Genomic DNA, 129,248 nt, shown 5'->3' with positions numbered 1-129,248 from the left:
AGTACGCCTGGCCATGGAACCCACTGGAGTCATATGTAGTTTTAAACCAGTGAGAGAGATGGTCACATATTTTGGAGATATTTGATATGTGGAAGCTGATCAAAGCGGATCAGGAAAAGGGCGCATTGGTCGGGTGTCTCTCGTGTCGGTCGGTCGGCTCAGTCAAATGAACACACTCAGATCACCTGTTGAGTTCATCTGGGATATATGGGACGTGGATCTTTGTCTGTGTGTCCCCCCTCCCCCAAGCTCCAGATATCCTGGAGCCTCACAGGCTGCTGGTCTGAAAGACGCGCCACCGCACCTCCGCTGTAGCAGGAAAGAAAACAGGAAGAGGAGAAGTGTTCCTCAAAACTGCCCAGTCTAGGTTTCCTGAAGTTCTAGATCTAATGTGAGATGAGGGGCAGGTAAAGAAGAAACAAAGGCCTGTGAATATTTGCTTTCGTGAACGTGTCCCATTTCCATGCTCCCTGGGTGATGCTGGTAACGACAATCTGATATTGTTCAGCATTCAACTTTAGTCCTATTTGTTGTGCAACTCCGTTCTGGTCCATTTGTCTTAAAGACGACGGGCCAGTCGGGCTGTGGGGAAACAGGATGTTTGCAGACGGAGTGACTGTGTCACTGCTGCTCTGCTGCACTTTGTCAACAGATGCTCAGTCAGCACTGTAACACATCATGCTGTGTTCACTCCACGTTCTGGGCAGCCAAAAGGAATCCCAGTGGGGAGTGTTTAAAAGCTGTGGGTCAGGGGCATGGATCTATCAATGACAGGAAAGTCGTTTCGAAAAGAGTCTGTCTGAGACCATTGAAATGCTCCCAGTTGCTCAATGGACCTGGCTTCGAATCAGCAACTCGATGTTGGCCTACCAGTGGTGAAAGGAATCAATAAGAAGATAATATTCTTGGACCCTGTGGTGTCCAATCACTGCTGTGTACCATTTATCATTGTCCTCAACTGTCCGCAACAGCTGCTAATCATATTGACACTTGGGATAGCAGCTCAGTATCCCCTTTGCAGGGTCACTAGTGAGACTTACAGTTGAGGGCCATTTTCAAAAAGCAAACAGTACCTGTCAAGCCAAGTCTGTGGTGTTTTGTAGATCTAGTGAACATTCCAGAACACTCTTTCTCTCCCGACCACGGGACACTATAGAAGGATCTGGGCACGGAGCCGCGGGCACCACGGAGCCCAGCCCAGCCGCATTCACAGAGCTGTGTTTTCCACCCGGCCCCGTCGAGGCCGCCGCAGGACGTGCACACTAACGGAGGGCCCAGTAAAAACGGCATATTAGCGTTAGCGGTCTGGTTGGCATGGTAAGGACGTCTGTGGAATGCTCGAGGCTTTCTGTCTAAAGACTGAAACTCTGTCGTGGATTCTAAAGGCAGGAACACTTCCCCAGAAGACGATTTCTGTCCCTCCTTCTTGTCCTCTCTCTCTCCTCTATTCCTCGCTCTATCTCTCTCTGCCCCGCTAACCCCCCCCCCCCCCCCCCCCCAGCCTACCCCTTTCTCTCCCACACAAACAAGCCTAACAACACCCATGTCAATGTTTTGCTCACACTTTTCTCGCTCCGTTTTCTTCCAAAATAGTATGGTTCCAGCTGACATGAGAATTACAGGGTGTGTGACATAACTATCTAAATGAGGGCCCTACCACACATATGAACTGCATGCAGAGACAGCTTCTCTGACCGCCACTAATTCAGACTTACAAAGCAGGGTTTGCTATAAAAAAAGACCTGTTGAACCACATGTTAAATGTTGTGTTGGATGTATTTAGACGTATTCAAAGCACACAAACAGAAATGGAGAGTGAAGACCAAGATAGCCACAGACCGTGAGCAAACGCTTTCATTCCATGATTGTGTGGACTTCCTGTTAAGGAATGCATGTAGTTAAATGCACTCAGAGTACTATTAAACTTGAGGGTTGCTAACCCCGAAAAATGCTTTATTAGTGTGTGTGTGTGTGTGCATGTGTGATCCGTGTCTATGTGTGGGAGTGTGTGGGAGTGTGTGCGTGTGTATTTAAGATTCCAGACATAGAGATGGCTCCCAAAGGTCGTGACCCTCTGTAACAGGTCAACAGTTAGAGGTCACACGGGGGCATTTTTCAGAGCTTCTGATGGCTCCACATGTCTCCCCATAAGTACTGTCTCTCGGGGGGAGGATAACTATGGAGAAGAGGACAGCACTGTCATGACAGGATGTGTTTTCATTGGGTGTAAATATAGCAGTAATTCAAATGACAGAACCATTTTTAAGAATGAACAAAGACGATTCGAGTGAAACAGAGTACTCTGTTTCCAACTTTACATGAATGTTTACGTATTAATAAACTTCCCGAGTATTTATTTGTTTATCCTCACCAACCGAGGATCTGTTTCCGAGAGTGCACAAAGTCTCTGGCGAGTGTGTGATGTGTGTGTCTATCAACTCAACAGTCTGTTTCTGTCAGCCAAGTCTGGCTGTCCAACACACAGACAAAAAGGGACAACAAGGGATTAAAGCTTGACTCACTCATGACTCAAACCGACTGAGAGTCTCTACTTCTGTATGATCACGACCACATGGTTCACTGTGGTTTGTCTGAGCCTGATCAACTCTCTGTTTCTCCTCTTATCAACTCATCTGTGACTCATGCTGGTTGGTACTGAACCATAGTATTTGTTCTGTGAATGGGTATCATCAAACTTCTCACACGAAACCCCCTCAGAACGCACCTTCAAATGAACTCCTTCTCCATTCCAATGAACGGTGTTCAGGGAAAATTCTGGGACCTTACATTACATTCAGTTCAGAAACTGGGTGTAGGTTCAGGTGGTCTAGAAATGATCACTATATCCATCATTTTATGATTTATGACAGGACTAAACCTAAATTTCCTTGCAAAACGAGTCCAGCAGAACCAGCAGAAAATGATGGGAGTGGAATGTTTCCCAGGATACCTTGAGGGCCCGATATGGCCGAGGCTCATCACTCATGTTCTCTGGAACCTGGGATCCCGGAGGAACACAGGCTATATTTAGACTTTGTCGTAAAAACATGGATGTGTGCTACAGACGGTGTAAGTGTTCCAGTGTGTGTGTGTTAAGTGTTTCAGTGTGTGGCTCTGCTTGAGGGTCTGTACATGTGCGTGTGTGTCTGTGTGTGTATGCGAGTGTCTGTGTGTGTGTCTGTTCAAAGACAGCTTCCTGTTGTAACCCAGAAGAAGTTGTGGGTCGCCACAACAATAGACCATTGTCTCCGGGGCCAATCCCAGCTTCCTGACGGGTCAGAATTCACGGAAACCAGGGGTACAGTCCAAACAAAAACAACGGCCTGTGTCTGAGCTCCTCACTGCACCTCTTAACAAGAGCCCACAGCACACATCCTCCTCACCACAGACAGATACACAGGCGGGCACACCCCCGCCGCCCCAGGAGTCGAACCAAACTACCTGAAAAGGGCCTCATTCCCTGGCACGAGGCACTTGGATGCCGACCCTTGGAGGACAAAGGAACATGTCTGTGGAAGACTTGTCTGTGGAAGACTTCCTGTCAGACGTTTTCGAACGTGTGCCAACGATGAACTGCCTCTGCTTCACCATGTCCCCACTCTACACCCTATCTGTCCACACGTTGTCACTTGTGTGTTGAAGGGTGTGTGTGAACGTTGCAGCAGTGGTAGGCCAGCTTACTGTGACCTGAGGACCCTGCTGACAAGGCAGGGAAACCCCCTCTCTGGGTCTGATCAGACTCTGCCGCCTCCGCCGTAATCACACACACACACACAATCATATGCACACACACGCACCAATCCTGGCTGTCCCTACCCTTGCGTTCCAGGGAGCACATCTGGATTTCATGAGACCCATGGACTCTAGCCGTGCTCTCCTAATGCACTTCAAATGGCAGCATGCTTGGCAAGCTAACGCCCGCCCTGCGATACACACCACACCGCCTCCCTGGACCAACAATTACATAAACAGTTACTTTCATGGGGGAAAAATGACATGCAGAGAATGGCAAGAGGGGAGGGACATAAATCAACTGTTTGCGTCCCACATAGGCTGTTTTTGCCCGCAGTTTTTGTCCACCTTGCACAGGGGTTCGCAATGACTGTAAATGGTTACTGAAGACTTACTTTTGTAGCTACTAAAAAGACCTTGAGAAGGGTAGTAGAGATGGAGAAGGGATACTGTGCGTGAAGTGTGAACAGTTACCCACAGTGCCCTGGCCCATCTGCTGGTGTTGGCTCCTGCAGCCTTCTGCTGCACATTCCTGCTGTTATTTTGTTTGGCCTGCTGAGGGCATGGTCAATGCAAATGCCACTAGAAGATATTTTCATGGCGGCAAACACACAACAGTAATTCATCTTGACTGAGGGATGTGGTTGTGGGGGGGTTTAGATTCATGACTAGTGGTCAGCCCTTAGGATTGATGGATTCTCACAAAGCCTCGATTCAGCACTATTATCCAGCGCTGTGACCTGATTGATGTCAGATGGAGTAATGACATTGTAGTAGCTTTGTGATACCGTTTTTTTTTTGTTGAGCGTTTCCAATCTTGACTGAGATCGAGGCTTCCTTTTGGAAGTCGCTTTGGATATAAGCGTCTGCTAAATGCATAAATGATTGAGTGTCCAATGCTCACAGCCTCACAACATGTTAGGGAGACCAGGGACTATGTGAGAAGTGACTGCTCAGCTACATTTAGGAGAACCTCTTTTGGAAAATCATAATTGTCTGTCAGAGCAGCAGATAAATGGACCTCAATTCCCACCCATATCAGAGAATGCACAAGTTTCAGTCTTTTTGAAACAACACTTAATACAGTGTTCAGTTGGCCTGCATTTGTACTGTGCATGGCTCCTGTTTAATAACCTGAGAAACCAAACTAACTGAAGGATCTTTCTGGCCCGTGGCAATGGTATGGGTTGGAAAGCATGAAAGAGTTAAAGGGTTCTTGGCATACTGTACAAACTGTGTGAAAGTCATTTCCTGAAGAGAAATTCTTTTTCTGTATGAGAGACTTCTCATCCTGTTTTACTGGCCCTCCTTCCTCTTCTCCTCCCACTCTTCTTCTCCTCTCATGCACACACCCCTCCTTCCCTTTTCATCTTCCGCTACCCACCATCCCTCAGTGGATTCCTTTAATCGATGTCGCTTCATCGTTCTTGAGTGACCGTTATCTTTAGCTTTTTTCCCTCTCATCTCTCAGCTGTGACTGTGTTTTTTGTTGTTGTTGACTTGTGTCCCCCCACCTCTGTGTCAAGGAGGTACCTAGTTGGCATACTTACTAGATTTCCTTTGATTTGAAATTCTCTTCTTGTCTCTCTGTCCAGTATGGTTCACTGTTTGGCTCCCTCTTTCTGTATCGTCTCCTTGGCACGCACACACACATCAACACGAACACACAAAATCCTGACCTGGCCCTGTTTTGTATCCTCCAGGCCCATCTGAGAGAGCCAATCTTCTCAGAAGAACATCCACGTCAGACTGGGGTCATTAAAGCCTCTTTGTGATGGACGGACATACTCAGCCCTGTGTACATTCCCATCTGTGGGTGTGTGGGTGTTTGGGTTTGCAGTAAAATCCTGGAATAATAAGCACTTGTGATTGTTCCCAGGCCAGAGTGTGTGTGTGTGTGTGTGTGTGTGTCTATGTGAAAAAGAGTAAAAAGAGTGACAGCATGCATGCTTTCATTCAGTGTTTGTTACTGTTTGTGTGTCCTGTCAGCCTGTGTGTGTGTGTGTGTGTGTGTGTGTGTGTGTGTGTGTGTGTGTGTGTGTGTGTGTGTGTGTGTGTGTGTGTGTGTGTGTGAAGAGCTTCCCAGCGTGTGGATGACAGATCCCATTCTGAACCCTGACGCTTCTGGTGTGAGGAGGGCCTGCGGTTCCCAGGCTGTCTCTGCTGTCTCAGGACCAGGGTGTCAAATGATAGCCCTCTTAGCTCATTTGTCACCCACCATCCCTTCCCATCCTTCTGGATCCACATTTAAACACGTGAAGGCTCACAGCTGAAATGTGACGGATATTTTTTCATCCGTTGCCAGGTTCTTAGTCCTGTTTGTTACAATGTCTTGTTTCAGATGGTCACGGTTTCAGGGGGTCAGATGGCTGAGCGGTTAGGGAGTCGGGCTATTAATCAGAGGTTTGTTGGTTCAATACCCGGCCATGCAAAATGACGTTGTGTCCTTGGGCAAGGCAATTCACCCTACTTGCCAAAGGGAGAATGTCCGTGTACTTACTGTAAGTCGTTCTGGATAAGAGCGACTTACTTAAATATTTCATGCATTCTAAAAACACATCACCACAGATTGTCCTGAAAGTAACAGACACATGCCCATGTGCACACAGAAACATATACAGACATACAGACACACATTAACAAACTCCCTCTCTCCTTCCCAGGCTCACCCCAAAGTCGTAAAGCAACACTTAAAAAAGAAGAGTCTAAAAGCACACGATCTTTTAAGTGCTCCCAAAGGACCTATCAGTATTCTCCCATTCCCTCTATCACCTCTTCATCTTACACAGGAAAAGACACATTGATCTCTATCACTTTATTGAGCATGGCATCCCAGTCCAAACAGCTTTTGTGTGTGGATGTACGTGCAAGTGTGCATGCGTGTGTGTGTGCCAACTGAGCATGGAGAACACCCTTCATTAGTACCCAGTCACCATGCTCTGAGGATAAACCAATAAGCCTCAACATCACAAAATGTCAACATCAGAGCGAACAGATGAGTGGAAAATGACTAAACAAGGAGAGGGGAAAGAGAGAGAAAAAAACATGGCTACCAGACTGTCACACAAAACGAGCAGAGACTCTCGCCCCAATGGCGGATCGTTAGTTGTGTCGCATTGTGTGCAGTGACCTGTAGTCGTTGGTGGCGGTCTTTAAGTGGTTGATTGGATTGGTCGGCTGCCTGCTTTATGACTGAAGTGGATCATGGGAGCCCTGAGCCCATTTTGCCTGAGGATCAGGGAGGATCTGCAGACCATGGAGACAATGTACAAGATCTCTCTCACCTCACTCGCAATCCAATCTGCTGCGAAACTGGGCTAGACAGAGCTTCCCAGAAGCTCTTGGTTGTGTTTGTTGAGATTGTTTTAAACCTAAGATCGATCTGTTCAACAGGGCTCAAAGAAAAGACCTTCCCTCTCTCTGTCGCTTCCTCTCTCTCACCCGCTCTTTCACTCTCTCTCACCCCCCCTCTCTCTTTCTTTTCTCTCTCCCTCTCTCTCGCCTTCTTTAGTTTGGAGAACTCCAGTCAGCCTGTGTAGGGTCTTCCACAGTCTTCCACTATAATCCTGCACAGAGATGCCTGGACCACGATGGTCAGTGAAAACAATGTTGGAGTGTAATATCACATTACCATGACAACACATTCATCTGGACTTTGGGAGGGGTTTGAGGTTAGAGGGTGCGCCTGCGGTTTCACTTACCCCCACCCCTGGAAGGCCTGGCAGCTGCAGGGGAGAAGGACAAAATGGAAGGAGAAGGGAAGGGAGGAGAAATGGATGGATGAATGGATAGAGGGAGGGTGGGTGGAATGGAAAGAGCACAGAAATTCAGAAAACACAATGTTGAAGCTGAGGTGAAGGGGGGAGACTTAAATACAGTTGGCTGGGATGTCAGTGCACAGTGGAACAGTCTCCCATGGAGGAGAACAGCAGATGTAGCAAGAGAGGTTAGGAGAGTGGAGGAGGAGGAAGAGGTTAGGAGAGGTGGGAAGAGAAGGGAGAGGTTAGGAGAGGTGGGAAGAGAAGGGAGAGGTTAGGAGAGGTGGGAAGAGGAGGGAGAGGTTAGGAAAGGTGGATAAGGAAGGAGAGAGGGGGGCGGGGGGTGCAGGGGAGGGATGTGACGGATGGCAGGGCCAGTGAGTCACCCACTATGAGAACTGCCAGCTCCTGTTGTCAGCAGCTGCATAGCATCAGTCTCTCTGCCTCTGAATAGTAAAAGAGAGAGAGAGAGAGAGAGAGAGAGAGAGAGAGAGAGAAGGGGGGGAGAGAGAGAGAGACTGGGTCACCTTGATCTTGGTCCCTGTTGCATTCCGTTTTAAAAGCGTTCAAATTCTTCTTCCTCTCTTCTGCATGCCTGTTTCCAGTTTAAGACTATTTCTCTACACACTTTATCTAGTTATCTATTCATTCCAGTGCAGAAGCTTAGTGTATAGTATATGTCTGCCTATCTTTGGAATGTATTCGAAGTCAGTCTATAGATCTGTAAATGCTTCACAGTGGCCCTCTGGCTTTCCCACAGCTGATTGGCTGGTTGTTCTCTGGACTTAAAGACAAGCCGCAGGCAGGGGTCAGCAGGGGTCAAGGAGTTTCACCAGATTAGACCAATCACTAACCACTTTGGAATTTGGAAACTATTTGCTGGCACATCAAGGCTTTGTAGGAAGGACTGTTAGTGTGGAGCATTCCTGCTGGGGTTGTATCCTGTCAGTGTTCAGTCAGTCCACAACACTGCAGCCCTCTCATACCACTGCTTGACCCCCCTCTTACTCTCCAGTCTAGCATATTTTCACATTAGGTCTATTTCACATATTTAAAAAAGATTTTTTTTAAATATATATATATAAAACAAACTGTAACATCCAAATACATGATTTCTGCACCTGCCACATACAAATGGTCCGAAAACAACGCTTCCCTGCGTGCACGCAAGTTCTTTTACGTCTGTTGTGGGTTAATCAGTGTCTTAGGTAGCTGAGCTGGATAAATAAGATGAAGGTAAGCACCGCGAAACGTGTGGAGTATTTGGTTCATAACTCTGCTGACAAATACAATTTTCAGAGTTTTCACATTGCCTCATGCCAAGTCTCTACCCCGCCCCGTCGTACATATCCTGCAAATTTGTTGAAGGCGTCGTTTCCCTTTGCTGAGTTTTCGCTTAGTTCGTCTTACTGCGGCGCCGTCCCATCAGCACCTCCCTAATCTCCATCTTCCCGCGAAACAATTCGCAGGCGCAGCAAAGTACCGCTGCACTTTGGATTTCATTTGAAACTATCTTAACATCTCTCATGAGGTGGAGATGGAAATAGCTTTTTCACTCTTCTCGCAAGCATAACGTTCGAGGTGAGTTTGAACAAATTGAAAATATCCACGTGGATTTAGTGATTAGTAGTGTTTAAATACTCATGGAAACGTGTGCTTAACAGTTATTTTCTGTTGGGAATGTTGAATGTATTTGAATGAAGCCATGTTTGCACAGTATGTGTACCGTCGGTCTAATCGTTGACTGTGCGTCTATAGCGCATTGGATAGATCTGTGCGTAAAAGGAGAACCTTTCGGAGAGATGACGGCCCCAAATGCAAAGTAAAATGTGTAATTAGTATAAATGTATCTAGGATCGTTTAAGAACATGGGTGGTTAATATGTTATTGTTAATTAGAAGAGTTTGAAAATAACAATTGAGGTATTCGAATATAGAGTGCTTGTGTAGTGTGTGCGTTTGTTTGAAAGAGTGAAGTGGGAGACAGAATGTGTTTCTATTCTGTGTCCTCCAGTGTCTAAACATGCACACAGTGATGCCAGAAATATGAAATTCAATCTCCGCGGGAGAATATCTATACTACAGCTTGGCTTGTGACTTGATGTTTTCTTTCTCTTTACCCCCTATTTTGCTTTCTGCTTTCATACATTCTCAGGTGCACTCTTCAGAGAACCTAAAACCGCTCCACATACCCTGGCTGCATGTTCATGTTAAATACATTTAAAATCAATGTTAAATTACACAATAAGACGATATAAATATATATATATATATATATATATATATATATATATATATGTATATATATATACATATATATATATATATATTCAACCCTGATGAGAGTCCTTTGGGCTTGTGTCTTCCTTGGGGATATATATGCAAGGGGAGGCCTGACCAGATAGTCCCGCATATTTAGAAATCACTGTCCTTTCTGAAAACAGAATGCAGCTCTGGATTTATAAACTGAGTCATTAAGAATGTCTATTTACTTGTGATATGTAGCCAATGGGAACTGAATCCCATTTCAGCAGACTACCAGACAGGGTTTTTTCATTGCGAGGCATTGCAAGATTCTAAATCGCTTTACATACATTTCTAAAACGTGGATCCAACCTACTCAGCATGCCGCTTTAAATGACAAAACGGACTCACAAAATGAGCAGATCTCAATCCCAAAGGAGAAGCCATGAAACCCAGAACTTTGGAATGGATTGGTTCCTGTGGTTTTCCGATAGAACTGCAGCACAACTGTTCTGGAGGCCAGCCAGTGTCTCAGGTCAGTAGATGTTTGAGCTCATTCATGTCTGCTGCAGGCCAGTTTATACCGATGGTAATCTTATTGTAGTATGGAGGGAAAACGCTGTCACATACAGCAACAACCTGATTCGACCTTTACAGTATGCTTACTGTTACAAGGAGTTCAGGGAATGCTGTGGTTAGATGATTTGTAAACTTGCCTTTGAAGAAACTGGCAACGGTCTTTTGTGGTCTTGAAGTGCAGGGGGAAGTTTAGTCATTTGACAGGGTTGGAAATGGTGCATTCCGTTGTAGCTGTCCATTGATGTATGCTTGATGGCAGTTTGGAGAACTGACTCTTCCCTCTTTCTGTCTTTGTCTGGGTCAGCTGGTGTTCTGTTTAAAACCTTCTGTTTGCTCTCCTGCTGTTCAGCTTTATGGATCCTTGGGTGTGTTGACAGAAGTACACTAAACACAAACAGTTTCAAACCTAATACTAGGGGAGACACAGAGAGTGAGAGGGAGATGAGGGTGGGGGAAAGGGGAAAGAGGGAGGGAGAAGGTGTGTGTGTGGGAGGGGGGGGGGTGCTTGAGAAATAAATAGACTGCTGAAGATTGATAGTATTGTCGGTACTTGCTGTGCTGCAAGATGTTTTCCTTAAAAATACAATCCCTTTGCCTAAAGTCATTGAACTGGTACAGCAGGCGAAGCAGAAATGAACTCTTGTCTTGAATGTTTACACGTCTTATCTTGAATGTTAGTCCACTTTGGTTCATTAGCCATCTTGAGAGAGTGAGAGAGGCCCTGGGAGAGAGGGGGGACAAGGGTAGTACATTAAGAATGAAATTCTGAAGAGCAGAGCAATCATATGGACCGAATCACACAGTGGTCATTGAAGACACACACACACACACACAAACAGACACACACATCACACCAAGAGACCTGACAGGACCTTCTCCAGCCGGCCACGTTGCAGCAGTAGTTTCTTGCCTCTGAGTTTAGCTAGATGTAGTATTTGGCCCGATGTTTTGGGTGTACTGTACCAGGCCACAGCTTGATGGTGCAGTACTGTTCAAAGACCACGGTGCTCCGGTCCAGCGGAGGCCCGCCTCAGGGCTGACCCACTGTGGCAACACATGTCCATGACAGGCCCAGCACCGAGCCCACTTCTGCAATTAGTGGTTCTGTGGTACCAGATGTTCAACGAGAACAGTGAACTCACTCACTTGCAGGCCACTCACTTCCCAAACACAGGGAAGAGAAAGGCGACGAGATATGCTGTCGAACATGTGGGTGTGAACGAGAGGCTTGAGAAAGAGGGGGACAGACAGAAAGAGATGAGTGGGGAGAGAGAGCTGAGTAGAGTGCGAAAGAAGAAAACCAAACACAATGTCTTTCCAGTCAGACTTGCAATCTTTATGTGACTGTGATAATGGAGGACGACTGGCTGACACACTGTTCCCCTTCCTCTTACCCTGACCCTTCCTGTCACTCCCCGTCTCCACCTTCATCCCCCTTTCCTCCTCCTCGTCTCCCCCAAAGTCTCCATAATCTCCCACCCAATCTCCCTCACCCCCCCCCCCCCCCCCCCCGTCTCCCCTTTCTCAGCTGACCCCCCCTTTCCTACTCTCAGTCTTCCTTACTCTTACAGTCCCCTCACGGTGCCTCCCCCACGCCCCCCCCCCCCCCCCTGCTGTTTAGATGTAATCAGACGTGCTGCTCTCTCTCCTGCCTCACAGCACCAGCTGCCTGTTTACGGATGTTAGCAGGTACAATTAAGAGATAAAGACCATGTTTAGCAGAGCTGCGTGCCTCTGCGGGAGTCCATAAGCAGGCCTGTTAAAGTGTATAAAGAGCCCGGAGAGAGTGGCACATGTTGCTCTGTGGTACATGGCACGCCGTTATGTACCCTGTTGAGATGAAGGAATAAAAGGTTGCACACTGGGAGAAAAGGTGGAATTGAAATTTAAACAGAGAGAGAGGTTTTTGGACAGGCAGGTGAAATGGGTTTCCATTCCGTGTATGATGGCTGTGATTGAAGTGAAGACAGTTGGCTCAGTGAGTTCAGATGAACTGTAGTTCCAGTAACCTTTTGTTAGTCGTGTTCCAGCCAACATGAGCTCATCTCCGACACGGACACTGTCACGCTACTTGGCCCCCTGGCCTAATCGCCTTCTGAATTGAATTGCAGCTAATCGTTAATGAGCTGAGGGATCAGCACACAGGCGCCGGACAGCAAACAAAAACCCGTCCACCCGTCCTCCCCGTCCTCCCTCCTCCCTTCCTCCCTCCTCCCTTCCTCCTTCCTCCCTTCCTCCCTTCCTCCCTCCTCCTGTTCCACCTTTTTTTCCCTATTCCATCACCCATATTACATTCTGCCATCCTCTGTCTTCGTTTCACTAACCATCCTAACTTCCTGTCCCATCCCTGCGTCCCATCCTTCCACCCCTCCTTTTATTCCTCCGTCTCAAACCTGTTGCTGTAATGTGGGTTGCGGTAACAATGTGCCCTTGCGCCATTTGCCTAAATTGGGATTCATTATAATTATCCTGTGGAGCGCACAGGGTACAAGAAGCAGCTACCCAGAACCAGGGCGGGGAGAGAAGCAGGGTGGGAGTGTGGGTGGTGGGGGGAAGACGCAAAATGTGTGTGACCGGGAAGCCACCCCATGCAACAGGAAAGGGGGGGGGGGGGGTAACTCGGCCGGTCAGTCTCTCTGACAGCCAGTGACACTAATCTTCCCAGACGCTGAGCAGCAGTCAGGCCAGGCCATGTTGGGCTTAGCTGCAGGTGCTCACTGCCTAAACAGACAGGAAAATACGGGGAGGGAGGCATGCAGCCGAGGACATTGATAAACCTGCCCCAGCAGTAACTGGAGAAACGAGTGATGTGAAAAGCTGTTGATGGTGAACTGAGAGAAGTAAGGACTAAAGAGAGATGGGAGGTTTTGTCCACATCGTCAGTAAAGAAGATGTGTGACAGATTAGGCAGTTAAAACCTGTTGGAATGGATCAAATCCATACAGACTAGCGCTGACAATGAAAGGCCCCCAGTAACTTGTGGTGATTTTTCATTGTGTTACCAGACTTCAGCTCACAAACAAAAGCAGCTGGCTGTCGCAACAGACCTCTCAGCCAAGGCAAGCCAAGTGTAAAGGCGAACATTCCCAAAATATATCAATCTTAACGTCTAGCAGCCTGACACATTTACATGTTGTCATTTAGCAGACAATCTTATCCAGAGCCACTTACAGTAAGTACAGGGACACTCTCCTCGAGGCAAGTAGGGCAAAGTGCCTTGCCCACAACGTCATTTGGCACTGCTGGGAATCGAACCAGCAACCTTCTGATTAGTAGCCTGATTCCCTAACCGCTCAGCCATCTGACCCCTATACATTTATGTGACACTGATCGTTACTCGTGCTTTGTGTGCAGATGAGCGTGTAACTGTCTGTGTCTCCCTCTGTCCACCCCTCTCCCAGCTCCCTGACGTGATCTGACTGGAAAGCGGGGGACCCATCTTCCAGGAGGTTCGGGCGCTAAGTGGATTGAAGACGGCAGAGAGCAAGGGATGAAGGGAAGGAGGAGGAGGGAAGACAGAAGGAAGGATTAACAGCTAATCCAGCATACGGCCAATCCCAGAGGAGCCTCTTTGCGCCCTGGCGAGGCGCAGACAAAACAGCCGCTCGGATTACGCCACTCTGCTTTATTGTCTTTTTTAAGAAAAGCCTTCTCTTTGAGGGGGGGCGGGTGTTTGTTTTCTCTGTCTCTGGGTGCCGGGTGTCCCTTGGAGGGGCTGTGCAGCCCAGGATCAGGAGCAGCAGGCCTGAGGAGAGGGGAACGGCAGGACATCCCACTGACTGTGTGGTCCCACACACGGATAAATGTCTTTAGCGGGAGATGACAAAACCTAGAGTGGACCCCCTGCCCTGACGGCCTGCGACAAAGACAGAGAAGTGCAGACCGCTCTTTAGGATATCACTACTCTGTGTATGGGTGATACTTGATATGAAGGACTAACTCGGATCAAGCAACAGGTTGGAGATACCTTCTTTGCTGTTTGTCTGATGAACAGTAGATTACAGTGGCGCATGAGGTGAGATTGATCCTAAAGCAGCTAGATTAAAAGGCAGTTTCCTAAGGGATTTATTTAAAAGGTCAATACCTTTGGTAACCAGTAAACTTTGGTTGATTACCAGAAGGTTCATAGGGGTGACTTTGGCGATGCATGTGCTTCAGAAGGAGTGCAGAATGAGTATGTCTTCCCGTTTTACGATGCTGCACTGAAGGTTGGATGCTGACTTCCAGACAGATAGTTCTGAAAGGCAGACCCCGGGCACATCAGGAGGAATACAGCTGCTGACTGCAGGGCTGTGTGCTGCTTGACCCTGGTAGTGAAAGCACTAGGAGAGAATCAGGTGGGAATAAAAGGTGTTTTGAGAGCAAGTCAATCCAATTACTCTCGCTTTAACAAGTTATTTATAAACACCTCCCAGCAAGTGTGTTAGACAGGCAGGTCACAGGGAGGCACATAGCTTAAACACAGCCTGCTCAATATCGATCACTCACCTCAACTGATATCGACAGTACACTCTGCCAAGGCCTGCAGGAATTTTTACTAGGTTAGGAAAAAGCGGAAATATTTATTCTGGTTTTACGAGGATCTCGTAAACGCTCTGGAGAAGTGATTAGCGTCTAGACTGGTAGGACCTCTGTTAACTGTTTGTAAACATGAGCTTGGATGGCTGGTATAGATCCTGGGGTTACCTGGTGAGACAGCTGGTCTTCCAGTCTGCATAGAAACATCCCCTTGTGTCCTGCATTCTTCCCGGCCTTTGAGTTGGTTCTGAGAAGGAAGAAATACGCCTAAGAACTAAGCCCGAAAGCTTTCTGTAAGATGGTATTCCGGAAGGTTAAGTTATCTTTAGGTTGCTAAAGAGGCAGGACGCATTTAAGTGGCGCAGTTTGGTATGTTTTTTAGGACTGAGATTGTTTTAGTTGGAATTATTCACAGGTAGGAGGCTGCCAGCAGGGAAATGCATGATCGTGTTGTTGTTGCTCACAAGCAGAACGCCAATACAGCCTAACGACCAGGCTCCAATCCAAACCTTGAAGATAAAATCAAGCTGAATGTCTTTTTCTTGCGGAATGTTTATATTTCTCCTGTCTTTCCCGTCTCTGACACAGACTGGGTGGATTCTCTAGGTCACCGAGTAGGGCTAAAAAGTATATAGTTTGAGGCTGAAAAGTGGACGTGTATTTCTGAACATTCACAAACCCAGATCTGAAAACAGCTCAGTGGATCCCCAGCTCTTGAACCACAGAGGCCCGCGGTCAGCAGAGCCCACCTTGGAATGTGTCATATCTCCTCTTTTTTCTCCTCACTCCGTTGTGAATGAGGACACAATCTTTGTAAAGTTGAGTGGTCATTCTGGAGAAAAACAAACAACTTGGAAAGAGAGAGAGAGGAATCCATTTTGAATATTGACTGACTTTACATCCTGCCATCCTTCAGCACCAAATCGTGTGGAACATCCAAAAGAGGAACTGCAGCCCAACTCTGTATGAATGGTTGGCACTTGTCGTGTGGAGAATGGATTCTACACACATTCTCAGCACATAAAACAATCCGAGATCTGTATTCTCTGTCCTAGGAATCCCAGCCCTTTTAAAGTGACTTTTTTTTTATCCCCCAACGCTTTGTCAGTGGACCTTTCACTGGAAATCAAACCTCCTGATTTGAATTGAAGGGAAATAGTGCTTATTATTGTTGAGGAAAACATGAGTTTGGGCAAAATGCCAGGGATCAAGGGCCTGGTCTCTGGCTCTCAGGGGAAGCGTCGCTTTAAGAGCGACCTCTCAGTCGACATGATCAGCCCTCCTCTCGGCGACTTCCGTCACACCATGCATGTGGGCCGCGGCGGAGACGTGTTTGGAGACACCTCCTTTCTTAGTAACCATGGTGGCAACGGGGAGACGGGAGATCCAGATTCGCCCACCAGCGGCTCCAAGACCACCCGTTTCTTGTCGCGCACCTTGCGCCACGTTCGCAAGACCCCAGCGCCACGTCCAAGAGGCGGTTCCCGCGACCTTTCACCCCCGCCACCGCCCGTCTCACCCATCATCAAAAACGCCATCTCGCTGCCCCAGCTGAATGTGGACTTTCCCAACGGTCGCCTGCAGAGGGTGCTGTTCCCCAGCTCTGCCAGCTCCCCAGGGGACTCCTGCTGCTATGGTAAGATATGCTGACTAACAGGGCCACACAAGGGGTCAATGTACTGAAACAAATAATAGAATATAACATAATCAAATTGTCTACTAGTGATGCTGCTTTCAAGAAGACTCAATCGAAACAGAATCAAAGTCTGGCCGAGATCAAAAGGTTTCAAAAAGTGACAGAAAGTGGTGTTCGAAACTTATCTGTCACTTGCTACTGCCTTTGATTAGCATGCATGTGTAAAAGAACCACGCTCCAAAACCAACTGAGAAACTGTGTATGTACCTACCCATGTTAACCCAACAGGTAGATATGCAGACCTCCTGGTTCACTTGTTGTTCAATGTTGTTCTAAACTGATAACATGATGATAGATAATGCTCTGTTTCAGCTACAGTATGGAAACCATTGGATCATGTACATTCAGAGATTAAGCTTCCTTGATCACCATTATTAATCTTTACGATTTAAATCAGAATTGTGACGGCGTGAACCCCGCTCCCCAGCCCACCATTAATCCACGCAGTCCACAAACCTTTTCCTCATCCCTTCAAGACTTCTGACAAACAGACTATCTTTTCGTGAGTCATCTGGAATCACCTAGGTGACACCTGTGGAAAGTTAAAGCTAAACACAAACACACACAGCTGGTGGGTGGAGAGAAACCGAGAGGGCATTTCCTGTCATCCCTGGTGTATGTGCTGCTTGCCTGCACCACATAAACACCCCATTCATTATACCCTCTCCAATCACTGCTTATACAAAAACTGTGCGTGTGTGTTAGAAGAGGAGGTCCATAGCACAGTACAGCATGTGGGACGTCTGGAATTTCCCCAGTCTCCGGCAACGTTACCCAACATACAAGGAATTTACCCAAGCACAAAGCACCAAGAACAGTTACATAGAGTCAGTATTCCTATGGATGACCAGGGGTGGTAGATAGTCCATTCATTAATACATCCATGACGGATTCATCCGTGTACGGTTCAACATGATCTTCATCTACCTGACATAGCAGATTCATTGTTCAACTTTATAATCATGTTACATTTTCCTGTTTCTCCAGACATTATCCTCTCTTTATTTTACATTGATATCTCCATGACTCTCTCCCATCTCCACTTCCAGTCATTCTCTCTTCTATGGCTCTCTAGCTAGCAGTGGCCCTTAACTGCTCACTCTGCAAAAAACTGAGCCCCCCCCTCCAGGGAGCATTCAGAGACAGTGAAGTCATGGCACTGTGGAATGTGTGTGGGTTGGGCTGGGGCCCCAACTACCGAACACCTTCAGTGAGGCTGCTTGGTTGTGTACTGCCACCTTCTGGCCAAGACATCAAACTGCATCAAGGAAGGCATGATTGGTCTGCTCTTAGATTGTTTTTATCGTTGGGAATTCAGTGGCTTTTAAATGTATTGTACACACATTAGCAACCTTGTTTCACGTGGTAGACTTTTATCAGTGTAATAACAATGATAAACATGCCCCCCTCCCCGGTCTATGCTCCCTCCCTCTCTTCTTGTCTGCAGGTCTGCAGTCCGGTTTCGTCACGCTTCCCCGTCTCTCCCGCCTGGACAGACAGCCGGACGATGGAGACAACCGCCGTGGCTCCCTCACGGAAAACGGGGACTTCTTGATGACGCGCTCCGACTCCTTCACCTCCTTCACCTCCTTCACCGTCGACCTGGGCCCCTCCCTCATGAGCGAGGTGCTGGGCTTGATTGACAGTCCCAGCGGCCTCCAGATGACCAGTAACAGTTGGCTGCAGGAGGACAAGGAGGAGGAAGAAGAGGAGGAGGAGGAGGAGGAGCAGAGCTCGGTGTTTGAGATGGCGGTTGAGAGCCCCACGCTGAGCTCCCCCAACCCCTCCATGGGGAGCACGCCGGTGAGGGCGCACCCCGACCACAGGGGGCGCTCTTGCAGCTCGGAGTGGACGGAGCACGAGGAGGACGACAGGTCTCTCAAGACGCCAGACGCTTCCATGGGGTCGCCGGTACGGGCGGAGCCCACCATGGAGGCAGAGAGGTTCCAGAGGGCGGCGGACGTGCTGGCGCGTCACTATGGGGGCGGGTCCTTCTCCAGGGGGAGGAGTCCCACCGAGGAGGGCTGCGGGTCTGACTCAGCGTCCTCTGCGTCTTCCCTGCACGGCCATAAGGCTCCGTACGCCTTCCCCGATGAGGAGGAGGAGATTAAAGTATGAATGTCAATGTTACATGTTTAACAGCAGTAAGGAAACCTTTCACTTTTGTAAACACACTACAAGAAGACTGTTGAACCTTGACACATTTTATAACAATTGTGAAGAAATCTACTTTTTTAATTACTTTTTGTGATCTGCATAACTGTGTTTTATTACCCCCAATACCATCAAAAAAAGGCTGACCTTGAATCCTCAAATCCTAATGGATGCGTAAAACCTTGTTGCACAAGAAGAACATTTTAAGAAGTGTTTCTAGAAGAACCACGCAAAGTAGGTTAGCCCAGACCAACATGATGCCACAAAATTGACAAAAATCTATATGTATTGTAAGATTACAATAAACTAACCCCATTCATAATCTGAATTTTAATTATATGTTTTAATCAACATTGCAGACTCTTATATGAAGAATAAAGTTAAAGGAAGAATTTTGTGCAAGAAGTATAGGAAGGAAGAATATATCTAAATGTAAAGAAAATCACTATATCTTTGACATGGAATTAAAAGGGAAGTCAAATGTATCTGAATCAAGATTGTAAAAATGTCAAAAGACAACGGAGTGATGTAGTAGCTGTTCTTTAGATGTTCGTTTAAGTAGACCTGACCCTGACCCTAACCTGACCCTGACCCTAACCTAACCCTGACCCTGACCCTGACCCTGACCCTGACCCTGACCCTGACCCTGACCCTGACCCTGACCCTAACCCTAACCCTAACCCTGACCCTGACCCTAACCCTAACCCTAACCCTAACCCTAACCTGACAGCACATTTGTGATTTTTCATTTTGAGTTTCTGGACCACAACATGCATTGCACGTAATTATTCATTAGATCCAAGATCAACAGTTCATAAAGATTTTATCTTCTAAAAACACATACAGTAGATAGGGTAAGAAGGTTAAGGTTTACCCTGAACCATAATAAACTTGTACAGTACATTCTGTATACCCACCCACAGTTGCATTGGTATAATGCTGATAGGGATGGCCTCAAGCATGGGCTATATATATTTTTCAGTGTTACTATGTCCATTTAGGTGTGGATTAAGTAGGTCTATGTATATATTCTGTGTGGAAGCAGACATTGTTTTGTAAAGTTTGAATGTATCATATGACTGTTGAAGGAAATCAAATAATTGGATATTCATGTTTTTAAACATATAGGACCACAAGCATGTACTGACATGATGTCTATGTAACGTACACATGTGACTACTGTATGTGGAGCATTTACACATAATAGCAGTTATAATCCCAACAAAGCATACCCATTTAATTAAATAATGTTTTCATAAGAATGTATTTGTTATGTATGACAATACAGTTGAAATCATAGATTTCCCATTATTTAGCAGACTTGGTTCAGGCCTAGAAAGAAGATAATCCAATTGAGGGGCTCTTTGTGTATGATTATTTGCTTAAATTACAGAAACTAACCTGATGAGGTAGCCTGGGGGGGGGGGGGTGCTGTGTTCAACATTTAACCAATTCCCCGAATACGTCCATCATTGCAAACATTAATCATATTCCAAATTTCTCAGAGCGTTGCAAAGCCACCGCTCCCAGGTAGGTCTACCTCGCTAATGGAAGGGCAGGCAAGAGAGAACACCAAAAGACATCAAAGATGCTGTGTACACACATTCAGTGCATAACAGCGCGCAACTGTACTGTACAAGTAAAATAATAGCCAACATAATTCAGACAAAATTAAATAGGAGGCTATCCTGCACGAGTCTGAGATGCACAATCACACCTGTCAGACCGTTGCACAGCCACAATTCTCAGGTAGGCTACCTGCATGAGCACAGGGGAACATGTTTAGCATAGGCTACAATACAGTATATTTGCAACATCCATATTTTACAGATCTAATGCAGACTTAACATTTTACATGACCACAGTTTGTCCAGTTTGTATTATTGTAAAATCACAGAAGGACAACATACCTTGCTAACACCGGAAGGGCAGGCAAGAGAGAACAATAGGAGGGTAGACATACACAGATGGAACAAACCAAAATAAACTAAACTTTTACAATCAATTGCACACAAAAAACAACATCAGCTATGCAGCTGTAATTAAATACAAAGCACACACTGAATTATTGCTTTTATTATCTAAATATGAACATCACCTTTTGACCTGTCCTATTTGAACTGATGTGAAGTTTGGTGAATAATCTAAGGCAGTGGTTCTCAACCCTGGTCCTCAGGGAGTCCCTTAGGACCAGGGTTGAGAACCACTGATAGGGTAACCCTAACCCTAGAGCAACAACGTCCCACTGTTAGACAGTTCCATGGAAGTTTTTATCTGCCTATTGCATTCAAACAAAGGTGGAACCAGGAGACAAAATATTGTTACAATCACATCATGTCTTTTACAGTCGCGAGGACACATTTCTCAATACTTAAGTCACGTTTTCAAAACTCTTCACACAGTTAGCACAACAGAAGTATATGTGGGCTAAACTGTTGATCCTTTATCATTGTTTTGGCACAAAATGCATTCAATGACTACATCTTTCAAATTACATTCATTATTTTCAACACAACAACTGCCAAAACTTAATGTACCTACAGGCCAATTTGCACATGCTAACATACTGTTTTAAAAACTGTTAAACTTCAGTTCAAAACAATAACATAATACAAAACTGAATAAGACAGACATTTGCTAAATTTCTACAGTAATATTGTAATGAAATATATTTTGAATGAAAAAATAAAATGCTAAAAAATGATCTCTACAGAAGGGTTGTGCTAGGTAAGGAAATGGATGCAGAGAGAAGAAATCATTTGTATGGGACAATGTGGCATTTCACCACTCCCGTGCAGTCACTGAGTTTTTACACTGGTTTGTAGCCCATCCCAGAATGGTGTCACTTTTATTCCCACCTTACTCTCCATTCCTCAACCCCATAGAATCATCATTTTCCTCATGACCACCATCCACATGATCAAATGTACCTCCTGGACTCAATGAATGCTGGATGCCTGTACATTGCCAGGGATGGATCATGCATATTCTTTCCTAGGTGTATTGCCTTGGATGACAAAAGATGTGATGTGGATGAGAACCTATGGCCAAATGCAGAAGATTACAGTAGCATTCCTATTGTATCTGTATCAGTGGATGGTGTGTATACAAATTCTTGTATTCTAGAATTACTTGTGAGAAAAAAAAGAAAGATATACAACATGTTGATGCATACTGAATCATGTCTGGTTCATTCCAGTAACATATATTACAGTGAATTCTAAAAAGTAGAGAGGTGTCTTTGTTTTACATAAGAAAACATTGTATAATGCTACATAAGCGCAGCTAGTTCTGGCAGGGCAATCGGGCAGCGCGTGTCAGCCAGTTATAGGGGACGTAAGGCGTCTTACTCCACCTTCCTTACTCCACCCACTACCACACCCATGTAGCAGCGCATATCCATTGGGCCACATCCGATAAGGCGTCTTTAAAAGACGCGCGGATATGCACACACTCACCCCGGTCGTTGTATGATCAGTGCTGCTGCCAATGTGTTTGTATTCCTGCGTCGTCGGTTGTTGCTTTCGCCTGTGTTGCTGTGTCCGGCTCTTGCAATCCGGGGGTGGCCTGTTGTTGTTGGGGGTGTTTGCGGGAGGTTTCGGGCATTCGCCTGGATTCGCAGCCTCTGAGAACCGCCCCGACGGCGGTTGCGACGATACAGGTAGCCAGGCCCGGCGTAACTCGCGTCGGCTCAAAGATCGCCTACTACCAGGATTGGCGGGTCAACGCATCCTGGACTCTACTATGTCTTGGTCGTGTCTCTTTCCTTGAGTGTATCATGATGAACTGCACGTTCGTGGAGTGCTGCAAGGCCGCTCTTTCTCCTTCCTTCTCTTCCCGACCGGTGCCCGCTGAGAATGCTCTGGTCCAGGGAGGAAGACCCGGTCCTGTTCGCCCCTCTGGACGTCGAGGTCTCTGGCGGAAACGAGTGCTCGGGTCGTCGCGCTGGAGGAGGGGTCGACGACAGCGGTGGATCCGCCGATCCCCGGTACTGCTTCGGAGGCGCTCCCGTGGCCTTCGATTTCGCATTGACTGTAGGGGAGGAATGACGTGGTACCGTGTCTTAGGACACCACCGGCTGGTAATCAGGAATGGCGTACCCGAATGAAAGGGTTTGTGTATCTGCGGTTCTTTAACTCGATTGTATTGTTTGATTGCCATGGCATTCAGTAGGCTTAGTATACCCTGTGCAAACGGAATACTCGGATTTCGGGAATGTATTAGCCGGTGCTTACGTAACAGCTTGTCAATATTGTTCATTGTAATATTCTTTATTTCAGGGGTGCGCACTGATCAATAGAAAGTGTAAATGAGCAGTCAGCCAGAGACGCTAATTTCGTCTGCTGTCTCCGGGCAGATGTTAGGGCAGCCAAATTAATTCAGACGTCAAATACATCCTTAAGTGAAATATGGTATCCCTATATTATCGGTTAACCAGTTGAGTAGCGTCACAGTATCTGTCTGTCGTCGTGTGTGGGCCCACAGCGTAGACTACCATCTCGGATGTGTGACTTCGGACATTTCAGATGAACGTCCAATAGACATACGGTTATCTAGCTCTATGCACTACGCTGGTGTGGCAAAACATGTACTGGCAAGAGGGTGCCGTAACGGTAAACACCAGCGTCTAGCGTTGCTAGCTACGAGTGTCATGCTAGGTACTTGACGGAAGGAACAAGCTAGCAAGCTGTGGGCCCCAACCGTACTCATGCTGTGGGAGCGTGGGGATAATTGGACTCACGCATCTAAGTGTGCGGAGTGTGGCTATGCAAATCGTTGCGGGTGTAATTGACGTGTGATGGGCCGTCAGAGTGCCCCTACCCTGTGGCTAGTATAGGCTAGTGGGTCGATGGGTACTCGCATGAAGGTACGTCTATCTGCATACATGCTTCGAAACTTTCAATACAGACATTCCACGTCTCCCGGGAGTTCCGGGTGGGAGAAGCCAATATTTAAATCCACCGCGTGTACAAATGCACTACAATATTGAATTGTATTTGATTTAAAAAACTGAATGAGATTAACCCCACCTTCCTGAGGTAGTTTGGGAAGAACCCTTGGACCAAGTGTTGATTTAGTGTTACTAGTGGTAGTGCTGAAAATAATACGCAAATACCTTGTATAATTCTGGGATTTTTGGGAGGTAAAACATATATATACTGTACATTTAAATTTACAAACTAAGTCGAACCATCTTTTTAGGTGTCTGAATCCAATAGTACTCAATATATGTAGGCAATTCCGATACATAGGGCCTACATTCCACGTCTCCCGGGAGTTCCGGGTGGGAGAAGCACCACCCGGAAATGGGTCTCTGCAGGTTGGGATGACTGACACCATCAGTGTTAATGTGACTGCGTTACATTGGTCATTTAGCAGACGCTTTATTCTGAGTGCCAATATTTAGAATCACCGCAAGTACATAGGTTATCAGTTACGAGAAGCCAAACGATTGCAACGGTCCCTCTTGTCGTCTGTTCTGAGGGACTGGATTTAACTCTGGCATTCACATCTCAAGTAGACAGCTTTCTCAGGCTGCCTGCATGTCAACGACCGGTGGTCCGCGCATTTTGCTGCATGCCTCTCAGTGGCACCTAATTGGCGTCGGTGGGCAGCAGCTGTAGCCTACTCTCGGCGGTATCGGCCGCCGCAGCGGCCCGCACACATCGACACACTGTCGTTGGCTCCATGTTGGATCCTGGTAATGAGCACCAGTCGGCATCGTGCACCTGCTGGACGATTTGTCGGGATGTTCCGTGATCTCCACCCGCGCTGCCTCTAGGTGTTCGGACGCGTCTGATTGCATGCACATTTCTCTGTCCTTGAGTTGACCGTAGGCCCGTCACCTTGGTTCTCTGCATTTCCTGATAGTGTTTAATGCGGGCGTCGTTACCCTCGGAGTGTGTCCTCTGCGTCGTGGTGGCCGCTCGGGCACCACTTCTATGCATGCATCGTGCCCCAGAGTTCGTGTCCCGTCTGTTGGACTTCTCAATGCGTGCTAGTTTTCGTGATGGCGTACACGACTGGTGCGGTCGGATATACGTTCTGGGTGGGCTGTGCGGCCTTTGGCGCGGCGTCAGTTCTTCTATCACGGTTCCGTGGAGTCGTCCTCCGCCTCGATTTTCGTACCGACGCGGCTGCCTCTTTAGGTTGGGGGTTTATCGAGCTCTCCGGACAAGGCCCTGTGGCCACGGGGCTGCTTCCTGGCTCTTGAGACGTATCTCACGGCTTTACACGAATTGCATTCCATCATGATGCTTGTTATTGCGTAGGGAAAAGTTTACTGTTGGAATATCGAAGCAAGGTCCACATCATAAGGAGGTCTGTGCATATTAATCTAGTCAGACTGCTCACTTGGACCAGAGTGTGGGAATCTCATTGCGCACCGCAGTCTTTCAGGCTATAGAGACGGTGTGGCGCACTGTCTTGTTCATTTCAGGTGTTCTGATAGGCAAGCATGCCGCCATTTCTCGGACGGTGCTAGACCATAGGCCCGGGTGCGTGCGCGGTGCACATGTAGGCCTATGTTTGTCTGCCGGCGAATACATGAGGATGGTTTTCAATCCACATTGGTGGATGAAGGATGCAACTTTGTGGTCTAAGCAGAGGCAATGAGAGCACAGCGCAGACGTGTTAGACACGGGTTCGGGGTATTCAATTAAGGTGTTTGGAGCCCTCAGCAAGCTGCTGAACGGGCCAAGAGAGCAGAATTCAGATCAAGATTACGTCTACTATCATCTACCCATCTTGCACATAGGCCACTGAGGGTTAGGTTGGTTGAGGGCCACTTATGTGAGCCCTCTGTGACATTGCTTGTCAAAGGGCTATGCTCTTCAAATTACTGGTGTCCAACTGAACAAGGGTACTCGGGCCTATACAGCGATAATACTCGAGTCAGTGTTTTCACAACCTTTTAATGTTTCACGGTGTGGGGAATTCACCACCATTGTGCAGTGAACGTTTAGTGTCCTGAACATTCCAACCTGATACTTGCAAGGTGCCTCTATTGTGATTTCTCGATCTAACTGCGTTTTGTCCACTCTCCTATGTCACGCCGTGTCGCCCGGGGTGACGCCTTCCGAGTCCCGCCTTCCGAGTCCCTGTTGTCACCAATGCCGGCAAGGCCATGACGAAATCCTGGTTTGCTCAACGATTCGCTGTGGGCTGTCCCAGGATTGGTATACATCGCAAAGCTTCCGGATTGGGGCTGCCACCTGGGCATCTTCAAGTGCCTAGCCACGCTGGAATGATGGGGACTGGTCGTCCTCGGCTTACGAGCACCATGTACGCCCCAATGCCCTGGACATTGTTAGAGTCCAGAGATCTATGAGCTTGACGTGAACAAGCTTGCGGCCATGTGGTCAAAGGACTAATTGCTGTGTGTCAATACACAAGCCTGCATTACAGATGGTGGCTGGGTCGGCTTGTTAACCCATAACAGTAGAATATCTCTTTAGATCTCGGTTTAGGCGTGGTGATCCGCAGACGTGCTCTGATCTGGTAGCTATCAATCAGAATCCATAGTCTGAATCGAGATATCTCTGGAGATGCCCTGGACTCCAGGGAACGGCGGGTGCTCTGCCGACACATTTGTTTCTCATTCTCACATAGGGACATTGATGGTACACCATGCGCCTCGCGTACATCTTTGGGGTTGCCGACGGGCGCTAGAGGAATGGGTCTCTAGAGACAGCTGTAACTCTGCCCTGTATGGATGAGAGGTTACCGGATCACAAGCATTGTAGAATGTCTCCGTAGATCTTGTCTCAGCACTGGTGATCCGCAGACGTGCTCTGATTCGGTAGCAATCGATCAGAATCCAGCGTCCGAGTCAAGATATCTGCGGAGACACCCTGGATACCGGCCAGGGAACGGCAGGTGCTCTGCTGACACTAGTTATTCTCACTAGATAAGCATATCTTCGTGTTCCGGCGTACATGCTGCCTTTGTGTACATCCTGATGAGTTCGCTGACGGGCGCAAAGAGGGGCAGCTCTCTGGAGGTAGCTATCTGCCCGATGTCGGATTAGAAGGGTACCGGGGAGATGGTCGGTGTATTTGGCTTGTCGCGGGTTCACCTTCCGTCCAGCACTGGGTCTGGACGGGATGTGCGCGTGGGACGGCTCGGTAAACCGCACATCAGATGGTATGTAACACGATGGATATGCACACATAGTCTTAGTCATCGTTAATGCTAGCATGACCCCCGCATCCAGAAAACGCTTGTTTTCGCCACTAGTACGTACGTAGTGGGATGTAAGGGGGTCCTCCTGTGGCTCAGGAGCAGCGGCGCTCCGCTCTACACATAGTCTGCATGGCGGAGTGGTGGCGTGTGTTGGGGGATTATATCTCTATTGCTCCCTGCCTCATATGTCATGTATGTATGTGTTGCATCGAGGAGGCAGGGAGTGCTTCCCTTAGATCATCCACTCCGCCAAAGTTAATCTACATGTCCATGTCATGTAACAATAAATGCTCAAATCTAATACGTGATTGTCTTGACTGAACTGTTGTTACAGTTTTTTTCAATCGCTATGACAGTTTTTTCAATACCTTTAACAAGTTTTCTAAACTCTTGACACAGTTAGCAGAACATCCGCCTGTGTTGGCTATACAATTTACACTTTTCTTGTTGCTTTGACACAAAATGCATAGAGTAAACACAAATTTTAAATGCTTGAACTTCTTTTACTGACAAGCTCCACCAAGACCAAAACAATCTATTTTTACGGACCAATTTACCAAAGCTTTAACACTGTATGTCAGAACAGATAACACTATGTTCAAAACCTAATTTATTGGCTAAAGTCAAAGTGAACAGCTGTTCATATTGTGTATTGAAACACAAATATATCCCCTGTATTTTATTCCATTGCTACTGAGAAAAAGCTGGTTGAAGTTATGCAAATACTATAAATGACAGTTGATTCCCAACTAGAAAACACCATGGTGTTGAGGTTCTTTACAGTTTTTTACAATCGCTATAACAGTTTTTTCAATACCTTTAACATTTTTTCTAAACTCTTAACGCACCAACACACCTACCACACACAATTGGCAAAACTGTTAATTTCATGCTCAAAATCACACATTGTAAACTAAACTAAAACACTGTCATAACACAAAAATATACAAAAAATGACACCATGTCTACCAAACACTACAGTTTTTTTCAATCGCTATGACAGTTTTTTCAATACCTTTAACAGGTTTTCTAAACTCTTGACACAGTTAGCAGAACATCTGCCCGTGTTGGCTATACAATTAACACATTTCTTGTTGCTTTGACACAAAATGCATAGAGTAAACACAAATTTTAAATGCTTGAACTTCTTTTACACACAAGCTCCACCAAGACCAAAACAATCAATTTTTACGGACCAATTTACCAATGCTTTAACACTGTATGTCAGAACAGATAACACTATGTTCAAAACCTAAGTTATTGGCTAAAGTCAAAGTGAACAGCTGTTCATATTGTGAATTGAAACACAAATATATCCCCTGTATTTTATTCCATTGCTACTGAGAAAAAGCTGGTTGAAGTTATGCAAATACTACAAATTACAGTTGATTCCCAACTAGGAAACACTATGGTGTTGAGGTTCTTTCAATCGCATGAGTATATGGTACATATACTGCGAAGTGGAGCTCTTTGTGCTGATCTTGTGTGCAAAAAAAACTATATAGAGAAACACGAAGAAAGTAAGAATACAGTACAGTAATACCTGCACGAAGGAGAGGAAGACAAGTACCAGGACAAGGGAGAGGAGTGGGACAAGGGCAAGGGAGAGGAGTTAGAATGTGTGGTGGCGCTCAGAGAAGGGCCAGAGCTAGGGTAATACTGTAAATGGCAGCTAAATTGCATATTTCTTGCAGTAACGTCCTGTTGCAAATGAAGCCTTTACTGCAGCAATGATGTTTCTGTCTTGTTTTTTTTCCAATACAGTAACCATACATTCTATAAAGCTATTCAGACAGCGGTCATTCATTTTTTGTTCTGAATTTCTGCAGCAAAAGAATCAAAATGCATGCATTTTCTAAACCCAACAAAACAAAAATGTAGAGGCTTCAAAAGAAACTGCATTGCAAACACAATCTATAATCCATATACTGTGAGACCAGACACATACCTGCATAAATGAATGCAGTTTCTGTAATTCCATCTGATGTTAGTGTTTTTTATGACATTGTGCTATGATTGACTAAATGTTACTGTGAAAAGAGAACATGTGTTAGTGTTTGGTAGACATGGTGTAATTTTTAGTATATTTTTGTGTTATGACAATTAGTGTTTGAGTTTAGTTTACAATGTGTGATTTTCATTTTTTAAAGGTATTGAAAAAACTGTCATAGCGATTGTAAAAAACTGTAACAGTTTTGTCAATTGTGTGTGGTAGGTGTGTTGGTGTGTTAAGAGTTTAAAAAACTTCTTTAAGGTATTGAACTGTCATAGCGATTGTCAAAAACGGTCCCTGCCCAAGCTGATATCAAACTTGCATCCCTGAACTTTTGTATAGTGGTTTAAGCAAGGGGAGTTTCTATTGCATAGTAGTGGATTGACCGCAGCAAGCTTGAAATAAAAAAAGGGATATGAATTAGGGGCCTGTGTCCCAGTAGAGTTTTATGTCTAACAACGCCTCTGCTTATAGGAAAAGATATGTGTTAGCACCTTTGGTGGCCTTGGACTGACATGACGCACAAACTTTTCATCAATACGTTTCCAACAGTCAGGCCATATCTTACCCAATAACAGCCTTTAACCCCTCGGCAGATGGGCCAATCATATTTATAGTAGACATAAGGAAAACAGTCTACCTCGGTGTTCCCATTTCCACAGTGATGTTGACTATCATTATTCCAAATATTGTATGAATAATATTTCACACTATACATAATTTGGAGTATTTGCAAGTATGCCTGTTAGAAGTTATTTTTGTAACAATGAGTAGCATCTTTATAAATAAAAAAATGAAAAGCATTTAAATGTTTTGTCGGACAATGACAAGAGTTTAAAGCTAAATTAAGCATAGTTTAGGCTTAATTCAAAAAAAGTGTCTCGCAAAAAGAAAAGCAGGCTATGTGTGCAAGTAGCCTACTGTAGACAAACGTTCATACAGTGCCAGTCATGATTAGAATGTATGCCATTATCAAACCGCTTACTGGCAGGTTACGCGTCACCTTATGTGCATGCAGAGTTTCTATTCCTTAAGTTTCGGTTTACGAATGATCCTGGGATGTCTTCAGTAGAAATAGGCTAACTCGACTCATTCGTCCAGCGTTGCATGAAAGAAAAAGGATTAGGACGCACTTCAGAATGTAAGTAACCAGCTATCCATGACATTTGTGTAAAGTAGCGTAAATAAGTCGGCTAGCTCTCGACTCGCGTCTGATTTGTTTTTTATATAGAGAAAGTGAGAATAAAAAACACTATTGAGCATTGTACTCAATATGTATATAGGGCTATACAACTTTAAAATGTTCCGGTGTTGTGCCACCAGATGCAAATAGATGAGGGTATATTTAAGTTTTTGAGTAGGCTAGCCCTATCGAAGGTGTTTTTTAAAGTGGTCTGTGGACTAAACGTAAGCTTATTCAAATCAAATCAAACCAAATGTATTTGTATAGCCCTTTTTACACGCAAGCATGTCACAGAGGGCTTCAAATACGCCTATTAAAATTGCGTTACATCATTGGAAATGTCTTACTTCTATTCCATCACAAAAATATCTCAAATGTAAGTGGGGTTGGTTGGCACACTGATATTGAAGGTATAGGCATAGGCTGCATCAAAAGTAATCAAAAGTAAAACTATGATAGTAAGACGATGACGACGACGAAGATTAACATGTATGTATCATATTTCAGTCAAGACACTCACGTGATTGACAGACCACATGGAGGTGAAGGGGATGGTGGTGGGTGGCAGCAGCGCCAAACACAAGGGGGCGAGGACGCGTGTGCGTGCATGTGTGCGACTTTATAGCGCCGCCTATCAAGCTAAGCCTATGGGCTGAGAACACGGCGATGGGTGATATGGCGCACGCTGCCCGAGTTCCATGGCTGAACTAACTCCGCTTATTTCAGTCAAGACACTCACGTGATTGATTTCACCATTTATTCATACACATGACAAATGGTTTCACATTGGCGGAATGGATGTACATGGGGAACCGCTCCCTGCCTTCACTGCGGCATGCATGACATGAGGCAGGGAGCAACAAGTTAAATCCCCAAAACACCGACACTCACTATGTGTTGAGCGGAGTGTTGCGCCTCCTGAGCCTCGAGAGGACCACATGACATCTCACTGTTGCTAGCAACAAAACTGTGTGACAAATCAGCGGAGCATCCGCTGTTCCCAGGGCATCTGGACGGACGTCCCCATGTAGACACTGGATTCTGATGGCGACGTAGCGCATCAGAGGACATCTGTGGATCACCACGGCTGCATGGAGATCCGAAGAGACATACTACGATTGCAATGTATGAAGCCACCCAACCACAAGTTACATGCGGACCACATTGGTCACCGAAGGTCTCAGACCCGCTCAGCTTGAGCGTCGCGCTCAGCTTGAGCGCCTGCTCGAGCGCCTGCTCACTTTTCTGAGCGCCTGCTCACTTTCCTGAGCGCCTGCTCAGCTTCTCGAGCACCTTCTCACTTTCCTGAGCGCCTGCTCAGCTTCTCGAGCTCCTGCTCGGCTTCTTCTCGAGCTCCTGCTCGGCTTCTGCTTGGGCGCCTTCTCGGTTTCCTGAGCGCCTGCTCGGTTTCCTGTGCGCCTGCTCGGTTTCCTGAGCAGATAGTCGCAGAGCGACTTATCCAATGCAAGCTTCTTGTGTACCGGCTGCAAGCATCGCCCAACACGGTCCCGGTCTCTGTTCTCAAGCGCTCATGACTTCTGCGCTTCCACGACGTCCAGCGCCGACGTGGACACCAGAAGCAGCCGCCCCGGTCCGGAAGGAATACGCCGTATACAGCTCCGGGGACAAGCCATAGCACTCGCACAGAACTTAGTGGAGTTGCATGAGCCACAATCCGGTCGTGGCCTTGCCGGCTGCGTCACTGGTAAACAGGGGCTCATCAGATGTCCCCCGGGGCAGTACAGCAGGTACTGGCGCATGAAGGAGAGGGGACAAAAGGTAGTTAGTGTGGACCATCACAGTGGGGGTACCTTTACGCCGCAGAACCCGAGAAACGCTATCGAGCAGGGTGTCGACTTAGCACGAAGCACCCCTGTCTCAGTGGTCGTTTGTGCAGTAAAGGTGTAGTGTTAGGAAGACGTTTGTCTGCTTTCGGCCCGCTGCTTCCTTGAACCGCTCATTACAAGACGGAGAGACGGGCTCCCCAGAAGGCTGCATGATGAAGGATCCGCACACCGAACGTACAACTGGACGCCTGCCACCAATGCTTTGATGGACACGGTTTCAGCTTGTGGGACTCAAAACGGTGCACCCTGCAAAGGGCACAGCACAGACATGTTTACAGGCAGAGGGCTCAGAGAGAATGCATCATGGTATGTATAAGAATATCAAAGCTAGGCAGGGGTTGACTTTTCTTGCCCTTTGATGAGGGCACAGATCGAGGAAGTGTCCCTGCAGGCTACCTGCAGCATGCAGATACCTATTGCAATCAGTATAGCTGGCTTCATGCGGACCGTCTCCCAAGCTTCTCGGTTCATCATTATCGTTACTCATTTTCGGACACATTGATTACATCAGACACACATTCAGCATTGTCAGTACACATTGGTATATCTACAGGTGTAACCGGGCCAGGGTATTCTTCTCTGCCTTGAGAAAACGTGTGCGTGCGTGTGAGCGACTTTATAGCGTCGCCTATCAAGCTAAGCCTATGGGCTGAGAACACGGCAATGGTTGATATGGCGTGCGCTGCCCGAGTTCCATGCCTGAACTAGCTCCGCTTATGTAGTGTGATACATGTGTATGTGTGTGTGTGTGTGTGGGAGAGGGGGGGGGGTATTTTTATCCTTATACTGTATGTTGCTTTCCTTAACATTGGGAACATTCCCACCAGTTGCGATTTTAGCTTGTATGGCTCCCTGGGGAACCCGCCCCTCCCCCCAGCTAAAATTTAATCGCTAAGAAGCGCTTACCCATACTTCGGATACTTTTTCTAAACTCTTAACAAAGACTGACACCTACACAACACAATTGGCCAAATGGATAATTTTCTCCTCAAAAACACATTTTGTTAAATATATGCTAACTCTCCATTTCAAGACAGAACGCATGTTTCTCTGCACACACTGACTTTACCAAAACACTGGAAATCTGACTCAAAATTAAATTATTCTGTCAAAGAATAACACTTGGTTTTACTTCACAAGGTACATGCAGTCAATCAAAATACACCAGGTTTCAAAATACTGGCTATTGCTGACATTATAAAAACTGCATAGACTTATGTTTCAAGTATTTGCATGTAAAACTGCATGGAGTTGAATACTCCTAATGTCGGAGCTTTTCCGATACGATGACATTCAGTTGCTATGGCATTGGGGGTAGCTTTCGCTCTCTATAGCCATCCTCCTAGCTATTTAGGTCAGAGGGCCAAGGTTTAAGAGTCACGGTTCGCTACTGCTAAATATAGAAACAGATAACAGAGATCCCAAATAGACATGGTTTTTATCAGTTTCTCTTTGTCACAAAGATGATCCAGGAAACATGGAGGATTCAAAACATGAGAGCTCAACGAAGACACCTGGTGTCACTATCAATCAACAAGAGCAGGATTTCATTGAGCCACAGCCCACAGACCCTGGTCCTCAAATCTTTGAGGAAAAAGGAACCATGGATGATGTTAGCACTGACAGCAAAGAAGAGGTAAGAATGCTATGCAGAGAAGCCAAAATGGGTTGTAAAATAACACAAGTATTAAAACAATCTTGAATTTAGCATTACATCTAAACATGAGACCATGCATGAAATTCATGGCTATTCTTTTTTCAGATTGATTACGGGGCTATTGAAATCACTGAATTGACTGTCATTGGCTGTGACTCTCAACATTTTTGTTCCCCACATGCTAGTCAAACAGGTATGATGACTTGTTCTCTCCATCCTTGTCATTATGAAACCATTTACAAACAGATAAGACAGTTAAGTCATACGAATAAGTAAATATAATGTTGTTGTTTTTCCAGGGACACCTAAATTAACAGTTGTGTTAATTGGCGACACTGGCTCTGTAGAGATGAACTCTCAGAATCTACTCCTCACACATGACAGACAGTTAACTCCTGTGGCAGCAGCTGGGTGCTCACAGATTGCACTGCGACTGTATGATTTGTGTGGCCGTCATGTCTCTATTATCAATATGCTGGGCTTACAGACCACAGAACAGGTTGACCAGGTGTCATTAGAGAGTTACCTTGGTCAGGTCGCTCATGAGCAGGGAATCCATGCCTTCCTTTTGCTCTCAACGCTGGGTCAGCATTTCGATTCTCTCAGGAGAGGAGCACAGTGGCTCCAAAGAAAGTTGGGAGAAAAATCTCTTGCCTTTGTCATTCCTGTTTTTACCTGTGATATTCAGCAAGACTACAGTAATGTGTTATGTGAATTGAGAGCCCACAGTGACTTAAAGTATCTGATAGACACATGCAGAAATAGATATCACACCTGCAAACCTGGCATGGATGATCCCTTAGAGATGTTGTCATTGCTAGACAAAATAAACCTTATGGTCTCTGAAACCCCCCCCCGGCTGCTACAGTGGAGAAATGTTTGATGAAGTGAGCAGGCAGACAACGGAACAAGAAAAGAGAGATGAATCAGGTATGCTTTCATAATCAATTTAAACCATATTGTTGTCGTTAAATAAGTTGTTACATTGAATATACATTCAATCATCTTTTTCCTCTCTTGTCTTTGTCCCTTGTCAAATCAATCAGGTGACATGAATGAGAAGGCTATTGACATCAGTGACAAGGTAAAAAAAAAAGAAAAAAATAACTTGATTAAGTAAAGTTATGACAATGTTTTTTTTTTTTCTTCATATATGTATTTCCAGTGACATTTCTGTAATATTATGACTTAAATGTGAACATGTATTTTATTGTATTCCAAGGGAGAAAAAACACCACAAATGGAGGACACTTCAGGTGACATGGTTGACTCAGAGAAGAAACTACAGGCAAACATAGAGACACTGATGGACAGACTTCAACTACAACACAAACATGAGTATAAGTTGACAACAGCTGACTTCCTCAACATTGGACCATCCTCAAAACACCAACATGAGCCCAGGTCAGAGAAGGAGTTAGCGCATACCTTCCTGCAGAAGTTGTTTCTGTTAGACTACAGAGCCAGATACATTCCTGTTATAAAAGACGAAAGTGAGATGAATTCCATAAATCATACTTTAACTGCTGATAGAGATACAAATGTTTATGATGCTCTTTTCAGTGAGAGAGAACAAAGTGACTCTACAAACAAACACTCCCATGTTCACCCAATGGATGTTCAGATGGCTGTATTTCACTGCTCTGACAGTTTCCTTAGACAATACATGGTCACTAAACTCTCAGCATGTCAGTATGCCTTGCCTTTGCTTGTTCCTGACCTATTCACACAGGAGATTGAGTTTCCCCTTTGGACATTCAGGCAGATTGGAAAAAGCTGGAAATCAACAAGCAAATTAAATGGGATCACTAGCAAAAGTATGCCCATATATAAAGCACAGACCCCAATGATCGCATTCTTTCGACTCGGATCCGTGTCTTCATCAAAGTCTCAGCTGATGAACAACTTGATAAACCAGCGCCACAGCACATTTTTCCATAGAGACTGCTCTGGCAGCACCAAAACCCGCATTCTAATGGACGGTGTGGCAGAAATCGCTTGGTACTGTCCTGCTGGTAAGACCGATGATGCGTTTACTGACTGTGTTGCATTCTGTAATCTCCGTGGCGATGCTGTTGTTCATGAAAAGCAACGGGACTTTTTGACTGAATTCTCCTCAGTCAATGTTGTTCTTTTACCAAGTCTTGGTAAAGATGACAAAAGGGTAGCAATTGTGCAAGATCTTGTCATGTCTCCCAAACCTCTCATCTGTCTCCTCACTGATGATGACGTTGTTGCTTCTGAGTTCCAAACTGGGAAGTACAGAATTGGTTTGAGAGACAGAAATCAGTCAGAGGTATCTGAAGAACTGACGGATATTATCCGCAAGACGCTTTCCCCACTGTTTTTATCCTTCAATCTTGAAGAAGTGGCAAAACAGTCAGGATTTAGGCTAGATGAAAATGATGACGTTTGCCAAACTGGAAAAAATGCAGCTTTGGAGATTAAGGATCTGCTTAAGGTTAAGGCACTCTCTGAAATTAAAGACACATTCCTTCCATGTCAAGATAGATTGTGGCATGACTGGTGTAGAAAGAACAAAGACCTTTATCGCCTTCAGGGAAATGTTGAAACGGAAAAAAGCAAAAAACAGCATGAACTGAACACAATTCGATACCAACAACAAGACGTATCCTTCAGTGAACTGATGAAGTTGTTTCTCACAAGCTTGCGCTCTCTGGAATCAGAAGAGAGAAAGTATTTCCTGAAATGGATAGTGATCTTGTTGGACGATCTCTCCACAAATGAGCTCTCAGAGCTTCATCATAGATACGATGAAAAGTGGTCAGAGGTATTGGCCTTAAAAAAGAAACATGACAAATCAGTACAACTAAAAAAAAAGCAATTGGAATTGGAAGATATATCTGAGAAGCTGCAATCGGCAACTGTTGGCTTTGAGCATATCTGGCGGGAAGTGGGACAAATTTATGAAGCACATGTGTCTGTTACAAGAGGGCGAATAGCTGAGATGAACTTGTCTTACCTTCCTGAGATGGCTGCAGATCTTATGATATCTGGACATCCAATGGAGCTGATGGATGGGGATGCAGGTCATGTGCCTTTGACATGGATCAAGAGTGTTTTGGATGAGGTCATTAGGAAAGTAAATGATCCCAGAGTCTTTGTTCTGTCTATCTTAGGAATCCAAAGCACTGGGAAATCTACAATGCTGAATGCAATGTTCGGACTGCAATTTGCCGTTAGTGCTGGAAGGTGCACCAGAGGTGCTTTCATGCAGCTTGTGAGGTTAACAAAAGAGATGAAAAAAGACTTTCCATTTGATTATGTTCTTGTTATTGACACTGAAGGACTCAGGGCTCTCGAACTTGCAGGAAAGGCAACCGTTCACCATGACAATGAGCTGGCAACATTTGTGATTGGCCTTGGAAACATGACCTTGATTAACATCTTTGGAGAGAACCCAGCAGAGATGCAGGACATCCTACAGATTGCTGTCCAGGCCTTCATGAGGATGAAGAAGGTCAGACTCTCTCCAAGCTGTGTGTTTGTGCATCAGAACGTCGGAGACATCACTGCTGGAGAGAAAAACATGGAAGGCAAAAGGCGCCTACAGGAGAAACTGGATGAGATGACTCAGTTGGCAGCCAAAGAAGAGGGGTGTGATGCAGAGTGCTTCAGTGAAATCATTACCTTTGACATAAAAAGAGACGTTAAATATTTTTCCCAGCTTTGGGAGGGCAGCCCACCAATGGCTCCACCCAATCCACGTTACAGTGAAAATGTACAGGAGTTGAAGAACATGATTCTGTCCAAAACTTCAGAGTCAATTGTCACGAAGTTATCAGCATTCCAGACCCGAGTTGAAGATCTTTGGAATGCACTGCTGAATGAAAACTTTGTTTTTAGTTTCAAAAACACACTTGAAATCGCAGTGTACCGAAAACTTGAGGTTCAGTATGGAAAATGGACTTGGGCACTCAGGAGTGCAATGCTGACCATTGAAAACCAACTTTACAACAGAATTGAAAATGGAAAACTCTACAAAGTTGACCAATCTTACCTTGTAGCAGAAATGAGGAAGACTTGTGACAAAGTGCACGAAGCCATGAAAAAGCACTTTGAGGAGGAGAGAGATAAAGACATATTGGTTCAGTGGCAAGGAAGATTTGAATGCAAAATAGGTGAGCTTCATGAAGAACTTGTGAGGGGGTCCAAAAAGAAGTTGGAGGAGGTTATTCAGCAGAGGGAGGCCCGCCACAAGCTGGATGAAAAAAATAAACTCTATGAAGACAAACTCTTTCAAAAGAGCAAAGAGGTTGCATTGAAACTGAAAGTCGAGGCAATGGATGAAGATCAACTTCATAAGGAGTTCGATAGTGTTTGGGAAGAGTGGGTGGTTGAATTAACTAATGACACCCCTGCCATCAAGGATATTGATATAGCTGAAAGAATAATTCATGTTATTGTAGAGATTGGTAATGAACCTGCTCTTGTACATGAGCGTAGAACAAGCAAGTTGTACTCAAACATATGTAATTTGGGAAATTATTCTCAATACATAATCTTAAGAAAGCACCCAGATTTAAATCAATGCCCTAAAGATTAAATGAATACACAAGATGAACACAGGCTATCCCACAAAACCAGTCTATGGGGTACTTTCAAACAATTCCTGGGAATTGGTTTTTCAGGAAATAAGACAGTGAAAAATTATGACTTTGTGAACCATCTGACATATTCAGAAGAAGAGCAGCTTACAACCTTCATCAATGATGTTGTAAAAGAAACAAAAAACATGATCATGGAGGCGCCCACAGCCACGAGAGGCTACAATGACAGTTATTTGCAGAACATAGCTGTTCATGTCCAAACAAGAGTGAAGGATTTTGAATCAACAAAAAAGAACTATGTTCTCAAAAAAACATTCACTGTGGATCTGTTACTCCATGCATGTGGACATGCAGAACATTTTTTGTCAAAGTCCCACAGGGAATTCAAAAACAATAATGATGCACTTACTTACTTGGACAGAAAAAAACCACAGTACTACACGATTTTCCAAAGCTTTTATAAAGGTGCATCATATGTGACTGTCCTTGGTGAAATCATTTGCAATCAATTGAAAGAATCCATGGTTCAAGCCATCTATGACAAAACAGCCATTGATTTGGCTGAAGAAATGCAAAGCAGTTACCCACCATTCAGTGGAAACAGGTCTAACTTAGAGAAACACATCTTGTTGTTGCTAGCGGAGAAGGAAAACTTTGACAGTTACATCACCTACATTAAGAGTCCAAAGACACACTTTGAATCATTTATAAGAGAGACTATAAACAAATACATCTTCTCAGAAAATGATGTCAAAACTCTCACCATTATCAAAGGTAATATAAAATACAAAGAACATTGTGTGAACCATGCTGTGCACAATGCAACTGAAAGAGTCACAACTGAGATGGGTGACACCACAATGTGGCTGAAAGAATTTTCCAATTACCTGAAAGATGAGCTGAAATTTGAGAACAACACATATGTAGATATGGGTGCCATTACTACAGTTGACTTTCTTGAAGAGGTGGTAAGAGATGGTCTTAAAATCAAAGTCAAGGAGATAAACCAAAACTTCAGTGACGTGTCTCTACTCAAAATGGAGAACTTCCGGGTGAGGCCAGATGATATTCTGATCAAGCACTTCTGTGATTGCTGCTGGGTACAGTGTCCTTTCTGCAAGGCCATCTGCACCAACACCATGAGTGAGCATCAGGGGGTAGATCACAGTGTCTCTTTCCATCGGCCCTATGGACTCACTGGATGGCACTTCGAAGGCACAGAACAACTTTGTACCAGTTTCTGCACATCTTCAGTTGCAAGTGATTGTCATTTTTATCCGAACCATGACTCTGATAAGTCAATTCCTTTTAAACAGTATAGAACTGGTGGTACAAAATACGCTGACTGGAGCATCACCCCTGACCTCTCTGAACTGCCATACTGGAAGTGGTTTGTGTGTCGATTTCAAGAAGACCTGGAAAACTACTATGGAAAGAAATTTCAGGGCTGGGGTAAAATTCCTAGTGAATGGAGGACGTACACTAAAGCCCAAGCTATTGAAAGCTTGAAGAAAATCTAAACAAATATTGAACCTGTGTTGAGATTGGAACCCCAACATTTATTCAAGAAAACCCCAATGTTAATATGAACAACCAAATTAATCAGGGATGATACATAGAAACTCCCTTTCTATTTACATACAAATTATAAATATTTGCTCTCTTTACATTTTTTTGTGTTGCATACACAAGTCACAGACTGCAGGGTAACAAAATCCATTAAGTAAAAATGTATATAAACAGTATGGATGTTTGGTGAAAAAATACAATTTCAATGCAATATATGTTGTTATACCATTTGTTTAATAGAAATGTCTTCAATAGCATGTTTCTAAATATTTTATGTGAATTCATTTATGAAGTATTCCTTGGAAAGACTATAGAACTGCTGGTCCAATGCTGACTCCCCAGTATGTAATATAGAGTGACTGTATGATCAAATGTAAGATGAGCAATGTAACATTATTCTTTAAACATGGTGAGCAATGATCTAAATATTTCACGTGAATTTATTTATGATAAGGCTAATATTTTCAAAATTGACAAATGAGAGTGTTCCTTGGAAACCAAGGAACTCCAACGTATGCTGAGTAGAGCATCACTGCTGATATATCTGAACTTATCTTCTTGAAAAGTAGAAATACTATTTATATTTACATACAAAAATTTGCTCTTTTGGTCCTGTTTTTGCATTGAGAGTCCTTACCTGCATCATTGGGTAATAAAGTCCAGAGTGAAAGGAAGGTTATGTGGATAATATATGTGAATCTTTACATTTGTTAATATCTAGGGGAACATACAACATTGCAATGAAGATCGGTTGTTATGGACTTGTGTTTTATTGAAATTAAAATAATATGTCTCTAAATATTTCATGTGAATTGATTCATGATGTGGTTCGTCTTGTCAAAATTGTTAGAAACCCCAAACTATTTGAATAAACTCATTCTTCTTTGAACCCAATAAATAAAATGTTTTTATTTATGACAAGGAACATTATAAAAACCAAAAATGGCACTTGCACTGATCTGATCCAGTTCTAACAATGTAGTCTCATTCTACCTTACTGGATCAACACAAACAAATGGCTGTATTCCATAGCAGAGCTCTGTAGCTTCTCCTAGCAGATCTTGAAGGACTTGAGCTGAAAGTCCCCTTTGATCCGGACGTAGCAGATATCCAGGCTCTCATGGTTGGGGAACTGAATCTCATGACCATCAGGAAGTTCCACCTCAAACATGTCTTCTACCATCTTTAGAACAATCTGGGTGAAGACATTAGTACATTGTTAGAATGATTACACATTTAGTTATAAACTGGTTTTCAGATGCCGTGGCTAATAGTTTTCCTCAGGTATCCACCCTATATCCATATCAATGAATGCGTTAGCCTCTGATGATGACCTAGTGTGGCTCACACTCTGTATTAGTTTGGTTTACTACTACTCAGTTAGCATAGCATCACAGTGTAGGCTGATCCCTTTATACACGCACCTAATGTGATTAGCGTGATATATCAGAATCAGAAGGGATACTATAGAATTTCCTCTGCTGAATAACCTTAATGTTATCATAACATAGTTCCACTAGAGTAATTGCATTGTTTTGTAACCAAACTTCCTATGCAAGCACTTCCTTTTCATTTCGCTATTCTTCCCCACAGATCCTCCTCCCTCTGCTCACCTTGACAGTAGAGCCCTTCTGCAAAGGGTTGTGGGTCTTCTTTTCGTCTCCCCATAAGCCTGCAATCTTCGAGTTGCACACAAGCACAGAGTTATCGGTGTTGTCATGGAAACGGGGGTTAAAGTGCAAAGCCAGGTGATCAGTATCACAGCCAAGGTCAATCTGGAACCTGACAGGACAGAAGAGCCCATGTTTTCAGGGGTAAATTCACTCAGTATGGTGCATTTCACGCAAATATCAAAGATACAAACTGCTGGTCTGTTGTTATAGAATACAGTACAATCGTGATGGTAGAAGTTTGTTTTGTTGTTAAACTCTCAGTGAGGTTTAAAAGTATTGGTTGAGTTGCTCCTACCTCTCAGCCATATCCAGAATCTTCCCTTTCACCTTCAACGTGTCCCCAGCTCTCAGCTCTACATTCTTCAGCTCAAGTTCCTGAAAACAGGCAAATCATGATTGAGGTCATTCTCAGTTGTAGATCTAGCATTTTCATCAGTGCTTTATGAATATCACGTGTAGGCCTACAACTTGAATACACATTTAAAACCTTACCATAGCTACGATTTCACTTCTGCGAAGTGTCTTAGATCCAGGGTGAGTTTGCAAGCGATCTGAACTGAGAAAAGTATGCTCTCTCCTGGAACATACAATGAATAGAATTTTCTGTAGGTGTCACAACGCCATCACCTTGAGCAGGGGCATAGTTAGACTCCAGAAAGCAGATAATGCAACAAAACTGGGTAAGTTAACTCACCAGCAATGTTGCTCCAACGCTGGGTGTCAGCTGGGGAGTTAATTTACCCGGGTATGTCACATAACCTGCTTTCTGGAATGGTGTCTGACTCGCCACACAAGTCAGAATTGAAGTAGGCTAAGAAAACATTACAAAACTAAAGATAGTTTCTAAATGATAGGCCTACCTATCATCTTATTTCGACTAAAACATAAAAATAAAATTAGATGAAGCTCAAAAAACAGTAGGCTATTTGCACTCAAATGAATGCGAAAAAAATGTACACGCTTGCATTAGCTATTGATGTCCCTGCCAAAGCTGATATCAAACTTACGTCCCTGAACTGTTGTATAGTGGGTTACGCAAGGGGAGTTTCTAGTAGTGCATTGAGCGCAGCAAGCTTGAAAGAAAAAAGGGATATGAATTAGGGGCCAGTAGTTTTATGTCTAACAAAAACACCTCTGCCGTTGAGCATGATTTCCTCGTCTGTCTGGTTTGTTCTTGTGTTTTGTGTTACGTTTAGGGTGACCAGAACCATGACCCTGAAAAAGAGGACACTTGGGTCCAAAAAGGAGGACAAAGGGTCAAAAAGGAGGACAATCCCAAAAAGTTATTGATGGGGGGGGGGGGGGGGGGTTGTGTTGTGGAGTAAAGCAGAGTACCCGGCTGACCTAGCATTATCCTTGTGCAGTTGCGTATTGTAGGCATGCTTAAAGCCCCTTTCCCCTTACTACTCACGTCAATGTCAATGCGACAAAACTTACAGAAAGTATGACAAGGGCGTAACCATGGTTTAGACATTGGGGGGTTCAAATGAATATCTTTCCCCATATTTTTTGAGGGGTGCAAACTCATCAGGGATGAAAAAGGTGACAAGGATCCAAACCCTCTCGGGGGTTCGGGGCATGCTCCTCAGGGAATATATAAAAAAAATACATCATATATATATATATATATATATATATATATATATATATATATATATATATATGCATAGTCAGTGAACACTGAAATGAATTTGAGGATTATAAGTCTCATGACCAAAAAGCTATTGAACATTGAAGGTTTATTTTGAATAAAGAATAACAAATATTATAACTTGAGATGAAAATGAACAAAATAAAGGCAGCATGAATGCATACATCTTCAACAGTTTAACATTATTTTGACGCTCCTAGTTCATGTTGTTGAGAAGCTATTGACTTTTGAAATGTGTTGAATTGTTGATGGTCCCTAAACATACGCGTTGTTTATGCATTGGCTTAGCGGCCGGTCGTAGAGGTGCTAACACCGGTTAAAATAACAAAATACTGGGCGTCCGAATATCTGAAATCCAACTTCAAACCAACTTTACCACGGTCATTCACCAGCCTAAAATATAATACAATCATCTCTGTCCATGACTGCACCTTTAGCTTGCTCTGTGTAGCCCCACACAGGTATAGCAGAACAGCCCGCAATATAGTTAGGCTACGTCGTTATCCCCAAAATAGCATTTCGTGGCCACGAATTAGAATTTCGTGACCACAAATTTCAGAAGTCATGTCTGGGGCTCTGGGAGTTACAGACCCGAAGACTCGAAATGAAAAGCGTGCGTGTCATGTTGACATTGGTTGGCCAAACAACAAGCTTGAAAAAAATATTCATGACAGTTTGCGTTCGCAGACTAGTGGGTGCTGAAAACAATTCACTGCCAGAAAAGTAGGTGGAGCAACATTTTTGAAATCCTGCCACCTGACGTTATTGTGTGTGGAACCAATTGTGGACCAATCACAGACAAGGGGTATCCGTAAAATTACGGCCAAGCGGACGAATAGTCAGAAAAATCAAAAGGTGCACGTACCGTAGTTAAGTTTAATAAATGTATTTATATAGCATATTTTTTATACAAGAATTGCAGCTCAATGTGCTTTACATAAAATCAACAAAAACAATCATATAAGTGATAAAAGTAATAGAACTAAAATATATAACAAACCAGACTAGCCGCACTCTATCTGCGGTTTCTCGAATCCGTCTTAGATCCAAGCTGCACTTGCAGTTTCCAAACATATAACAAACACACTCTTCCACAGTATTTGTGGTTTCCCAATAAAATGAAATAAAAAACAAAAATAATGTTTTTTTAAATTATAATAATAACAACTCCAAAATAAACAAGATATAATAATAATAATACAAATAATAATAATAATACAAATAAAAGAAGAATGTAACTCAACAAAATACAATAACTCAACAAAATAAATAAAATGTAACACATAAGCAATAGTGCAAGTCAAACACAAGCCGCAATCTTTGCGGGAATCCAAAGCAAATCTATCAAAACAATGATATAACTACTAAAAGTTGTAAAACCCTTCTGAAAAAAAAAATGTGTTAAATGCTTTGGTTAAAAGGTAGGTTTTAAAGGTCACATGACATGAAAACTTCACTTTAGGACGTTATTTAACATTAATATGAGTTCCCCTAGCCTGCCTTTGGTCCCTCAGTGGCTAGAATTTTCGATAGGTGTAAACCAAGCCCTGGGTATTTTTCTATGCCTTTGAGAAAATGAAGGCTCAAACGCTTGGTTTGAAAATCTCCTTGTTGTGATGTCACAACGAGCCAGGCTACCGCCCTTCTCTCTGCTTTGCCCGCCCAGACAGTGCCGCCGCTCCCATAACGCGCACTACGCGCTGTGCATAGGGCACCAAGTCCTGAGGGGGCACCAAACATTTGCCAACTGAAAATTCATCATAGTTATTATAATTATAATGACGATATTATTTCAGTAGACCTATATAAATATTACGCACCTTTTAGGCATGTTTATCACAAAACAGGCAAAATAAGAGATATATTTAATTGCTCAAAAAACATTAGGATGGTGCCCTCCCCACCCCCACCCAACAAAAAACAAATACAAACTCAACTTTCCAAGCTCGCCGTGGGTGCCCTTTTCTATCTCAGTGGCCTGACGAACTTTGACAGTATGCTAGGTAAACTTTTCGAAAATGACCTCAAAAAGACAACAGGAGTCAGGGGCAGAAAAAGAAATAAACTGCAAGATGATGCCCGTGCATCACTTTCAGCTAAGTCCATGTTTAATTATTGTTAAATACGGGAAATATGCTGCTAACTTATAGTTAGCCTATGCATACACCTCGAACTAGCTGACAATATTGCTAATTTTAGCACACTCAAATATGTTAGGTGCAAACTAAATTTAGATTTTACTGTTAAACATTATCTATGCATTTGAAATAACTGACGCCAGCTAGATGTTACTTTACTGTACATTCTATGATGCTTTTATATTCGATTGATCAAATCGTTTTTAAATGAGTAATAAAGGTGGAGAGCTCCTTGGCTGCATGCTTTCAGTTTTAAATGTTTATAATTTATTTGGAAAAACATGCTAAGAAACGTAAGGGTGGGGCTGATAAATTAAGAGACAAAATTACATCATGCACTCAAATAAAGCCCCCCAAATTTCGCTCGGGCGCTTTGCACGCTCGCATTAACTCCGTAACCAGCATCATATCAAACACAGAATGTGGATGCATTGACAGGGCAGCTGTGGTGGTGGTGGTGGGGGCATCATAAAGGAATTATGCGTAGGGCACCCAAATGGCTAGCAGCGGCACTGACTGCATTGCTAGACAGGTGCTGGAAAAAACTGTTGGCAATGTGAAAAAGTTAACACTGTTGGTTATTCAAATATAATGAATCATTATTTGATTATTAATGTCCAAATAACACTGTATACAATATGGTTAAACTTGCTAGCCATAGGATAGGCTACAAAACGAATGAATCATTTTGTATGCAGGAAAGACAGCATGAAAACACTCCAGATGCAGAGCAGGCTGAGGAAACAGCATCAGGGCTTCAGGTGAGGTTTATGATAATAAAACATTTTGTTGTTCAGCGTTACAGTCTCATTATCGCGGGGGGGTTGATAAGTGGATGTCCCCACCAAGTCTGAGACCAAACCTACGCCCTTGTTTGTTTGTAAACATTCGGGATGCGCGCGCAATGTGGTTGCAGAAAACTGGGAAAGGATAGCATTTTAAATGGCAAAAGGACCACACGAATTGTACAAATAGTTTGACTTAAAAGACCAAAAGGGTGGAAGAGGACAGCCTTTAAGAGAGAAAGCGATTACCCATTGATCTGTCACATCAGAATTTTTATTTGGCTCACAAAAGTCTTGAAATTTGAGTGAGAATGTCGCCCGGTACAGACCGCGTAGTCGAGCGGCAACCATGTCTTCACGTAATGTCACCAGTGCTTGAAGTGGGCCGGTACGTAGCGGACTGGCCATCGGGAACACCGGGAGAAGAATAACGATGGAAAACGAGGATAAGGAACGTAAGGGTTGGGCTGAGAAATAAAGAGAAAAAAGACATGACTTGTCTTTCACTAGACAAAGTTTTACCAATTAAAAAACAGCCATTTTTATTTTACACATGGCTCAAAAAACTATTTTGCGCTCAAATAAAGGCAAAAAAAGTTGGCCTCTAAGTATCGAATTCTCAAACTAGCATCACATCAAACACAGATTATGCATGCATTAGCAGGCAGCTGTGGTGGCATATGCCTATAGCTATATAGCTATACGGGGGCCGGTTCTGGTGGGCTGGTCGGGATAAAAGTCCAGGACCTTTTTTTACTCCCAGTCCGTCCCTTCCGCCCCGCAACATTAAGCCACCCCCTTGATAAAATTTGTTCCCGAGGCTATGCATTTATGTTGTTAATAAATAGGCTAACAATAGATGTTGTACCAGCAATCCAATTTTTGTTTTTCACTGTAGAAATCTAAAATTCCATAATGATTTGCCAATGCAAGAGAGTACCGGCACTTTTTTTTCTCCACTTCAAGCACTGAATGTCACAAAGTTCATAATTTTACAGTTTTACAGTCAATTCTAAATCTAAAAAGTCGAACGGGGCAGCTTTCAAGAGATATGTGAATTCTGCTTTTAGCCAGCTGGTCAGATTATTTTTCTGATTTGTTTTCTGATTTGTTCAAACTGGCACCAGGCTAGTTTTGCCGATCACTTGGTCAGGCTTTTTAAGGGTATCGGGGTCAAGTGACTTTTGTGCATAGACAAGTGAAACGTAAATGTATTTGTCCAAAAGTTAATATCAAGCCCTGCAATCCAGTGGCCAGAGAAATATGATGACCTGATCGACATTCTTTTGCAACTGACATGCAAGCAGTTGAGCCTGCTTGACAGTTGTGTGACGTAGGGTGATTGGCCTATACCACAAACATGACTGTGTTTATTGTTTGCACCTTTCTGCCACAGTAAATTATGTGTTTGTGTAAACCTACATGGCAAATAAACCGAATTCTGATTCTGATTAGGGAGTTATTAACTTTAATGGAACCCATCTTAACGACACATTGATACCAAGGAAAAGGGCTTCACACGAGAACTTTCCATGGAACCATAACATGGCTTGGGGGGTGATGTATCAAAGAGAAATACCACACCCTCTTTTGCTTTATTGCTTCATCACTGGAACAGTTTTTTAGAGAAACATGTTCTGAAGTGATGCCATCGAGGCCATCCAGTAGAGACACATTGATACCAAGGAAAAGGGCTTCACACGAGAACTTCCCTTTCCATGGAACCGTAACATGGCTTGGGGGGTGATGTATCAAAGACAAATACTACACCCTCTTTTGGTTTATTGCTTCATCACTGGAACTGGTTTAATTTATGGATAAAAATCAGGATAATTTATCAACATAGTTGCCCACTCAAGCAATGAGTCTATTCCTTTCAATCTTTTAAACACTAAGAGAAACGGACAATGTCCGTCCAGCAACGCTTCTAGTGAGAGCCCTTCACGGGACACACTGGGCTGTCCCAGCTTGTGCGGCCGGTTCAGTAATATATATATATATATGAGTGCTGTCAAACGATTACAATATTTAATCGCGATTAATCGCATTAATGTCATAGTTAACTCACGATTAATCACAATTAATCGCACATTTTAATCTATTCTCAATGTCCCTTGATTTCTTTTTGTCACATTCTTTTTTTCAAATTTTAATGCTCTTATCAACATGGAAAAGTGGTTCGGATTGCTTCGTGCCAATATTTTTTTTATTGAAAACAACATTGCAATCGCCTGGCTTTGACGAGGGGGCGGAGAATTCGCATCAGCTGTGTGCTTGGCCATCAAGTGGTATTTCAGACTGGACGTGCTGCGATGATAGCTCAGTTTACAACGACAAAACACACAGATCACTGGTCTTATCAATGGAACCATTTGGCAACTTTTTAAAAGTAAACTCTCCATTCAGAATCTTATTGGCATCCATTTCGGCATCTCGCACTCGCCATCCACTCAAAACGTAACGTTAGCCTACTACAAGAGAATGTCTAATATCCGTAAACGGGCTCTGCTACTACTCTTTAGCCGGCTCGCAAGCCAAACAAGTGTTTGTTTCTCTTTAGCCGGCTGTGTTTGTGGCGCGCCTGTTGTTTTGTTTCCGGTCTAGCTAGATCCGGTGTGGTGTTGTAGTTTTTCTAAAGTCGGTAATTGTTGCAACAGCATGTGAAAAAAACTACAAAGTCTGCAAGGCCAAAAAGAGCGTTAATCGCGCGATAAGAAAATTGACGCCGTTAATTTGGGTTTGCGTTAACGCCGTTAATAACGCGTTAAACTGACAGCACTAATATATATATGTATATATATATATATATATATATATATATATATATATATAGTCACTTATGTGACTTTTATCTAATATTCTACTTATTCGGTTACATAGGCGAATTTACATGCAAGAATTCTGGCCACTGATGTTCTCTATCGCTTTTTTCAGCGATGCGCGCGGTTCTATTATATCTATTTACCTACCCAGCCTGTTACCTGTGTGTGTTATATATTTTTTCTTATTTTTATTTACAAAAATGCTGCTTGGTGGTGGTGGTGGTGGCAAATAATAATTGATGTTTGTTATTTGAAGGTGTTTGAGGTGAAAATTCTCCCACAAATAAAGTATTAAAAAAGCCTTGAGATCGTGAATCTCCGTAATGGTTCGGTAAAGAGTCCAAATGATGACGTATCATCGATAAAGAGTAGATGACGTTCTGCGTGTGATAGATACATTTTATGTTGATAAAAATGAATAGGATGAATTTACCTACAAGCTGCACGTAAAACAGGGATTTGGCGTATATATGGCATGCAAAATAGAAATGTAAACCTGTGTCATAGATACGCAGAAGTATGAGACTGGGTCGGGTATTCTTCGAGCCACTGGTGTCGAAATTCATGTCCGTATCATTCTCACTCACATGCTCCGTTTTTTTTTTATCCACGTTAGGCAACACCATATGGGAAGTTCGGATCATTTTACTGATTCGGTTCTTCGTATCTCGTTCAGCAAAATTTATGAATCTTTTTTCGAGTCATTCGTTCATTTCAACGGGGGTTCATGCTCAACATTTTATAGCCAATTCCCTGGCCTAAATCTGTCCACTGCAAACACGTATCATATTCTCATGTTAGTGTATGTACACCAGCAGATACTATTAAAAAAAAATCCTGCATTAAAATAATGTATCATGAAAGTTCAAACTATGCAGTGTTTGCATGCTCTAAACAGATTTTTGTCGTTTATGACAATGACAAATAAATATTGAATTGAATTGAGTTTGTATTATTTGAAATGGTCATTTATTATCACAGAAAACAATTACGCTGCACTGAACTATAAGTAAAGTAGCCTACAAAAAAGTGAATAACAAAACCTGTAATTATTACTTGTGAACGAATATCATTCTCGTCTTAGTAAACCTAGTCACGCGAAAGTGAACTAAACAAATCCTTTCTGTTTCCTCTTCTGAGCCTATGCAGGTCACGTGAAAAATGATCCAAAGATCCGTATCTGAAGACCCAGTCAAAATGAACTAATCGTTTCTGTTTTTGCTAGCTACCAGTACTGAGCCTATGCAGGTCATGTGAAAAACAATCCAAAGACTCGTACCCGGCAGATGAACGAATCGTTCACCTCCCAACCGTGTTTTCGGATCAATGTTTCGTTCATCTGCCGGGTATGCAATCGCAATCGACCAAGACGAACCTTTTGACACCGATGTTGTCTATGTAGTCCAAATATTGACTGAGGCTTAGGGAGGCGAAAATAAACAATAACTAGAAAAGGCTGTTCCTGTGAAACAGCAGTGAGAATGCTGAAAACCTAAATGGGGATAGCTGACCATGCTAAAAAAAGCTGAAAATAGTGACAATTTGGTAGATAGTTATAAACTGAAGTTTAAGCGCCCGAAAGGTATTTTTGAAAGGGGCTGGAGCTGGACGAAGGCATAAAACTACAGAAAAGAGAAGAAAAATGCAAAAAGAGAAATAATTCAGAAGAATTTGAAAATGTAGTAGAAAATCATTTGCTCAGGTTTCAAAAGGCCTGAAATATATGTTAGGAAGTAAAGCGAGATGAAGGGAAGAGAGAATAACAGAAATGTACCTAGCATCCACACCTCAAACAAGTTAACCTAGACGCAAAACTGTACGTCCAATCCAAAAAATAAAGATATTTTCCGAGACCCAAGTCTCTGCCAAAACCAGAGATGTCCTTTATATGTCTGTGCGGTCAGAAATACGACTCTACCTGCAGTTTTTAAATATTGTTTTTTTTTGTTTCTCTGACATATTTGTCACCAGATTTGCATTGGATTCTATGGGGCGAGAGTTGGACTTTGTCTCGCTTTTGTGGGGCTCTGAACAAATGTGTCTTTTGGATTCCACAGACAACTGTCTACGACCAGCACAAAATGAGCTATCCATTGATCCAAAAACGAAGCATGCCACGAATTGTGGCAATGCTGGCAAACTATAAATATTTTTTCAACAACATCCGAAGCTCCCCTCCACTCTAAGCGTTTCAGTCTGCACTCTAGCCTTTCACGTACACACCCATGTAAATCTCAGAAACGGTTTCAAAGTCATGAAACATAATCTGTGATATTGAAAATAGTTTAATAGATATTAATAGCTGAATTATTTCAAAATAGTTTAGGGTTTTGTCAACATTTTAAAGTTTAAATGGTGGCTGTAGCTGAAGGATTGAGGAAGAAGAAATATTTGGAAGTTGAAGAAGTTTTAAGAAGTTTGAGAGGATTTGAAAGAAAAAGCTATTGGAAAACCATGTAAAAAATTTGATGAATATTGATTTATATTAATTCAAGCATAAGAGGTACAAAGCTGAAAACATATAGCAGTCATAGCCTAAACTGCTGAATTTTTTGATAGAACGGTTTTAATAGCTGAAGATTTGAAGGTGCTGAAAGGTGTCGCGGAAGAAATAGAAGAAGATGCTGAATAAAGATTCAAAGAACAAGAGAGTGTGAGAGAACAAAGGTTGTGCTCGTGCCGAAGGCAAGCACACCCAATTACTTTTTTAAAATAACGTTCCCAACGCTTTCAATGAAATGAAAATATTGATCACCTACTTAAAATGAATTTTTCTTGCCTCATAAAATCATTCACAGCTGGGACACTCAATGATTCTCTTAACCCTTGTGCTGCCTTCGGGTCACATGACCAAAAGATTCATAACGAACCATCGTTGTGTTTACCCAATTTTACCCAATACAAAAGCATTTTTTTTTTAACCTTCGCAATGTGGGGGGTCTGAGACAGCTCAATGGTTAAAAGAAAATGCTTCACTTTGTTGACGACGGTGGGTCACAATGACTGATGGGTCAGAATGACCCTAGGAGAACACAAGGGTTAAAAGGCCTCTCCCTCACGGCCCACTTTGCTGCAGTCTCCCAGTCTTGTAGATTTACCCTCTACAACATCCGGGACTTGATGTTAGTTTCATCCAGGATCACAATGACTCTTATTGAGTGACTTGTTGCTCTTGTAGGTTAGATATAACGAAGTTAAGTCTTGTACTCGCTGTGAAATATTTTACTGTTGATTGTTCTTCTACAGGTACAGTCCTGCACTTTTTGTGGTTCTTGTTGTTTTAATTTGTACCTTGTATAACTGAATGCTCTTATGGGTCTTCCCTTTTGGCACTTGTTTCGTTTTTTCACAATGTATGTTTCATGTTTTGACTGCTTGCAATGTTTGGGACTACCTCGTTGTTATGATCAGTGACCTATGCTCTTTTGTAAAGCTCTCTCTTGGAAGTCGCTTTGGATGAAAGTGTCTGATAAATGCATAAATGTAAATGTAAAAGAGAGAACTCTAAAAGAGAGTTAATTTATGAGTTGTGTATCTGAACACTTAAGTTGCCAAACTTAACAAAAAATTATGTATTACATTGTAGATCATTGTATTCATAGAGGAACTTGACAAAGTATGGTGTCAAAATGAAGACTTTAATTAGAAAATCAATGACAACGACTATACAACTATAAACACTATAATATAGTAAACAACAATAAAAAAGTAAGGAATAAATTATGTCTGTCTTGCTGGTTCTTGATCTTCTGCTGTACTTTCGATATGCACTCTGGTGTATTTACGGTGATGTACAGTGAATTAAATATTGTAATAGACCTCAGACAGGTCTTTCCAAAGCCTAGGGGGGTGATGCTGAAATCCTTAAAGTCCTTTAGTATAGACACAATTGGGCCAAGTGTGAATCCTTTGCAAGACAAGGGAATATCTTAACACATGTTGGATCACTGCATGCACAATCTCTGTAAACCCTGTAAATATACATTACACAACAATAAAAGTATTACTGGAATGTGATGCATAAAATAAGAAACAAAATCAATGAATATTGAGCATTTTGATGTTTTTTTATTTTTTATTATTAAATTACAACTGTGTCCTTCAAAACTGAAAGGTTTCCGTCATTTTTTACCAAGAATCTACCCAGTCTGACTCAAGCTTCCCCTCCATTGTTACAGGGGTAGAGTATCTTCCCTGTATCCTGTCATGTTGGTCTGTAGATCTGGTGTTACTGCATGTGCTGTCCCAGTAGGTGCAGGCCAGTAGTTCTTCCAGCTGTGGGTCCTACAGAAGTTCTCAGATGGTGACTGCTGGGACAACTTCACCCTCTTGGGTTTTTCTATCATAGATATGCATAAACTGTTCAATAGGTATACAGTTTGTTTGACATAAATAGTCAGTGTGTGCCGCTTAGATCTTCTCTCCTGTGTGGGTCCTGTAGTGAGCGCTTAAATTGCCAGCCTGGCTAAAGGTTGGCCCATTAAGGTCACAGCTCTAGGGCTTATCTCCAGTGTGGATCCTGCGGTGAGCTGTGCAATTGCTAGCACGCCTAAAGGTTTTACTACAGAGGTCACAGCTGTAGGGCTTCTCTCCAGTGTGGATCCTGCGGTGATCTGTCAAATCCCCAGTCAGTCTAAAGATTTTATCACAGAGGTCACAGCTGTAAGGCTTCTCTCCAGTGTGGACTCTGAGGTGTTCTTTGTAACTGCTAGCACGGCCAAAGGTTTTACCACAGAGGTCACAGCTGTAGGGCCTCTCTCCAGTGTGGATCCTGCGGTGATCTGTGTAAGTGCTAGCACGGCTAAAGGTTTTACCACAGAGGTCACAGCTGTAGGGCTTCTCTCCAGTGTGGATCCTGCTATGAATTCTAAAATGGGCAGCCTGACTGAAAGTTTTACCACAAAAGTCACAGCTGTAGGGCTTCTCTCCAGTGTGTATTCTGCAGTGAACTGTGTAATTGCTAGCACGGCGAAAGGTTTTACCACAGAGGTCACAGCTGTAGGGCTTCTCTCCAGTGTGGATCCTGTGGTGATTTGTGTAATTGATAGCACGGCTAAAGGTTTTACCACAGAGGTCACAGCTGTAGGGCTTCTCTCCAGTGTGGATCCTTCGGTGAGCTGTGAAGTGGGCAGCCTGTCTAAAGGTTTTACCACAGAGGTCACAGCTGTAGGGCTTCTCTCCAGTGTGGATCCTGCAGTGATCTTTGTAATTGCAAGCACGGCTAAAGGTTTTACCACACAGGTCACAGCTGTATGGCTTCTCTCCAGTGTGGATCATCATGTGCCTCTTGAGGCTACTGGATGAAGAAAGGCTCTTCCCACATGTGTCACAGTGATGTGTCTCCATAACTCTGCTCTCTCTTTGGTCTCTGTCTGGTCTCTCTGGATCTTCTATGTAGTCTCTGGAAGCTTGTTTTTTTATGGTTGGTCCTCTGTCTGGTTACTGCTGTTTCTGGTTGAGTCTCTCTGGTTGAGTCTCTCTCTGTAGTCTTTCTGGTTGAGTCTCGCTCTGTAGTCTCTATGGAGCTTTAAGGTGTCTCCTCGGTCTAATCTCCGCCCATGATCAGGTATGATTGGCCAGTAGAAGATCTGCAGCTTTCACATATAAATGAAATCTTTTGTCTGTCATAATGGGCCACTTTGCATATGTAATGTTGATCATTTGTGTCACGACCCCACCCCCCTGAGCTTGTTTCCCTTACTCACCTGCTCCTGATCATCGTTATCACTCTACTTAACCTGTGGCCTGACATCCAGTCCCTGCCGGATCGTTAGACGTACCAGTACGTTGCGCTTTAGTGCCTGGATTTGTAGTATATCTCTAGTCACCCTGTTCGCTTTGCAAATTGTTTCTTTATTTTTGTGACCGGACTCCTGGTCCTGTTTCAGCCTCTGCAGCCTCTGGAACCCGTTCACTCCCGCCTGACCACCCTCACCACCGACCTGCACGTTTGTTACCACCATCACCTGTCACCAATAAATACTTCTTTTTTTTTTCACCACCTACCAGTCCCGGTCTGCTTTTGGGTCCCATCACTAGGAATTGTGACAATTTGATGAGAGGTGTATGTTTCTCAAGTTTATTTTTACTGGAGAAATGTATTTCTTCAAATATTGTTCTTTACATCTTGGTACAGTTACAAAATATAGTTGAATCATTGTTTTATTATGTTAGCTTTGTGTAGATACCAAGCATGACTTGGTTATCTTTCATGAAGAAGGAATAGATACTAGAACCAAGATTTCAGTAAACACAACATTAAACAAGGTTGTTCTGGGATATTTCAACACAAGAACCCCGTTCTACAAAATTTCAAAATGCTGTGACTGGACGTGTATCACTGCATTTCGTGGCCTGGGGTGGAGATTTCATAAACAATGTATTCCACATGACATAGTACACGGTCTGGTTGCGTAATTACCATAGCCTACCACTAGATGGAAGCGGTAGCCCGTAAAGATGTGCAACAGATGCTCATGTGTGTGCTAAAAGTGTTTTAGTTTCAGTACGAACAAATGTGCCAAACCAATTGTTGTTGCTTGCCACGCTGTTTTGCAAATATTTTTCGATAGGTCACCGATGTTGGTACAACACCTGTTATGTTTGCAGTCTCAGACTCAGGCGAGGGCAGAGATAGCAGAATTCAAGCGACAAACAACTAGCCTGGCTCTGCCCTCCTACGTACTTCAGCTCAATTTGGATTTTGCTTCTGTACAAATGAAATGTACGAGGGTCTGGTTAGGACCAGGCTAACAAACAACTGCCACATGTAGGCTAATATAACTTTTGATTCAATGTTTTATTGTCCATCATTCAATGTATTTTGCCTATACATAAATTAACCTTGCAATGTCATCGCAGATTAAAATTAAAATTCGAAATATGTATTCCTTTTGTGAGGAGGTGGCAGAACCACGTCTCTTTCGCTTATTACCTGATGTCGAGTGTCCTTTGCTTGAGCACTAACCACCTAACAGGGCTGAAGGGGTGCTTTGACGTTGAACAATGGGTTGCCTTCGTTTTGGGGGGTAAGTCTTCAGTTGCCAAACTTAACAAAAAATTATATTATATTGTAGAACATTGTATTCATAGAGGAACTTGACAAAGTATGGTGTCAAAATGAAGACTTTAATTAGAAAATCAATGACAACACGACCATACAACTATAAACAGGGTTAGGGTTAACCCTAACCCTATAATATAGTAAACAACAATAAAAAAGTAAGGAATAAATTATGTTTGTCTAGCTGGTTCTTGATCCTCTGCTGTACTTTCGATTTGCACTATCTGGTGTATTTAGGGTGATGTACAGTGAATGAAATATATTTTAATAGACCTCAGACAGGTCTTTCCAAAGCCTAGGGGTGTTAATGCTGAAATCCTTAAAAGTCCTTTAGTATAGACACAATTGGGCCAAGTGTGAATCCTTTGCAAGACCAGGGAATATCTTAACACATGTTGGATCACTGCATGCACAATCTCTTTAAACCCTGTAAATATACATTGTACAACATTAAAAGTATTACTAGAATGTGATGCATAAAATAAGAAACAGAATAATATCAAACATGACATAAAAAACTGTTTAGAACTATATTTACAATAACACAGCTTTTAATGATAATTTCAGTCTTCCTTGGTCCACCTTCCTCTTCAACTGTTGAGACCACCTTTCCAGAGGCGTGTCATTAAAGTGTGATTGTCATTTTAGCATTCATGCAAATCAACGACTGTCCCAGACGAGTGTCTGGGTGACCAGTGACAAAGGGGCTGTATTATTCAGGTCTCTGCCAATACAGCCCTATAACACGATTATCCGTCTTCATCAGAACTAAGTATTTCATTCAACCAGAAATGAATATTGAGCGTTTTGATGTTTTTTTAAATGAAATTACAACTGTGTCCTTCAAAACTGAAAGGTTTCCGTCATTTTTTACCAAGAATCTACCCAGCCTGACTCAAGCTTCCCCTCCAGTGTTACAGGGGTAGAGTATCTTCCCTGTATCCTGTCATGTTGGACTGTAGATCTGGTGTTACTGCATGTGCTGTGTCAGTAGGTGCAGGCCAGTAGTTCTTCCAGCTGTGGGTCCTACAGAAGTTCTTTCAGGCAGTGACAGCTGGGACAACTTCACCCTCTTGGGTTTTTCTATCACAGATATGCATAAACTATTAACTGTCAATAGGTAATTTGTTTGACATAATAGTCAGTGTGAGCTGCTTAGATCTTCTCTCCTGTGTGGTTCCTGCAGTGATGTCTGAGACTGCCAGCCTGGCTAAAGCTTTTACCACAGAGGTCACAGCTCTAGGGCTTCTCTCCAGTGTGGATCCTGCTATGAGCTCTGAGATTGCCAGTCTGTCTAAAGGTTTTACCACAAAGGTCACAGCTGTAGGGCTTCTCTCCAGTGTGGATCCTGCTATGAACTCTGAAATGGGAAGCCTGACTAAAGGTTTTACTACAGAGGTCACAGCTGTAGGGCTTCTCTCCAGTGTGGATTCTGCGGTGATGTCTGAGATAAGTAGCCTGGCTAAAGGTTTTACCACAGAGGTCACAGCTGTAGGGCTTCTCTCCAGTGTGGATCCTGCAGTGATCTGTGTAATTGCAAGCACGGCTAAAGGTTTTAACACAGAGGTCACAGCTGTAGGGCTTCTCTCCTCTGTGGATCCTGCAGTGAAATCTGAAACTTTTATCATGTCTAAAGGTTTTACCACAGAGGTCACAGCTGTAGGGCTTCTCTCCAGTATGGATCCTCATGTGCTTCTTGAGGCTACTGGATGAAGAAAGGCTCTTCCCACATGTGTCACAGTGATGTGTCTCCATAACTGTGCTCTCTCTTTGGTCTCTGTCTGGTCTCTCTGGATCTTCTATGTAGTCTCTGGAAGCTTGTTTTTTTCTGGTTGACCCTCTGTCTGGTTACTGCTGTTTCTGGTTGAGTCTCTCTATGGTTGAGTCTCTGTAGTCTCTCTGGTTGAGTCTCTCTCTTTAGTCTCTCTGGTTGAGTCTCTCTCTGAAGTTTCTATGGTGCTTTAAGGTGTCTCCTCAGTCTAATCTCCGCCCATGATCAGGTATGATTGGCCAGTAGAAGATCTGCAGCTTTCACATATAAATGAAATCTTTTGCCTTTCATAATGGGCCACTTTGCATTTGTAATGATGATCATTTAATGAGAGGTGTATGTTTCTCAGATTTATTTTTACTGGAGAAACACAAAACATTTTCACAAAACGTATTTGGCATACAACTCTTCTTCATATTTATTTGGTTTTCTTAAAAATTATAGGCTATATTTACATTAATATTTATTCATTTAGACACTTTTATCCAAAGCAACTTCCAAGAGTGAGCTTAAAAAAAGTGAATAGGTCACTGATCACAACACAGAGATATCCCCAAACATTGCGGGTAGCCAAACATAAAGCATACATTGTGAAGAAAAAAAAAACGGGCAGGGCAGTCTTGAGCGGTGGGACCACCAGACGGTTGTCAGACGAAGACCGTAGGTGGCGGGTTGGGGATGTAAGGCTGGAGGAGAGACTTGATGTAATCTGGTGCAGTCCCGTTCACCGCTCGGAAGGTCAGTACCAGGTTCTTGAATATCATACGGGCTGTGATGGGTAGCCAGTGAAGGGAGATGAAGAGCGGGGTAACATGGACGCGTCTGGGTAGGTTGAAGACCAGATGGGCCGCTGCGTTCTGAATCCTCTGGAGAGGGCGGATTGCGCATGTTGGGAGACCGGCGAGCAGCGAGTTGCAGTAGTCCAACTTGGAGTGGACAAGTGCTGGGTGTAATGCTCAGACAGCTCTTGATCCTCCGGATGTTGTATAGGGGTTGAACCTACACGACCGGGAGACCACAACAGTGTGGGCTGTGAGGGAGAAGACGTCACCACGAGGTTCCTGGCAGAGGATGAGGGATTCACCGTCGCCAATCCCAGGTTGATTGAAAGATCGTGGGAGATGGAGGGTTTGGCCGGGATGATGAGAAATTCTGTTTTGGCGAGGTTCAGCTGGAGGTGGTGCTTGGTCATCCAGGCGGAGATGTCTGTGAGGCAGGACTCAATCCCCGGATCAGTTCGGGGGAACGACAGGTACAGCTGCTTGTCATCAGCGTAGCAGTGGTAGAAGAAGCCATGGGAGGTGATGATCAGTGAGGGGGTGTACAAGGAGAAGAAGAGGGGGACAAGGACGGAGCCCTGTGGGACACCAGTGGAGAGCTGGCGGGGGCCAGAGAATTTGCCTACTCAGGAGACCTGGGACTGAGGATGAGGAGGGAGGAGAAGGTAGAGAGAAGTTTGAGTTTTTTTTTTTGGTTTTTTTTAAGAAAGTATTGTGTTTTAGCACCAGTTATGCGAGCAGAGAATGATATGATTAGACATGGTAAAAAAAGAGACACATGTTCGTTTCACAGGGCAAATAAAATCACAGAGAAATATCTGTCTGTTTTTGTATTCCATTTATTCCATTATCTTCATGTATCTTTTTAATCCTGCATATTTACTCTAATTTATATGTTGGTCTAAGATGATTCATATGAAATGTTCCAATAAAAGTTACAAAGTCCAGGTTTACAAAATACTATTTATAAAAGGAAACACGCACAGGCTTGGCTATTTTCGCATTTACCAACTTTTATGAAAATGTGTCTATAATGCTTTAAACAAAGCTATTGCAGTCATTCAATGCATTCTGTATGAAAGCAATGAAAAAAGTAGCCACGGTTTAATCCACAGACTTTTGTTAAATGTGTGCTAAGAGTTTTTGATTTCGGTATGAACAAATGTGCTAAACACATTGTTATTTTTTGTTGTGGCTTGCCACACTTTTTTTTTTTTTACAATGTATTTATTGTTTTTGAGTTTGCAAGTCATATCAAGTTGAGTAACAACAGAACAATACACAGCAAACATTTTCACCCTGTCCCCCCACCCATAATAATAGAGTAATTAAATAATAGTTAAATTAAAAACAGATAATAAAAAGAAAATAAAGAGATACATAAAAGCATACTTTACACACTGAATAATGGGTGTTTTTTGTTGTTGTTTTTCCTACTAGTCAATGTACATAATCAGATAGTTGTCCTACTCCCCCAGAGCCTGTTCTTGCTGGAGCAAGTTACCAACATTAGTATTATGTCTTAAGAAGTACATAAAAGGTCCCCAGGTATTATCAAAAACATTTTGTTTTCGTCTAACAATATACGTTATCTTTTCCATTTCCATGTTTGAGGCCATTTCTTTAACCCACATACCAATTCTTGGGCCATCAACACTTTTCCAATTAAGAGCAATTATACGTTTAGCTTGTAATATACACATATCTATGAATCTGAACTCTTTGCTTTGTAGAAGTGGTATGTTAGGATATAGACCAAGAATAAAAAGCTTGGGATTCAATGGTAATTTCTTTGATAAAATTTGATCAATCCTATCAACAACATCCTGCCAGAAGGTTTTCACTTTCCCACATTCCCATATACAGTGAAACAGTGTCCCCCTTGCCTCATCACACTTCATACAGGTATCAGGAATATTATCCTTAAACTTATGCAATTTCACAGGAGTTATATATGTACGCATCAGCCATTTATACTGTAGGAGTTTTAGGTTGCTGCTGACTGACTGCCTCTGTGCCTCTTTACAAGCCTCTCTCCAGTCTTCTAAAGATATTTCCTCCTCTATGTCTTCATTCCATAATCTCAGTTTTGATTCTGATGATTCAATAGATCCAGACACAAACAAGTCATACAGAGTTGAAATTAAACCTTTGCCATAACAGTGTCTAGTGACTGCTACTTCTAATGCAGAAATGGTCGGTATATCTAATGAAAGGTTTTGAGAAGAGGATATAAAACTCCTAAGCTGAAGGTATCTGAAAAAGTTATTATTTGGAATGTCCTATTTGGTAGATATTTCCGCAAAAGACATAAACACTTCATCCTCCTCCCTGTACATGTCTTGTACTTTCCCTAACCCCTTTTCAGCCCATATCCTCTATCCTTTAGCCCTGGTTCAAAGTTGGCATTACCCCAAATAGGACTGAAGCGTGAATGGGACAAATTTATATTCAAATATTTGTGTCGAACCAAACATCAATCATATTCAATATAATAGGGTTGTCTGTATTTTTCTTCAGATATTTACGGCCTGCTGAGTACAAGTACAGGTGCAATGGTTAACTCGGTTTAACAGTGCGGGATTCCAAATCAATCCAAGCAGGGGGATTTCCGGAAGAGAAGTAAAACATGATCGACCGCAATTGAGCTGCCCAGTAATACCATTGGATATTTGGGCATTTAAGGCCTCCTCGATCATATGGTAGATAAAGTAAAGATAGACGTAATCTGGGACGTTTATTTTGCCAAATAAAGTTGGTAAACAGTTTCTTGATTCTTGTGAACAAGGATGAGGGAGGAGGTAGGGGGATATTCTGGAACAAATAAAGAAATTTGGGGAGTATATTCATTTTTTGAATATTAATCCTGCCAATCATTGAGATAGGTAAGGATGTCCAACGCTCTATTGAGGAAATACTAGCTTCCAGAATTGGGTCATAGTTTATCTGAGCAATCTTATTCACCTCAGGGACAATTTGTATTCCCAAATATGTAAAATTATCTGTTGACTTGAAAGTAGAAGCATATACAGGACTATTTCCCCTCTCTGTTTCGATAAGTAGCATTATAGATGATTTTGAGTAATTAACTTTATAACCGGATATTTCTCCAAATGTTTCAATAAGACTTAACAGCGCTGGGATAGATCTATGTAGATTTCTAAAAATTAATATTACATCAACGGCAAAGAGCGCTATCTTATGTTCTAAATGACCCTCTCGAATTCCATAAATATCGCTATGTGCCCTCACCGCTATAGCAAGTGCAATCGCAAGGATAAAAAGCAATGGCGATAAAGGGCTCCCTTGCGGGCAACTTCGACAGATGTTAAAAGGTTTAGAAACCTTACTATTAGTCAAAACTTCTGCAGTAAGCCATGTACAAAGCAATCTAACCCATTTAATGAATGTAATTCATACCAAAGCCAAATTGTTTTAACACCTCAAACAGATGGGGCCATTCAACACGATCGAAAGCCTTCTCTGCATCAAGTGAAAGTAAGGCCGTGTCTGTGGCCTCGCTCTGACTGTATAAAATATTGAGCACTCGTCTGACGTTATGAAAACCCTGTCTCCCTTGAATAAACCCATTTTGGTCTTCCCCCACCACCCTAGGTAGAAGATCCTCCAATCTTCTTGCTAACATTTTACAAAGTATTTTTGTGTCTGAATTTAGAAGGCTAATTGGACGCATATTTTCACATTTTGTATTTGTTTTCCCTGGCTTTGGAAGTAAAGTGATTAAGGCGCCCCTCATAGTTGTGGGGAGAAGACCATTCTCAAAGGATTCCTGAAACACCTCCAAAAGGGGTGATATTAATTTGGTTTGAATTTTTTTATAGATATCTATCGAGATGCCATCGGGGCCGGTGTTTGTATCACCCGATGCATGACTCTCTGGATTGGCACCCCCTCGCGGGAGGGCGCGATTCAAAGAGTGAAGGATTTCGTCTTGATATTGCGTCCAAAAGAAGGGGAGACAGAAGTCTCAAATTGTACCGTCTTTGTTGTTAAATTCAAGAGAAGGATGTCTGTTATCTGTGTAAATATCAGATGCTATTTTCAACACAAAATCCTTAAAATTCGTCATTCAAACGGTATACGCGAACCAACATTCTTGCTCCACGACATCGCATTCTGAGGAAATATACCCCCCCAGTATGATCATGATTATTGCTACACAAAATGTATTTTGTGTAGCAGGTTCAAAGTATTTCACATGGCATGGCTCTTCATACTAATGTATAGGTTCAAAGGCATGCGATTTCAATGCAGTTAGCCTGTGCGTAGGGTGGGTTACTCAGACAGGTCGAAAACAACAGCCTTCTGATCCAGAATCAGCTGTCCTGAAAAGGGACCAAAGGTTCACATGCTTAGCCTACAAAAGACAAGTACTAAAAACAATGTATCAACTATGTATCAACATCAAAAGAACCATCAAATCCTTTTTCAAGATAGGAAATATTATTCTTATTGTTTAAGTCAATGAAATAAATGAAAAAATAAAATATAATAATCCCTCACCTACCATGGACTATTCTGTTTTCAGACCTGTCCACCCTATACATACACATGTATTGGTATTCAATTTATGCTATTAGATGTACATAATGCTGGCGTAAAAGGATAGAAACGTATGCGGGGGGAGAGCATTTCATGGCAGGTTTTACATGGGATGTAAGTCAAATCAAATCAAATCAAATGTATTTGTATAGCCCTTTTTACACGCAAGCATGTCACAGAGGGCTTCACATACGCCCATAGAACTGCCCCTCAACCGACCTAAACCCTCAAGGAAGACAAGGAAAAACTCCCAGAAAAACTCCCAACGGGAGAAAAAATGGAAGAAACCTTGGGAGGAGCAATTCAGAGAGGGATCCCCTCCTCCAGAGACGGTTGGCAAGAGAGAGGAGCAGAACACAAGCTAAACATAGTCATACAGTGTCAATGGGTTTTGAAACACCAAAAATCCATTGTTCGGCTTTATAGACGTTGGATGGGACCTGGAAACTCGCTGTTGGCCGTCATGGAGGCTGGTTTCCGGTTGACGACCTGGTCCAGCGTTGGTAGACCGACGACCAGGCAGGTCCTGACAGCTCAGACCCCCCACACCACAAGGGATGTGTGGGGGGGACAGAGAGGAGAACAGGGATTAGAGAATGCCAGGAGCAGCTAACAGTTTCAGTCGTAATAGAATGAGATCCCCACCGGTCAAGTGTGGACTAGTGCAGCAATTTAACAAAGCTAAGAGGGTATTTGATGCAGCCCCACACACCAAGACAGCGACAGCCCCCCTTGGTTGGAACATGAAATCTGTTCCAGGGGAAACAACTCTAAAATAGGTTATATTTATACGAATAAGGATGAAAACAACCAGCCCCCCGTTGTCTCCAACTAGTAAACTATAACAATTAAAATATACAGCAACGGAACTATTACAGTAACAATATACAATAACAGGTTTACTTTATTTGTAACATTTAAATGGGCAGTGTGAACATAAGCTAAAATTACAATTTAAAAGTTACATGTGATACACACATAGGCAAACGCACACCCCAGGTTTACATAGAAAGTACACACATTTAACAATCATAGGATTGACTAAACAGGAACGTTTTTAATCTAGTTTTAAATGTCGAAACAGTATCAGCCTCCCTAATTGAGACAGGTAATTTGTTCCAGAGAAGAGGTGCTCTATATGAGAACGCCCTACCTCCAGCAGTTTTTTTCTTAATTTTGGGTATTACCAGATAGCCGGCATCTTGAGATCTTAGAGTCCTTGCGGGGCAATAGGGTGCAAGGAGACCGGAGAGGTACAGTGGTGCCAATCCATGTAGAGATTTGTAAGTTAGTAGTAAAACTTAGAAATCAGCTCTGGCTTGGATAGGGAGCCAGTGTAAAGAGATAAGAGTAGATGTTATATGATCAAACTTTCTTGTTTTTGTCAATAGTCTAGCAGCAGCATTTTGTACCCGCTGTAAATTTTTCAAGTAGGTAATTGGGAGGCCAGAGAACAACACATTGCAGTAGTCCAATCGGGACGTAACAAAAGCATGTATTAGTTTTTCAGCATCATCCTTTGAGAGGAATTTTCGTATTTTGGCAATATTACGTAGATGGAAAAATGCAGTTCTGGTGATTTGTTTAATATGGTACTCAAACGAAAGGTCTGGGTCCAATGTGACTCCTAAATTTTTTACCAACTGGCTTTGAGGTACTTTGACACCATCTAAGTTTAAGGTCAGATTGGATACATTATTTCTGCATTTTTTAGGGCCGAAAATTTGAACCTCGGTTTTATCCGAATTAAGAAGAAGGAAATTTGCTGTCATCCAAGTTCTCAACCCGGAAACACATTTTTCCATAGCATGTGGAAATTCTCCAGGCTTTATGGACATGTATAGCTGAGTATCATCTGCATAACAGTGAAAATTTACCCCAGAGCTTCTAATTATGTTTCCTAAAGGCAACATATAGAGTGAAAATAAGTAAGTGCAATGCACCCCCTGTTAACCCTGACTAGGACAGTGTGACATGCCTGAAACTTACTGTGCTTACTCATACTAGTGCCCTCAGTGTACAGTAAGAATCATTTGATGCTGGGATATACAGAACAGACAATAGAGGGGGGGTGCATCTCACGACAGGCTTAATGCACCCCCCTGCTAACCCTGACTAGGAAAGTGTTACATGCCTGAAACTTGCTGTGGTTACTCGTACTAGCCCCATATTGTGCAATGCACACACTCTGTGAATAACAGACACTATAAAATTAAAGATATTGAATACAATTAATTAATATAAACCTTTTATTATTTGCAATGCAGTTGCAGTCCCATATTACCTGCTGGTAGGTATTCTGATTTTGGAAAACAGTACAAATGAGCTGACAGGACAACCACTGTCCTGTTGTAGTTATACGCATAACCAACACAATCTAGTGTATGATAAATACATGACTCCTTTTGTGTTATTTTCTTTGTTACTAATGTTTATTGAGGTACATCTTCACAAAGTATTTCTTTATGTCAAGGCAGTTCTGTATATCCCAGCATCAAATGATTCTTACTGTACACTGAGGGCACTAGTATGAGTAAGCACAGTAAGTTTCAGGCATGTCACACTGTCCTAGTCAGGATTAGCAGGGGGTGCATTAAGCCTGTTGTGAGATGCACCCCCCCTCTATTGTCTGTTCTGTATATCCCAGCATCAAATTATTCTTACTGTACACTGAGGGCACTAGTATGAGTAGGCACAGTAAGTTTCAGGCATGTCACACTGTCCTAGTCAGGATTAGCAGGGGGTGCATTGCACTTACATCTAATGGAAAACCTGCCATGAAATGCTTTCCCCCCACATACGTTTCTATCCTTCTACGCCAGCATTATGTACATTTAATAGCATAAATTGAATACCAATACATGTGTATGTATAGGGTAGACAGGTCTGAAAACAGAATAGTCCATGGTAGGTGAGGGGTTAATATGTTTTATTTTTTCATTTATTTCATTGACTTAAACAATAAGAATAATATTTCCTATCTTAAAAAAGGATTCGATGGTTCTTTTGATGTTGATACATAGTTGATACATTGTTTTTAGTACTTGTCTTTTGTAGGCTAGGCATGTGAACCTTTGGTCCCTTTTCAGGACAGCTGATTCTGGATCAGAAGGCTGTTGTTTTCGACCTGTCTGAGTAACCCACCCTACGCACAGGCTAACTGCATTAAAATCGCATGCCTTTGAACCTATACATTAGTATGAAGAGAGACATGTGAAATACTTTGAACCTGCTACACAAATAATAATCATGATCATACTGGGGGGGTATATTTCCTCAGAATGCGATGTCGTGGAGCAAGAATGTTGGTTCGCGTATACCGTTTGAATTACGAATTTTAAGGATTTTGTGTTGAAAATAGCATCTGATATTTACACAGATAACAGACATCCTTCTCTTGAATTCAACAACAAAGACGGTATAATGTGAGACTTCTGTCTCCCCTTCTTTTGGATGCAATATCAAGACGAACTCTTTCACTCTTTGAATCGCGCGCGCTCCCGCGAAGGGGGTGCCAATCCAGAGAGTCATGCATCGGGTGATACAACACCGGCCGAAGTGGCAGCCTTCATACAGCCAATCGCTTCTGCAATTTCCAATACAGTTACATTTTGATCTAATGCTCTACTTTCTTCCGAAATTTTGGGAATATCAAGGTTGTCTAAGAATTGTGTCTGCGTGTCCAGATTAGGAGAACACTCAGAGCTGTATAATTTCTCATAGAAGACTCTGAAGGTCTCATTAATCTCTGTCGGGTCCACTATAGTTCTACCACTTGGGGCTTCAATACAACTAATAGATCTTTCTGTTTGTTGTTGTTTAATGCGCCATGCTAGAAGTTTTCCGGGCTTTTCCCCCTGATCATAGTAGGACTGTTTGAGTCTTATTAAGTCAGCAGCTGCTTTGTTAGCTGCCAATTCATTGTACCTATCCATCGCTTATTACCTGATGTCCAGTGTCCTTGGCTCGAGCACTCACAACATCAACATAACGGGGGTGCAAATGCTGAAGGGGTGACTTTGAACAAACTTGATGGGTCCGTTTTGGGGGATAAGTCTTGCCTCATAAAATCTGGGACATTTAATCATTCTCTTAAAATAGAGAAATTATATTACATTGTACAATATTGTATCCATAGAGGAACTTGCCTCTGAAAGTATGGTGTCAAAAAGAAGACTTTAATGAGACAATCAATGACAACAGGACCATAAAACTATAAATACTATAATATAGTCAACTGCAATAAAAATAAGGTATAGGTTAGGCCTGTCTTGTTTGTTTTGGTTGTACATCTGTTGTATTTAGCTTGACGTAAGGTGAATTAAATATATTGTAATGTCCTCAGATCGGTCTTTCCAAAGCCTAGGTGCTAATGCAAAAATACTTAACAATCCTTCAGTATTGACACAATTAGGCCAAGTGTGATTATTTTACAAGACAGGGGATATATCAACGCATGTTGGACCACTGTGTGCACAATCTCTGTTAACCCGGTAAATATACAAGTTACATCATTACAATTATTACTAGAATGTGGTACATAAAATAAGAAACACAATCCTATCAAACATGACATTAAAAGCTGTTTAGAACTATATTTACAGGAACACAACTTTTAGTGAATTTCAATGTCTTCCTCGGTCCACCTTCCTACTCAACTGTTGAGATCATCTCTCCAGAGGTGTGTCATTAAGGTGTGATTGTCGTGAAGTAGTCATGCAAATCAACGATCCCAGACGTGTGTCTGGGTGACCAGTGACAAAGGGGCTGTATTATTCAGGTCTCTGCCAATACAGCCCTACAACACAATTATCCGTCTTCATCAGAACTACTAAGTATTGTATTCCTGTACAGATACAGTTTCAAGAACAACCTGCATGAGCCTCAACAGCTCTTGTAATTAAAGCAATAACAAACCAACCAGTCATGTTGGACTGTAGATCTGGTGTTACTGCATGTGCTGTCCCAGTAGGTGCAGGCCAGTAGTTTCCAACTGCTGGGTCAACTTCACCCTTTTGGTTTTTCTATCGTAGATATGCATAAAATGTTTGTATATGTAATTTGTTTGACATAAATAGTCAGTGTGGGCTGCTTAGATCTTCTCTCCTGTGTGGGTCCTGCAGTGAGCTCTGAGATTGCCAGCCTGGCTAAAGGTTTTACCACAGAGGTCACAGTTGTAGGGCTTCTCTCCAGTGTGGATCCTGCTGTGAACTGTGACATTGCAAGCCTTGCTTAAGGTTTTACATTTAGTCATTTAGCAGGAGCTCTTATCTAGAGCGACTCACAGTAAGTAGGGTGAAGCGCCTTGCCCAAGGACACGTCATTTGGCACAGCCGTGAATCGAACCATCGACCTTCTGACTACTAGCCCGATAACCTAACCGCTCAGCCATCTGAATCCCTTGGGTCCCATGTGGATTCTGTGGTGATTTGTAAAACTGCTATACCTGATAAAGGTTTTACCACACACTTCACAGCTGTAGGGCTTCTCTCCAGTGTGGATCCTGTCGTGAAATCTGAAACTGTTAGCATGTCTAAAGGTTTTACCACAGAGGTCACAGCTGTAAGGCTTCTCTCCCGTATGGATCCTGCTGTGAACTGTGACACTGCTAGCCTTGCCAAAGGTTTTACCACAGATGTCACAGCTGTAGGGCTTCTCTCCAGTGTGGATCCTGTAGTGAAATCTGAAACTGTTAGCATGTCTAAAGGTTTTACCACAGAGATCACAGCTGTAAGGCTTCTCTCCCGTATGGATCCTGCTATGAACTGTGACATTGCAAGCCTTGCTAAAGGTTTTACCACAGACTTCGCAGCTGTAGGGCTTCTCTCTAGTGTGGATCCTGCTATGAGCTTTAAAATGGCAAGCCTTGCTAAAGTTTTTACCACAGAGGTCACAGCTGTAGGGCTTCTCTCCAGTGTGGATCCTGCAGTGATCTGTGTAATTGCAAGCACGGTTAAAGGTTTTACCACAGAGGTCACAGCTGTATGGCTTCTCTCCAGTGTGGATCATCATGTGCCTCTTGAGGCTACTGGATGAGGAAAGGCTCTTCCCACATGTGTCACAGTGATGTGTCTCCATAACTCTGCTCTCTCTTTGTTCTCTGTCTGGTCTCTCTGGATACTGTATTTAGTCTTTGGAAGCTTGTTTCTCTCTAGTGGATCCTCGGTCTGGTTAGTGTTGTTTCTGGTTGAGTCTCTGTAGTCTCTCTGGAGCCTTAAGATGTCTTCTCTGTCTTGTCATGATCAAGTATGATTGGCCTGTAGGGGATCTGGAAAAAAACAGTTACAAGTTAATGAGAACTCAGCTTTCACATATGAAGGAAACTTGTGTATGTCATTTTGTCCATTTGGCATATGTAATGTTGATAATTTGGTTACTGGTGTATGTTTCTCAGGTTTATATTTACTGGAGAAACAACACTGTGATAAAAACGTAATCTCTGGCACACAACTCCTCAGAGTGATTTGGTTTCCTTCAAAATAATAATAACCTATATGATGAATTACTTCACAATAAGCATTACATGTAAATTAACAATAAAAGGACTCTGGATTGGAATAGCAAAGTTCTGTGAGGTAGCTGTAATGTATTTGCAACAGTACCTCCGTAAAAATAGGTAAGTTAACTAGCTTTTATGTTTTGCTTGCATTTTCCTGCAAAGGACTGTGCACACAGCCTCGGATGGTGGATTGCGAGAGTAGTGAGCTAGCTAGCAACCATCAATGCTAGAAGTATGAATGTGTTGTCTAACTACATCAGGTTACTTTGAAGCTAATGAGTCATGACACACAGCCAAAATGAGCAGCTTGAGCTATTCTTAGCTTGGCGACAACTTGGCAACAGAGTTGGCTAGCTTTCCCAACACCACAATTTGACTTCAACATAGAGTCAGCTTATTGACCTTAATTTTACCTTCACATTCATTTAATGCAGAAGTTCCCAAAGTGGGGGGCGCGCCCCCTTGGCGCGGATGGAATTAATCAATAAATTACACTACTTACATATCATGGACAAGTTTTTCACCGGGCTCCACGTAAATGCAAAGCAGAGGATGAAGCATCGCCAAATGTGCTTCCAAAGCAATTTCCTTACAAGGCAAATACTAGAAAATATGACAACACATATATTGTCTTTGGCTTCACCTGTAGCCTACACAGGCACAAACGTAATTCGCGAGTGCAGAATTCCGCGGAATTACAAATACAATGCATTGGTCTGAGGCCAAATTTAAATAAACTTGTCAACTCATATTACATCCCTATTCTTTCAAAATATTTAACCTGTAAACAGAGCCCATTGCCACCAGTGTAGGTTGTTCTGTGATAGCAATTGAAGGACGTCTGTCAACCCTGAAACTGATACAGTAACATTCAGGTTTGACTAGCTACTGTAGCCAATATTAAAACCTTAGCCAAAAATGCAGAGATTCAGCCCTGAACAACTGACACGAAAACACTTATCAACCAAAATTACAGCCATAGACAGGGCCAGGGATTTTCACTCGATCTTTATGAGGATGGATCAATACTTTTTTGCAAAGTCTGTCAACATTCAACTGACCATATTTGGCATCAAACTATTGTGGAATATCTTCGGTCGCTCTGACGCAAGTCTTTCAAGAATTTCAGACTGAATAACCGCAGAAAATGTGAAAAAAAATCTGCAGATTTTGTTTGGGCTTGTTAATGAGGACAGACCGCAGTGTGTTGTCTGTCTTAAAGTGACAGCTTGTGACAGCTTGAAGCAGAACAAGCTAAGACGCCAGTTTCAGCCGCCAGACGCCAAGTCTAATTTTGTGGATGTCTATTATACAGCAGTATAGTTTGTGAGTGAATAAAACTCCCTCACAATTTAAATTGTGTTCCAACTGAACTTGTTTTATGGACATTATCATCCAGTTAGGCCTATCAAAGTTTTTAAGTACACCCTTTTAATGTTAAAAAAATAAACAGAGGGGTAAAACAGATTAAATAGATTGAATATTTTTGCAATTAATCATATGATATAATGTGATTAAAGGAGACATGAAATGCTGTTTTTGGATGCTTTTATATAGGCCTTAGTGGTCCCCTAATACTGTATCTGAAGTATCTTTCCCAAAATTCAGCCTTGGTGAATAGTTACAGCCACTACGAGCAGTCCCTCAGTGAGCTTTCCTCAAAACGCGCTGTTTCTGTAGCTTTAAATGCTAATGAGGAGGAGAGGGGCAGCAACATGCGCTAATGTTTACAACGGATTTATCGCAATGGCTCGTAGCCCCCGTTGTTGTAAGATGCCTCGAATTTAGCCATTCTCATCTGATCACCCTGGTTTGCAGAGGTGCACACTCATAATAATTTAAATGAGGGGAAAGGCGGATATCGCACACGCCATAACACCAACAGCATAACGGTTATCCAAATAACAAAGAAGTGTACAACACTGGCGTGACAGCGTTTGTATTCACACACAGTTGATGCCATTTATCTTTACATTAGCAACAGTAACTCAGCTGTTAGCTGCAGAGCTAAATGTTACAGCCACTTTCTAAGGGTAGCAAGCTAGGTAACCATATACAGTAAAGCAACAAAATGATAAAGCGTTAGTTAACTTACTTGTCCAAGGTTTGTAGCTTGACCAAGGAGATTTAGTATTGATCCAGAATTTAATTTCAGCAAGGCCAGCTTTGTGTAGGCTCAAGTTGAGGAAACAGTAGCGGCTAAAATGTTTGGCGCAGACATGCAAAACTTTGGGAAGTTGTGTCAGCGCATTTCCAACGAAAATACAATTGAGATAGTGGTTGTGCAGAGGCTCGGATGAAGGAACTAAAAAAGATTTGTGTTTGCATTTGTACATCCAAGCACTGAGCAACTTTAATGCATCGTTTGTTTGCTCGCCATGATGTCTCTCCAGGAAAAACCGATATCGCACTCACCCTTGCACGGTGGTAGCTAAGTTTCTCATGGGCGGGCCAGATGATCTGGGCGGGCAAAGCAGAAAGAGGGGAGGTAACCTTCCCCCCATCTACGTCACTAGGGGGAGATTTTCAAACAGAGCAATTGAGCCTTCATTTTGTCAAAGGCGGAGAAGAACACGCAGGGCTTGGTTTACACTTATCGAAAATTCTAGCCCCTGGGGGACCAAAGGCAGGCTAGGAGAACTCATATTAATGTTAAATAACATCATAAAATGAAGTTTTCATGTCATGTCTCCTTTAAAACGCGATCATTTTTGGACACACAGCAGGACTGGTATGACTTTTGTTCACTATATCACCAAAATACTGCCTAATATCTAATAATGCCTTAGATATCACTCAAGAAAAAGGTATTTTATTTTTTCAAGCCTGTTTGTTGCACTGCAGATAGGACAAGACTTCAGACTTTTGTTTGGTGAGACCACAGCCTACAGATTCCTGAAGTGGCCAACCACAATCAAAGAAAAGGTGATCAAGGAAAGCCACCACAGAACTCTTGGATTAGATGCGCAATGCTGAGTCAGCTGTTGAGGCTGAGAATGGTATGAATTAGGGCTGTTAACGAATATTCTAAATTCTAAAACTGGTTGTTCCCATCCTTGATTGTGATTGGCTATATCACATTCCATGCCGTTGTAAAATCCAGCATAAACTCACAGGTTGTCCTCATAACATTCTTTAAAATTCGATATGACTGCGCATCGAATATTTTAAATCGAAAAAGACGGCAAAGATGTCAATCTGGCTGTTGTGTGGCAACGATTTATGTAGGAACTATACTTTGTCGTAGCGGAAGAAAGACGGTTTATTATTAAACTATTTTGTTTCTACTTGTTTTTATTGATGAAACTATATCAAATATTTGTAGTAACAGTTTTAAAAAAACAATAAACCCCGCGAGTCTGTGGTTTACGCAGATTTTAGAACAGGTAAAGGGGGTTTTCGGCACTCCGCTTCGCATTGTGCCTAACAACTCCCCTTACCTGTTCTAAAATGGCAATGGCAATGCAGGTGCCCAGTAGCACTCAGGTTCTTAAAGTGCATTGGGCTAAATATCATATCGGGTATGTTTATCGCCCACACCTAGTTATCTGTGGAAAAGTAGAATCTGAAATGCCTCTGTTTTTTTTTATTGAATCTGTTGTGATCATGATCCATGAAAGATTGTTATTGCTCACTCTGCCTTTAGCTACTGTAGCTTTTCAGGAAAATGTTCATGCATATGAAGTGACCAGGTTGAAAACTTGCTTTATCATAGGCCCTTTGACATACATTTAGTCATTTAGCATCTGTAGTTGTTCATTGGTGTCAAAATACAGTTACAATAAATGCTGGTATGGTTATCTGTGTTAATTTGCTTTTGACCTTCCATTAGCTTTCAGTAATTCAATAACACTGATATGCCTTTGAGTTTTTAAAATAACACTATACAAGTATATATACCAAAAAATAATACAAATCAATATTTCTTACACATTTCAGTGTTCATTTGAACACTTTTCCCTCTGGGAGTCAAATGGATGAGCGATGAGCGGTGAGGGAGTCGGGCTAGTAATCTAAAAGTTGCCGAATCGTTTCCCCACTGTGCCAAACAATTTTTTTTCATATGTTACTCTGATGAGTGTGATTAAAACACAGTTTGTACACATTTCAGTGTAAATTCGAATACAACTTTGAGTAGAATTAACTCTGAAAAACTGACATTGATTAAAGAGTAAATGTATTTTCAAGTGGGACCAAATATGATCTGAAACAGAGTTAAATGTAACACTGTATGTGTTGAATTATTTTACTGTGTACACTGTATTGCATATGTCTCCTTTTAGTAACAGAATTTAAATCACGGAATGTTTATGAGCAGTGAACTTGTATTGGCTCCAGAACACGGCACACTATCTTTACTGTGCCCACGAGGGCGGTCAAATTAAAATACACAAAACGTGAACGTACGTACCTTGGGACTCACAACCATAGATATATATAAACACATCTATGCTCACAACACTGTCTACATTTAAATAGCATTAAAAAACATATGACATCCACTTTTCACAGCGTAGGCCTACTAACATATCCCCATTCATGAAGGGAAACACTGAATCTAGATAACAACACAATGGAGGTAAAGCTAGCTAGCCAACACCGAAATGAGTTTTAAAAACAAGTCGCAAATCCTGGATACAACGTCAAAAGCAACGCATATAATGCTAGCACTTACCTTTATAGATATCAGAACTGCAACAGAGCTTTGATCTTTAAATACATTAGGTCTTTAAATACATTTTACCAAGTAGGGAAACTTCATTTTACGTACGACAAACTACATTGATTTAGAGCTCACGTAACCGTGGACACAAACAAATGACTGTAAAAAGTCAAGGATGCCAACACTCGAGATGCCGTTGCACATTTGAAACACCAGATGGCACCAGAACAGTAAAAAGGCTACAATGATAGGCATGCATGCGTCATATTTTCATTGATTTTCGTATTAAATCGTACATTTGAACTGTTAAAACAATATTGAAGAGAAGGGCTTGTCTAATTATTAAAAGTTTAATATGTGAAATAAAACTTTCACTTGTTTAGTTAATTGATGATTTGCAGTCTGACAAATAAATAAATCATAGCATAAATGTAAATCATTATGTACCTTATTAAATTGCATAGCATAATATTCCCTTTGCATCGCATCTCATTGAATCGCATCGTGTCGAATCGCACTGCATCGCAATAGGGGTGAATCGTATAGTATCGCATTAGTAGTTGCTTTTATGTATCTTTAATGCATCTGATCGTTGGCAGTGCATCAAGATGTGTATCCCATCGTCCTCAGTGATGGAGATGCACATCCCTAATGCATGGCAAGTGTGAGAACGCCGTATTGCGTAGAGGCAGAGAGCGGTATTGCAGACGGCAGCCACATATTGAAAAAAAGAACTGAACTAACCTAGCTCATTATTTGGAGCTTTGAACTAAGTTCAACATTTTGAATTATGAACTATGAACTGAACTAGTTTATGTAGAAAGTGAACTTTCCCAACACTGCTTATTACAATACACATTGTGAATTGATTGGTGAATGTTTGATTTTATTTTTGTTATCTAGATAGGCTATGCTATCTTAACGTTTAGCCTATCTAGCTTTAGCTATTTTCCAACAACATCCTGCACATTGTTTTTTAATATCTAACCTGGCTGCGGCCTTATGTATGGAAGCAAATCGTGACCAAAATTCAAATGAAAATGCATTTCCAGAAATGCTTTTTCATTTTGAGAATGTGGCTGCATTATTTGACTCATAAATAAAATTAGTAATCAATCATCCTATTTGCATTTTAATTTGCTCATTCTGACTGCTCATTCTTTCACTTAATTAAAATGAAAACGAAAAAGACATTTGAAATTTCATTTTCAAAATATGCCCCAGCAAATAGATACCAAAATTCAATTTGAAATGTAAAATTCGAAAATGAAAATGCATTTCCAGAAATGCGTTTTCATTTTAAGAACGAGGCTACAAAATCGTGACCACAATTCAAATTCAAATGCATTTCCAGAAACGCATTTTAATTTACAAGAACATGGCTGCAAAATCGTGACCACAATTCAAATTCAAATGCATTTCCAAAAAATGCATTTTCGTTTTCGTGTTCTGCCCGCGAAGAACTGCCCATAATTCGAAAACGAAAATGCATTCTGAGCGGCGCAGCAGAGTGACGTCAGTAGCCTCTCTTCTTCAGCTCCCTACTGACCGAGCTACCCATCTTGTTCGGTAGGGGGCAGTGTGCACATACGCAGTGCATTACATGGCAACATTTGCCGGGAAATGTATTGAATTGCCGGGTCTTTAGAGGACGCATCACAGATCATGGCGCTCCCTCAAATTGTGCAGACACTGATAGAATTAACTGAACTGGTAGAAACTAATAATATAGTCTGATGCCCGTGACCGAGTTAGTTGCTTGAGGAAGACCCAGATCATCTGGGATAGCACACATACGTCTTGCCGACGTCGGCCCGATGTGTAGAAGATACATCGGCAAGATGTAGTATGGAGATAGTTGGTATTTGATCGAAACTGACTTCCAGACGACGTGTGGACGATTAATCAAATCACACCCGGCCGCACTACAGATATATTCTGATAGATAACTCCATATGCTGTTAAATACTAGGCTATGTCCGATCTCTCAGAAAGCAAATATTTCACTATCCATAACCATATGAAATGTCACTTAGCAAATGAACATAGCCTATAGGCTGTCATTGACTTTGATAGGAGAAAAATATGCTTGACCATCCAAAATTGTCCATTAGCAATACAGTAGCTAGCTAGCGTGACTTGATTCAACCTGGATTTTCTGTGTGGGCATTATAATTAAGACACACAATTGAAGTTCATGATTTTATATCAGGCTGGATGTTGATGGCATCAAGCTCTTAAAAGAACTCCCAACACAGAAAAGAAAACAACGAAACATAAATATAGGCTATAGCTTTGCCAGTTGTTCCACGTCTTCCGTTGGTCTCCGCCGCCCTCCGAGTCTGTCTCGACTCACTTGGTAACAGTTACTGCCGATTTTGGCAAAGGAGAAGACACAAGTTTTTACAAGTTTCATAAGCACTATCTCCATACTGTTCCTCCAACGAGCAACTGAGCTTTTGTTCTGAGGTAAAGTTCGGTCGTTCTGAAATCGTCTACTTTTCCCTGTGAAAGCAAGCTGTTTCACCTTTGGCCTTTTCAGCAATCTGAATTTCAAAAATCTGAATTCCTGCAATCTGAATTTTTGAAATGTGTATTTTTGGATCAAAATGATTCAGTTTAATTAAATTCGACATACAAATAATTCAGATATTATATAATAAACTGTAAAATATTTCAGTTTTCTGAAATTCGACACACAAATATTTCAGATCTTTCATATTCAAATTCAGATACTTTTGTCAGCTTTCTAGCTCCATAAATCCGTTGCTTTGCATCCTCCGACGGATGGTCTGGTGGCCTACGCCGAACAGCTCCAATATGTCCTTTATTTTTAAACCATTTAATAAATAGTTTTCGATGGACTCGAACGGGATGTGGATGGTTGGTCGTCCCCGTCCCATTCGAGGCTCCACAGCATCCAGCCGTTCCAGGACTGAAGAGAGGTTTACTATGGCAACCTCATTAATGTGTACGTCTGTGACCATAGACATATAGTATATGTCTATGTCTGTGACGGCAGAGTATGCAGCCAAGCTCTCTGTGACATGTTCTACTCGGTCACGGGCATCAGACTCAGATAGGCCTATATTATTAGTTTCTACCAGCTCAGCAAATCCTATCAGTATGTAGCCGACTGTTTGGGTTCGTTTATGTTGCATTAATCATAAGGGACGGACACGGTCTTCGGGCACACTTTGTACATCTTTACTGTATCTACCCCACATATAGCATTTCACTTCACTCACTTTCTTCCAACGTCAGAACCACACACCCCTGTCACAATAAAAGCCCACAAGAAAATACCTTACAAGTATCTGCACAATTTGAGGGAGCGCCATAATCTGTGATGCGTCCTCTAAAGACCCGGTAATTCAGTCAATTTTCGAGAAGGGTCCAAATGCAGTGCTCCCTCCTCAGGCCCCTCCAAACCGGAACTCTCTCCTCAGGCCCCTGAAGCCGGAACTCTCTCCTCAGGCCCCTTTTTTCATGTGTATCCGAGGTATTAGTGCCACCGCTGGTCGGAGGATACTGTAGGCTATTTATATTAATAGGCTAACTTACATTGAACTTCGGTTTTAGCATAAGTCAATAGTGTTTAACAAAGCGGAAATTAGCATTGCGGCTAGCGTTAGGTACAGAGTTCTAAATTAACACCCTCCAAATGCGGGCTAAATTTCATTTTCATAATAAAAACTCGACCCGATCCCCGGACAAGCGGAAGATGACGAGACGAGACGAGAAACTCGCTAGCCAGTTTGGCCGGTGATAGCCTAAATGAGGCATTTCATCAACGATACATAAGGCTATGTTCTCGGCATGGTTATTGTTAATTTATCCCCCTGCAGTAGCCTAAGTTTCCCATGAACACCGTAATCCTACATTATTGGAATATGGAATATATGTTTAGTGCTATTACACATCTTTATGATTGAAGTGGTAATTGATGAAGCAACATTTAACATAAATACAAGGATGGATATTGATTTCAGATTAAGAGAGTAGTGTTGTTTGTATTATCAACGTTAAAAAATGAATTATTTCAGAGCCGGCTCTTGTTGCCGTGGAAACAATAAACAATAACACGAGCCAGCTGTTGCTGCTGCAAATGACCAACGGAAAAAATGTGATATTCTATAATGACCACTAGATGACGCTAAACTGCCAAACCTATTTTCTATGCTTGCCAGGGTTAGAACAGTGATCATGTTTGTAATGTTAGCAATACGTAACGCTAGCCGCAATGCTAATTTCCGCTTTGTTAAACATTATTGACTTATGCTAAAACCGAAGTTCAATGTAAGGTAGCCTATTAATATAAATAGCCTACAGTATCCTCCGACCACAGTGGCACTAATACCTCGGATACACATGAAAAAAGGGGCCTGAGGAGAGAGTTCCGGCTCTAGGGGCCTGAGGAGAGAGTTCCGGTTTAGAGGGGCCTGAGGAGGGAGCACTGCATTTGGACCCTATTGCAATTTTCCGGCAAATTTTGCCATGTAGTGCAATGCGTATATGCACACCGCCCCCTACCGAACAAGATGAGTCAGCAGGGAGCTGAAGAAGAGAGGCTACCGACGTCACTCTGCTGCGCCGCTCAGAATGCATTTTCGTTTTCGAATTATGGGCAGTTCTTCGCGGGCAGAACACGAAAACGAAAATGCATTTCTGGAAATGCATTTGAATTTGAATTGTGGTCACGATTTTGCAGCCACGTTCTTAAAATGAAATGCATTTTCATTTTCGAATTTTACATTTCAAATTGAATTTTGGTATCTATTTGCTGGGGCATATTTTGAAAATGAAATTTCAAAAGTCTTTTTCGTTTTCATTTTAATTAAGTGAAAGAATGAGCAGTCTTAAAGAAGAAAATTTAAGTGCAAATAGGATGATTGATTACTAATATTTATGAGTCAAATAATGCAGCCACATTCTCAATATGAAAAAGTATTTCTGGAAATGCATTTTTATTTGAATTTTGGTCATGATTTGCTTCCATATCTGTGATTTACGCGGAACGAGGGGCCTGGTCAGTTCTTCAGGTAGAGTTCTCACTTGAGATTGAGGACGGGCTCCCTTTCGCCACGGGCTCGAGTGCAGCTGCACTCCCTATAGTTACGCCACTGGCCAAGGACGGAGCCCTGTCGGACACCAGTAGAGTACCACTTATCATGCAGTAAGACAGGGTCTCTCTCCAAAACCAGACGCCAAACACACACATGCTGGGCTATTTTCGCATTTACCAACTATTATGAAGATAGGCTCACAAAATACTGCCCATCCTCAGATTTGAAGCTCCATAGCTAATTTTTCCTGGCAGGACTACGCTGTCTCACAAAATGTTACCATATTGATTTGAACAAAACTATTGCAGTCATTCAATGCATTACGTGTGAAAGCAATTAAAAAGTAGCCACAGTTTAATCCACAGACTTTTGTGCGACACAGACGCTCTCGATCTCCTGCGGCCTCCACCTCCCCCAGCCTCCACCCCTTTGTCTGCTCTTTTCTTCTTTCTCAAGGGGAATGCTGTCGTTGCTCTCTGCCCGTTGGGTGCGGCAGGGAGCCGCTGCGAGCACAACCATAGGCCAAATCAAATATTACAATATTGTATCATGTGGAATAAAGTATCGGTTAACAAACTACTCAGTCCTCCTGCCTCTGCCTCTATAGTTCCTTTCTATTTGCGTTTGGTGGGTAATCAATCAGCATACTGAGAGTGTCAAGAGGGCTGATTAGGTTTGTCTGATGTGGTTGCATCAGACTCGTCAGGTGTGACAAGATGTTGGCTCTGTGTGGTCTGGCTGACCTCACTACACTTTCGTGAGAAGAGGAATGCAATAAGTCAGTGACTTTGGCCTTTGGGCTGATTATTTGATGCCAGATCGACTTTTGAAATATATTTATTTCTCCAAATCACAAACCACATTTGTCATATAAAAACCAAATTTTATTCTGAACAATTCATGAATAAATTAGGAAAATGTCAAACCTGTTGAAAATCCAAAACTTTATTTCAAGTCAAATCATTTTAAATTCTCGTCCTGTCAGCAGGGTCTGCGGCAGCATCTTCAGGACCCCTAGTTCCCACGGCCATGGCCACAGGTCAATGTGGAGGGCCAGGTGAGTGGGGTCGTCGCCACTGTCACTGACAAGGATGTCACTACAGGTCCAGTTTATGCATCACAAAACCATCCACAATGGGGATGTTTTTGGTGTTTCTAAGCCACCCTTAAAAAGTAGGGTTTAATTATGGACTCTCATGTTTAAATAGAGGTTCAGACATGAAAATGTTTTTATGAAATGAAAGAAACATAGTGGAAGCGTTTCTTCCATTGTCTCTTACTGTTTTTGTGTCCGTGTGTGTTTCTCAGTACTCTGTGGTGAAGATCGTACGGGAGAAGAGGCTGAGGACTGAGGCCTTCACTGATGCTGAGTAGCTCCAGACATTCCCCAGCCAGCTCCATGTATTCCTGGTGGATGAGATGCACGTGGCTCTCAACAAAGCAAAACACACCTCGTCACCACCTTAGATGTGTCTGGAGATGTGTCCACAGAGACAGTAGCAAACCAGCCTTGTGCTGTGTCATCCATTAAGTTCTTTCTCTCTCAATTTGTCCTCACCTTAATGATGTCGTCTTCTGGGAGTTATGCTGATTGTACAGCGGCTGACTCAAGAGCGAAATAACCCATCCACTAGTTTAACTACGGGGCATTCTACATGCTGAGGGCTGACTACCTGAAGGCTCAGGAGTGCTTCCACTACGCGTGTCCGAAGACCAGGCACACCTGCCCAGGTGAGCAGGCAGCAGAGTGGGGGCCTTGGGCTTCAGCAACGCTGCCCCTGCTGCGAAGCTGGTAATGTTCACCCACCTGGTATAGGCTAACAGTGTTTCCAGCCTGCAGCTTGATGATGTGTGGGGTCCTGGTAGAGATAGGTGAGCGCAAGGGCGTAGGTTTGGTCTCAGACTTGGTGAGACCCCCCCCCCGGAGTGCAAATCAAGATGCCATTCTGTATACTATCCCTAAAGAGCTAGTATAACTGTATAATCTAAAAATTGCACTCTCCAAAAAAGAGACTGTGATGATGAGACTGTAATGCTGAACAACAAAATGTTTTATTATCATAAACTTCACCTGAAGCCCTGATGCTGTTTCCTCAGCCTGCTCGACATCGGAGTGTTTTCATGCTGTCATTCCTGCATACAAAATGGTTCATTCATTTTGTAGCCTATCCTATGGCTAGCAAGTTTAACCCTCCATACCATATTGTATACAGTGTTATTTGGACATTAATAATCAAATAATGATTCATTATATTTGAATAACCAACAGTGTTAACTTATTCACCTTGCGAACTGTCTGTCAAGCAATGCAGTGACAGTCCATCAACTGTGAATTTGTCCTAGGCTCCTAACCTTGATTGATAGGTTGGCTACAGAAGCTAGGTTTAGCTGTAACAATATCCTGGGTAACATATATTATGAACAGAGCCTGTTTAAGGAGAGCCTTGCCACTCCCTATTAAGCCACATTGTACTGAATTTGGTTGCAGTTCCACCAGAGTTCCACTGGGGGTGATCGCGAGCGAGTGCATGTTGAATGGGAGTCTACGGAGCTAAACGGCTAAATTAGTCTCTTTTGCCTGATTGTCGTTGAGAAATCTCTGGTTTGATTGTAGTTTTTGCATGTTCAACATGGATTATAGTTCGAAAGTTGAATGAACGAGTACTTATGTCCTTTTGATTTCTTACAGGGTGAGTCGTTGTTGCCTTTAACACGCTAGCATTCTGCTAATGAATGCTGATTGGTTAGTGAAGGACTGATACGACCAGAGCTCTTGCTTGATGGCATCCGAAGCGGAATCAGAATGTCAGAGCATTAGCAACATTAGCAACAACATTAACCTGTCAGCTGTGTTGTCGATGCCCCGAGAGAAAAAAGTAAGTGACCAGAGCTTGCCGTAAAGCAGTAGCTCTGGTCGTACGATGTGTATGACGTCAATTACATTTTCAAAAGCTTTTTAGAACAGAAAGGCGACTTTAAAACAATCTAACAGCCAGCAGTGTGTATTATTTTTGCCTCCCCTTTCGAATTCAGAATTCAAATTACTAGACAAAAAATTATATCCTGAGAAAAGTGGATTTTGAGGGGTACCGCTCCATAGACCTCCATTCATTCTGCACTCGCTCGTTAGCACCCTCACATGGAACTTCAACCAGTTCAGAACCCGGAAGTTTCCCGAGAGCGGCAGTTCTCTCTATATTAGACATTCTCTGGCAGAGTTGTGCTTTTTGACGTACATGTTACAGAATACAGGAGCTTTTCGTTGTCGTCCGCAATGAATGGACAGTAAAAGCACTGCTTATTCCACCATTTTGTTGTATTTGATTATGCGTAACTGCTACATTTGTCATCGTAACGTCTAAACAATTGGAATAACACACATATTGCATATATAAATCACAAGAATAATCAGTAAAAATACAAAAACAAGTTTATTAAATACAATTATTTAATAAACATTTTTACGTTTGAATGTTGGCAGGGTAGGCAGTGCCTACCTTGCCTACCTGACTGCACGTCACTGACCTCTGGTGACGTGTCTGGCTCTGGCACACGCGTTCTTTTAGTGCCTTTCTGAAGCCAGGCTAACATAATTAGGCTACTTACAAACGAAAGTCGTTTAGTTTATAGGTTTGAAAGCAGCATTGAAAAATCTGTTTTACTCAGGCATCAGTTGATGCTGTCTAGATAACGTTTTCGAATCTAGCTTACCGGCACGCAAGAAAAGGTGCCGGTACGCAAGAAAAGGTGCCGGTACCAGAGCCTGTTTAAGGAGAGCCTTGCCACTCCCTACTGAGCCCCATTGTACCGAATTTGGCTGCAGTTCCACCAGAGTTCCACTGGGGGTGATCGCGAGCGAGTCCATGTTGAATGGGAGTCTATGGAGCTAAACGGCTAAATTTGTCTCTTTCGCCTGATTGACGTTGAAAAATCTCAGATTTGATTGTAGTTTTTGCATGTTCAACATGGATTATAGTTCGAAAGTTGAATTAACAAGTACTTATGTCATTTTGATTTCTTACATGGTGAGTTGTTGTTGCCTTTAACACGCTAGCATTCTGCTAATGAATGCTGATTGGTTAGTGAAGGACTGATACGACCAGAGCTCCCGCTTGATGGCATCCGAAGCGGAATCAGAATGTCGAGCATTAGCAACATTAGCAACAACATTAGCAAGCCAAAACTCTTTCTAGCATGTGTATTGACGGGGAGAGCCTAACCTGTCAGCTGTGTTGTCGATGCCCTGAGTGAAAAAAATAAGTGACCAGAGCTTGCCGTCAAGCAGTAGCTCTGGTCGTAAGATGTGTATGACGTCAATGACATTTTCAAAAGCTTCTTAGAACAGAAAGGCAACTTTAAAACAATCCAACAGTCAGCAGTGTGTATTTTTTTGCCTCCCCTTTCGAATTCAGAATTCAAATTATTAGACAAAAAATTCTATCCTGAGAAAAGTGGATTTTGAGGGGTACCATACCATAGACCTCCATTCATTCGGCGCTCGCTCGTTAGCGCCCTCACATGGAACTTCAACCAGTTCATAACCCGGAAGTTTCCCGAGAGTGGCAGTTCTCTCTATATTAGACATTCTCTGCCGGTACGCTTAAGGGTAAAATGTAGAGGTCCCGGTACTGCGTACCGGTGAGTACCGGCCCACTTCGAGCACTGGTGACATTACGTGAAGACATGGTTGCCGCTCAACTACGCGGTCTGTACCGGGCGACATTCTCACTCAAATTTCAAGACTTTGTGACCCAAATAAAAATTCTGATGTGACAGATCAATGGGTAATCGCTTGCTCTCTTATAGGCTGTCCTCTTCCATCTTTTTGGTCTTTTAAATCAAACTATTTGTACAATTCGTGTGGTCCTTTTGCCATTTAAAATGCTATCCTTTCCCAGTTTTCTGCAACCACATTGCGCGCGCATCCCGAATGTTTACAAACAAATAATTGGTCTATTGCCACAATGGCGAATGGTTGTTGAAGTAATGCTTCATCGTTGTTAACTGGAGTGAAATAACTCCAGATTTTTCTTTTTTTTCTTTCAGTCATGACTGCAGCAATGCCCTCGAATCTGCGCTGTGTGCTTTCACTGAGTGAGACTGGGAGAGCGTGACGCGCTACCGCTGATGAACTCATGATAAGCACAGACACAGCGGAAGAAAAAAATAGTTCCCATTGACTTTTGTGATTAAAGTACATTTCTATACTATACGGCCAACTACTATTATAAAAAATATTCTAAAATCACTTGATTAAAATGAATCCCAGGTAGAATCGATATTTCAAATTGAGAATAAATCTTTTTTATACAATGCCAGTATCGAAAGTATTGATACTTTAGGATCGATCCGCCCATACCGTAGTCATTCGTGTGTCCACTGTTAGGTGAGCACTAATTCAATGTAGTTTGTCGTACGTAAAACGAAGTTTGCCTACGTGTTAAAATGTATTTAGAGACCTATTGTATTTAAAGATCAAAGCTCTGTTGCAGTTTTAATACCTATAAAGGTAAGTGCTAGCATTAGGCCTATATGAGTTGCTTTTGACGTTGTATCCAGGATTAACGACTTTGTGCTTGTTTTTAAAACTCATTTTGGTGTTGGCTAGCTAGCTTGACCTCCATTGTGTTGTTTGCGAGATTCAGTGTTTGCCTTCATGAATGGGGATATGTTAGTAGGCCTACGCTGTGAAAAGTAGACAGTGTTGTGTGTCTCTAAGTGCGTACGTTCACGTTTAGTGTATTTTAATTTGACCGCCCTCGTGGGCAGAGTAAAGATAGTGTGCCGTGTTCTGGAGCCAACAAGTTCACTGCTCATAAACATTCCGAGTTTTTCCCCTAGGATTTTTTTTGTTGGAGTGGGGGCAGGTCTGTGCGACCCCCCCCCCCTTCTCGGCCGAAATAAAGTTCTAACACTATATTTTGGAGTAGGTTAATGTAAGAGTCTTATAACAAATGTAATTTTGCATATATTTTTTTCCTATTTTCCGTAAAGCAATACAGTTCGGCAACTTAAAGTGTGTTCTAAATGGCAGAAATATGCTGCCAATTAATAATTGACGTAACAACATTTTGTAAATTGTCAGTAGCCTAGCCTATCGAGGTACTCTAAAGTATGTACACTGTCGGCTTCATTTGATCTTGATAGGCTAAGCATTCTGTAGCAAATAATAACAATATACCCACTATTAATTAAAACTACTTCAGCATAATAATGCACCTAAAATACAAACGTGAGCAAGGGCAGCAATCTATCAAATCAACAGGCATGCTAGAAGGGGAAGAATACAAACAATGAAAACACCAGTTAATAACTGCAATAACTGTAGACTAATACAATTACAGTCTTTAATGAACTGAAAAAATAAGTTATACGACTCATCGCTGCTGATAGATGGCCTAAAATCTTGTACAGCCCTAATTCTGATACCGTGGCGGCAGAAATTTAGCCGTGGCGGGCCGCCAAGACAAAATCAACATAGGGGAAACACTGCGTGAATTAAATTCTTTAACTATCCATTTTAAATAAAAAAGGAGACATGCAATAGAGTGTGTATTGGATTTAAAACTTTGCTATTCCAATCCAGAGTCCTTTTATTGTTAATTTACATGTAATGCTTATTGTGAAGTAATTCATCATATAGGTTATTATTATTTTGAAGGAAACCAAATTACTATGAGGAGTTGTGTGCCAGAGATAACGTTTTTATCACAGTGTTATTTTTCCAATAAATATAAACCTGAGAAACATACACCTGTAACCAAATTATCAACATTAAACAACCCAAATTGACAAAATGACAGACACAAGTTACCTTCATATGTGAAAGCTGAGTTCTCATTAACTTGTAACTGTTTTTTTCCAGATCCCCTACAGGCCAATCATACTTGATCATGACAAGACAGAGAAGACATCTTAAGGCTCCAGAGAGACTACAGAGACTCAACCAGAAATAGCAGTATCCAGACAGGATCAAGCTTCCAGAGACTAGATACAGGATCCAGAGAGACCAGACAGAGAAAAAGAAAGAGCTGAGTTATGGAGACACATCACTGTGACACATGTGGGAAGAGCCTTTCCTCATCCAGTAACCTCAAGAAGCACATGAGTATCCACTCTGGAGAGAAGCCCTACAGCTGTGACCTCTGTGGTAAAACCTTTGGTAGTGCAAGCAGTTTCATAGTTCACAGCAGAATCCACAATGGAGAAAAGCCCTACAGCTGTGACCTCTGTGGTGAAACCTTTAGCAAGTATAACAGTTTAACAGTTCACCACAGAATCCACACTGGAGAGAAGCCCTACAGCTGTGACCTCTGTGGTAAAACCTTTAGAAGTGCTAACAATTTCACAGTTCACAGCAGAATCCACACTGGAGAGAAGCCCTACAGCTGTGACCTCTGTGGTAAAACCTTTAGAAGTGCTAAGAATTTCACAGATCACCGCAAGATCCACACTGGAGAGAAGCCCTTCAGCTGTGACCTCTGTTGTAAAACCTTTAGACTGACTGGGCAATTGAAAGTTCACCGCAGAATCCACACTGGAGAGAAGCCCTACAGCTGTGACATCTGTGGTAAAACCTTTAGCAGTGCTAGTGGTTTCACAGTTCACAGCAGAATCCACACTGGAGAGAAGCCCTACAGCTGTGACATCTGTGGTAAAACCTTTAGTCATACTAGCAATCTCAGAGTTCACTGCAGGATTCACACTGGAGAGAAGCGCTACAGCTGTGACCTCTGTGGTAAAACATTTAGCCATGCTTGCAGTGTCACAGTTCACCGCAGAATTCACATTGGAGAGAAGCCCTACAGCTGTGACCTTTGTGGTAAAACTTTTAGCAATTCTGGCAATTTCAGAACTCATAGCAGGATCCACACTGGAGAGAAGCCGTACAGCTGTGACGTCTGTGGTAAAACCTTTAGACTGGCTGGGGATTTGACAGTTCACCACAGAATCCACAGTGGAGAGAAGCCCTACAGTTGTGACCTCTGTGATAAAACCTTTAGCCACTCTGGCCATTTCAGAGCTCACTGCAGGACCCACACAAAAGAGAAGATCTAAGCAGCACACACTGACTATTTATGTCAAACAAATGACATATTGAAGGGTTTCTTGCACTTGAAAAACCAAGGGGGTGAAGTTGTCCCACCAGTCACCACCTGAGAGAACTTCTGTATCGAAGAACTACTGGCCTGCTCCTACTAGAACGGAATATGCAGTAACACAAAATCTACAGTTCAACATGACAGGACGTAGGGAAGATACTCTACCCCTGTAACACTGGAGGGGAAGCAGTGTCAGTCTGGGTAGAATCTTGGTAAACACTGGCTGACACCTTTTCAGTTTTGAAGCACACATTTCTAATTGGGGTTTGCTTTTCTTCGGCGAGCACAAACATTGTTCTCTCTCATATTTATTTATTATGATTTTTATTGATTTTTGCCCCCTAAGCCTCAATCAATATTTGGACTACATACACAATGTCGGTTTCAAGTTTCATCTTGGTAGCGATTGAGTTGCTTGTATTGGGATTTATGTTCAGTTGCACAGTTTACGGATACAACGTGATAGAGACGTTCTAATAGAGAATTGGTCTATTGGTTGGTTTGTTATTGTTTTAACTATGACAAAGACCTTTTTGAGTCATGCAGGTTGTTCTTGAAACTGTATCTGTACTTTAACCCTCACGCTGTCCTTGTTGTCTGTATAGGCAGCCCATGTCCTCTAGATTGCGCTGCAGAAAACTCCAATTTACTCAGTTGTTGTCTTCTGTACACCTCCTGTGTCGTCGGGGGCAAGGATGCATGGGAATGGGTTTTGGTGTAGAAATTGTGTTACTAATCAATAATATCGAAATGCATTGTAGTAGTACAGTGCTTAGATTTAAGTAGTTTATTAGACTCAGTGTGAGTCTAATAAACTACTTCATCCTATCCACATACTACTGACAAGATTTCGACCTTAGAATCGTTTTGGAGACCTTTATGTTGTAATGCTAGAAAAGAAAACGTGTGTTTTTGTATTAGGAAAAGTCGTTTTGACACTGCGGTGGGTCACAACGACCTAGAGACAGCACGAGGGTGGCGTAATAGACTTTGCAGACAACCCAAGTTCAGTCAAGACACTCATGTGATTGATATCACCATTTATTCATATACATGGTTTAACTTTGGTGAAATGGAAGTACATGGGTAAGCGCTTCCTGCTTTAACTGCAACATCCATGACATGAGGCAGGGAGTAACAAGTTAAATCCCCCAATGGGGAGTACAGACAGACAACATAGGGGACAAGGGGATGGTGGTGGGTGGCAGCAGCGCAGAATACTAGGTAATCATGGATGTGTGTGTGTGTGTGCAATTGGGTGATATGACACGCTGCCCGAGTGCCATGCCTGAACTAGCTTCGCTCATGAATATAAGAAAATGTTTAACTTTATTTTTGTATGATGAAAAGTTGTCACAACATGGCTGTGGGTCACAACGACCCGTAGACGTATTCCAACCTCCTCTGAAACGTCCAACCGCTTAGTGGAAGATGCTATAAATGACATATTCTTCTGATAAAGATATAGCGTTAACTAGTTAGTAAGGTATACAGGCGCATGGCCGTGGGAACTAGGGGTGCTGCAGCAACCCCTGCTGACAGCATGAAAATTAAAAATGATATGACTTGAAATAAAGTTATTTTTCAACAGGTTTTACATTTTCCACTTTTATTCATAAAATTGTTCAAAATACAATTTCGTTTTTATATGTAAAATGTTGATTGTGATTTTGAGAAATAAATATATTTCAAAAGTCGATCTGGTGTGAATGACGAGAAGAATATTCAAACAAGAAAACAAATTCAGCTAACCATGGCTTGTCAGAAAAGAATATCTGATTAATTTACAAATCCATCAGCCCAAAAGCCAAAGCCCCCCCACCCCCCTGATAAAATATGTTCTTGTGGCCATGCCTGTGGCTCCACCTCAGTCACACTCTCAGCTGTAGTAGGCTTCACCGTGGCCCCTGGCTGATAAAACACAGCACGCATCACTACTACTATCACTACAGTTTAGTTTGGGAGGTGTCGGGGTGGGGGCAGGAGAGGGTAGCCTGGCTCTGCCCTCCTACGTACTTCCGCTCAATTTGGATTTTGCGTCTGTACTAGGTCTGGGAGCTCGGCTCTGAAGTCGGTTTCCAGAAACACATTTTTTGTAGATCCAATCAGCGAACAGAGGGAGTAGCTGAGAACGATGACGTTAATGTCGTGCACCAGTTTGAGTAGTTCAGTAATGGCGGCGGAGAAAGATGCGAGCAAAACTATTCTGCGGTTGTGGCAACGCAGCCGAATATCCATAGGTTAAAGCCGGAGCAAGAACCTTGCTGAGTTTTGTTGGTGGCCATGATGTTGTGGCCCTCCTCCCCACGGGGTTTGGGAAAAGTTTGATTTTCCAGCTCTGGCAGCTAGCTCCGTTACAGTAGTGGTGAAGGAGTTGGCCAAGGCGAAAGCTTGCGATTGGTTATGGCAAATCAGAGTGGCTCTGGGTGGATCCAATAGTTTTAAACTTCAACAGAGGACCCGCCTTCAAGGAAGTTAACGTTTGTCAATGGAGAGATCCCAGACCCTCTGTACAAATGAAATGTACGAGGGTCTGGTTAGGACCAGGCTAGGGAGAGGGTGCACAGGGCAGATTCTTTGAAGAATAATTACATTTCAAGTCATTTGTATAAGTGTGTGTGCATGTGTCTGTGTCCAGCCCGTGCAGTCTGCTGGTGTTTGTGAGTGTGTGTGCCCCCGTGCACGTTCAAGCTTGTGCACGCGCGTACCACCTAGTGTGTGCATGTGAGTTTACGCGAGTGTGAGTTTGTTATTTGTCTGGCAGCCGTCTGCTGTGTCTGATGCTCTCTGATCTAAGACAAACCACCGGCACAGACGGCCTTTGTCGGCCCTGCCGGAGCCTACTTTGATAAGTACTGTGCTATGCAAGTCACACTGTAACTAAGAGCAAGGTTACAGAACCTTGGGCGATTCCTTGGTGTCCTTCCCACCCTTGTAGCTGTCGAAGGTCTTGCTGAGGGCGGCTGTCGAAGGTCTTGCTGAGGGCGGCCTTGCATGACCCAATGGACGAAGGAGCTCGGCCTCTTCCCTGTGTGGTGGGGGCCCTGGCGCTCTCCTTCAGAACGCTGACGCTGGGCTTAGCCTTTGAAACACACGAGGTCACACAGGTGATAGCTGGGAAAACTGGCGAGGGGGCACTCTTGAGTTGCCTCGGAAACAGCCTGCCGTGGAGCTCAGGGGCATCTCGTTGAGATAGTTAGAGCATCAGAGCACTCTACCTCGCTGACGTATTTCAGCGAGGTAGAGATCAAGAGATTTTAAAAAACTAGGGCTGTCAAAGTTAACGTGATAACGCAATCTCACTTTAACGCAACGACAAATTGTGACATTAACGCAGGTTTCTTTTTGACCCTGGGAATCACCTGAGTGAATCACATGACTTTGACTGCCGATGGTAGCTGAATGATGGAGAGAGGGATTTTAGACGGGAAGTTTCATTTCGAAAAGTTGCGAGAAGGCTCGGTTAACAAAACTAAGGCTGTGTGTAGCCTACTTGTCAGGTTGAGTTTAGTTATCACCGGAGTACTTCCAGCCTAAACTATCACATGCAAGCAAAGCACGCAGCTGTTTGCAGCGTTAGCAGCGGTAGCGGTAGCAGCAGCAGCATTCGCGCCGGTATTATATGGCAGACAAGACAACACTCGCAAAAGAAGCGAGCAGCTGACTGGGTTCAACAAGATAGAAACTGAATTGTTCAATATTGAGGTCAATCTGTGGTTGCTTAAGTATATGAAGTATGTTTGAGTGAGATTTGAATATTATTGAGCAGGATATCTTAGTAGGCTATGAGACAACATGTCTTTAATGTATTTTATATTCCAGAATAAGTCTAATTTTGTGGATGTTTATTATACAGCAGTATAGTTTGTGAGTAAATAAACAATTTAAGTTGTGTTCCATCTGAACTTGTTATATGGACATTATCATCCAGTTAGGCTGAATCTGAATTTAAGTACGCCCTTTTAATGTTATTTCCACAAAAAAACATTTATTTGGGGTAACATTTTAACAGATTGAATAATTGTGCGATTAATTGCAATTAAACGCGATTAATCATATGAAATAATGCGATTAATCACAATTAAATATTTTAATCGCTTGACAGCCCTAAAAAAAACTATTACGATAAAAGCTATGGAACGACACAGGGAACCAAATATTTTCAAGAGACCAGAGCCCACACTATGGTGGAAACAACAGTAATAAATGGACCCAAGAGATAGTTGTGCATTGCAGTTTGTATTGTTATATTACTATATTTCTGCATAAGATGTTTTATGATGTCTGAAATGTTCCTTTTGACAGCAATTCAAGTTGTGATGTAGCAATTAAAAAAAGAAGAAAACAAATATAATATGACTAATGACAAATATCCTCAAAAACACCCTTGAACAGACTTGGACAGAACCAAACTGACAGAGAATATATTTGGCAGGAAACTATATGATTGGCTACGTCTGTTCTTCTCCCCCAGCTCCTGCTCGTCAAGTCTGACAGGCTCCTCTGACTCAGTCCTACTACCCCTCTCCATACCTGCTGTACTGTACTGTCACAGAATACATACATACTATACAGTACTGAAACTGCTCTCACCAAAATAATTTGCTACCTCAGACTAAACTCTGATGCAAATAAAGTCTCTATCCTTATCCTGTTAGATCTCAGTGCAGCATTTGATACGATTGATCACAACATCCTTATCAATAGACTGGAAAAGCTTATTGGGTTCACAGACAGTGTACTGAACTGGATGAAATCATATATCCCAGGACGGAAGTTTTATGTTAGTTTAGGAGACCATAGGTCTAAGAAACATGAGAAATGCTACGGGGTTGCTCAAGGAAGCTGCCTAGATCCATTACTTTTTTCTCTTTATGTCACATATAATTAGAGAACATAACAGGAATTTCCATAGCTATGCGGATGACACACAACTATATATATCCACTGAACCCAACGATGCAACGGCCATCAATTCAATTAACAGCTGCCTGTTGACAATAAACAAATGGAGGAATTATAACTTTCTTAAATTAAATAAAGACAAAACTGAAGTCCTACTATGTGGCCCCAAATCCAAAAGAGAGATGCTTACTAAGAATCTAAGAGGTTTAACCCCCTGGCTTAAACCAGAGGTGACAAATCTCGGTGTAATCCTGGACTCAGATTTGAATTTCAACTCTCACATTAATAAAGTGACCAAAACTGCTTTCTTTTATCTGAGGAATATAGCCAAGGGACGACCATTCATAAACCAAAATGATGCAGAGAAGTAAATTTATGCTTTTATATCTAGCCGGCTGGACTACTGTAACACACTTTCTGCTGGTCTTCCCAAGAAAACCACTGAAAGACTACAGCTCATTCAAAATTCTGCAGCTAGATTATTAACCAAAACTAAGCAAATACGCTAGACATTTTTAAAAGACAGCTTAAAGGTCACATGATATGCTGTTTTTGGATGCTTTTATATAGGCCTTTGTGGTTACCTTTTACTGTATCTGAAGTATCTTTCCTGAAATTCAGCCTTGGTCCTTGATCGCAATGGCTTGTAGCCCCTGTTGCTGTAAAATGCCTTGAATTAACCCATTCTCATCTGATCACCCTGGTTTGCAGAGGTGCACACTCATAATCATTTCAGTGACAAGAAAGGCGGATATTGCGCGCCATAACACCAACAGCAGACAGTTATCCAAATAACAAAGAAGTGTAGGCCTACAACACTCTCGTTACAGCATTTGTATTCACACACACACACTTGATGCCATCTACCTTTACATTAGCAACAGTAACTCAGCTGTTAGCTGCAGAGCTAATGTTACAGCCACATTCTAAGGGTAGCAAGCTAGGTAACCATATACAGTAAAGCAACTAAATGATATAGCGTTAGTTAACTTACTTGTCCAAGGTTTATAGCTTGACCAAGGAGAGTTAGTAATAATCCAGAATTTAATTTCAGCAAGGCCAGCTTGGTATTGGCTCAAGTTGAGGAAACAGTAGTGGCTGAAATGTTTGGCACAGACATACAAAACTTTGGGAAGTTGTGTCGGCGCATTTCCAGCAAGCAAAGCAGAGAGAAGGGCGGTAGCCTGGCTCGTTGTGACATCACAAAAAAGGAGATTTTCAAACCAAGCGTTTGAGCCTTGATTTTCTCAAAGGCTTAGAAAAATACCTAGGGCTCGGTTTACACCTATCAAAAATTCTAGCCACTGGGGGACCAAAGGCAGGCTAGGGGAACTCATGTTAATGTTAAATAACGTCCTAAAGTGAAGTTTTCATGTCATGTGAAAACCTACCTTTTTACCAAAGCATTTAACACTTTTTTTTTCTCAGAAGGGTTTTACAACTTTTAGTAGTTATATCATTGTTTTGATAGATTTGCTTTGGACTCCCGCAAAGATTGCGGCTTCTGTTTGACTTGCACTATTGCTTATGTGTTACATTTTATTTATTTTATTGAGTTATTGTATTTTGTTGAGTTACATTCTTCTTTTATTTGTATTATTATTTGTATTATTATATCTTGTTAATTTTGGAGTTTTTATTATTATAATTAAAAAAACCTTTATTTTTGTTTTTTATTTCATTTTATTGGGAAACCACAAATACTGTGCGAGAGTGTGTTTTGTTATATGTTTAGAAACTGCAAGTGCAGCTTGGATCTAAGACGGATTCGAGAAACCGCAGATAGAGTGCGGCTAGTCTGGTTTGTTATATATTTTAGTTCTATTACTTTTATCACTTGTATTATTGTTTTTGTTGATTTTATGTAAAGCACCTTGAGCTGCAATTCTTGTATGAAATATGCTATATAAATACATTTATTAAACTTTACTACGGTACGTGCACCTTTTGATTTTTCTGACTATCCGTCCGCTTGTCCGTAATTTTACGGATACCCCTTGGCTGTGATTGGTCCACAATTGGTTCCACACACAATAACGTCTGGTGGCAGGATTTCAAAAATGTTGCTCCACCTACTTTTCTGTCAGTGAATTGTTTTCAGCACCCAAGCCTTCGGAGTAGGCCTACTATAAATTCAATGAATCCGTCTGACTCCGTTTGTCTGTCCGTAACGCAGTCGGAGTAGTATAATTCGGCCTTCAGAGTTTGTTAAACCCGCTACCTGGAATAGCCTACCCCCCAGGTGAGAGCAGATTCATGATCCTGGAATTCCCGCCTTGCACTCATTGCCCGTAAACCAGAACGGGGTACGTTCAGGAACGTAAGGGTGACCAGACGTCCGTATTTCGGCCGGACAGTCCGGTTTTCCAACCTTTTGTCCGGACCGCTGTTGCGTGTCCGTCTTTTTGCCCTTTTGTCCTCCTTTTTTACCCTTCCTGTCCACCGTCGCAATTTACCACTAGTGGACATTTTCCAATGTGTCGTGTGTCCCCCCCCCCCCCCCATATTGAGAAAATACCAATCTGTCCCCCCCCAATATACAGCAGAAAATATGTAAAATATATGTTCTCTTTTTATGAACCCAGTCAATGGATCGGTCTTATGTCTCTTATTTATTTTCAATTTATTTCCGTTTGTTAAGAAAAACATAAGTGTGTGAATCCCCCCCCCCCCTAATTGTACACTTCTGTGATCCACCTTGCTTCGTTCTGCGTTGTCATGGTTACCTAAAACTTTTTTTTGTCAGTTGAGCGCAAAAAGTTAACGTTAGTTAACTTGTTGGAGAGGAGATAGGCTAATGGAGGATTTGAGGTTACCCAAAAAGCGAAAAAACTTGACCAGCAGCCAAGCATATGCGTTTTTTTTCAGACAGTAAGTGATACCTAGCTAAATGTGTAAGCAAGTAAAACCAGTAGCCTCATAAAAGTCGATGTTTTTCTGATAAAATTACGTGGTGACAATGCAGGCACTGCAATGCACTGTCTCAGACAAATGTCACTATTCCTTTAGATGTGAATTCAAATGGTCAATGTAGTCCTTGAAACTATGTTCTAAATGTGCACATTTTCATAGGCCTATATAAATTGTAGGCAATGCACGTAACAACAACAAAAACGGGTGCGTTGACGCTCGGTTTCATTGAAAATGAATTGGACCCGCTCCGCAGTAGTGGACACGCACCGTGAATGTGTTGGCCTGGACTCTACTTGGCGAGACACACATGCGCACATCCTCTAAGAAACTCTGTGGAGCATACACTCTTATAAAAGAAAAGGTATTGTGTGAACACTAAATCCATAATGATTGTTCATAGAACCATATGGTTCCACTTTGGAACCTTCACTCTTTGGAGCTTTAAGGTGTCTCCTCTTTCTAGTCTCCGCCCATGATCAAGTATGATTGGCCAGTAGAAGTTTCACATATAAATGAAATATTTTGGTAATAATTGCCCACTTTGCATATGTAATGTGGATCATTTGGAGAGAGGTGTATGTTTCTCAGGTTTATGTTGACTGGAGAAATATTGTTGTTCAAATATTGTTCTGAAAATCTTGGTACAGTCACAACATATAGTTGAATGATATTTCTATTGTATTAGCTTTGTTTAGATACCAAGGATGACGTGGTTATCTTTCAGGAAGGAGTAGTTACAAGAACCAAGATTTCAGTAAACACAACATTAAAACAAGTAACAAACATTACTCAAATATCCTTCTCATAGGTCTCCACCTACTCTTGTGGTAAAGGTAAAGTATTGAAGAACTTTCCTCAGAGGTTCTGATCAAGGTATGTTCTTTGTTCAAATTCCCGCCACAACGGAGAACACAATTGGTTTGCTGGAGACGTGTTGTCTCAAGCTTGAAAGCTAGCAAGAGGGCCTCACATGCAGATTGGGGAGGGTCCCCCAACTCTATGGTTCCTTTGCATTGGCGTTTGGTGGGTAATCAATCAGCATACTAAGAGTGTCAAGAGGGCTGATGAGGTTTGTCTAATGTGGTTGCATTAGACTCACCAGGGGGGTATTCGAGGTAGGGTTTAACAAACTCTGAGATTAACCCTGATCTCTGAGTTGAGTTACTCTAACATGGGAAACTCCGAAACTTCGGTTCCAGAAAAGCTGATATTAATTTGTTAACTCAACTTGGAGTACGTCAACTCAGAGTTAAGAGCGGGCATGAGAACTATTAAAAGCCGACATCGATGGAGCTCCAATTCTAGGATCCACCGACAAAAAACCTTGCATACTCCACCAAACTTCAGATACAAGTTTGATTTTGTGTTTATGGTCGAGCACATATCCGGGAAAAAAGCACCACGCCTGTAGCAGCGTATACAAGTGGCGTGGGAGACATTACTGCCGAGTCAATGCATACATTTGAAGGCAATAGCCAGTCCATATATTGAACATTTAACCCCACTGTCTGTTAATATTACAGGAGAAAAGGTGTGCAATGTTTTATTAAATGTAAAAACATACTACGACCAGGTAACGCATATTTTGCTTAGGCTATAGCCATACGCTTGTGATTGTTGCCTCGACGTCACCTTAGTTTTAATCATATTCGACATGATACTAAGTAAATATCAATTGGTGCCTATTTCAATTTGTAGTAGCAGTTTCCCCCAACAGAATGCTTTTCATCAAAAGATGATGATGATGATGATTAAGATGACGAAGAGACATTGACTGCTGCTGCAGAAATGGATTCAGAGAATTATTTATGGTAGCTAGTTATCTCCCCATGTATAGGTTACTTTTATTTACAGGCTTGTGCGGAATTGTCAGTTTCACTGACATTGTGAGAATATTTAATATTTAATAAACGATTTGCACATTCTGATCCTGTTGAACAGAGCATGGATGCTGTATGTAGTGAGATGTTCATTTAATGGCAGGGGAATTTTGCATGTGGAACTGTGAAATGTAGCTAATGTAATCTCATGTATACCCAGTTACAAGTAAGTGAGTTGTACAAATTGCAGCTCATGAAGAAAGTGCCAAAAACTGACCAAGAGATGGTGTAGGCCTACTTAAGGTAGAAGAATAAAGGCTAATCTCGAAAAAGATTTACTGGAACACCAGTTACGAGAGGATGCATGGTGACAAGTGATGTTAATTGTAGGAACAATAACCTACATTAATATTAGTTGTTGAATTTACTGAATTTCTATTTTGACCAAGAGATGTTGTACTTAGGGCAGACGAATAAAGGTTGATCTTGTAAGGTTATCAACCTGCCCCAACCTCTCATATGGTCAAATATGGAGTTACTTGATAGAGTCTCAACTTGATGGCTCTCACATCTTTGTAACTTACTTTAGCATTGCTAGACATGTTGATAAGTAAGGGTCAAGATTCTGGTGTAATTGTAGTTGTTCTATAAAAGGAATTGTGAAGCATTGTTATGCATAAGAGTTAACTTCATTGATTGCATTCATTTGCATTATGATAAAATGATTATATTATTTAACCTTAATTTGACCATTCTTGCTCTGATTTAACCCAAAGAGTCAAATAACTGTAATTCCATTGGTATTGGCATTATTTGGTTAATGTTAATACACTGTTCAGTTTCCCATCTTCCTTCAAACCATAGGGGAATTAGTTTTGGTTGTTTGCCAATATATTGACCCCCAACAATGTTGAAATAGATTTGCTGAAACAACAGTTACAGGACCGTAGCCTACATCATGTAAATTGTAGGAATCATATGAATCATGTTAATTGTAGGAACAATAGCCGATAGAAATAGGCTACTGTACTCATTGTTAGATTTCTATTTGTAGGCAATAAAGAAGACCAAATACAATTCAATTATTTGTCTTTATTTCAGTGCCAAAAGGCATTTGGTCAATTCTGAGTGCAAGTCCACTGCGAGTAACACTATCGATGAAGACCCAAGGGCTGAGAATGTTGCTAAAATAAATTACAGATTGTGACAGGAAACGGTAACGTTAACTTAAATATTCATCAGGGAATTAAAGCACATCAAACTGTAGTCTTAACTTTGTGTCACAGCTTATAACTAAGCAAATTAAATTTAGTTTGAGATCGCTCGGCTGAACCAGGAAATGATATGCCGTGTCTTCCAACGCTATCAGGCTCATAAAGTGGGAAGGGATCGGTAGAAACGCCGAGTTTGGCATGGAAAACCTGCTAGAGAGCAGGTTAGTTTCAAGGAGTAAGTTACCATGGAAACTTACCAAAAGGTTTCGTTACCTCTCTTTCTGGAACGTGGAACTCGGAGTATGCCTGTTTTCAGGGTTAAACAACTCAAAGTTTTCACTAAACCCGCTACTTGGAATACCCCCCAGGTGTGAAAAGACGTTGGCTCTGTGTGTTCTAGCTGACCTCACTGCACTTTTGTGAGAAGAGGAATGCAATAAGTAAGCTTACTGGTAGGAATGGGGGGTGCACAATGTGATATGATTTGCTGCAGAGAATGTGCAAGTCTATGGAGGACCAAACCTGCCATATTTACAAATGAATGAATGAATAAATAAATGTCCACATCCATGCATTTAGACAGAAATAAACGAATATATATTAATTAATGCACAATTGTCAATCAATAGTTACATATATTTTACATTTATGTATTTATTTATTTTGTATTGATTTATGTATTGATTTATTGATTGATTGATTGATTTATTCATTCATTCATTTATATATTCATTTATTTATTCATTCATTTATTTATTCATTTATTTATTCATTCATTCATTCATTCATTCATTCATTCATTCATTCATTCATTCATTCATTCATTGTTCCCAATATGATAATGAGAGGAGGCCAGTAGGCGTGGAAACTGATGTTCAGACATTGCAATCAATCCAGAGCCATAGATTCAATCTAGCTAACGCCTGGGACACACTGGCTGCGAAGCGCCCTGGAGCGCCACAATATACTACGAATGGCGCGATGCTGTTCACACTAGACGCGCATTTCTCCACGCCGGTCACCAAGCCTTTCACCTTCGCTGAGATTTTCTTTTCTACATGTAAAGCTGACATGTACATAAACATGGCATAGGCTACAGGCTATTTAGGCAACTTGTTGCTCCAACAATAACCGTCGCAACGGCATCCCATTCCCAATATAATGTGGCAACGTTTGGCTTTTGTTGCCGTAGTCTTTGTAAAATATGTGCTATGGGGCATACAACTCCATTTAGGACTACTTTTCATCTTCGATGATTAACTTTGTGTCGTCAATCTTCACAAATTTCTCTTCTGCTTGATTGGGGGCTATATGCCAGATTGTCTATCTCGCTCTTACACACAGGACAAATATGTTGGTTTGACAATCAACAATCAGGATTTTTTATTTTAAAATGTTTACGTTTTTATCGGGGTAAACACATGGTTGGCTGGTCAGCGTAGTGAAGTTGGGTGTTAAGTGATAGCCCACAACTAACGTATTAAAATCTTTATAACATGTTTGTTTATCCAAATATCATATATGGTGAATTAAATCTTTGTTTTCAACAAGGTCGGCCAGCCTGTCCATGTAGGCTATGTTGTCCATGACAGCAAGGATGGATGTAAGGCTACATAATCGAATACAAAGCGTGGAAAACGATTAGTCAATGGTGTGTCAAATACCGCCTACCAATTTTGATTGACACATCTCATTAACATATTGAGAAGAAGAAATACAGAAATGAATGAATAAATGAATGAATAAATGAATGAATAAATGAATGAATAAATGAATGAACACATGAATTAATAAATGAATGAATACATGAATGAATAAATAAATGAATAGATAAATGAATACACAAATAAATATATAAATACATGTAAATTATAAGGTAATATTGATTGACAATTGTGCATTAATTAGTACATGTATTCATTTATTTATGTCTAAATGCATGGATGTGGACATTTATTTATTCATTCATTCATTTTTAAATATGGCAGGTTTGGTCCTCCATACAAGTCAGGTGAGAGGTACAGGTGTTGTATCACCCGATGCATGACTCTCTGGATTGGCACCCCCTCGCGGGAGCGTGCGCGATTCAAAGAGTGAAGAATTTCGTCTTGACATCGCATCCAAAAGAAGGGGAGACAGAAGTCTCACATTATACCGTCTTTGTTGTTGAATTCAAGAGAAGGATTGTTGGAAAAATTGAAGATGTAACATATTTATCCTGTATAAGAAGGATTCTGTGTTCAGTATTACTTGGGTGCAAAGAAAGGCCTAACCCCAAATCTGAGCTGTGAGTAAACATTCAAGACCCTTATCTTGGGGCTGAGGACTAAGAAGAGGGTTTTTTTGGTTGTTTTAAGGGTATACTGTGTGACAAAGACTATAGGTGGAGACGCAAGGTCTGGTGACCATTTGTTGACACTTATGTGAAGGAGCTTTTAGACATCAAGAGATCCTGTTGTGTTTCAATCAGGGTTGATGTCGTAAACACGCACGCACTCAAACACGCACGCACACACGCGCACCAGGTCTGTGCAAGGAGCCAATGAAGAAGAGCAATGAAACATTTGCATGCCGCAAGCAATAAACTTTCTTAAACTTGTTCACCGACTGACTGTGCAATGCTTGATAGATTAATATTTCTGACAAGGATGACTGTTATCGGTGTAAATATCAGATGCTATTTTCAACACAAAATCCTTAAAATTCGTCATTCAAACGGTATAGTAACGAACGCGAAACAACATTCTTGCTCCACGACATTGCATTCTGAGGAAATATACCCCAGTATGATCATGATTATTGTTCAAAGTAGATTCAAAGTATTTCACATGGCATGGCTCTTCATACTAATGTATAGGTTCAAAGACATGCTATTTTAATGCAGTTAGCGTGTGCGTATATAGGATGGGTAACTCAGACAGGTCGAAAACAACAGCCTTCTGATACAGAATAGGCTATCAGCTGTTCTGAAAAGGGACCAAAGGTTCATATGCCTGGCCTACAAAAGACAAATACTAAAAACAATGTATCAACATCAAAAGAAACATCAAATCATTTTTTAAGTCAGGAAATATTATTCTTATTGTTTAAGTCAATGAAATAAATGAAAAAATAAAACATAATAATCCCTCACCTATAGCATGGACTATTCTGTTTTCAGACCTGTCCACCCTAAACATACACATGTAATGGTATTCAATTTATGCTATTAAATGTACATAATGCTGGCGTAGAAGGATAGAAACGTATGCGGGGGGAGAGCATTTCATGGCAGGTTTTCCATTAGATGTAAGTGCAATGCACCCCCTGCTAACACTGACTAGGAAAGTGTCACATGCCTGAAACCTACTGTGCTTACTCATACTAGTGCCCTCAGTGTACAGTAAGAATCATTTGATGCTGGAATATACAGAACAGACAATAGAGGGGGGTGCATCTCACGACAGGCTTGTTGTATTCCTTCTTGTCACGAAATACACCCCCGCTAACCCTGACTAGGAAAGTGTCACCAGTGGCGGCTGGGAAGCCCCCGCGAGGCGGGGGGCCCCCACGCTCTGAGGGGCCCCCACGCTCTGAGGGGCCCCGCTCTGCATATCCAAAAACAGACTGGCTATATAAAAATAAAAATAAACATATAAAAAAGATTACTGAGGCGCTCATTGAGGGCCCCAAGTTTCAACTGCCAGGTAAAGGAATTCCGTAATGTAGGCAACGTAACAGATCTTCATCCACTTCCATGGGCTAAATAGTCTCAAAATCCCTGAATCTGGCAACAATGGCTTTTGCGTATCTTACGTGCCTTTTGCCCATTACGCCAATTGAACGCGCACATTTCAAAAATGCTAATCATTACGTTCTGCTAGATGACGGTAGAGACATGAGTAAAAGAAAATATGCAAGCGGTGCTCAAAAGCGCAGCAATAAACTGTTGTCTATACAAGCTCGAGCAAAACACCCGAAGATTACACACTTATTTAAACCAGCCAGGGAGAAATATAATCAACATCTCCACTGACGAAACACTACCGCAGCCGCAGGTGGCTAGCAGTAGCACGTCTTCACCAGCAACCAACAATAAACATACTTGCTTAGCCTACTTATTGGCAATAAAAAAAAATCCTTTCCTCCATTGATTGTGCTTTATTTCGGCGATGCTATCCATGGTGCTAAACTATCAGAAGGCTAGCGCTGTTTTAGGTTTTGAACAATGACAAATGCGTGGAGGCCTGCGGAAACCCTTCACATCGTGAACATTTGGGTCTTTCTGGGTATTCTACATATTTGGAAACAACAAACTCTCCTGAATACAAATATTTTTAAATCACTCAGATATCTTTATCACAATTGAAGTTACATAATTTTAAAGTTGACCCGTGTCAAAAAGTGATAAGGGAGAAAATTGCATTCAAAGATTCCACTCTGTTTCATTCTAGTTCTGTGGCGAATATGGAAAGGAAATCCTTTTGTTCGTAATCACATTGTGAATGTAAATGTCAGTTTAAGTATAAGATACATTAACTTTAACTACGTTAACTATAGAAAACATCAAAAATCTCAATTTTGACAGAAAACGATTTTCGATATTTTATGTGGTTATGTTATTTTTTAACTTTTTTTTTATTTCTCTCTCACATTGGTGAATATAGGCTATAGTTAAAGGTATAAGAGATAGACAGCAATGTATAAGATAGGATGGAGATACATTTTGAGTGGATTTAGGGGAGGGGCCTCGAGCTCTGACTTTGCGGGGGACCTCTGCAAAGTCCCGGCCGCCACTGAGGGTCACATGCCTGAAACTTACTGTGCTTACTCATACTAGTGCCCTCAGTGTACAGTAAGAATTATTTGATGCTGGGATATACATAACAGACAATAGAGGGGGGTGCATATCACAACAGGCTTGTTGTATTCCTTCTTGTCACGAAATACACCCCCCACTAACCCTGACTAGGAAAGTGTCACATGCCTGAAACTTACTGTGGTTACTCATACTATTGCCCTCAGTGTACAGTAAGAATCATTTGATGCGGGGATATACAGAACAGACAATAGAGGGGGGGTGCATCTCACGACAGGCTTGTTGTATTCCTTCTTGTCACGAAATGCGTCCCCCGCTAACCCTGCTGGTTCTTGGGACGTTGTGTCCTTGGGAAGGTCAATGGCCACAGGTCAACGTGGAGGTGCCAGGTGAGTGGGATCGACGCCACTGTCACTGAGAAGGATGTCACTGCAGGTCCAGTTTATGCATCACATAACCCTCCACACTCCTCGATCTATGTATGCAAACTCCAGAACCTATGTTGTCATCAAAATAGCTCTGGAGAAGCCCTTGGTGCCCAAACGACCACCTGAGGAGGTACTTCCAAGGTACAGTGACTGTATAGACTGAGATTTAAAGGATTGAGGGGTGTAGGTGGTCATAAGTGTTTATCATTTGATTGGAACTGCCTCGTTACTGTACTCAGAACAGTAACTGTAAGTATGGTAGGGAAGTGAGTAATAGTCAGAAGAGAGACAATTTGTTTTACAGGATACCAAGGATACAAGGGAGTCACATGGCTAAACGGTTAGGGAATCAGGCTGGTAATCAGCAGGTTGCCGGTTCGATTCCTGGTCGTGCTATTTACGTTGTGTCCTTGGGCAAGGCACTTCACCCTACTTGCCGCAGGGGGGATGTCCCTGTACTTACTGTAAGTTGCTCTGGATAAGAGCATCTGCTAAATGACTAAATGTTTTTATCTATTGACAGGGTGAAGGAGCTGCTTATTCCCAGAACCCCCTGCTTCGCAGACCCGCTGGAGCAGAGAGAGTTATCATAAAACACACTTCACAATCACACAATCCAATCACCATGACGCTAGCACACTTCTCCATTCACTTTGCTGTGTCAAATCAAATCAAATATATTTGTATAGCCCTTTTTACATGCAAGCATGTCACAGAGGGCTTCACATACGCCCATAGAACTGCTCCTCAACCAACCTAAACCCTCAAGGAAGACAAGGAAAAACTCCCAGAAAAACTCCCAACGAGAGAAAAAATGGAAGAAACCTTGGGAGGAGCAATTCAGAAAGGGATCCCCTCCTCCAGAGACGGTTGGTAAGAGAGAGGAGCAGAACACAAGCTAAACATAGTCATACAGTGTCAATGGGTTTTGAAACACCAAATTCCATTGTTCGGCTTTATAGACATTGGATGGGACGGGGGAACTCGCTGCTGGCTCTCCACAAGGTAAAACACACCTATTTACCACCTTAGATGTGTCTGAAGATGTGGCCATAGTAGCAAACCAGCCTTGTGACGTTCCACGTCTGTCATCCATTGAGTTATTTTTCTCTCAATGTTTACCTTGCTCTCTTGTTTCCCCCTCTCCAGATCCTATCAGTGGATGCCCAGGAGAGCCAGCCTCGCCCCCAGCTAGACTGTGCCCAGCTGGGGCTCTTTGCCAGGGATGCTCAGCTGAGAGGAGACTACCAGCTGGCTTCTCAGTACTACCAGGAGGTGCACTACCACTGGCCCTGGCATGAACACGCTGCCAACACCCTCTTCAAACCTATTTATCATAATACCACATGGGTTCATTCACCATTCTGTCCCTCAGTGAACCTACCGGTGTATCAGTGGGTATTTTCTGCCATTGTTCCTCACCTGAATGCAATGCCTCATAATTTATAAGTAAATGCATCATCAATATGCACATTCTGATGACGTCCACTCTCAAGAGTTATGAGGCCCATGGTATTCTTTCCTTGTCCCATGGTGTGGCCATCCCCCTTCCCCCATCCCGTAGCCCTTGATGTCAAACAGCTCTCTGCAGAAAATCATATCAGCCCTCCCTGCCAGTGGGCTGACTGCATTCCTCTTCTCACAGATATATTCTCCTGACCAAGGCCCACTTCTCACTTTCACAGATACAATCACATATGCATGATCATATTTGTAATATAAGTTTGTCAATATCATTACATGTTATATCTGAAGCATTGAGTATATTTGGAATAGATGTTCAGCATTGTCATTACACATTTTGTTTATCTTGATTATCATTTTATTCAACAGAGAAATATGAAATAGCAGCATTGAATTAGCAGTATAGATTTCATTACTCCACATTTCTCCAAAAACAATACAGATCTTCAATAGATATTTTTCCTGGCAGTACTATGCTGTCGAACAAAATGTAACTATAATGATTTTATCCCAAAAATTGCAGAACTTGAATGCATTCTGTGTGAAAGAAAGGAAAAGAGTGTCCAAAGTTTAGCCCATAGACTTGTGTTAAGTGTGTGCTAAGAGATTTGTGATTATGAACATATTTATCGCTCGTCACCTGATGTCCTTGGCTAGAGCACTCACGACACCAGCATAACGGGGCAAAGAGAAAATAGAGAGAATCATTAATGAGTTGTGTATCTCTACACTTCCTGTGCCAAACTTTTTACAACATTGTATCCATAGAGGAACTTGACTCTGAAAGTATGGTGTCAAAATGAAGATTTTAATTCGATAATCCATGAAAATACGACCATAAAACTATAAACACTATAATAAAGTAAACAACAATTAAAAAATAAGGTAGTATTCTTGACTGTCTTGTTTGTTCTGGTTCTTGATCTTCTGCTGTACTTTCTATGTGCACTATCTGGTGTATTTAGCGTGACGTACAGTGAATGAAATATAATGTAATGTCTTACTCAACAAATAAGTCAAACACAGAAACACTCTAAAGGGCTGCAGAGATAAATAGGTCAACCAGAACAGAGCACATTGATGGGTTTCTTATAACATTACAAATGTGTGCTTCAAAACTGAAAGGTGTCAGCCAGTGTTTACCAAGATTATTAATGTTGTTTACCAAGATTTTAACCAGTCTGACACAGCTTCCCCTCCATTGTTAAAGGGGTAGAGTATCTTCCTTGTGTCCTGTCATGTTGGACAGAGGTCACAGCTGTAGGGCTTCTCTCCTCTGTGGATCCTGCAGTGAAATCTGAAACTTTTATCATGTCTAAAGGTTTTACCACAGAGGTCACAGCTGTAGGGCTTCTCTCCAGTATGGATCCTTATGTGCTTCTTGAGGCTACTGGATGAGGAAAGGCTCTTCCCACATGTGTCACAATGATGTGTCTCCATAACTCAGCTCTCTCTTTGTTCTCTCTCTGGTCTCTCTGGATCCTGTATCTAGTCTCTGGAAGCTTGTTTCTCTCTGGTTGATCTTCTGTCTGGTTACTGCTGTTTCTAGTTGAGTCTCTGTAGTCTCTCTGGAGCCTTAAGGTGTCTCCTCTGTCTAGTCTCCGCCCATGATAAGGTATGATTGGCCAGAAGGGGATCTGAAGCTTTCACATATACAAGAAATCTTTTGTTTGTCATTATGTCCACTTTGCATATGTAAAGTTGAAGATTTGGTGAGAGGAGTAATATCTCAGGTCTATTTTGACGTGAGAAACACAAAACGCTGTGACAAAACTTATTTGGCATTCAATTACTCTTTATAGTAATTTGGTTTTCTTCAAAAATGATAGGCTATATGATTAACCATACACAATACACATTTCAAGCAAATTAACAATGAAATGACTTGATGGTCTAAGATGATTCATATGAAATGTTCCAATAAAGGTGAACATTTTTGTAAACACAAAGTACAGGTTGACAAAATACTATTTACATAAGGAACCTTACATTTAATGGGAGTCAGATGGCTGAGTGGTTAGGGAATCGGGCTAGTAATCAGAAGGTTACCAGTTTGATTCCCGGCCTTGCAAAATTATGTTGTGTCCTTGGGCAAGGCACTTCACCCTACTTGCCTCAGGGAGAATGTCCCTGTACTTACTGTAAGTCACTCTGGATAAGAGCGTCTGCTAAATGAATGAATGTAAATGTAGTTTTTGGAAGCTTGTTTCTCTCTGGTTGATCCTCTGTCTGGTTACTGCTGTTTCTGGTTGTCTTTCTCTGTATTCTCTCTGGTTGAGTCTTTGTAGTGTCTGGTTGAGTCTCTGTAGTCTCTCTGGAGCCTTAAGATGTCTTCTCTGTCTAGTCTCTCCTATGATCAAGTATGATTGGCCAGTAGGGGATCTGGAAGAAACAGTTACAAGATAATGAGAACTCAGCTTTCACATGAAACTTAAGTTTGTCATATTGTTCACTTTGCATTTGTAATGTTAATCATTTGGTTACAGGTGTAAGTTTCTCAGGTTTATATTTACTGGAGCATCCCAAAACTGTGATAAAAACGTAATATCTGGCATACAACTTCTCATAGTAATTAGGTTTTCTTCAAAATAATAACCTAAATGATTAATTACTACATATAAGCATTACATTTAAATTAACAATAAAATGAAGTTTTAAATCAAATCATATTAATACACTCTATTGCTTGTGTCTAATTTGTATTTAAAACAGATAGTTACAACATAGAAATTAAATCACGGAATGTTTATGAGCAGTCGACTTATATTGACTCCACAGCAGCACAGAACACACACACTCTTGATGCTGCCCACGAGGGCGGTCAAATTAAATTAAAAATTAAATTAAAAAGGTCACATGAAATGCTGTTTTTGGATGCTAAATAGAGGCCTAGTAGTCCCCTAATACTGTATCTGAAGTCTCTTTCCCGAAATTCAGCCACGGTGCAGAATTATAGCTACTACGAGTAGTCCCACAATGAGCTTTCCTCAGAACGAGCTGTTTTGGTGTCTGTTGCTTTAAATGCTAATGAGGAGCGGAGGGGCTAATGAGGAGCGGAGGGGCGGGCAAGTAGGAGGGTGGGGGTGTGGCATTGACCAGATTACGGACATGTACCATGCGCTAATGTTTACAGTGGATGGAGGCCTATCGCAATTGGCTCGTAGAAACGCAATCGTTCAAGCTTTCCTGTTTGACCCTAAATCTGAGAGGAATAGACAAGTGAATTGTGCTTTGTTACAAAAATTAATCAAATAAAATAATTGTCTTGACTGTTTATTACCCCAACTAATCTTGTGCTTGATATTCATTCGATAGTGTAGACAGTTTCAAGATTGATCAGAAAATGATTACAAGACAAGCATTAAAGCTGAACCATAGGAGTATATGAATATTATTTAGATAGCAACACAAACAATGACAGATCTCAGCAGGACTAAATATCCAAATCAATTCTTCAGTCGTTACAGGTATCTCTCCTATTGTTCATTTGTGAGTTGGTGCTGGGGCCTCCTTGGAAGCAAAAAATCGTTATTCCTTATTATTAGTTATTCCGAGGTCTAGACAAGGTCTTTTGGGTGGTCTCTTTATAGGTGTCGATGACAGGCACAAAGGGTCTGCATTGGACGTCCCAACACCAACATCTTTGCAAGAGACAGTTGCCTGGACACCTGTGAACAAAATGTATTTTACTAAAGGAAAGTCTAATGAAACAACACACAATGAAAGCTAAGAGAAATGCCAGATACTAACTATATCAAAAGGACATTTACTGAAGGTGGCAAGTACATACCAATACTTTTAAAGTGGGACAGCAGAGTCTTCAAGGATTGCTATGTGCCTACAGTACGTGTTTCCAGGTGGTCTGTCTGGCATGCCTGTGTGGAAGAAATTTAGATTTCCTGTGTGCTTACATTATTCACTAATCAAGAGAACTAGTCATTGGATACTAGTTAGTATGTTCTCATGTCAGCTTGCTATTAATAAGAGTAGATTGTGTCTATGTGTCAGGGTTAATAGATGTTTGAGATCAGGAGAAAGTACTGGCTAAATGGTCCTTGTCATGACTACAAGGAGAGCTCCAACTATGTGTTGGGAGCTGTGAATCTCTTTCTCTGAGACTGTTGTAACGTCATTTCTGCCTGACTGTCACTATCTATGTTTACATTTTTGTGCCCTATAAAAGATGGTCCTCTGTCCTTCAGAGCGGAGAGAGACTTGATTGAGACCTAAGCCTGGTGTTGTGTTGTCATTTATTGTCAGAGGTCTGGTTTTCTCTCCCAATCTGCAGATTGATAAATACTTATTAAAATCCAGAACTCAACTGAACTTAGTCACTCCGTTTATGAAGAGACGGACAAAACACTTTCTTCATCAATATCAAAGTCCATTGACACCTCTTTCCTATTCAAATCTCAAAAAGAAAAAATGTGGCTGTAAAACGCTAGCTTTTCAACAAAGCTACCGGTCCTTTACATCCAGACCAGCCCGAGGTAGCGTCTATCTCCGATACTAGTTTAGCTGCGCGCTGCTCTGTGTAAGCTACTTATAAGGAATTACAAAGAAGAACGTTTTGAATTATAACAAGGATATTGAAAATGGACCATGGTCGTAAATGCTGTGTTCCAGGCTGTACAGGGAAGGCTAACACTCACAGTCTTCCCAAGGAGCCAAACGTTCAACAGGCATGGCTGCTGTTGTCTTATGAGAAGATCCCGGCGAAGTTCGACACTCAATCATTCAGTTGCTCTGAACATTTCACCCAAGACAGTTTTGACAATCTTGGACAATTGCAAGCAGGATTTGCTAGGAAGCTGAACCTGGAAAGAGGTGCTGTTCCGACCGTATGCTCATTGCAACAGCCTATAGTATAAGGACAGTATGGTGTTGTGCTAACAGTTATTAGCAATGCTAACGTCGTCGTCATCTGCCGCTTGTCCGGGGATCGGGTCGCGGGGGCAACAACCTAAGCAGGGAGGCCCAGGCTTCCCTCTCCCCGGCCACTTCCACCACCTCTTCCTGGGGGACCCCGAGGCGTTCCCAGGCCAGCCGAGTGACATAATTGATAGCAATGCTAACGTTTCCTGTATAATATAGCATACCAGGTAGAATGCTAAATACGTTTCTACACACATCAAATGACTCTACCTAGACTAGCTGTAGTCGGCATTAGAAGGGAAGCTTCCAAAAAATGAACAGCAGTCTGGCTTATTGCTTTCGCCTGTCTAGTTAATCTATTTGAAAGAACTGGAAAAAGGCAGGTCCTTGATACAGGATACGGTAGCATTGCTAGTAACTGTTACTAGTAACACCTAGACTGTGTAGGCATGTAAACAAGTTTAGCTTGCTAAGACAAGAGCATAGGTTGAATGTGTGATGATTTAGCCTAGTTTATTGGCAATGGGGCTAACGTTCATGTTCTTGACTGTGTTTCATTCAAATAAATAACCTGTGTAATGTAAATCTACAATTCACGATGCATGTTTGTCCAGATCTTGGTCATGTTATTTTTCAGCAAGTTATTTAGAGCTAGCTAGCTAACTGAAGCCGAGTAGAATCAGGATATGGTTTGGTTGCTAATCTGTAGCCTAATGTTATACCCACCCAAGTCAATCCAGTTTGCTTCAACAACAGAAGTGGAAACAAGTAATGTTATCATTTCAAATGATATATAGTCAATCTGTTGAAAACAGTGTTGTGTAGACACAATAGATTTATTTGCGCGTTTGTACTTCAAGTCTCCAACATCGGTGTTTCAGCGAGTGCTGCTGTTGGCAGTGTTGCGTTTTTGCTCCCCAGCTTCACTCGTTGAAAACCAACCAATCAGCGCGCAGCTCATCTAAATATTAATGAGCATACCATAAAACGAGAAAAGCTAGTGTTTTTCCCGGGAACATTTCAGAGGATCTGTCAGTGGGCATAGAACAGCACCCGGGCCATTTTCAACCCAACCAATGTTACATACCCTATTCGGAGACCTTAAGGAACAGTGTGAAATACCCCAAAAAAACAGTCAATTGCCCCTTAAAGGCAAACACTGAATCTAGTTAACAACACAATGGAGGTAGCCTAAAGCTAGCTAGCTAGCACCGAAATCAGTTAAACAAACAAGCACAAAGTCGCAAATCCTGGATACAACGTCAAAAGCAACGCATATAATGCTAGCACTTACCTTTATAGTTATTAGAACTGCAACAGAGCTTTGATCGTTAAATACATATGGTCTCAAAATAAATGTTAAAACGTAGGGAATCTTCATTTTACGTATGATAAACTACATTGATTTAGAGCTCACTCAACCGTGGATATAAACCAATGACTAAAAAGTCAAGGAAGCGATTGCGAACACTCGAGATGCGGTTGCACATTTGAAACACCAGATGGCACCAGAACGGTAAAAAGGCTACAATTATAGGCATGCGTGCATAATCATATTTTCATTACTTGAGGCACACCGGGACCTACATAAAATATGCTGTATTTGCCTTGAAACCTAAACCTGACCATACATGCGTTCCACGCAGGTCTGTCTTATCAGGGGTCTCAGCTGTGTCTCAGGGGAATGACAGCTGTTTAAGCTTTAAACAAAGCCATCTCTTCACAGTTTATTCGTCTGTAGTCATGTCTTGAACAACCTCCACCCAATTAATATCTAGGGTAAAATACATAATTGCAATGGAGATCAGTTGTTATTGACTATTGTTTTATTGAAATTGTTTAAAAAACATGTTTCTAAATATTTCATGTGAATTAATTCATGATGTGGTTCATCTTGTCAAAATTGTTAGAAACCCTGAATTATTTGAATAAACTCATTCTTCTTAGAATCCAATAAATACACATTTCTATTTGTGACAATAGGAACATTATAATAACCAATCAGAAATGGCACTTGCACTGATCTGATCCAGTTGTAACAATGTAGTCTCAATCTACCTAACTGGATCAACACAAACACATAATTGTTTTCCATAGCAGAGATCTGTAGCTTCTCCTAGCAGATCTTGAAGGACTTGAGCTGAAAGTCCCCTTTGATCCGGACGTAGCAGATATCCAGGCTCTCATGGTTGGGGAACTGAATCTCATGACCATCAGGAAGTTCCACCTCAAACATGTCTTCTGCCATCTTTAGAACAATCTGGGGGAAGACATTAGTACATTGTTAGAATGATTACACATTTAGTTATAAACTGGTTTTCAGATGCCGTGGCTAATAGTTTTCCTCAGGTATCCACCCTATATCCATATCAATTAATGCGTTAGCCTCTGATGATGACCTAGTGTGGCTCACACTCTGTATTAGTTGGGTTTACTACTACTCAGTTAGCATAGCATCACAATGTAAAAAACAACAACAGCTGGAGGCAGGGCGTTCTCATATAGAGCACCTCTTCTCTGGAACAAATGACCTGTCTCAATTAAGGAGGCTGATACTGTTTCAACATTTAAAATTAGGTTAAAAACGTTCGTGTTTAGTCCATTCTACGATTGTTGAAGGTAAGTATTTACTTTCTATGTAAATCTGGGGTGTGTTTGCCTATGTGTGTATCACATGTAACTTTTAAATTGTTATTATAGCTTATATGTTCATACTGTCCCATCTGGATGTTACATCTAGATGGTACACATAAAGTAAACCTGTTACTGTAGATTGTTACTGCAATAGTTTCCATTGCTGTATTTTGTTACTGTTATAGTAGTTTCTGTTACTCGTTGGAGACAACAGGGGACGGGTTGTTTTTCATCCTTATTCGTATAAGTATAATTTATTTTAGAGTTCCTTCCCCTGGAACAGATTTCATGTTCCAATTGAGATGTATGTGGGGCTGCATCAAATACCCTTTTTTGCTCTGTTAAATTGCTGCACTAGTCCACACTTGACCGGTGGGGATCTCATTCTATTATGACTGTAACTGTTAGCTGCGCCTGGCATTCTCTAATCCCTGCTCTTCCATCTTTATCCCCCCCCCCACACACACACACACATTCCTTGTGGTTTGGGGGGTCTGAGCTTTTAGCACCTGCCTGGTCGTCGGTCGGCCAACGCTGGATCTGGTCGTCAACCGGAAACCAGTGTCCATGACGGCCAACAGCGAGTTTCCCGGTCCTGTCCTACATCTATAAAGTTGAACAATGGATTTTGGTGTTTCAAAACCCATTGACACTGTATGACTATGTTTAGCCTGTGTTCTGCTCCTCTTTCTCGCCAACCATCTCTGGAGGAGGGGACCCCTCTCTGAATTGCTCCTCTCAATGTTTCTTCCATTTTTTCTCCTTCTGGGAGTTTTTCCTTGTCTTCTTTGAGGGTTTAGGTTGGTTGAGGGGCAGTTCTATGGGCGTATGTGAAGCCCTCTGTGACTTGCTTGCGTGTAAAAAGGGCTATACAAATACATTTGATTTTATTTTTAAAACTAATCTCATATGTGCACCTAATGTGATTAGCGTGATATACTGCAGAATGTCCTCAATGTTATCATAAAAAAATTAAATTGTTTTGTAACCAAACTTTTTATACAAGCACTTCCTCTTCCTTCCGCCATTCTCTCCACAGATCTCCTCCCTCTGCTCACCTTGACAGTAGAGCCCTTCTGCAAAGGGTTGTGGGTCTCCCTCTTTTCGTCTCCCCAGCAGCCTGCAATCTTCGAGTTGCACACGAGCACAGAGCCATCGTCGTCGTCATGGAAACGGGGGTTAAAGTGCAAAGCCAGGTGATCAGAATCACAGCCAAGGTCAATCTGGAACCTGAATGGAACGAAAGAGCCCATATTTTCCGGGGTACATTTGTTCAGTATGGTACATTTCACGCAAAGTGTCAAAGATACAAACTACCGGTGTGTTGTTTTGGCTTACTATCATGTAATGGTAGAAGTTTGTTTTGTTGTTAAACTCTCAGTGAGGTTTAAAAGTATTGGTTGAGTTGCTCCTACCTCTCAGCCATATCCAGAATCTTCCCTTTCACCTTCAACGTGTCCCCAGCTCTCAGCTCTACATTCTTCAGCTCAAGTTCCTGAAAACAGGCAAATCATGATTGAGATAATTCTCAGTTAGATCTAGCATATTTATAAATATCATGTGTAGACCTACAGCTTCAATACAGAATGTTTAAAACCTTACCATAGTTACAATTTCACTTGTGTGAGGTGTCTTAGATCCAGGGTGTTTGCCAGTGGTCTGAATTGAGAAAAGTTGTCTCTCTCCTGGAACATACAATGAATTGAATGTGCTGTAGCTCTAGGATCTTTGCTATTGATTGCATTGGTCACTGATTAATGATGATTGAATCCAGTAGGATTGGTTCATGGGTAGTTGCAGTGTCAAATTGATTACATGTAATTATTAAGTTGTAGGCCTACTTTCAGGGACTTGCACAATAATTTTGAAGGGCAGTTGGTCTGACCTGGAAAAAAAGGCCATAGCCTATATGCACGTCCCTGCCTACTTTGATCCGTGAAACAACACTCAAATCTAGATACATTCTCAAAAGTCTAATCAGTAACAATCAGTAATGCTGGCTTTTTTCAATAAACTAGCCCAAACCAACTCAAAACAACGGCGGCACAGTGTTGGCAGAATGTAAACACCGACCATTGCCAATCATGGTACTCGGTTCTCAAGTTGAAATCATAAAAGTACGCTTTTATCAGGCTCTAACACAAAAATGATCTAGAAATATGATCTTTCTCTCTGACAGATTCCGCTAAATTGTCGGAAGTGACGTGTCTAGATACACAGAGTAGCCTGACTGAGTCTGTTCAAGCAGGTTGAGATAGCTTACCGAGTGGTGCAAAGATGAATCATTCTGTAATAAAGTGTATATTTTGAGAAACGGTTTTATTCTAGACTTGTTTTACAGTTTCACACATGTTTATGTGAGGATAAAAACAGGCGTGTTATTTATTGCATTGGACCGTGGAAGGTAATTTATTTCCCATCTTTATCAGCAAAGCACCTGCTGCTAGCTAGCTTCGTCAGTCATTAGCCAAACAAAAATAGCCAGCTTCTTCTTTGCTGGCTTGTAAGCATCATCATTTTGATTGGAACTATAGCGTATTAACTCAGACGTTATATTTTGCATTTATTTGTAAAGGAACTGGCCACAATATATAGTCCACACTTTTACATTGGAAGCTAGAGAAGTCTAGCTACAACTACTATATTTGGCAAGTTATAACCAGCTGTTTGCTAATATTATTTGATGGTTGGAAAAATAAGATGGCATCAGAAATAGAGGAAGGAGTGACGAGCTGATCTTTCTACTGTGCCATTGCTTAACGCATTGTGGCTGATGTAGTCACTGGAAAAGGTCGTTACGTAAAGGTTGTTCAATGTATCTCCCGGAAGATGTTTACAGGTTTGGAACTCCCCCCCCCCCCCCCAATTCATTTAACAGATTAAAAAGAATAAATACAGCCAGATGTTCACGGACATGGACTATGAGCTGGAGGAGGACAAATTGTAAGTTGTCAACTGCCTTACATGTCATTGTAATCATCCGTCTGAACAATTTCAATGTGTGGTGGTGTGATTTCCAACCCAGGTTTAAGATTGATGTCCATGGTGTGTTTATACAGGGGGATCCCCACAGTGCCAGGGACGGTGACCCTGAAGAAGGACGCCCAGAACCTGATAGGGATCAGTATCGGGGGCGGGGCCCAGTACTGCCCCTGTCTCTACATTGTGCAGGTCATCCACTCACTAATAAACCTGTTGACTGTCGTGATCAACCAACTCAAATGTCGATTCGCTTCTGTACTGTAGCTTGATATCAGATGTTCATTTTCACACACTGTAAGCTACATGCTAGTGTTGCTAATAGCAACAACAACAAAAGTTGCTCGTTTTAATCTGATCATTAGATAATCTTTCAAATCGAGTTGGAATTCTTTCCATAGATTTTCAATCTGAATATGAATCTATAGTCTTGCTGTACTGGTATGCTATATCTGTGTGACTGAGGTCTTGGTGTGTCTCAGGTCTTTGACAACACCCCTGCTGCTCTGGAGGGCACTCTGGCAGCAGGCGATGAGATCACCGGGGTGAACGGCAAACCTGTGAAGGGCAAGACCAAGGTGGAGGTGGCCAAGATGATTCAAGCTGTCCAGGTACGCAACTCGGCATGGAAGCCCGTTCGTCATAAGCCTATAAAGCGTCATCTGGTAGCATCATAGCTCCCTTACTCTGAGTTAATACTACAAGCAAATTAGTCTTCCCCTTTAAGGGTGCGTGAAAAATCACCCCATAAAGTCAACGGTGGAACACACTCACCACAACCAATACGGTCAAAACGCAAAGATACTTACAGTTATCGTTTGTTATTCCCAGGTGTTCTATTCACCAGCTACCAGCCAGATCAGAGTCAGACTCCTGCCGTACGATTTGGAAAGACACTGCATGCAGTTCAGCGGTGCTAGTGGGCAGAGAACAATAGTGTCAAACACTCTGCATCACGTCACCAGTGCAGCGTGGCAGTGTTGCTTTAGCGCTCCATTGTGAACCTACAGGAAGCTATGAGCCCCCCACCAGCTTGTTAGCGTCAGTGGATTAACGGAGATGGGGAATGGTGGTCCTCTGTTGGTGTTGTAGGATTAGAATGGGCCATCGTGGATAGTTGCCTGCACTGACATTTTCTCTGTCGCATTCCACCTTGGTTGTGAGATATTGTGTGCTAAAATATGACATGGTTGGTTGCCATCTTCTGACATGTTTTAATAAAGGTTTTAAGCATTCGACATAAAATATATAGATGTAGGAATACTTGGCGACCTGCTACTTCCTGCTCTTAATACTTATTTTATTTCCAGGGAGAGGCCACAATCCACTACAACAAACTGCAGGCTGACCCCAAACAGGGGAAATCACTTGACATAGGTAACTGTTCCACCCTGGGGCTCTAACTCCTCAACAGGTTAGAGCTAATTAACAGGGGCCTGAAGCTAAAGATGACACAAATGACATGGCAACATTCTGAATAGAGAACCGAACTTGGGAATCACCTTGTGAGTGTTCCGTGTGCCTTTATATTTATGGGTCCGTGTACCGGTGCAAGGTATTCAGTATGTTCTGTGTTCCAGTGTTGAAGAAGGTGAAGCATCGTCTGGTGGAGAACATGAGCTCCGGCACGGCCGATGCCCTGGGGCTCAGCAGAGCCATACTCTGCAACGGTGAGTCCAGAACTAGGGATGCGTGTGTTGTCATCTGGGTTGGCAGGGAGACACATGACTCATAGGTCTCTCTCCGCCTTTTCAGATGGCCTGGTGAAGAGGCTTGAGGAGCTGGAGAAAACGGCAGAATTGTACAAAGGTACCTGGATTTCTTTTCCTTTTTAAGTATCGTTTTCTTCTAAGTCGCGTAGGTATTGACGGCCTTTCTCCATGCTGCGTGGCTCTGTTTGTTTAACTTTTATGGCTTGGTTCCGCCTCTCAGGACTGATGGAGCACACTAAGAGGCTGCTCCGAGCATTCTTTGAACTCTCACAGACACACAGAGGTGAGTTACTGAAGCATTACTCATCTCATCAGCCCTTAAAGGACGCAACATGTTTGTGATACATGAGCACCCTCTACTGGTCCTCATTCTTCCTGTCACTCTCTTCTCTTTTCTCCCCTGTATTCTCTCTTTCCTGTTCTCTCTATCTCTCCCCCATTCTCTCCCTCTCTCCCCGTTCGCTCTCTCTCCCCTGCTCTCTTTCTCCCCTGCTCTCTCTCTCCCCTGCTCTCTCTCTCCCCTGGTCTCTCTCTCCCCTGCTCTATCTCTCCCCTGCTCTCTCTCTCTCCCTGCTCTCTCTCTCCCCTGCTCTCTCTCTCCCCTGCTCTCTCTCTCTCTCCCCTGCACTCTCTCTCCCCTGCTCTCTCTCTCTCCCCTGCTCTCTCTCTCCCCTGCTCTATCTCTCCCCTGCTCTCTCTCTCTCTCCCCTGCACTATCTCTCTCCCCTGCACTCTCTCTCCCCTGCTCTCTCTCCCCTGCTCTGTATCTCTCTGCCTGCTCTCTGGACACCCTACAGCATTCGGGGATGTGTTCTCTGTGATCGGGGTACGGGAGCCTCAGGCTGCAGCTAGTGAAGCCTTTGTGAAGTTTGCTGAAGCCCATCGCAATATCGAGAAATACGGCATCCAGCTTCTAAAGACCATCAAGCCTGTGAGTTACAATATGCAATATCCAGTCCTGTCACCCGGACCTCATATCAGGGTTTTGTTTTCCCCAAAACAGGGATATGAGTTTTTGGTGTCCCCTTATAAGTCACTTGTCTAAACAATAGACATTGCTATTAGTCAGCAAAATGTTGTTTTTCAGATGCTCCACGATCTGAACACCTACCTACACAAGGCCATACCAGACACCAAACTCACCATCCGCAAGTACCTGGACGTCAAGTTTGAGTACCTGGTAAGAATCCACCATGCTACCTTTCATGCTGTGAATCAGCAGTGCTGTTTTCACAGAAATTCTGTTAAAAAGAGCCTGTTCTACAGTTTCAACCAGTGACCTCTCAACCTGTATAGAATAACAGTTGGTGTGTTGTGTGTTCCAGTCTTACTGTCTGAAGGTGAAGGAGATGGATGACGAGGAGTACAGCTGCATTGTGAGTAGCGACCTCTCCTCCATAACACCTGTTCAAACAAGTGCCAACATGTAGAAAAAGTCATGGCTTTTACGTCACTCTACACTCCCTCCTCTTCCCACCTGTCACTAAGTGTGAGTGGTATCTTGAGCCGTTTCCATGATTACACTGTGTGTGCCGGCTGTTTTTTCCCCAGGCCATGGGAGAGCCCATGTACCGGGTCAGCACCGGTAACTACGAGTACCGGCTGGTGCTGCGGTGTCGCCAGGAAGCTCGCGCCCGCTTCGCTAAGATGAGGAAGGACGTGCTGGAGAAGATAGAGCTGCTGGACCAGAAACATGGTCAGTGTCTCTCTCTCCTGTGTCGGGACTGGGGCGAGTGGGGGTGGATTTGCGAGGGCTTTTATAGTCTGACAGATCGATGATATCTGCAGTGACGTCATGCTGTATGCTACTGTGTATCCAAAAACAGATGTGGCCAGCTCACAGTGGGTTAAAATGGTGCCTGTTGCCCTCCCTTTAATTCTCTCTCTCCCTCCTTTCTTTCTCTTGTCTCTTGGTGTGTCTTTTTTCTTTCTCCTCCTCTCTCACTCTCTCTGTCTCATTCACCCTCACTCTACGTCTTATCATTTCAAGTTTCCATTTGTGAGTCTTTATGAACAGGTCTGCTGCTTTCTTGGATCCGTCCCACAGTGATTAACTAACAGATCACGGACCTTCACACAACCTCTCAGTGATAGCCCTCTAAGCTAATGGAACTGATTTCCACAGCTTGTCTTCACCCCCCCCCCCTCTGCTTTGTGTCCACACCACACTCTCCATCTCCTGTTTCTCTCTCTATTTCTCTCTTCCTTCTTTAAATCTGCGGTTAGGGTAATTATTAACATCTATCCTTCCACCTTTCCTCCGCTACCCCCTCCCCAGTCCAAGACATCGTGTTCCAGCTGCAGCGCTTCGTGTCGGGCATGTCGCATTACTACGACGAGTGCTACGCCGTCCTGAAAGAGGCCGACGTCTTCCCCATCGAGGTGGACCTCTCCAGGACCATGATCAACTACGGCAACCAGCCGCACTCCTACACAGAGGAGGAGGATGATGAGGAGGAGGAGGAGGGAGGAGGAGGAGGGGAGGGCGATGGAGGGGAGGGCGGGGCGGGCAGACAGGCTGAGAACGGTGCTGAGAAGCTGGTTGATGATGAATGAGAGGGAGTGGGGGTGTCGATAGCCCACAGAGCATCAGCCTGACCTCTGCAACCAAACGACTAAATACTTCACTCACTCTGCTCCTGTAGTACAGGATGCCGAACTGGTTTCATGAACACGGTTCATGGGGTAAGGACACTGGACACTGAGAATAACACTGGGCTGTTCTGCTATTGGACTGTAATGCTATTAACTGTAATACTTCTGTACTGTAGCTTCTTAATAACTGCTGTAAATAGTGATGAAGCCCATTTTCTGACACTGAACCTAGTCAATTTGATTCTTGTTGGACTCCACAGGTTCAAACAGAAGACCTTAACTCTGCTGTTCAACTCATTCTCTCTCGAGATACGAGTGGCAATTTTAACATTGTTAAAATGAGTCCAGAATATCCATTGAACTGAATGTATGTTATTTAAATGTTAGGCTGCAGTGAGTGCTGATGCTCTGCTTATGGACTGTATGGTGTGGATGGGCAGTGCCTTTTGTCCCGGTCGTGAGTGGTTGGACTGTGGTGTGAATGATGGGTCTGTTTTCGGCCAGAGGGGTTTATATGATGTGTATGCATGGAGGGAACAGACCGTGGGCTCTGTGAGAAGTGGCTTCGTTGACCAAATACATTTTCCTAAACCCCCTATGTTACATTAAGTCCCGCTGAGATGAAAGAATTCTACATTTGTTCTCTGGGTGGAGGTATCTCAGGCTGAGAACAGCCTTTAGGTCTACTGTCGCTGTCAGAGATGGAGGCCTGGTACCAAATGAGCGTTGTTCTTTAATACAGTAAAGAGCTGTTTTTATTCCATATGATTCTTTATTTGTTACACTATTTTTGGTCAATGCAAAGCATTAATGCCCAACTTTCCTGTTTGACAATGAAGGGAGTGACAGTGGGGGGAAGCTGTTTCCCTTGATGGGAACTATAGATTAGGAAAGGGATAGTGATGCTGGTATATCAGACTAAACTCAATTTCTGCCTCTACAGTACATTACCAAAAGCATCTCAACTTCAACTTTATTTGGCTTTTGAGAGCAATTGGTTTTGCAGCAAGACATAAATACGAAACAGGTATAAGACTAAAATACAGTCTACATAGTGTGTACATTTATGCCAGATAGGGGCCAGTCAATACTAAGCGACTGGGATACATATAAAAGGACCTATATCTAATTTATTACGTGACAAATTTCAAATCTATGAAGTTTATTTACAATCATTGTATACCCATCTGATTGCTGTTTAACTGTTTTGTGGATTTTCTATGCATGTAATGATATTTTCAGCAGGGAATAAATGCACATACTGGTGAATCCACAATTTAGACCCATTTTATATATCATTTATTGAATGGGCGTGTTTGATTGCTGCGTGATTTGACATTTCTCTGATTTAAGTGTTCGTCATTGTCAGGATAATTTGGAAAACAAGGGGAAACGTGTAGTTGGACAAATTCATGAACTCTTGAAATAAAACATTCAACTAAGTATCGAGTCCTCTGTGTAGTCTACTGTTGATTTGGTATGTGTTCATAATCGTCAATATTATACATTTATTATAGTGCGTGAGAAACCCACAGAGTTGATCCTGTTTGGAATAAACCCATCGCTTACTGTCTTTCAGAACAGGCGAGTTCACAGTCTGCTGTAATCTTTTGGTATATGACCAGTCGCACTGACACAGACTATAAATGTCACATTTTTTGTAAAAAATATATAATTATATATTTTTTTTTGCCACACCGTAAATAATTCAACTGAACATGCCTTGTTACGATTCGTACTTTAAATAGAAAGATAATGTCAAAAATGGACGCACGAGCCCCAGTGGCCTAATGGATAAGGCACTGGCCTCCTAAGCCAGGGATTGTGGGTTCGAGTCCCATCTGGGGTGAAGCATTTTGTTTCGTCTATCTTGATTTAATACCGATTTTGCGCTTGATCCGAATGATCATTGTATTGTATGTTGTACAGTGTAATTATTTGCTACAGTTTGTTCATGCGGTTTTATTGCTTTGTAAGTGTGCTTCAAGTGTGTTGTAATCATGATTTTGCATTGAATATTGTGAGATAGAATTACTCCCTTCCCATTCGATCCCAGATTGTAACCAATCGGGACAAGTTCCGCACCCCCGGATCTGCCAATGAGTAAAGAAGCGAACCTTGGTTTGAGGAAACTTGTATGCGCTTTCCGAGTTTAATTTCTTCCTCATGCTTTCAGTCCTGTGTTTGTGCTAGTACAGATTGTGAGCGAAGGTTGCTCTTACCAGTCTTGTAAACATTTTCACGCGTTAGGCTATAATGCTTTTTGAGACGAGGCTATGTATTTTTTCTTTGCTCGGTGTGGCTATAACCTTCACCAGCGGTAGCCCTAACAGTAAGTAGGCTACATGCGAGCTAAAAAGCTCAAAATATTCTTAAACCAACTATCTCCTTCTGAACAAGATAAGCTAAAGAATTACTTTGCATCTGTGAGCTTTATCGTTTGTTTGGCTATCTATATATTTAATATTATTATTTAAAAGTTACAACAGCATATATCGGTCTTCTGGTGGGAACTTTTATTAGCACTTCCATTTCTGGTGTTATGTTTTCTTCTGTACTAGAAACCTCCATATGTCAGACTGCCTATGCAATTCAGATTTCATACCCTTAAGTACCTTTAAGTTGACACTGTAACAACAACGCTGCTATTTTGATGTAGACATGTTCCTTCTCAGGCAGCCCTGGTCATCAATCTCATACCTGCTAGAAAAACTCCCCACAGCAGTCCAGAACTACTGTATATCCCCAGTTCTCCAGTCTGAGAGCATTTACTATCAGGGTGTTTTCCTTAAGCTGGAGTTTATTGTACAGTGCACCAATAGAACAAAGCTGATTTACTAAGGTGAATTGTTGATATGTTTGTCCAGAGATAACAGCAGCCACAGTTTACTGGGACGCCACACACAAGTTAATCCTACTGAAGGAGGGGGTGCTGGAGAAGGAGGGTGGTGCGTATGGATACCTCAACGACAGCCTCTCTCTCACGGGCTGGAGCGTGCTGGAGCTGCGGGCAGGCTATGGAAAGACTAACGAGTCTGACGAGGTCACCTTCTTCCTAGCAGGCTTCCTCGAAGGCTTCCTCACTGCCCCGTGAGTGCTGCTTTTGTTGTTTTTCCTTAAAGTTGTTGAATACATTTATGCCACTGAATAATATTTAGCTGGGTGGATAGACAGGGAAGGGATTTTCCACACAGCCATATGCATATGGATATAAAAGTTTCACTTCTTTTTTTTCGGTTTCTTTTCATTTCTCAACAGGCAAATGATTAGCCACTATGCCAACATGTATCCCCAGCTCATTGAGGACCCCAAGGTCTTAGGACCAGTGAAGGATTTTATGAAGTGAGCCACTTTCTTCACCTCCACAGAAAGCATTACAACCACAGTAAAGACACCCAGTTCAGACACTACATTTCATATCAGCATTGGCTTTCGATTCTCAATGACTATACGGAGTGTCCCTTGTGTGTGTCAGTAAGCAGGATGCATGGACCAGGGAGCAGGTGAAGCTAAACAAGGGCAGCGACCCTCTGTGGAGACACGCTGGCTTCATAGTGGCCCAGATGGATGGGCTCCAGGCAGGGGTGGCACACTGGGCCAAAAAACAAGGCCAAAAGGTAGGCTGGAGATGGATACAAAAACATACATATCCAAATAAATGCTATTGCTCTACACGTACATGTGTGCTATGTGTGCCTCTCCACAGCCTCTGTCGCTGTTTGCGGTCCAGTTCCTGAACGCTGTAGGCGACCTGCTGGACCTGATCCCTGCGCTGGTCCCCAACACCAAACCCCCTCTCCGTGATTTCCAACTGCCAGGGATGGGACACTGCTCTGCCCTCATCAAGGTTAGCGGTCATGCCTACTCCGTCCTGCCTAGGATCGGTATCACTGACGCCATGTACAAACACAAGACAACATTCATTTACAATGTACTAATCTCCCACGTAAGATATGTTATTTTGAATGGGATCCCCTGTATAGACCAAGGATGAATGAATCCATCAGCAAGATATCTAGCTGTTTTTCCACCCAATCCTAATGTACTCAGTCATATTCAGTGTGTGCTATTTAAGGCCTGCTGACCTTCAACCATCTGTCCCTTACATATGCAGATGCTGCCAGGTTTTGAGAACCTGCTGTTTGCCCATTCCAGCTGGTACACCTACGCTGCTACCATGCGGATCTACAAACACTGGGACTTCCGTGTCAGCGAACCCCACACCGCCACTGGCAAACTATCCTTCAGCAGCTACCCTGGTAAGAAATACCCATGTGTCAAAACATCCCCTGAAGAAGAGCCATGAATAATGCCTCTAACTACTTTGTCTCTTTATTCCCCCATGTGCTCCCCCCCCCCCTGCCCCCCACACCTTCCTGTCTCACAGGCTTCCTAGTGTCTCTGGATGACTTCTACCTGCTGGGCAACGGTCTCATGATGACCCAGACCACCAACAACGTCTTCAACTCCTCCCTCTTCTCCCAGATCACCCCCCACAGCCTGCTGGCCTGGCAGAGGGTCCGGTTAGCACATTCCCTGGCAAACACCGGAGAGCAGTGGGCCAAGACCTTTGCCTTGTACAACTCTGGTGAGGGGGGGGGGGGGGTGTAGCAACATAAAAATGTATTTGTTTGTTTCTGGAGTGACATTGCGGTTTTGTTTTAGCCTTAGTTTTGGTTCCTGTTTTCTGAGACAAACATTAAATGTCATTATCTGCCTCTGCTTCTCCCTCGCTCTCATGTGCCTGCTTCCCTCCAGGTACCTATAACAACCAGTACATGGTGTTGGACAGGAGCAGAGTGAAGCTGGGCCACAGCCTGGAGGATGGAGCTCTGACTGTGGTGGAGCAGATCCCTGGCCTGGTGGAGTATTCAGACCAGACGCAGGCTCTGCGCAGGGGTGAGATGCACTAGACTGCACACACAATTATAAAGGGTAAAAAGTTTAACATAAAAATGACTTTAAGGGGGGGGGGCGGGGCATTTTTGACAACATGATGAAGCATATTTTGAAATTCGACTCAACATTTGGAGTTCTACTCGACACATTCTCTCTGACGTTCTCTCATTCTCCCTTTGCTCTCCTCAGGTTACTGGCCCTCCTACAACATCCCGTTCCACTCTAAAATCTACGCCCTGAGTGGCTACGGTAAGATGTGGGACGAGTATGGAGATGACTTCTCTTATGACCTGTGCCCACGGGCCAAGATCTTCAGACGGGACCAGGCTGGGGTGAAGGACCTGGACTCCCTCAAATACATCATGAGATACAACGGTTAGAGACTCGTTTTCTCTCATTGTTTCATCGTAAATTCGTTTCTTTGATTATTTTCTGTGAATTTCTTTGGTTAGTTTGACACCATTTTATATCGCTCTGTTTTCCTCCTCAGACTACAAAAATGACCCCTACTCCAAAGGAGACCCTTGCAAGTCCATCTGCTGTCGTAATGACCTGAAGCAGACACACCCCAGTCCAGGAGGGTGTTATGACACTAAGGTATGACATCTACGAGAATTAACCAGAAATGTGCTGCCCTGATCGCTCACCGGAAACGCGTGTGCACCATGTAGGCTGAGACCTTACCCTAGTGACCTGGGGTTGAATCTGGCTTGGGCCCTTTGCTGCATGGCTTGATGGTTTTCTCTCTCTCATTGTCCTTCCTGTCACACTTGCTTACACTGTCCAATAAAGCATGAAACGTGCACGTAAAATATATACCTGAAATTGTTGTCAATTGATTTCTCTCTCTCTCAGGACACATGCTTGAATAATGTGACTCCCTCCCTCCCTCCCTCCCTCCCTCCCTCCCTCCCTCCCTCCCTCCCTCCCTCCCTCCCTCCCTCCCTCCCTCCCTCCCTCCCTCCCTCCCTCCCTCCCTCCCTCCCTCCCTCCCTCCCTCCCTCCCTCCCTCCCTCCCTCCCTCTCCAGGTGACAGACTACCACATGGCCGAGCAGTTCCAGGCCGAGGCTGTGAACGGCCCCACCACCCAGCACGGCCTGCCCCCCTTCTCCTGGGACGGCTTCAACAGCACGGCTCACCAGGGCCTGCCCCTCGTCTACAATTTCACCTTCACGGACATGCAGCCCCTGCTGTTCACCCCCTGAAAGGGAGGGCTATGGAGGGAGTGGAACACGGCTATCAGGAAACGTCCTCAGGGGCCACGTTGCTATAGTGATCAACGGTTTGAAATCAAGAATTCTAGCAGCGTGTGATGCTTATTGCCTATGTGTTGTTTTTTTCCTGCTCAGTTGACTTTGAACTATACATGCCTTGGGCATAGGAATGAGGTGCTGCTGTATTCACCTAAATGATTGTCCTTTTGCAATGAAGCCTTCATTTTAGTGGACACTTTGAGTTTGAGGTTTCCAACCATGCCCATGGCCTAAACCTAGACCTGCTTATTAGTCAAATGCTGTTGATTGTAATGAGGTAAGAAGTCATCATATATTGTTGAGATTGCGTAGAAAAACTATCGTTTGAGTTAAACTGTCATCACAATGCAATTCTCAGGGCCAATATCACTGTCATGATCGATGCCTGTGTTTTTGTACATGTGAATTTAAACTTTGTATTTGTTTTGATGAACTCATAGCACTTGACTTTATTGTAAATAAAAAAATAAAAACTGTGCCCCTAGCCAACATTGTGTTGGTTGAGTTTATTAGGTTGATGCACATTGTTGTCACAGGATGTACAAGTTTAGTGGCCCGAATCTTGTATCGGTGTGTCACCACCTCATCACCACCACCATCATCTTGCCTGTTCCACTCCTGTGTCTGTCTCTCTCTCTTTCTCTCTCTCATGCTCTCTCTCTCATGCTCTCTCTCTTTCTCTCTCTCTCATGCTCTCTCTCTCATGCTCTCTCTCTCATGCTCTCTCTCTCATGCTCTCTCTCTTTCTCTCTCTCTCATGCTCTCTCTCTTTCTCTCTCTCTCATGCTCTCTCTCTTTCTCTCTCTCTCATGCTCTCTCTCTTTCTCTCTCTTTCATGCTCTATCTCTCTCTCTCTCTCTCATGCTCTCTCTCTTTCTCTCTCTCATGCTCTCTCTCTTTCTCTCTCTCATGCTCTCTCTCTTTCTCTCTCTCTTTCTCTCTCTCATGCTCTCTCGGGACACATTCAGTGATTCACTCTTTCCTGCAAAAACAGCAGAACTGAAACGTCTGTTGAGGGGCTATATTTATTCCACTACTCTCCTCCCTTCTCTGTGTCTCTCAGTGTCCACATGGCTCCACTTGTATGTTTTTCTCAGACGCTTCTCTCTAGGTGAGAGGCAGCAGGTTTCTTCTGTGTGGACGGCCAGCCACCTGACCTGCCATCGCTATGAGCAGGGAGGCTTGTCCTCCTGGCAGGAAGTGGGACAGACTACTCGTCACCTGTGTCCCCTCTCCAACCCCACAAGATGACCTCTGGATGACCTCAGGAAGACCCCTGCCTCGGCCTCAGCCCGCCACAGGTTAGTAAGTGTTCTGTTCACTGTCTGCAGGCCTAGCTGTGTCCACTCGAGTCTAGATTTCTGGTGCGGTCTCTTGACTAGCGACTTTCTGCTGGCATGCAGATAACGACTGACGGAGATCATCAGATTCAGTTCCCTCAGAGATGATTCTTCTCTTGTATTCAGGTACTAATCATTTAAATAGTGCTTTGTAGTGAGGGTGTCATGTGCCTTCTTTGTCTAGGTTCCCCTGTGGTAGGGTGGGGGACAGAGGACTCGGCCACCATGGGAGACCCTGCTCTCAGCCCGGCTGTGTGGGTCTCTGTCGGGGTGGTGGTGAACGGCTCCATCCTGGCTCTCTGCCTCTGGTTCATCATATACAGACTGCGGGCCGCACACACTAACTCAAAAGGTGAGAGAAAAACAATGAAGTTGATTCCGATATAAAAAAATGTATCAAAGTACTGAAATATGAAATACTTGAAAATCACTGAATGTTATCAATCAAACAAATGGCGTAAACTGATTCCATGTCTGGGAAACATCCCATAAAAGAAATGTCTCCTAGCTGTAGTCAGTTATTGTTCTATCAGAGGAGAGATTAGTGTAAGTAAGGAGTTTGGTACAGCAGTTAGATGAAGCTTGACTTCCCTAGCTCAGAACCCCTTGTTTCGGTTCCCCTTTCTGTTTGGTCCTCAGGGGACGCCTCCTGGCCCTGAGCAGCTCTCTCACAGCCAGCAAACATCCGCTGGTTTAGGAGGACACAGAAGTCCTCACCTGACCCAACTATCATGCACACACACTCAGACGCGTGACTGAACGTGTTAAACGTGACACGGTTTAACCCAGCCTCATGGGCGTATCTAGCCCACCCAAAAGTTTCATTACCCCACCCCCCCCCCAAAAAAAATATATTAAAACAAATATATATTATTTTATTTTTTATTTGTCTTTCATATTTTAAATCTAAATGTGTTAATTTCTCTTTTTAAAACCCACTAGAGGACACTATTGAAAAGGATATTTTCAAAAATGTATTCTGGGGTAACATGCCCCTAGACCCCCCCTAGTTTTGCTGGGTCACAGGAAAAAGGCTTAGGCCCCCCCCAAAAGTGGGAACCTAGATTTGCCCCTGCCCAGCCTCCAGTGTGTTATTGAACCAGCAGAGATAGTAAAGAGGGCTAATAAGACAGCAGATGCAAGGGAGCTAATGCAAGTCCCAAGGTTTCTGGAATTACTCTTTGCGAAAGTGTGGTGATTGTCTCCACTCAGACGCATAGTTACCCATGCACTTTTACAGCACACAGTTACTGTGCTGTTGACACAATAGTTTGTTACTGGGCAATCCTGACTGCATACAGAGATAGACATACCAACATGACATTCCTTATTAGTACAACCTAACTGCAGCCTCTGTCTTCCTGAGGGGGACATAGCACAACAATTTGGCCAAAGAACATAGTTGATTGGGTTGCAGAACTGGCATTTTCTGATTAGTAACTGAGATGACAAACCGTCATTATGAATGACAGTTTGAGGCAGGAGCTACAGGTTGCTTTTTTGTCGTGTGTATGTTTTGAGCCAAGCTTGGTTTCTCTCCTAAACATAGTAACATAACATGTTGACAGAGCCAGTTGGCTTCATAGTGCTGACACAGTGACTCTTGTGCCTTCTCCAGATGACCCAGAGGCAGGTCTGGAGGTTCCAGATAAAAACCATCCATCTATGGACAGACCCAGATACCATGGTTCTGTAGTGGTGTTACAGAGGGAGAGGGGAAGTCCTCAATCCTGGCCCCAGATGAACGGTGGGGGGGGCCACACAGCCTTCAGCCAGGAAGAGGGTCTTCCTTGCTGCAGGGATTCCCCAGGGTGTGGTGGTGGTCAGGGGGAGTGGGGTCCGGGGGAGGGGGGCCTGGTAATGTGCAGGTCTGTGAGGGAACATGTGATCCCACTTCCTGCAATTGAGCTGGGGGATGCAGCCTTAGTGACCACCAAGACTGTGCAGTGCTCCAACTGATTAAACTGTCTTGTCTGTGTTTTGTTCTTAACGTGTGCATCTGTAATGCTTTTTAAGTGTTTATTTTGGTCATTTGTGGTGTTGGTGAGGCAAGATCATTTAATATTTTGCCACATGTGCTGCTACTGTGAGTATTGGATTCCAATGAAAACTTTCTTAAAGGATGTTTTAATTTAAATGTACTGTACATTATTTTTATA

At 42.6% G+C, this 129,248-nt stretch overlaps 8 protein-coding genes, 1 long non-coding RNA gene, 1 other non-coding gene and 1 pseudogene across 12 annotated transcripts; 7 read left to right on the top strand and 4 right to left on the bottom strand.

Moving 5' to 3' along the window:
* The first annotated feature begins 8,891 nt into the window (after positions 1 to 8,891).
* cdc42ep1b (CDC42 effector protein (Rho GTPase binding) 1b) lies at positions 8,892 to 19,942 on the top strand. 2 transcript variants are annotated; one of them, XM_084676652.1, is made up of 3 exons: positions 8,892 to 9,071; positions 13,714 to 16,466; positions 17,974 to 19,942. In XM_084676652.1, the coding sequence occupies exons 2-3, from the start codon at positions 16,013 to 16,015 to the stop codon at positions 18,642 to 18,644; spliced, it is 1,125 nt and encodes a 374-aa protein (XP_084532778.1). In that variant the 5' UTR covers positions 8,892 to 9,071; positions 13,714 to 16,012; the 3' UTR covers positions 18,645 to 19,942. The 2 variants fall into 2 exon arrangements, with proteins under 2 accessions (XP_084532778.1, XP_084532779.1); XM_084676653.1 differs by lacking the exon at positions 8,892 to 9,071 and adding an exon at positions 9,855 to 10,268.
* A 14,470-nt stretch (positions 19,943 to 34,412) lies between these two features.
* Positions 34,413 to 40,483, top strand: LOC146253834 (interferon-induced very large GTPase 1-like). The gene is given in 3 exon segments (XM_084676635.1): positions 34,413 to 34,474; positions 34,591 to 34,628; positions 34,767 to 40,483. Coding segments are annotated over 3 exon segments (4,962 nt in total). The 5' UTR covers positions 34,413 to 34,419; the 3' UTR covers positions 39,636 to 40,483.
* Positions 40,484 to 40,654: 171 nt separating this feature from the next.
* On the bottom strand, positions 40,655 to 41,992 carry LOC146253833 (galectin-2-like). The gene is made up of 4 exons (XM_084676676.1): positions 41,850 to 41,992; positions 41,653 to 41,732; positions 41,298 to 41,466; positions 40,655 to 40,879 (listed from the first exon to the last, which is right to left on the bottom strand). Exons 1-4 carry the CDS (start codon positions 41,850 to 41,852, stop codon positions 40,736 to 40,738), a joined length of 396 nt encoding a protein of 131 aa, XP_084532802.1. The 5' UTR covers positions 41,853 to 41,992; the 3' UTR covers positions 40,655 to 40,735.
* Positions 41,993 to 52,801: 10,809 nt separating this feature from the next.
* Positions 52,802 to 74,242, bottom strand: LOC146253832 (uncharacterized; annotated as a pseudogene). The gene is made up of 5 exons (XR_014731660.1): positions 74,104 to 74,242; positions 68,376 to 69,197; positions 60,370 to 60,378; positions 57,023 to 57,518; positions 52,802 to 54,066 (listed from the first exon to the last, which is right to left on the bottom strand). The product of XR_014731660.1 is annotated as an uncharacterized LOC146253832 (transcript).
* A 10,284-nt stretch (positions 74,243 to 84,526) lies between these two features.
* On the top strand, positions 84,527 to 88,929 carry LOC146253831 (uncharacterized). Its single transcript, XM_084676654.1, has 2 exons — positions 84,527 to 84,666; positions 86,023 to 88,929. The coding sequence occupies exon 2, from the start codon at positions 86,196 to 86,198 to the stop codon at positions 87,213 to 87,215; it is 1,020 nt and encodes a 339-aa protein (XP_084532780.1). The 5' UTR covers positions 84,527 to 84,666; positions 86,023 to 86,195; the 3' UTR covers positions 87,216 to 88,929.
* A 15,869-nt stretch (positions 88,930 to 104,798) lies between these two features.
* Positions 104,799 to 111,119, bottom strand: LOC146253830 (uncharacterized). The gene is made up of 3 exons (XR_014731665.1): positions 110,971 to 111,119; positions 108,592 to 108,676; positions 104,799 to 108,469 (listed from the first exon to the last, which is right to left on the bottom strand). It is a non-coding gene; the product is annotated as an uncharacterized LOC146253830 (long non-coding RNA).
* Positions 111,120 to 111,568: 449 nt separating this feature from the next.
* LOC146253829 (galectin-2-like) lies at positions 111,569 to 113,974 on the bottom strand. Its single transcript, XM_084678394.1, has 4 exons — positions 113,913 to 113,974; positions 113,726 to 113,805; positions 113,369 to 113,540; positions 111,569 to 111,936 (listed from the first exon to the last, which is right to left on the bottom strand). Exons 1-4 carry the CDS (start codon positions 113,913 to 113,915, stop codon positions 111,793 to 111,795), a joined length of 399 nt encoding a protein of 132 aa, XP_084534520.1. The 5' UTR covers positions 113,916 to 113,974; the 3' UTR covers positions 111,569 to 111,792.
* A 562-nt stretch (positions 113,975 to 114,536) lies between these two features.
* On the top strand, positions 114,537 to 121,039 carry pick1 (protein interacting with prkca 1). Its single transcript, XM_084678842.1, has 13 exons — positions 114,537 to 114,714; positions 115,189 to 115,253; positions 115,370 to 115,481; positions 115,772 to 115,900; positions 116,600 to 116,666; positions 116,870 to 116,959; positions 117,045 to 117,098; positions 117,222 to 117,284; positions 117,799 to 117,932; positions 118,089 to 118,181; positions 118,327 to 118,377; positions 118,553 to 118,697; positions 119,280 to 121,039. The coding sequence occupies exons 2-13, from the start codon at positions 115,213 to 115,215 to the stop codon at positions 119,555 to 119,557; spliced, it is 1,257 nt and encodes a 418-aa protein (XP_084534968.1). The 5' UTR covers positions 114,537 to 114,714; positions 115,189 to 115,212; the 3' UTR covers positions 119,558 to 121,039.
* A 333-nt stretch (positions 121,040 to 121,372) lies between these two features.
* On the top strand, positions 121,373 to 121,445 carry trnar-ccu (transfer RNA arginine (anticodon CCU)). The gene has a single exon. It is a non-coding gene; the product is annotated as a tRNA-Arg (tRNA).
* Positions 121,446 to 121,699: 254 nt separating this feature from the next.
* plbd1a (phospholipase B domain containing 1a) lies at positions 121,700 to 126,238 on the top strand. The gene is made up of 11 exons (XM_084677990.1): positions 121,700 to 121,928; positions 122,464 to 122,686; positions 122,855 to 122,938; positions 123,072 to 123,213; positions 123,303 to 123,443; positions 123,711 to 123,855; positions 123,984 to 124,184; positions 124,355 to 124,495; positions 124,685 to 124,870; positions 124,986 to 125,092; positions 125,525 to 126,238. Exons 1-11 carry the CDS (start codon positions 121,853 to 121,855, stop codon positions 125,699 to 125,701), a joined length of 1,623 nt encoding a protein of 540 aa, XP_084534116.1. The 5' UTR covers positions 121,700 to 121,852; the 3' UTR covers positions 125,702 to 126,238.
* A 586-nt stretch (positions 126,239 to 126,824) lies between these two features.
* On the top strand, positions 126,825 to 129,182 carry LOC146253825 (uncharacterized). Its single transcript, XM_084678630.1, has 3 exons — positions 126,825 to 127,050; positions 127,274 to 127,441; positions 128,708 to 129,182. Exons 1-3 carry the CDS (start codon positions 126,918 to 126,920, stop codon positions 129,046 to 129,048), a joined length of 642 nt encoding a protein of 213 aa, XP_084534756.1. The 5' UTR covers positions 126,825 to 126,917; the 3' UTR covers positions 129,049 to 129,182.
* The last annotated feature ends 66 nt before the right edge of the window (positions 129,183 to 129,248 follow it).

Source organism: Hypomesus nipponensis, chromosome 17 (genome assembly GCF_054491055.1).
Source record: "Hypomesus nipponensis isolate SF chromosome 17, ASM5449105v1, whole genome shotgun sequence".
Classification (NCBI taxonomy): Eukaryota; Metazoa; Chordata; class Actinopteri; order Osmeriformes; family Osmeridae; genus Hypomesus; species Hypomesus nipponensis.
Note: the sequence above shows the minus strand (reverse complement) of the source record. Positions and strands in the feature narration are given on the sequence as shown.

Excerpts from the sequence above, each read along its gene's own strand:
- cdc42ep1b (XM_084676652.1), top strand. The coding sequence starts at position 16,013 with ATGAGTTTGGGCAAAATGCCAGGGATCAAGGGCCTGGTCTCTGGCTCT. Across the intron at positions 16,467-17,973 it reads AGGGGACTCCTGCTGCTATG|GTCTGCAGTCCGGTTTCGTC; the intron begins GTAAGATATGCT and ends TCTTGTCTGCAG.
- LOC146253833 (XM_084676676.1), bottom strand. Across the intron at positions 41,467-41,652 it reads ATTCTGGATATGGCTGAGAG|GTTCCAGATTGACCTTGGCT; the intron begins GTAGGAGCAACT and ends CTGTCCTGTCAG. Across the intron at positions 40,880-41,297 it reads AGAAGGGCTCTACTGTCAAG|ATTGTTCTAAAGATGGTAGA; the intron begins GTGAGCAGAGGG and ends GTCTTCACCCAG.
- LOC146253831 (XM_084676654.1), top strand. The coding sequence starts at position 86,196 with ATGGAGACACATCACTGTGACACATGTGGGAAGAGCCTTTCCTCATCC.
- LOC146253829 (XM_084678394.1), bottom strand. Across the intron at positions 113,541-113,725 it reads ATTCTGGATATGGCTGAGAG|GTTCCAGATTGACCTTGGCT; the intron begins GTAGGAGCAACT and ends CGTTCCATTCAG. Across the intron at positions 111,937-113,368 it reads AGAAGGGCTCTACTGTCAAG|ATTGTTCTAAAGATGGCAGA; the intron begins GTGAGCAGAGGG and ends GTCTTCCCCCAG.
- pick1 (XM_084678842.1), top strand. The coding sequence starts at position 115,213 with ATGTTCACGGACATGGACTATGAGCTGGAGGAGGACAAATT. Across the intron at positions 116,667-116,869 it reads GGGGAAATCACTTGACATAG|TGTTGAAGAAGGTGAAGCAT; the intron begins GTAACTGTTCCA and ends TCTGTGTTCCAG. Across the intron at positions 118,698-119,279 it reads GCTGCTGGACCAGAAACATG|TCCAAGACATCGTGTTCCAG; the intron begins GTCAGTGTCTCT and ends CCCCCTCCCCAG.
- plbd1a (XM_084677990.1), top strand. The coding sequence starts at position 121,853 with ATGCTTTTTGAGACGAGGCTATGTATTTTTTCTTTGCTCGGTGTGGCT. Across the intron at positions 123,214-123,302 it reads CCAAAAAACAAGGCCAAAAG|CCTCTGTCGCTGTTTGCGGT; the intron begins GTAGGCTGGAGA and ends GCCTCTCCACAG. Across the intron at positions 123,856-123,983 it reads ATCCTTCAGCAGCTACCCTG|GCTTCCTAGTGTCTCTGGAT; the intron begins GTAAGAAATACC and ends CCTGTCTCACAG.
- LOC146253825 (XM_084678630.1), top strand. The coding sequence starts at position 126,918 with ATGAGCAGGGAGGCTTGTCCTCCTGGCAGGAAGTGGGACAGACTACTC. Across the intron at positions 127,051-127,273 it reads TCGGCCTCAGCCCGCCACAG|GTTCCCCTGTGGTAGGGTGG; the intron begins GTTAGTAAGTGT and ends TTCTTTGTCTAG. Across the intron at positions 127,442-128,707 it reads CGCACACACTAACTCAAAAG|ATGACCCAGAGGCAGGTCTG; the intron begins GTGAGAGAAAAA and ends TGCCTTCTCCAG.